This window comes from Stegodyphus dumicola, chromosome 8 (assembly GCF_044657685.1).
Source record: "Stegodyphus dumicola isolate Sdum_Otavi_A_Nest chromosome 8, ASM4465768v1".
Taxonomy (NCBI): Eukaryota; Metazoa; Arthropoda; class Arachnida; order Araneae; family Eresidae; genus Stegodyphus; species Stegodyphus dumicola.
This window is the reverse complement of record NC_140775.1, coordinates 191810237-191932132: the sequence shown is the minus strand read 5'-3', so window position 1 is coordinate 191932132 and position 121896 is coordinate 191810237. Positions and strand designations below refer to the sequence as shown.

General features: G+C 35.2%; 1 protein-coding gene and 1 non-coding gene across 2 annotated transcripts; both read left to right on the top strand.

The window, feature by feature from the left end:
- Positions 1–1952: 1952 nt before the first annotated feature.
- LOC118190115 (U5 spliceosomal RNA) lies at positions 1953–2073 on the top strand. Its single transcript, XR_004758363.1, has one exon. It is a non-coding gene; the product is annotated as a U5 spliceosomal RNA (small nuclear RNA).
- Positions 2074–12868: 10795 nt separating this feature from the next.
- On the top strand, positions 12869–79209 carry LOC118193725 (cytochrome P450 2F3-like). Its single transcript, XM_085822857.1, has 8 exons — positions 12869–13163; positions 28902–29023; positions 31902–32008; positions 43326–43633; positions 52831–52952; positions 58479–58734; positions 68844–69034; positions 78750–79209. Exons 1-8 carry the CDS (start codon positions 12922–12924, stop codon positions 78935–78937), a joined length of 1536 nt encoding a protein of 511 aa, XP_085678983.1. The 5' UTR covers positions 12869–12921; the 3' UTR covers positions 78938–79209.
- The last annotated feature ends 42687 nt before the right edge of the window (positions 79210–121896 follow it).

Here is a 121896-nt window from a genome sequence, read left to right as displayed (position 1 = left end):
CTTTCAGGGAGGGACTTAAAGAAGGGAATCGCCTTTTCAGAATGCCATGCGAAAGAGTCGATTAAAATTGATTCTGTATAAAACCAAGGCCAACTTATACTCAATATATATAAGTTGGCCTTGATAAAACAAACGCCACTCTAAGATTGAATTTTTCCTTTATTTTATTTTGACACTAACAGTTCGACGATTGTAAACGGAATTAAATTAGGATCCTCTTAAGAGTTCTGCAATTTAAATATAGTAAAATTCTTTATCAGAACCAGAAAAAAAATAAAGAGATAATGAAAGACGGGATCACATAAATAAATATACCTGAGTATTTTTGGCTACGCCCTTCATTCTAATTCCAAACTCAGAACTTCAGATTATGAAACAATATTTAGAAATTAAAAATATTTTTAAATATAAGAAGTCAAAACATTTAAGGGTCTCAAATAAGGAAGCGGTCCGAGTATAGAGGAAGGATTATATATTTACTAGAAACTTATTTATTTCCTTCAAGGTGTTAAATTATATTATTACAAAATATTGTTAACGGCAGGAAAATGACTGTTATAATGATTAGCTTTCGCTTTACTGAACTGTAATACAAGAAGTTTGAAGATAAATCAACATTCTTATAAATTGTTGATTAGCAAGAATAACTAGTCATCGCAGACATGATTTTATTCCAAACTGAAAAGAATAAGCAGGGCCATTGTGGCAGTAATATGACCACTGTGAAATAAATTACCATTGAGACAGTAAATTCAAATGAGCTACTGTATTTTGTATTCTGCCCAATTTTTTTTATCAGCAACTACGAAAGTTTGTCTTTTAAATACGAAGCAAAGTATTAAAGTAAGCTCCGCCCATAACTAATGTATCATTTCCTTGTACGTCGCTGTATGTAAGCATTTGTTACTTCTTTGAATAGAAATAAAGATGCGTTTCATCTATCAGTTATATTTAGGAATTCATTTGTTTAAACCAGGGTTTCTTAAACTTTTTTCCAGTCGCGACCCCTTTTTATCACTGATAGTTTTTTTGCGAACCACAGGATCCCCGTAATATTTACAAAAATTTTGTGAGACCCTATAAGTATTGCACAAATACGACACAAACGTGAGTGAAACTGTCAATTTTTTCACTTCTACTGTAATATACTACTGCATTTTTTAGGTCATTAACTTTAATTTCTAATTTTAAGACATAGAACAACGTGAAAAGTTTAAATAAGTAACAGACGAAATGAGAGCGAAAGCAAGGAAAATGAACGTTTATATTATAAAAAGAAATGCGTCGAAACGTTTTCGTTTTTTTTCTTTGTCTGTAGTGTCTTTTCTTTATCTATTTTCAGATACATTGTGTAAAAATATTTCTTAATCGTAAAATTATTATAATAAGTTAAAGAAATATCAAAACTGCTAAAATTTTTGATGGCCCCCTGCTGCAGGTCCGGAGACTCCCTTAGGGCTCGCGACCCACAGTTTAAGAAACCTTGATTTAAACTGATAGCGGAGTCAGCATTAATTTTGCAGTTCAAATTATACCCCCCCCCAAAAAAAAATTTAAAGGAATGATGAGAGTATTATTGACCTGCATGTGTTTGGACTTTTGCAGGTTATTTGTTTGTTGGGCTTTACTCATATTTTTTTCTTTCATTACATCCATGCAATTGATTTTCTTTGACCCCTCACATTTAAATAACAAGAAGAGCATTATGACGGAAGTTTAAATATGAATTCGAACTCCCATAATAAAAGAACACTGCAAACTACAGAACAATTACCTTTTTTTAAAAGAAAAACATTAAGCCTAGTTCCTTTATTTGGTTTAGAGAAAATAAATATACCATATCAAGGGTAACATGACTTAATGAAAGAATACGTAATGGCTTCATATTAGTAGACAACCACTATTTTCATTCATTTCTTGTTTAGCTACATTTCTCACAAGGTTTTCGTTGTATGCTCTGGTTTCTCTTCATTATACGAGCTAATCTTTCGCCTTTTACTAAAGATTACCGTGGAGAGGAACATTACAATGAGTCTAAACTCAATTTTTGGAATCCCACCTTAAAGGTGGGGCAAATTTGTAAGAATAGAATGTCTTCTTCTCAGATCTCAGCACAAACTGGTGTCAGCTATTGAGTAGTATTTTGAAGACGTTATTACTAGTGCCTCTAGTAAATCCTTTGTTTGGTCAAGCGGGTATGATTTTGGCGCAATGAAAAGAATAAAGAGGACTAAATAAATTAAAAGTAAAGCGGCTATACTGATTATCATATTCTGATTAATGTTTTTTATCAACAATTATGGAAATTTCTCTTGAACCCGAGGCAATATGATAACTTTTCACGAGAAATACTGTGCTTTGGTATTGGGTTGCAACTTTATATTATTTTGTTTAATGTAAGAGAGAAACCAATCAATAGTACTTGAAAGAAAGGATATATGGAAAAAAAGATTTAAACATTTACAATTAATAATGAACAATTTGAATCACAATATTAATATTTAAAAGCGAAAGGAAATTACCTCATTGTAAAAACTAGAAATGATATTTTTAATGTTTTCCGTATGTTCAACAGTATGATAATACTTATAACACACTCAAGAATAAGTGGTCATTTCAGAAATAAAACTAACACAGGAAAAACTGGTTCCCCATTACAAACAAGCTGATAGCTGATTGGTTGAAAACGAACAACCTGCAATTTTTTTCGAAAGGAATGAAAAAGTCGCACGTCTTTTATTCAATAGTAAACCAGGCAGAAAAATTGTCCGAAAGAGCTGTTTGTGTGAAACAAATGCCGTGTGATATGTATGGGCCTTGTAGACATACCCCGAAGGATCAATAATTTTGGAGTAAAAGTCGACAGACTGAAGACTCGTCCTTACTTCAATTCATGCCATGCGAGAAATAAAAAAACCACGCGGAGCAACAGTTTGAGAAGTAATTCGCATGCTGAAGCAATACGTGAGGGTTGGTTCTTTGTGTACCTGTGTTTCGACCTTGTGCTTTGTGTGCGCCGAGAGTTTCTATCGTGACATGAACGGGGGCGTTTACCCTCCACTTATGATGAGCGTGTCTCCACCCCGCCGGTTACTGCCTGGGAGGGAAGGTAAAACCTATCTAACCAGCAGCCGAGTCAAACTACCAGCACTCAAAGCTGCCAAAATATGCCATAAACAAAATACGCTTGCCGCCGGAACTGTGGGCAATTTATCTGAATTAATTAAATAAAACCAGGGGTGTAGCTAGAGGAGGGCAAGGGGGCATCTGTCCCCGGACTCTGGATCCAAGGGGCGCCAGTCGCCAAACTGGTGTTACGACATTTTAGAATTAAACGTTTTCCATCCTTGGCAAGCAGTAGGGGGCGCGAAATCTTGAGTTGTCCCTGGGCGCTGAAACTAGCTACGACTCTGATTAAAACCACTAGTTCTTGTTTTCCTGCAAATGTCTGCCAAAAATATGGATATGTGCAATAACTCCACATGTCAGAGCCAATAAGCCTAGTAACATGGAATGCAATTAACGAACTCGGGGATTTTATAGATGAGTACAACCTTGATGTTTTGCTCCTTCGAGAACATATGCTTGGCCCACACAACACCATTAGATTTAGTAACTATGACGGTTTGATAGACACAGAAGTCGTATCACTCAGGAGGAGTCCTAATTTTAATTAAGAGCTCCATTTCTAATTATCATACTCTTTAATACCACAGCTCTTAGTCGTAGAGGCCATAACTTGTTACGAAGAACGCAGAAAATATATAAATCAAATATATTCAAAACAGTTCGTTCGGTTGCGGGCTGCCTCTACCCGAGGCTGGGTGCATTATGAATAAAGACAAAAAATTCTTAATAAGCCATTCTTTATTTTCATCAAAACAGTATCACTCTTCCGAGATCAGCTTTCGTACGTCTACAAGCAAAACATTCGAAAACACTCAGCACGCAGGCTGACGTCACGAACAGCAGCGCCTCGCGCCAGTTATTACTTCAGTTCATTTCACAACATCATCCCCCCCCTTGACACTTAGATTGAGTCTCAAACTCATAACAAACATTATTTAAAAGCTCAAGTCTTTTTGGAGCTTTTACAAGTCGTCCAGAGGAGGAATATTGTTGCATTACCATTTTATCAGGTACAATTCCCCCTTTTAACTTACATCTAGCACTAGAATTAGATTCCTCTGCACCCAGTTTCTTATCAGGAATTATGTTTCTATCATTGGACTGTATCTCCAGGGGAAAGATGCGTTGTATTGGTCGTATAACTGTTCCATGTTGGGTCTTAAGTTTAACCGTACGAATCTTTCCATCACGTCCAGGGATCAATTCTATAATTCGGGCTAAGGGCCAAAATAAACGTTTTCTGTTATCATCCCCCATCAGTACTATTTCTCCAACTACAGATTCCCGAGATCGTTTTTCATTATGCTTTTGAACCAGTTGACTAAGGTATTTATTCTTTTCTAAATCGTTGTCTCAGATAATTTAACAATTTAGTTCTATACTTTAATCTCTTATTAAGACTTGACGAATTTAATTCATCAAGATCTTCAACATTGGAATCTCTGTTCTCGATAAGAAACATGGCGGGTGTCAGAGGGACAAATCCCTGCGGATCTTCAGAAACATACGTTAAGGGTCTACAATTAATTATAGTTTCACAATCACAAATAATAGTATAAAGTTCTTCATATGATAACACTGATTTACCTAAAGTACGTTTCAGCAATCCTTTTACTGTACGAACCAACCTCTCCCACCAGCCGCCCCACCAAGCTGCAGTAGGTGGAATAAATTTCCGGATTATCCTTTCAGTTCCCGTTTCCTTTAATACTTTAGCCCAATTTAGTTTTGTTAAATCATTAGATGCGCCCCGAAAATTTGTCCCGTTATCACTATAGATTATTCTAGGGCGTCCGCGCCTAGCAACAAATCATCAAAGCGCCAGAAGAAAAGCATCAGTAGAAAGAGAATTTATGAGTTCAAGGTGAATGGCACGGTCACAGCGCAGGTGAACAGCGCGATCCACACCTTTCCTCCATTTTTTAAAAACAGCGGTCCAGCCAAATCTATCCCTATGATTTCAAATGGCGCACAATCCGTAACTCGGTCTGATGGCAGAAGGTGTCTATGTTGAACTGCGGTGCTTAACCACCAGGGTGCCTGGGCGCCATAGCCCTACCCCTCATCGAATAACATGATAAAAGTTTCGAATTATGAGAAATATAATTGAATGTGCTAAATAATTAAACGAGCAAGAGTTTAAATTCATAATTGCTAATAGTTAAATACAAATTTTTTTCCTTAAGTACCTAATTACTAATCCATACATAATTAACTATTTTTTTACAACTATTTCACAGAAGAATACATGTACACAAACAAAATACGAAGTGCGACGCCTTAGTGCCACTAGTAAAAACAAAAAGCAAGAAAAAAGAACAATATACAATAAAGAATCTGAGCAACAATTTGCATAACACATATACAAAATTACACATTACTAACATTTAGGATCGCCCTTGGGCGTTTACTGAAATTGGGGTCCCTAGTATCAAAACAATTGTTAACAACCACAGGATTGTCCAGAAGTTCCTGTTTATCATAAAATGCCCTAGATAGGCGGCAATAAAAATCAAAAAGATCCTCTATTCTTAACTCTTTACGAATTTGGCTATTCCGAATGTACCAGGGGGCATTACATATCATACGCAATACCCCGTTTTGGGCAGCTTGTAACTGCCTTCTCAAACTTTTGCACGAGTATGCCCAGACGGGGCATGCACAACTAAGAATTGGACGCAACATGGTTTTGTAAATGAGCAACTTATTATCAATAGATAGAGCACTGTTTCGAGCAATTAAGGGGAAAAGTGAAGCTTTACTAGCTCGAAACTTCCTGAGAATATGTGTAACGTGTGGGTTCCATGTAAGAGATGGCAGAGGTGTCGGTTCGCTTGACATAGCCTTAGTTTTAAACCTTTTACAAACGATGCAGTTAAAGAGGACATTTTTAATGGCCTTTCTAGCTCTGACTATCCAAAATCTTTCTCGTAATATACATTGCATCATCTGAAGACCAGCATGACAGTTCTTATTATGTACTACATTTCTGATTAATAACTTAGTGAAATCACATTTTTCTGGTAACAGTATTGGATACAGAAAGGATTCGTGGTCATCTCTATTTAGTATTCTCGTTTTAACTCTCTAAATACCATCATCATCAATGAGCGTTTCAATAAAATTATAAGATTTCTTATCAGTCAGATAATAATTTTGAACGAAACGAATTAAAATTTTCTCAGAATTTTCTATTTCATATTGTGAAAGTTCAATGTTTCTATTCTTTTCAGAACCACCTTTACAAGTATTTACAAATCTAAATATCCATGCAAATATTCTAATCAATTTGTCATAATTGGATACATCGATTCGATGCCAAGGGGGTGCGTCTTTTGATAGATCAATATTCACTATTTTTATCTTTTTCCTCTCCAATTCTACTTTTATGATCTATAAACTTAGATGTAGTAAAAATTTACTACATCTAAGTTTATAGATCATCTTTTGATACCTTTTCCAGGATAATTCTTTATTATCGGTTAAATGTGTCGTATCACATTTCCACGGAAGTTCTACTTCATATCTTCCATCTGGAAGAATTTTCACTTTATTTTCAAATTCAGATAAATTAAAACTTTCATTCATTTTAACAGTTTCGTTTGGAGCGCATATTCCTATTTTTTCAAGTTCCCATAACTCATTCAGAGGAATTCTCCTGACATTTCTCGCCAAATTTCTCGCCAAATATGGCAACCCTGCCTTATCTTGTCATTTGTGGCAACCCTAAAACTACTTTGCGGAGAAGCTATCTTCTTGCAAACAAATAATCTTGCAAACAAATTTCTCGCCAAATATGGCAAAACGAAATTTCTCGCCAAACATGGCAACCCTGCCTTATCTTGTAATTTGTAGCAACCCTAAAACTACTTTGCGGAGAAGCTATCTTCTTGCAAACAAAAGAAATATTCTTGCAAACAAATAATCTCACCAGAGGGCCAGTTTTCAGGGCCTTCTCGCAACCACAAGGGCCTTTCCCACCATCTAGACCGAAGCATTTGCTTCTCAAAACATCCGCGCGATAACAAGTCGGCAATATTCAGTTTCCCTGGGGCAAGTCTCCATGAATGACCTCGCATCAACTCTCGAATCTCTTTAACCCTATTTTCGACGAAAACGGACCAATTGCCTTGCTCTGTTATCCACCAAAGGGCAGTGGTGGAATCAGACCAGAAGGTAACTTTTAAATCGGGCAAACTGAGAGCCTTGATAATAGAATTTGCAAGTCTAGAACATATACAACAGTCCATTAATTCTAAGCGAGGAATGCTTAAAGATTTCAAAGGCGATACTCTAGACTTCGCCCGTACGAGATTTATTTTTACTTCAGAATTAAATACTGATCGAATAAAGACGCACGCTGCTTACGCCCCCTTGCAAGCATCCACAAATACATGTAGTTCAGACGTGTCATTGATAAACAAGTATCGAGGCAAGGTAACGTCTTTCAAAACATTAAGTTCTTTAAACCAGTTCAAAAATATATTTACATCATTTGGAGACAATTCATCATCCCATGCAATTTTCACTTTCCACAATTTTTGCAACAACAGTTTCGAAAGCAATGTAGTTGGCGTTAATAAACCAATAGGATCCAAAATTGTCTGCACAATTGCCAAAATTGTCCTCTTTGTGATTTTCGTATCACAGGTCAATGTATCTGTATCTGTGCAGCACCTCAGCGTATCATTATCCAAATTCCAAATTACCCCCCGAACGGAAGTATCCCCTGAATGTTTGTCAACATTTGTACCAGCCACATTGCTTTCAAAACCGCGCAAGTTAAAACATCCATTTGACATGATTAATTTGGAATGTTCAATAAACGTAAACTGTTTATCAATACTAAAAACACTAGATAAGCAATTATCCACATAAAAGGACGATTTTAATTTTTGAGCAACTTCACTATATTGACTTAGACAGTTTTCTAATAGATGCATTATAGATGCGTTCAACAACTAGGGGCTGGAAGAAACTCCAAACACGACTCTGCAATGCCTATAAATTAACTGCCCTTCATTGCATGGGAAAAAAAAAATCTGAGAAAATCTCTATCTTTAGATGAGATATCTATCACATTTATCTATCACATTTCCACGGAAGTTCTACTTCATATCTTCCATCTGGAAGAATTTTCATTTTATTTTCAAATTCAGATAAATTAAAATTTTCATTCATTTTAACAGTTTCGTTTGGAATTATTTCATATATAATATCATATATAATATTTGGAATATATTTCATATATAATATTTGGAATTATTTCATATATAATCGCATATTCCTATTTTTTCAAGTTCCCATAACTCATTCAGAGGAATTCTCCTGACATTTCTCGCCAAATAAGGCAACCCTGCCTTATCTTTTCATTTGTGGCAACCCTAAAACTACTTTGCGGAGAAGCTATCTCACCACGCCTGTACATCTCGTAACAGTATGTTTCTCGCATTGTGATTAAACAACGGTACCTACATCATCCAATTTTGAAAAACATAATCCCACACCCGAATATGGAATTCTCTCATTTGGAAGCTCTAATTTAGAATTTGTTTTATTATCTATTTCATATTTTGTAAAATTTTCACGAATTTTTGATTAAGAAGCTCAATGATAAAGCGAACAATGACAACACTCTACAAGAAAAAAAAAAAAAAAAACTTTTTTATCTCCAGCAGGTGAGACTGTTTGTCGGAAATTCTAAAGATCCGCTCCAATTTAAAATTATTTTACGATATTGGCGTTGAATTGCATTTTATGGTTTAAGTGCGAAGAGCATGATATTAAATAACGGTAACCCACAAAACGTTAAAGAAAAACGCCTTTTTGGGCGAAATGTAAAATTTGAGAGTTGTCAGAATTTTTTTTTTTAAGTTTTTCCATGCCAAAATTAGGAAACGTGCTGCAATTGTGTATTAAGCAAAAATATGTTACACATTTTGTATTTATTTCATTTAAATTACTAACACGTTTTTCTCAAATGTTGGATTATATTTTTTATAACTTTTGTATTTATTATTTTGGCATTAAGCAAATATTACCTGCAAAAGATTTTACACAAATACCCATATTTTTGTTTTCGAAACAAAATGGTTGATGGTGGAAAATTATGCACTGTTATCAGCAGACATTACAAAGTATAATTTTAAATAGAACGTCCTTTACGAGTTAAGTTTAACCATAAGTGAAATAATTCTGAGATAACAGCATATATCTATCTCTGAAGATAATCTCAACTGATAAAAAGTCGCCGACAAAATTTGCAAATGATAGGGCTTTTATGAACAGAAACAAGAATAGTTATGCTTTTGTCATCATTCATATATCATAATGAAGTAGATAACCTATCGCAAATATAGTGTGCAACATTTTCATGATTTTAAAAACATATCAGCTCTTTTATTCGAAATCCTTCTGCAATTAACTTTTTAAAACACACGACAAACGCCACAAATCTAATTGTTTAATTTATCAAAAAATTCATAAATAAGAATAACATTAAAAAAATCTGAAATGCTTCAGATTTTAAATTACGTTCAAAAGACCTTCACTCTGTGGCATTTGGGTATAACCCAATCATCCTGCCAATTTTGGTCCTGACCAAAAATTGACGTTACGCTGTACTCGCTTTTCGACAGTTTTCTCTAATTTTTTTTATAGAAAAGATGCGCAAAAGACGCTTAAGACTTTCCTCTTGTTAGGAATTTCAACCTTTTAATTAAAGATCTGCTCATGTATTGAGATAAATATAGAAATTGGTAAAGGCCCGCAAGGGTCGTGAGCCTCTTAAACAACCGATGGTCTACGATTTAAGGAATAGCGGTGAATCTTGAGTGTATTGTCGAGGTAATCGCGAGAGTGTATCTTGAGTGTGTCCGAAAGCGGTAGACCGAGTCGGGAGCTGTACTTGAGTGTTTTGCCGTAAAGCTGTCTTCGCCGTTATAGACTGAAAGTCTGGAGACTGTGTTGCTGATTTTTTCAGCGTGTTTAAGCGACTGTAAACGTGTCTTCTTTCGAACTCTCCTGTATTATACTGGTGAATAAACTGTGTTTTTATTGTGTTTATATTTTTAGTGTGTTTATATTTTAGTGTGTTTATATTTTTAGTGTTGTTATCCAATCGCTCCAAATCCACGAACCCGTAGAATGCAAGAGTATTACTAGTGATTATTGGAAATATGCAAGATTTAACCTAAAATTACAATGGAAGAAGTAATACGTTAAGTCTGTCTAAAAAATACCAGAACATAGATGGGGAAAAAAAATTTATACTTCACACGTTTTAATTCTTGCCCCTTCAAAGTAGGCTTTTTCTGCTTGTAATGCAATCCAAAGATCAATCGATTGCCGGAAGAGGTTGTACCTCAATGGATTCCTGCTCATCGTAGTGAGGGACATCGGATCCTCGGCTAAGGCTTCTGTCCTTCAAAGATCAGAGACTGGTCTATTCATCTCCATTCAGTCGTTGGGAAAGCCTTCAGAGGCAGTGGTGTACCTAGAACTCTTGGACCCCTATGCAAGAAATCCCCCCCCAATAAATTTAGTGTGTTAAAAAAAAGGGAGGAAGAAAATCTAGATTTGCGGAGATTTTTAAAATAAAATCCAGTAGGTTTTACATGCAAATATATCTTGAGTTTCTATATAAAATCTGCGCTAGTCCAAGTTTTTTCCACGATTAATTTAGCAAGCTAGTAAATAACTGGTTAGTTGTAAACTGACAAACAACATGATAGGTAAACGTGCAAAAAGGTAATTTACACTAATATATAGCACTCTGCGATCAACTCACCTTACGAACATGACTTATGCAATAATATACAAGTCATATTTTATAATGTAAATGATACATTTGTTAAATATAAAACATATTTATCATAAATTCCATAAAGAAAACTATTTTAACATACAACTTTTGTAGAATATATGTATGGTAAAGTGTTTTTCCCCCTTTCGTTTTAGAAAACATTTTGGTACACTAAACTACTCGAATACATGATTTTTATTAGTATTTGCAAGTTTAAACATGTGAATGTAGTTCAGCAGGACATTCATGGGCCCCTAAGCCTTCGGGCCCTTATGCGATGGCATTCCTTGCATACCCTTATTTAGCCACTGTTCAGAGGCACCTTTCTCCAAGAAATCGGCAGAGAGAAATAGATCTAAATCATGATTTAGACAAATTCCTGATGCACCCGAATGGCCTACAAAGAAATCTGTCGCATTGTCCCGTCTTATAGTGGTCATGACATCAACCTTCGTAAGCAACTTCAACGCATCAATGCCGCTCCTGACTCTGTTTGCCCCTTATGCAGGACTTGCCACATATCCGCAAATGCCTGCCCTTCCTCGTATGTGTTTTGGACGCGTAATGGCAAACCGCACATTGAGTTGACCAATGTTAAACGAATTTCGCTTACTACGCATGCCCAAAAGAGAATTTGGCGCCGTTACGACTTTGGCGCAATTTTAAAAGAAGATAAATACGGTATATGGTCGATATTGTGTTATCTTAGGCGTAAACAGTTCGAGGTTTTAAAACGTGTCAGGTTGTAAGCTGCTTCTTTACTTCGAGTGTAAATGTTGATTGTAAACTACCCAAATTTTCTTTTAAAAGGGATTACAAAACAAGAAACAAACATTACAAGATATTAATTCAGAAGTCAAACAACAAAAATCAGCGTTATACCTACAAAATTTTCACAGGACTAGTTTCGATGGTTTTACCGAACCATCATCTTCAGCTGCAAACCCATCGAAACTAGTCCTGTGAAAATTTTGTAGGTATAACGCTGATTTTTGTTGTTTGACTTCTGAATTAGTATTTATTCGGCGTGTTATTGTGTCTTAATTAGAAGATATATTAGCTGATTATATTTCTGAGGAATAGAAAAAATTGAGTATTTACCATACGTTCTATTCATATATACTTTAACAAATTAAGCATTAAATCTAGTTTAAATTACTGAATTAAAGGTCAAATAAATTACTGTAAGTAAAATGAAATAGATGGTTGCAATTGTAAACAGTCCATAACACCTACATGACGAACAGGCTTGTGTACGGTTGCTTATGCTCAGTCGCCAGTATTTTCTCTCACACCAGGGGTACACCATTGAGCATGCGCAGTAAGCGAAATTCGTTAACATTGATCAACTCAATGTGCGGTTTGCCATTAAGCGTTTTGGACAGCGTTACGCCCAGAAACGCCTTATAGATATACTGATGTCAATTTTCTTGTGTTTGTTTTGTACTTTATTTGATGTTCAGTTGTTTTGTACCGTGGCATTCGAAAATTTTAAAAAATTCTCAAATTTCCATTATTTAAAATATGTATTATTATTCTCTTTTTGTCCTTTGGCTTCTAGGCTTGTCAACTATGAAGGATTAAAAAATAAGTTCTTCCAAATTTGCTTCTTTCGTTAAATTAATTTGCAGCAGCATTGGGTGGACAATGAAAGGAATTCGTTTTTATTTTTTCATTCCTCCCCCCTCCGCGGACATAGCATTTGTTTTGACTGCGATTGAGTAATCGCTATCAATTTATTATTATCAAAATCCTGCTTAGGTAAACGCCCTGTGTTTAGTGACAAATTTCTGATAGAATTTTGAAACAAACGAATGTCGAAATTATTTGACTGATAGAAATATGACGAACTTTGAACTGAGTCAGGAAGACTTCCTGTACAGCTGATAATCTGAAACAGATTACTATTTCTGTCATAATCACGAATGTATTACTAAAGAAATTACTTTCATTAGTATCGTAAAACGAGTTCAGAAATCATTGTTACCATGGTGCTAGATATTCTACAAGATCATGTTACTTTTCAGAAGCTGCAGTTCAGTTCAATAAGCATTATATTTTTATTTGTTGCGACTTATTTAATATGGATGACTTTATGGAAGAAACGAAGAAATGAGTTATGGCCTCCAGGACCTGTGGGTCTACCCATTGTCGGTTATTTGCCATTTCTGGGAAAAGAACCGCATAAAAGTCTGTGGAAGCTGAGAGAAAAATATGGAGATATCATTGGGTGAGATTTTAATTTCCTTTTAGTTTAGCATTTGGATTAACTGCATAGTGGTTAAGCACACTATGTATCTGTTTAAAATAGATTACATCCAAAGTGAATATTTAAAAAAATGAATTTGCATGGAAAAAATTTTAGATTTCGAAATATAAAGGATTTTTTTACACATAGTTCGGTAAATTAATGCGAACATTAAAAACAGTGGGGAAAAAAAAGAATTTTAAGTTGCAGTTTTTTACTTCTTTGTACGACGTAAAGTAATATGAATAATAGTGAAACGTAAAGTAATAGTGAAGGGCACTTTTCTCCAAAACGGGTGGCAAAAAGGATTTAAAATGGTTTCAGAAGACATTTTTTCTTGACGTCTGTACATACGTGTGTATGTATGTATGTATATCGCATAACTCAAAAACGAGTAGCCTCAGAACGTTGAAATTTTGTATATTGCTCTGCTGTAACATGTAGTTGTGCACTTCCCTTTTTGGTTGCCATTGGCTGCACCAAATGTATATATCTATATATAATTAAAGACATGAAGTAAGAAATTTAAAACTAATTTTTCACAAAGACCAATATATTGAATAATCTAAAATTCATTGAATTCGAAAACAAGTTTTTCTAATACTTGCGCAATAGCTGTAAAGTAAAATAATAATAATTTATTTACTAAAGAAATATCGATTATATTATCTCCTATTATAAATTTAGTAGAATGTATCAAAATGAGGGAACCCATAAGTAGGAAGTTAAATTCCGAAAATTGTTTCTTAATTCCGAAAAATTGTTATATATACATATATGTATACTATATAGTTCATTTTTTTATTCTTATATGTTGGTAAATTGTGGATTTTTTGCTTTAAAAAAATGATTGAATTATGTTTTTCTTGCCTTCTGGTTAGGTTTTTATGCCGTTAGTTAATCTGCATGAAATAGTTGTAGAATTATCAACAACTTAAAAGTTGTTTAAGTGCGCTAAACCTAATTTTTTTCCCCGTAGCAGCTATGTTTGTTTACTTTTGAAACTTAGCAGAATAGTGAATTAAGTCAGTTTCTGCACCTTCAGTGTTATTTTTGTTGCCGAGTGGGACCAAAAGTAAACTTTCAGTTTTGTGCATCGAAAAATATGTCTTCTTGCCCGCTAGTCGAATTGCTTGTTTTTGCTTAGAAACTCTAATTTTAATTGTAAAAATTGTTTTTAATTTGTTTTAACTGTATTGGGTGTTTTGTATTGTTAAGTTTTTGATAAAGATATTTTGAAGTTTTATGTATTTTTTCTTGCCGCGAACTGAGAACTGAATTCATTGAATGAGAAAGACATCTCTAATGAAATTCTAGGAAATACGTTTAAACGAAAGCAGCAAAAGATGCGTATAATTTAACATTCCGTAGAAGGAAGTCAGGTGGTGCATGCATCAAATTTTTTTCTGTTGTCTAAACGGTTATAAAATTCTTGAAAACGTACGTCAGAGTGCAACGACAAAAAATGAAAAAAAAAATCACGTTAGATATGATTATTTTTATTGAAATTCGAGTAGAAAAGTTTTAAAATACATATATTTTTAATACAGAAATCAATATTTCGAATCTTAGTTGATATTTGAAAAAAAAAATTAAACTGCTATTTAGATTTAAATTGTGTCCTAACTGCTTCTGTTATAAATTCCTAATTTCACACCGCATAGATATTATAACACATAAATGAAATTATTTTATGTTTCATAGTATGAAAAGCGAATTTAATTATTATTTTCAGCTAATTTTTGTTGTTGTTATTATTATTCTTATTTCCTCGTAGGAAGTAAAGGAAGGATTGTAATAGCGAAACATTTCGGGTATCACATTTCAACGAAAATGTCAATTTTGACCGTTATCGAATGCAATTTAATGATGTTTTTACGTTACATCTCTACGCACGGACAGAATAACGGACTCTTTTTCCCAAAACGGACTGTGAAATGGATTTAAAATGGATTCAGATGAAACTTGACGTCTGTACGTATCGTGACGTCTCTACCTACGCATGTAAGTATGTCGCATAACTCAAAAATGAGTAGCCTCAGAACATTGAATTTTGTATACAGGACTGCTATAACGTGTAGATGTGCATCTCCCTTTTTGGCTGCAATCAGCCGCACCAAAAGCATATAAATATATGTATTTTTAGCATTAGCTTTTAAACATTCTTCTTACTTATAAATATATATCACCCGATTCAATGAGCTAAGTCTTTTTATTCTTAAATGCTGGTAAAATGTGCATTATTTTACTTTAAAAGTGATTGAATTAGGTTGCTCTTATATTCTGATTAAAGTTTTTATGCCTTTAGTTAATCTGCATGCAATAGTTGTAGAATTATCAACAATTTAAAAGTTGTTTTAGTTTCACTAATTCTAACGGCGACGTTATTTGTTTACATTTGAAACAGTAGCATAGTGAATTGAGTTACTGCACCAATTTCAGTGTCTTTTTGCCGAGTGGGGCCAATAGTTTTGTGCAGCGAAAAATCAGCCTTTCCGATTAATTTTAATTAACTTTATTTTAGCCAGTCTAAAGGGGCTTTGTCCCATAGGGACTATTATTTTCGTTTGCGATTTTGTGTCGAATACCTCTGAATGTCAGTTTCACTTTTCAAATTGTTGCCACGAAATATTATCGCCCTGTATTATATTTGAAGGAATTAAATAATGAAGTATTTGCATAAATGTATGTATGTTTCTCGCACTGTGATAAAACAACGCTACCTAGAGCCATGCAATTTTGAATGACGTAATTCTACTGCCAATATGGGCATCTGGAAGCCCAAATTTGAAATTTGGAATTTGTTTTGAGATATTGCTGTTGAATTGAATTTTATGATTTGAGTACGTAGAACATGATATTTAATAAATAAAGGTAGCACACAAAACGTTAAATAAACGCCCCTTTGGACGTAATTTAAAATCTGAAATCTTTTAGATTTTTTTATTTTATTTATTTATTTATTTTTTTTTTTTTTTAGCTGTTTTTACTGTAGTTGGTGTTTTAGGTTTTTCTATATTGTACAATTTTTAATGAAAATATTTTGAGTTTATATGCATTTTTTCCTTGCCGCGAAGGGAGAACTGAATTGATTGAATGAGAAGAGTATCTCTAGTGAAAGTCGGGGAAATAAGTTTAAATGAAATGGAGCAAAAAATGTATATAATTTAAATTTAATAGTTCGTACAAGGAAGTTATGTGGTATCCACATTAGATTTTTTTAAGTAATATATATTTATGCATATATAGTTTTTATATATATATATAGATAACTTTTTTTTTTTTTTTCTTTTTCGTGAGTTTATGCTCTGTAGCTTGAATTTCTAGATTAATCTAGACTAGTCTGCTTATTGTAAATGTCTTGCTTAAAATAGTTCGAGTTTTGAAACTATAATTTAAATACAAAGATAACACTGCAATTTATTTGTATTATATATGTGATGTAACAGCTTTTGTCAGGAATAAATAGATTGTTGAAGAATCATAAATGTAGTTGTAGCTTAAATTATCAGACGATAAGTTTAAAAAACAGGATCTATTTATTATTGGTCAGGAGAAATAGCAGTTACAAAATCAGATATCTTGAGTAAATAAAAAAGAACTACTAATAATATTTTGTATGATGTTTACTGCATCGTGACATTTAAGAAAAAGCCCCCGATATTTCTTTGCGAGTCCTTTTATAGCCTCTGGAAAGGTGGAGCTTGCAAGAAATGACGTCAGCCTCGTCAGCCAATCCAGTTCGCTTTAAATATTTCCAGAACATTCTATAACTGTACGTGTAGAAAAGGCGGGAAAAACAACTTGACTACGGGGCTGTGGATTTAATTCCACGTACTTTCAAATAAGAGAACGTCGCCATTAAAAATGAAAAGAACATACAGTGAGAATTTTAAGTGTATTCTTGACTATGGAATTTTATTATGTAGGAATAATACAAAAAAGACCAATTTTGGTCGGCGAGCTAACTACAATTTCTCTTCTCATATATATATATATAGATATATATATCTATATATATATAAATTGTAGTAAGCTCGCCTAAAAGTTACCAAGAGCTGCTGATCCAAAAGGTTTAACACGTTTTCAAAAAATTAATACACATGAAAATCAAATCATAAGACATGTAAAACATTAATAAAATTAAAAACAGAAAAAGTTAAAAAGTAAGCGGAAAATGGTAAATTAGCCCAATTCGACTTCCAAACAGGCTTTTCAAGGGAAATTTCATTTATTTGGACGTCGAATCAAGCTAACCCCATTACGCGTTTCGCCGAAACAGACAATTGAAACATTTTCGCTAAAAATTTTTTTTATTAAAATTTAGACAAAGTGTCTTGGAAATTTTAATAGTCTCAATTCTCTGTTCCAATTTCCCGACGCGTCCGCTCAGAATGACACATTAAGGTGTTAAAATATGTTAATCAAAACCTAAACTTCCTAAATCTAGACTAAAATTAAAATTAAAATAATTAGAAAAACATACGCGCTGGGCCTGCAAGCTTAAAGATTAACAATTTAATTTTTAAATGATAGATTTTAGAAAACTGTAATGAAAACCTGTTATTAATATAAAATAAAATAAAAATTAAGAAGAGAACAAACTAAGTGGGTCTTGCAAAGACCAAGAAAAAGTTAATTTTTGTTTTATTTTATATTAATAACAGGTTTTCATTACAGTTTTCTAAAATCTATTATTTAAAAATTAAATTGTTAATCTTTAAGCTTGCAGGCCCAGCCCGTATGTTTTTGTATTTTTAGGACTAATAGCTCATCGCTATTTATTTTCGTTTTTGATTTTAATTTTAATTTTAGTCTAGATTTAGGAAGTTTAGGTTTTGATTAACATATTTTAACACCTTAATGTGTCATTCTGAGCGGACGCGTCGGGAAATTGGAACAGAGAATTGAGACTATTAAAATTTCCAAGACACTTTGTCTAAATTTTAATAAAAAAAAATTTTAGCGAAAAAGTTTCAATTGTCTGTTTCGGCGAAACGTGTAATGGGGTTAGCTTGATTCGACGTTCAAATAAATGAAATTTCCCTTGAAAAGCCTGTTTGGAAGTCGAATTGGGCTAATTTACCATTTTCCGCTTACTTTTTAACTTTTTCTGTTTTTAATTTTATTAATGTTTTACATGTCTTATGATTTGATTTTCATGTGTATTAATTTTTTGAAAATGTGTTAAACCTTTTGGAGCAGCAGCTCTTGGTAACTTTTAGGCGAGCTTACTACAATTTTTATATTTTACTTATTTTGCAGCATATTGCGCAAGATGTTTTCTAGACCAAATTGGTTTTTTAAAAATTGTTATTACTGCTTTGCTTGATAAATTATCTATATATATATATATTGTGAATTCTCGGAATTATTTGTTTCGATAGTTAACTTTATTTAATACTAAAGATTTATTTTTATAAATTACGAATAATAAGTATTACTTTTATTTAGTTTCCTTTCTGCAGGATTAAATCTAACATTTGCAGAATGCAATTTATTTTCCTAATGTAAATTTCGAAATAAGAAAGTTTAACGTCTTGGAGGAAATCTCTTCGACGTTTATAGTTTTCATTTCGCAGGTGTAACTTCCTGGCAAAATCGAACAGCATTGTTAATCGAGGGAAATGTTAGTTAAAATATTGTAGGGACGTCTAACTGCAACCATGGCCTAAGTGTAAATTGCGGCAAATACTTAAATAGATGTATAAGCGCTTATTGCTATGTGTATGACGAAACAGAACTTAAGAAGGGTATTAAATATCCTTTCATTCAGAACTCAAAATAATTTAACAGAAGGCACTTCTGGTGCTTATAAACCAGCCAGCATTTATAGTGTAACTGAAAATGAATTAATTCAAATTAAAACTAAACTAAGTTAGTCAAAGGCTAGACAGAAATAAATAACGACCAAGTTAGCTCACGCTTACCGGCAAGAATAAAGTAACGGCGAAGGCAAACTGCTATAATAGAATTACAACTATTAATGTGGCCCTCAGCAAAAGGAACACGCTCTGATTAAACAGTCTAGAATAGGAGTTACCAACCCTACGCCCTCGAGCACCATGGCGCCCACCGATCGTTTAACGTGTGCCTGCCGCTGTGCGATCACAATAAAAATGTTTTAGTTTTCAATAAAATTCTATGTAAAAGTTTTCTTATTTTTAATGAAATAGAAATTGCGTCAACACAGAAAACAGCACAAAGCGAAATGCGACCGATCGCTTTTTTTCTTTTTTTTAAGTGCGTGTATATATCCAATATACACTCACGTTTGTGAAAATTGCAACACCATGAAGGACTTACGCGAGTGAGCTGAAATTTTCAGGAAATGCAAAGTAGCGCATGATATGCAAATGATTAGAATTGCAAATCCGTAGCGCATGCGTATGCTGAGCAGCGCCCTCTGAACGGCTGATGGATCCGAATAAATAGACGGCTGTAGCGAGGCGTGTATGGTTATCGGTGGTTATCTGCTAGTGGTAAACGTTAACTCAATCTGTACTTATGCCTCGTCGAGGAAAGAGAGCGAGATTTGAACAACTTACAGAGTTTGAACGAGGGAGAATCATCGGCCTTCGTGAAGCTGGATTGTCGTATCGTGCAGTAGCCTCTCGTGTGCAGCGTAACAGCAGCGCAGTGATGCGCGTTTGGAAGCAGTGGACGGACGAGTGTCGGACAACTCGGAAATCCGGGAGTGGACCCCGAAATGTGACGTCAGCTCGCGATGATAGACACCTGGTCCGCATGGCGCGGACGGACCGTACAGCTTCCTCTAGACAATTGGCAGCACTGTGGTCAATAGCTACAGGTGTTTCATTGTGTGCTTCATCAATTCGTAGACGTCTGCTGCAGTGTGGACTGCGCGCACGGACTCCTTTATACAGGATCCCCCTAACGCACGACCATCGCCGCCTGCGGCTACAATGGGCCAATCAGCATAGAGACTGGCGTGCTGATTGGCAGCATGTCGTGTTTTCTGACGAATCCCGCTTTAATTTGTGGTACCATGATGGCCGCATTCGTGTCAGACGCTATGCCGGTGAACGCCACCTTCCGGAGTGCATTATCGAACGCCACAGTGGACGAACACCCGGAGTTATGGTCTGGGGCGCCATAGCATATCATAGACGATCTCAAATGCTACGAATTGTGGGCAATCTGAACAGCAACCGGTATATCCGTGAAGTTCTACAGCCCGAAGCTGTTCCCTTCCTTCAAAGCTTGCCAGGCGCTGTATTTCAACAGGACAATGCCCGCCCTCATACTGCTCGGATTGTTAAATCCTTCTTTGCAGCGCAGCAGGTACAGCTTCTTCCTTGGCCTGCGTGTTCCCCGGATACGGATATGTCGCCAATTGAACATGTGTGGGATGTCATTGGTCGGCGTCTTGCTCGTGATCCTCGTCCTGTTGCGTCTGCAGACGAACTTTGGGTACGCGTACAAACGATATGGAATGCTCTTCCTCAGTCAGACATTCAAACTTTGTTTGACTCCATGCCACGTCGTGTAGCAGCACTTATTGCGGCGCGTGGTGGCCACACAAAATACTGATTCTGATCTCTTGTTCTTGTTTGTTTGCTTTGAATATTTAATCATTTATTTGTACCACTACCACTCACTCAACTGTGTATTAAATTGCATTCAATTATGACGATTCCTTCTTGGTGTTGCAATTTTCACAAACGTGAGTGTATATGTAATAATAAAATTCCATAATCAAAGAATACACTTAAAATTCTAACTGTATGTTCTTTTCATTTTTAATGGCGACGTTCTCTTATTTGAATGTACGTGGAATTAAATCCACAGCCCCGTAGTCAAGTTGTTTTTCCCGCCTTTTCTACACGTGCAGTTATAGAATGTTCTGGAAATATTTAAAGAGAACTGGATTGGCTGACGAGGCTGACGTCATTTCTTGGAAGCACCGCCTTTCCAGAGGCTATAAAAGGACTCGCAAAAGGAATATCGGGGCTTTTTCTTAAATGTCACGATGCAGTTAAACTTCATACAAAAAGTTTTTAGTAATTCTTTTTATTTACTCCGTATATCTGATTTTTGTAACTGCTATTTCTACTGAATAATGATAAATGGATCCTGTTTTTTTTTTTTTTTTTAAACTTATCGTCTGATAATTTAAGCTACGACTAAAGCTGGTACATCACATATATAAATTTACCTTGCTATCCAAATATAAAATTCACCTTGAAAACGTAAATGGTGCCCCCCGACCAACAAATATTCTAGAATGTACTCTTAGGCTGCTACCACACATCCGTTTGGTTCGGAAGAACAATTTTTGAAGCAATTTTGCAGCTTTGTCACCACAGCCAGTCACCACAGATAACTTTGGGGTTAACACAGGAGAAACTGTGTTACAAAGAAAAAACATTCCATTAAAAATATGCTGACAGCATTCGAAGTTGATAGCTGATTGGTTGAAAACGAACAATACAACTTGCAATTTTTTTCGAAAGAAAGGGGAAAAAAAATCGCACGTTTTTCTTTCAATAGTAAACCAGGCAGAAAAATTGTCCGAAAGAGTTGTTCTTATGAAACAAATGCATATGTGATATGGGCCTTAGGGATAATAAGACTGGAAACCTTTATTATAGAGTTCCCTTTAAATACTCTTTCTAACTCAATTGAATGCGCACGAACTAAAATCAGCATTTTGGCAGGAAAAAGGAAAGGAAGAATGACAGTAAAGCCACTTAACATAAAGTAACTGGCTAACATAAAAATAAATAACTCCTCGGAATGTTTTAATATTTGTTGTCTCGCACGCAAGCGAACCAATGAAATAAATACAAGATTAAGTCTTGAATAATTAAGTTAAATAAATACACTAACCTCCACGGGGCGGTTATGTACGCTGAAAAAATATCATAAAAATGTTTTCTACTAATTTTGCTTTGTCGTTTCGAACAGCTGACTTTCAGCATAAGATTTTATGTTTCTGCACCTTCTAGAGAACCAACTCTTAAACTAAGGAGCTAATTAAAATTGTTCAGGTGAAAATTTGCTTCAAATGTGAGACTGAAACCTGTATACGAATATCAGATTTAAATTTCTTTTTAATTAGATTTTAACTTAAAAGATCCTTAAAAAGTTAAACCGTAAAATTTTTCTAGGAAGTTTCTAGAATTTTTTTAAGGAGTTAGTCTGTAACATTTATTTTTCAAACTGCACTTTTTAAATTTGTTTATGTTCAGCATAAAATGTATGAATATAAACAACTTTTCAAATTGCAGTTTTTAAATTTGTTTATGTTCAGCGTAAAATGTATGAACACAAGTAACTTTTCAAACTGCAGTTTTTAAATTTGTTTATGTTCAGCATAAAATGTGCGAACATAAACAAATTTAAAAACCGCAATTTGAAAAGTTCATATTAAATTTTATTTTTTAACAGGAAATAAACACTCACCTGTATAATTACTTTATTGATGACAGAATTTTGAATGTGTAATACAAGATAACATTCTAGCAAGTTCTAACTACACAGAAAATAAAAGGATAGTAAAATTAACATACATTAACCCTTTCCGGCACGCTACCTAATAAAAGTCTGAGTTTTGATTTAAAAAAAAAAAAAAAAAAAAAAAAAAGGAAGGCAGTCTAATTAGGCCTAGAGGAGTACACAAGTAAAATTTTGTGAAGATAGCACTTATCGTATTAATTCTTTGGGTGTGCCCAAAGTGGCACACTGATTGAATAGAGCTTCGAAAAGAGTGCTGAGACGAGCATTGCTGTCAATGAATTGACCGATGAAATGCGGAGAAACAAAGAATACAGACTCTCAGTTGTCCTAGATGATCGGTGAGCCCGGTTTGGGCATACCTAGGGTTCGCCGTTTGATTTTAGGCAAGATATCAAGGTAAAAATTTAAAACTAATATAGAATAAGGAGAGTACTATACAGCTAAAAAATATCATAGAAGTTTCTTTTCAAACAATTCCTTTTATACCTTAAAAGAATATGGAAGATTTCTTTGAAAAATGAGGGTCTTAAACTAAACATGGCTAAAATATATGCTCTGGTTTGTGTTGAGCTGCCATCTATTATAAATAAAGAAGGTTCAGAGTAACCTATAGTAATCTATACAGCCTTTGTGATTCAATTTTTCTGTGCGCACAGAAGGAAATTTTTAGGTATGTCCAGACCGGACGCACTGTGCCGCAAAGGGTTAAACATTTGACATTAACCACCAATTACTTGGCTCGCAATGTTGGATATTGTTATTATTCGTTAATGTTTAATTGATTTTAATTTTGCATCAACAGAACCTGATCATTTGTGCAGTACAGCTCCAATTATCCGAGCTCCGACCATCCGAATGGTTTTTCAGAATTTGATAAAAAAATTAAGACGGAAACGTACTGCGATTCGCAAAATAATGATTTGGTCTACTCACGCTATTGTCCTTCAATTCGCTATAGTGATGGGCAAATTCGGTACTTTCTTGTACCCGGTACAAGAGTAACGGGTACAGACAAGTACCCGGTACAAAATAACCGTTACTCAAGTAACCGTTACTTTGAAAAGTACCGAAAACCGATTTCAAGTACCGAGTACCCAAGTAACGATTTGGAGTACCGAAGTAACGAAATACCGGAGTAACGGTTTGCTGTACCGGAGTACCCTAGTAACGGTTTGCTGTACCGGAGTACCAAAGTACCCTAGTAACGATTTGGAGTACCGAAGTGCCCTAGTAACGATTTGGAGTACCGAAATACGCAGCTAACGATTTTGGGCGCTGAAGGAACTCTGCCACGTCACCACGTGTTTGATTTTATCAGTAAGATTTTGAATATCAGAAAACATGTCAACTACGGAAGTGTCTCAATGTGTGTCAATTCATGGACACAAGGAGCGCATATCACCATTTCGCAAATACAACCAGATACTACTGTCCTCGTACCAAAACTGAAGTGAGCTGAACCCTCGTCGATCCTCCAGTAACGAATACCGAAATACCGAGAAGAGACGCATATTTTCGTTACAAAGTAGCGAATACCGAAAAGCATCCGTTTCGGTACAGAAGTAACGAATACCGAAAAGTACCCGTTTCGGTACAGAAGTAACGAATACCGAAAAGTACCCGTTTCGGTACAGAAGTAACGAATACCGAAAAGTGCCCGTTTCGGTACAGAAGTAACGAATGCCGAAAAGTACCCGTTTCGGTACAGAAGTAACGAATACCGAAAAGTACCGATTTCGGTATTGAAGTAACGGGTACTTGGACGTACCGATTTTCAGTACCCGTTACAAAATACCCGGTTCGGTAGTACCGACTCATCACTAATTTGCTTTTATCCTTCGTAGTGTATGAGCAGCACGATCATTATCGGGATGATGAGTCACAGTCTCATAGTGCATTCAGTTCAGCAAGCAATGGCTTTCAGCACTTCTAAGTACTGTACGGTACTTCTAAGTACTGTATAGCATGTGCGTAAAAGTGTTGCCTTTTCATTTTAATTAAAACCTCGTTTTTTTTTAAAAAAATAGTTTTTTCTCCCATTTTCAACATACAGTAATTAATTAAAGTGTACGTAGGCCCTTCCTTCGGAAAAAATCCGATTATCCGAATGGGGTCCAGTCACAATTGATTCAGATAATTGGAGTTCTATTGTATTGCTTTGCATAATATTAAGTTATAACTTATTTTTTATGTATATCAGTATATTTATCCTGTTAAGGGGACTCGTACACCTTAAAACCCGTAAGATCTTCGAATATGTGACTGTTGCAAGAATTGCGATAACTTATTTATTTTAAAGGCAATTACTTCCAACTTTTTGCAACTGACTACATAATACGGCTGCTTTATGAAATAGTCATCAGAAAGTTTGTGTTGCCACAAATATTTTTATAATTTAATGCGCTTTGTGACGAAAATTTTCGTCATGTTTGCACCTTGCGCGCACAGTTTAAAACATTCTGTTGCATAATTAATTTCCATATTTAATATACATATGTATAACTTTAATAACTTTTGATAAATACTCTGAACGAAAAATTTTAAGAATTTCATGTTAATTTTTTATTTGATTTGGAGTTGAGTTTATAAAATGTATTTTATTAAAAAAATCTGTAATATTTTCGTGCCTAAAAATTTTTAATATTAAAATATTCATCAGATTTTTGGTTCAGTTAGAAAATAGTGCCCATATAAAGAATTCCATCCAATTTCAAGTATGTACCATTGGCCATTTTTAAAATATCATGCGCGCAAAGTGGAAACATGACGAAAATTTTTGTCACAAAGGGGATTAAATTACAAAAATATTTGTAGCAACACAAACTTTCTGATTACTAGTTTCCAAATCAGCTATATTATGTAGTCAGCTGTAAAAAGTTGGGAGTAATTTCTTTTAAACTAAATAAAATATCCCAAATCTTGCAACAGTCACATATTCGAAGAGCATAAGGGGTTTAAGGTGTATGAGCCCCCTTAATATAGCAGAATTACAGACAGTTATAATCATTTGATCTTGTAACAGAAAAATATTTCTGTGCTTTTACGAATTCGCGTTATCATGTCTTCGCTTTATGATGACCTGACACACATAGAGCAGCAGGCGCTAAGCTTCGGAACTTTTGCGGACCAAAAAGCAGCCGAGTGATAAAGTCGCTGGAAAAGGGAGTAAAAGTTTATAATTGGGTGCCCTTTCTATTTTGGCGATTCTTTTTTGACGCCAAGATCGGTGCCAGGAAGGCACAATTTCAAAGTGGCCTCTGTACAAAACCAAAATAAGAATTCAAAGAATTGCAAAAACTGTGTGCCCATGTACATATCGATCTGTTTTCACTTAAATAAGAACTCAAATTCACCAAAATAAGAACTCAAATTCACCAAAATAAGAACTCAAAGAATTGCAAAAACTGTGTGCCCATGTACATATCGATCTGTTTTCACTTATAAACCATTCCAGAATTGCACAAACTAGGCATTGCTCACTGCCTTAAATTTGTTCATGTACACATCAATCTATTATCATTTTTAAGAAAATCTGATGTGTACACCACATGACTTCCTTTTACAGAATATTAAATTATACGCATTTTTTCTTGCATTTCGTTTAAACTTATTCGACTGAATTAAATCTACTTCGCCGACAGCGCATAAACCACAATAGAATAAATGCATTCTTTGAAATTCCCTCTATTTGTTTACCATAGCGACACTCTGACGCTAGGTTCACTTAACAGTATTATATTTCGTTCATATTATAATTTAGAATGCACAAAATTTATATCATTTAAAGAATTATCTAATCGCTGCCACATGTTCTGTTCAAATACTATAATAAAGCTAGAACGATGCATAAAAGAAATTAAGCAAACAAAACAAAAAAGAAACAGTTTTTCACAGACGATTCAGTATTTCTCATTCAATTAATTCAGTTCTCACTTCGCGACAAGGCAAAAATACATAAAAACTCAAAATATTTGTATTAAAAATTACGAAGTAAATCTTAAACACTTATTTCCTCGAAAAAATTCCAGAAAAGATTAAGCATGATTTAATTCGCAATAATAAATGAAGGCGTTATCTTTGTTGTTGCGAATCTACGTTTCTCTAGATTTGCAACAAATCCATTACTCTGCTGTTTCAAATGTAAACAAGCAATGGCCGCCATAAAAAAAATTATTAGGCTTAGCGGCACTTAAACAACTTTAAAATTGTTGATAATTCTAAACATATTGCATAGAGATTTACTAAAGGCATAAAAACCTTGACCGGAAGATAAGAACAACATAATTCAATCATTTTTAAAGCAAAAAATGTATAATTTACAAACGTATAAGAGTAAAGAGACTGTGATCACTGAGCCGGGTAACAGAGTGGATATATATATATATATATATATATATAAATATATTTATATATGTTTAGCACGGCCTATCGCAACCAAAATACGAGGTGCACATCTACATGTTATAGTAGTCCTATATACAAAATTTCAACGTTCTGAGGCTACTCGTTTTTGAGTTATGCGAGATATGTACGTACATACGTTCGTACAGAAGCCACGAAAAATTCTCTTCGGAATTCATTTTAAAGCAGTTTTATTACTTTTTCGGAGGAAAAGAGTCTTTTATTCTGTCCTTACGTACAGATATCACGCAAAAACATCGTTAAATTGCATTCGGAAGCGGTCAAAATGGATATTTTCGTTGAAATATGCTGCCTGAAACTTTTCACGATTACAATACTCCCTTTTTACTTCGTACAAGGAAGTAAAAATCAGGAAGCTAAAACAAAGTTAAAACTATCATGGTACCCATAAATGAGGTTTCATTGCCAAAATTAAAATAAAACATTTGTCGCTAATCGAAGGGGCACCCAATTCTACACTAGAGCCGCAAATGGCAGTTCGCATCCTGGCGAGCGGGCTTGCTGCACCGGCATTTTCGTGATTTTTCCCTATGTGTGACGTGTATACGAGTCAGTTTCCCTGCCAATCCTCCACAGAAAGCTAGCCTTCACAGGACTACAGCCTCCGATTATTCAGGCAGAGGTTAGGGTCTGGCAGATACAGTACTGGTACTGTCGTGTCCGTTCCCTCAGCTGCTGTGGAGCGAAATGGTGGAGTTGATATGACTGAGACCTTGTGAGTTGTACCCCTCAGTGCTAGTGACGGGTAATGACAAAGTGGATGAGCACTCAGTTTAAATTTAATCGATGCCAAAGGAGTGGGCACGGAGGCAAAGATTTGAGAGACATTAGGATTTTTTGGAAGCCAGAGAGATGAAAAATTAGCAACCGCCTTCGCCGGGAATCGAATCACAGACCTCTGGAATACCGGCCCAGCGTGCAGAACCACTACACCACGAAGGACGCTAGGAAAATGGGAGAAATACCTTATACTCCCCTTTTTAAAGGGCGAATAGGGTTTTAGGAGACCTAGTCGCCAAATCCTGGGTGTGGAGAATCATCATCCACAACCTTTTAGTTAGGGCACCACTTTTAGAGTCATTAGGTTAATTGGAAGCAGAAAAGATGCAAAATAGCAACCGCCTTCGCCGGGAATCGAACCACGGACCTCTGGAATACCGGCCCAGCGTGCAGAACCACTACACCACGAAGGACGCTAGTAAAGTGGGAGAAATACTTTATAAGATGTCAAAGCGTTGTTATTTGTATTTTTATATTTTGATTAAGTGTTTATTGCTCTATCCTTAGGCTTTGCATAAAGAGCGGCTGGAGCTGCGGGGATCCTTCCCGCTCGGATACAAGCAATCCCCGAAAGGCGCCCTAGAGGAAGACACAGGACGGAGGTTCAAGGCTGTTGTGCCATGTCCACGAAAGGCACACCTCCTCCACGAAAAAAAAATCCCTCCTCCAAGAAAAGCATCCCTCCTCTTAACCAGGAGTAAACCTCGGGAACTTTGCCGAACCATCGGAACTTTTGCAGCAAACGCAAAATAAAAACCGCGATCAGTTGAATCTCCTAGAAATCGTATTATAGTAATTTTCCTGGAATTGAAAAGAAAAAGTTTCGTAATTGCCAGCCATCTCACTCACCTTTACGATTCACCATTTTCCTCATGCGTTAATTTGAATGGATAAGTTGAAATTCTAAATTAAACTGAGAGACAGCTTGTTTTCTAAACGTAACAGTTTTGAATTAATGATATTTTAAAAATTATACTTAACTTAAGTACCGTTAGAAAAGGACTTCGTAGGATTTTATTTGCAATTATGTTTCAGACTGTACATGGGTACAAAGTATACAGTTGTTCTGAATGAATACAGCGTGGTGAAGGAAACTCTGACACAACCTGGAGCTTTGGATAGGGCACCGAAGCTGTTCGAACATATTCCACTTGTAGGTAAGTTCAGTTTCAAATTGCCATTTTTTTTTAAGTTGGCCTGATATTCCTTAAAACACCGCTCTAATTTAATATAATATACAAGATGAAAATTCTGCATAAACTATTGAATAACTCTGCAATCAGATTAAAGTTCTATTAGCATCACGAACATTTCAGTGTGCATACATTCCCCACGATCTTCCTTTAACGAAATGAAGTAATCCCGAATAGATCAGAACTTCGCAGGAAGTATTTAATGAAGAATTCTTCGTATAGATGTTACGGTGAAACACCGAAATCTGGAGAAAGTCGACTTTCACCGGTGAATGTCACATAGTCTCTTGTTGTATGTCCGAAATATTTTCCAAATATTCTTATTTCTGACTCACACCGGTCAATGTCGACATTCACCATGTACTAATGGTGAATGTTGAACATATAACAATATTATATTTTCTTCTCCGTAATTCAGTCGCGAATAAACGCACTTGAGACTTCAAATAAGAGAACTTAAGAACATGAGAACCTAAAACACACACAATACATTCAAAATGAGAAAGGAAAATAATAGAAGTTATAAACTTACCAAATTATGTGATTCAAATATTATTTATTGCAACAACTTAAACTATTATGACACTTTGAATTGCACAAGAGGCCCTTGCTTTTACAACTGCGTTTATTTGTGCTTTTGGAATGGCAGCGTGTACATATACTCCTCTCTTTTCGACCTACACCAGAGCACATCTGTGATTGTCGACATACACCGGTGAGGGTCCGAATGTACAAGAATGTAAAGAAATATTCGATCTTTCACCGACGTATTTGGTGAATGTTGACATTCTCCGGTGAAAGTCGACATTCCCCAATTTCGGTCTTTCACAGTAACACATACATTCGCCACGATCTTCCTTTCACGAAATGTAGTAATCCCGAATAGATCAGAACTTCGCAGGAAGAATCTAATGAAGAATTCTTCGTACAGACACAACCCTAACAATATGTCAAGAGCTGTAATGGTTAATTGAGCAAACTGATATTCGCTTTCAATTTTTTTTTCTCGTACACGTACATTCAGGCATCCACAAGCCTACAGTTTTACACTACGAATCAAATTATGGCACTTTTGGTTTGCCTGAAGACGTTTGGATTAATAGGACCAATACAGTTTAGCTCAGTGGAATCTAATTACAAAGTGCCACTAACTTCTTTCCCGAGTTATCGAGATGGAATGAATACCTGCATGCAGACCAATACTTAATAGCATTCAACACTAACCTTTTAACTTTAGCATTTAACACCGAAACTTGAATTCTCTTATACTTGCACATTAAGTTTGCCTTTGTTAAAGCGGAATTGTGTGATCGGTTGAAACTAATTAAAGCTTATCATGAAAAGTTAGGTTTTGCGTTGCCTAAGAACTAAATACCACGCAATAGTTGTCTTCTCAGTGGATGCATCTGTTTGCTATAACGCAGGAAATACCAATTAGGTATAGCAAGCTGACATTTAACGCATTTTAGATGCAGCAAGCTTGACTTCGCCATCGAATCTCTTAGCTCCATTTGTGTGTGCGACCTAACACCTAAATCTACAATTACATAATGAAGCCTAACGCTGATTTTTGTTGTTTGACTTCTGAATTAGTAATAAAGCCTGTTAACAAGGACAAGTCGTGTAGATTTTTTTAAGCTTTGTTATGCACTTTTTTGGTATATTTGTTATAATATTGGACATTCCTCCATAAAACTTTCCAAACACACCATGGAATTATTAATCATCTTGTACATCTGTCATATATAAGTAATACACACATGTAAGGAATACATATCACATATGCACTGAAGTGTTAATCCATATGCCTCCCGCATAACTCCCATTCTTTAGATTTCGAATGGCAAAAGCATATCCCAAGTTGTGCACATCGATTCGTAGTAATTACAGGGAGTCTCGAAAGTTCGTTTCCAAACTTAGCATATTGGTCTGTCATACCATGACAAAGAAGATTTACAAAGGACTTCCGTCCGAAAGTGAAAACGGCGACCGCTAGAGAGCAGTGTTCGCAAGCGTAGAAGGAAAGAAAGACAGCATGTCAAAAGAGGTATTAATATGACTTTTATAAAGGAACATGGTAAAATCATAGAAGATGTTTAATATTCCTTCCATTTGCGAAATTGCCTTCACAAAGTCGACGCATGGATTCAAGGACCCGTTCGAAATGGACTGCTGTAGCTGCTGGAACGTCAATCGTCAGATCCGGCAACACTCTTTCCCCAAAATGGGTTTCAGCGTGTAGCTGCTGGAACGTCAACCGTCAGATCCGGCAACACTCTTTACCCGAAATGGGTTTCAGCGTGTAGCTACTAGAACACGTCAACCGTCAGATCCGGCAACATTCTTTCCACAACATGTGGCCCCCAAAAAAAGTTAGTAAATCGATTCATTCCCCTTTTGCAACGTCCTCGCCTGAAATGATGACACTTCCCACTGTCCTATAAGCCTACGAATACTGCCCCCTAGCTATCGCCATTCGCATTTTCGGACACAATTCCTATGTAAATCTTGTTTGTCATAGTATGAGAGACCAGCATGTTAAGTTTGACAACTACCTTTTGAAACACCCTGTATATGATGATTCTGTATACTTTATATTTCTCTTTATTACATTAGTACTTAAGAAGCTATTTCCGACCGCTCCTAGAGTTACTGATTATACAACTTGTGTGCTAGAAATAGCTTCGTTTCGTGTAATTTATAGACTACAATTACGATAAAGGAGTAAAAAGAGCTGAACGAAAAAAATTAACGAAAATTTCCTTTAATTCTTTAAATCTATTCTAAAATTCCGAGTAGTTTTCTAGACTACTATAATTAAATCTTTTCCTTTTTTTCCCAGGTTTTATTGCCGCAAACGGCGATGAATGGCAAGAACAGAGAAGATTTTGCCTTTCGTCTGCTCGAGACCTAGGCCTTGGAAGAGGAGCTTGGGAAAACATCGTTATGGTATTTTCAAACTCATCCATACAATCAGTCTCAACCATACAGTTTAAAGTGCCCATCATTGCTTTCATTGACATCGTATTAACTCTACGTCATACAGAATTTTCCCTCCTCTAACTTACAGTGTTATCATAGGTACAACGTTAGCTGCCATATATAAAAAAATCTGGGAGATTTCAGATTTTACATTACGCCCAAAGGGGCGTATTTTTTAACGTTTCGTGTTACCTTTATTTATTATATAGCATGTTCTTCGCACTTCATAAAATTCAGTTCAACAGCAATATCACAAAATAATTTAGAAAGAGCATATCTTCGTGAAGTCTTTCCAAGAGAAATAAGTTTGCATTAATCATACACGTAAGAAAAATAATTTAACCTTCCAAGCGGCCAGCCCATTTATAGGATTTGAGGTTGGGTCCAACTGCCTATATTCAGCGATTCCATCGCTCAACCGCCCACCAGCGGCCGAGTGGTAAAGTCGCTGAACACTGGTAGTTCGGTCCGAGGTTCGAATCCCGCGAACGGGCTGCCTGCATGGGCGTTTTCGTTGTGGTTTTTCCCTATGTGTAACGTGTATACGAGCCAGTTTCCCTTTAAAAGTCCTCCACGAAGGCCTCCCTTCCTTTAGGCAGATAGCCCTCGAGGTTTTGCCATAATTACACAAACCAAACCAATCTATCTCTCAACCTCCGGTGAGTTCTTTCTATCTTTGCTGGGAAAGGTCTGTTACATTCTTTTGTTTTTTTGAAAACCAGATTGATATTTCTTCAAATAATATCACAAATACTGAGCAAAGCTATGGTATCACTTAGTTTAATATCCGTGTATTCACTTCCATAGTTTTTGATATTCCACGCTGTCCGGTCACCGCCCTTGGTATTCCACTTTCATCTTTATTATTCTATTTACGCTATTCTACTGGCCTCTGGCCTCTTATAAGTTACTTAAGGTTAATCTTTAAATTATGGTAACTTGGCGATTTTTTGGCGAAAATTTGGCGACCAACCTTGCTACAGCAACCTGCTAGTTTTTGTTTGGACGCCATTTTGTTTTCACGAAGTAAAGGCATTTTTTCCCCCCCTCAACATTTTTTTCCAACAATCTGCTAGCCGAATTACGCTTATGCTAGAACTTTTATGGAACAAAAGTGCTTAATCATGACGAAGATTAGGTGCGAAATTGGGAGAAAGTGCAGAATCGCAAACTGCTTGTCGCGTTTTTAAGAATTGCACATACACGGTATCATCCATGTACACGTCGACCTATTTTCACTTAAAAAAAAATCCCAGAATTGCACAAAAATGGCATTGTGCACACTCTTGACTTTATCCATTTATCGCCTAACCAAAATGTCGCCAAACTACCTGTTACCATATTCCAAAGATTAGCCTTTTGTATTCTTGTTGAATTTTTCGTCTTTTAATGAATGGAATTAATAATATACAACGTATCCAAATAGAAGTCTTTTCGTTACTTTACCTGACTTTCGGGACTGGACCAATCAACGATGTTCTGCTTGTCACGTGCCACCACAAGCTTTGATTTCACGACCTTACTCAGAATTATTTACAATTTATTTAAAGAAGAATTTCTACTAGCTAATGTTTTTCGTTACATTAATTCACGCTTCTGTGCGTTGATGCATGCTTTCATGTATCGCACTCATTTCTAAAACAAAGCAATTGTTACAAGTGCAAACATTTCCAGCAACTAAGATTCCAGTTCCAGTTCCACTGACTTCTTCCGGGACACATCATCTTGAATCGCATCGTGTCATCTCAATTTCTAATACTGAAGAAGTCAAATTTTCTAACGCAATTTATTGACAATTAAAACTTGGCAAGTTAGGAACCTATATCAAAGAAAGTAATAAATTGCTTTCTAAATTAATTGAAGAACGTTGTACATTTCTACATCTATGGAACTGCTGTGGAACTTGCCATCTGTTAGGCCTCAACATTTTTCTCGGTGTCACCGACTACATAGAACGTCGTTTCTCCCAAACATGACCCTTTTCCACATTTATATTGTTGCTATGATTTTATTATTCGAAACGCCACACAGGAATTTATATTAAGATTGCCGACCAAGGCTTATAGAGGAAGTTGAAGTTCTACTGACATCGCTTCCATCATTGCATCAGTATATTTTTGTCTAACAAAATCTTATAGCGTAGGTTATTCTTCATTTCCTCCGTTCATAATTTTATGCTTTCTTCACTTATATTTTTAAATCTTTAAATATAGGAATATTTTTATCGAAGCTCAATGCTGTTACCGTTTCGTCAGTAGTCTTCCTATGGTACTTACGTATTAACACCCCCGCACTTAAGTATTAACGCCACCGTAGAAGAAGATTCGCTCATATGGTAATAAAGAGCAATCCTGTTATTCGCACGCAGTTATCTTTTCGATTCCTTTTTGCCTTGTTGTTTGCTGATTTTTGACGCCATTTTTTTGGTGCTACGAAAATGCGTCTTTGGGATTTGCCAAACACAGAGGAAGATGCAATTTTATTTTTTCAGGAGCGAAATATTTTACAAAAAAAAAAAAAAAAAAAATGTACCAATTCGCATGATATGAAACTTTATTTTGGTAAGCGTACGTTTTGGAAGTGGTTTCTTTTGGATTCTTTCTGCCTTGTTGTTTGCTGATTTTTGACGCCATTTTTTTGGTGCTACGAAAATGAGTCTTTGGGATTTGCTAAACACAGAAGAAGATGCAATTTTATTTTTTCAGGAGCGAAATATTTTACCAAAAATAATGAAAATGTACTGATTCTCATGATATGAAACTTTATTTTGGTAAACGTACGTTTTGGAAATGGATTCTTTTGGATTCCTTTTTGCCTTGTTGTTTGCTGATTTTTGACGCCATTTGTTGGTGCTACGAAAATGCATCTTTGGGATTTGCCAAACACAAAGGAAGATGAAATTTTATTTTTTCAGGAGCGAAATATTTTACCAATAAAACGAAAATGTACTAATTTGCATGATATGAAACTTTATTTTGGTTAGCGTACGTTTTGGAAATAGATTCTTTTGGATTCCTTTTTGCCTTGTTGTTTGCTTATTTTTGACGCCATTTTTTGGTGCTACGAAAATGCGTCTTTGGGATTTGCCAAACACAGAGGAAGATGCAATTTTATTTTTTCAGGAGCGAAATATTTTACCAAAAAACCGAAAATGTATTAATTCGCATGATGTGAAACTTTATTTTGGTAAACGTACGTTTTGGAATTGTAATTTACGACAGTGTGATCAGCAAGTGGGACTTGGAAAAGACAACTGGTTTGAAGGAAGCAGAATTCCATTTTATTCAGCTTTGAGATTCATATACTGCTGGTGCGAGGAGTTGACGTCGATTAAATTTTGTAAAAAGCAACTTGATTTATCGGATAAAACAGTATAGATTGGAACAATTACATGCGTGAATCATGCGTCTTGGATATGGAGAATAAACCAGAGAAGAAGGTAGATGAACCAGATTGCATTGTGGAAATTGATGGAAGTTTGTTTACTAAGCGTAAAAATAATTGTGGTCGAGTATTACTCTAACAGTGGGTGTTTGGTGGTATACGTAGAGAAACAAAAGATTCGTTTGCTGTTACTGTTCCTAATAGAACTGGCTCTACCCTTCTTAATAAAATTATTGAAAACATTGTAGATGGTAGCACAATTTATTCTGATAGTTGGAAAGGTTACCAAACAAATAGAATAGAAAAAGAAGGATCCCTACATGCTAAAGTTAATCATAAATACAATTTTATTGATCCTGATACAGGAGTTCATACACAAACAGTTGAGAGAATGTGAGGCAGTGCTAAATGGAGGAACAAGACACATAGGGAGCAGCGAGAGATCATTTAGAATCTTATTTAGCAGAGTTCATATGGCGACAGCATTAGGTCAAAGAAAATAGAGACTTTTTTTAATCTATGTTAAACTCTATATCGGCCCATTTTCCACCGAAATCCGATTGACTATTTTGATTTTAAATAAAGTATTTTAATTTATGATTTGTTGCAAAAATTTTAGGTGTAGATTGGCAGAACTTAAAAACCGCCAAATCTGCAGCTGCGGTAGCGTTCATACGTAAATACCTCTTCCAATTTTATAAAATCAAATCGTCAAGGCATGGATCAATATTTCCCGTCCGAGTTAATATTAAGCTTTTAAGTACCATACAGTCCATTTTCTAGGAAGTTCATTGCATCAAAAATCACGTTTCTTGTAGACTGTAACACGTTCTTCATCAATTCCAAATTTTATTCGGAGAACATTTTTAGAGGAATTCGCAAAATGAATAATCGCTAGTTCAGTTTATTTTATTATACTGAATATGAAATTCGTCAAAGTACAACACTTTATTTAAGGAAAAGGTAAACTTTTCTCAGACTAAAATGCAACTGAGAAATAAGAACTAATATTTTGAAATGTTAACTGATTAATTCAGTAACTTACAATTTTTATATTACCGAGAGTTATCAAGTTTAAAGCGCTAAATTACTTATCATGTAGGTATGTAAATAAAGCATTATGGAAAACCAATTCTATCGTTTAAATTCACTACATTTCAGTTTTGACATTCAATTTTTTTCCAGCCTAGAAATGCCGTTCTTACTTTAGGCCTAACAGCGGCCGAGCGATAAAGTCGTTGAACACTGATAGCCCGGTTCGAGGTTCCAATAGAGCGAACGGACTGTCTGCATGGGCGTTCACGTGTTTTCCCTCATTTGGTAACAAGTATACGAAGCAGTTTCCCTCCATGAAAGATTCCCTCCCCTTAGGCAGATAGCCCTCGAGGCTTTGCCGTAATTAAATAGACCAGACCAAACCCCTCTCACTGAACTGTCTTTGCCATTTGCTGGCAAAGGTAATGAAAGGACATAGTTCTAATCTCAGTTAATTCTTTAGTGTTTCATTGGATTTCTAAATCCTTTTATGATTTTCAGAGCACCATGCAAATTCTTTTTACTTCCTTGTACGGATTAAAAAGGAAGTATTGTAATCGCAAAAGATTCAGGAAGCATATTTCAACGAAAATATCCATTTTGACCATTATTTGATATGTACGTACGTACGTACGTATCTCGCATAACTCAGAAACGAATAGCCTCAGAACGTTGAAATTTTGTGTATAGGACTGCAATAACATGTAGATGTGCACCAGTCTGTTACCCGGCTCAGTGATCTCAGTTTCTTTACTCTTATATGTTTGTAAATTGTACATTTTTTGCTTTAAAAATGATTGAATTATGTTGTTCTTATCTTCCGGTTAAAGTTTTTATGCCTTTAGTAAATCTGTATGCAATATGTTTAGAATTATAAACAATTTTAAAGTTATTTAAGTGCTGCTGAACGTAATAATTTTTTTGATGGCGGCCATTGCTTATTTACATTTGAAACAGCAGAGTAATGGATTTGTTGCCAATCTCGAGAAACGTAGCTTCGCAACAACAACGATAACGCCTTCATTTATTATTGTGAATTAAATTATGCGTAATCCTTTCTGGAATGTTTTCGAGGAAATAAGTGTTTAAGATTTACTTCGTAATTTTGAATACATATATTTTGAGTTTTTATGTATTTTTGCCTGGTCGCGAAGTGAGAACTGAATTAATTGAATGAGAAATACTCAATCGTCTGTGAAAAACTGTTTCTTTTTTGTTTTGTTTGCTTAATTTCTTTTGTACATCGTTCTAGATTTATTATAGTATTTGAATAGAACATGTGGCAGCGATTAGATAATTCTTTAAATGATATAAATTTTGTGCATTCTGAATTATAATATGAACGAAATATAATATTGTTAAATGAATCTAGGGCCAGAGTGTCGCTATGGTAAACAAATAGAGTGAATTTTAAAGAATGCATTTATTCTATTGTGGTTTATGCGCTGTCGGCGAAGTAGATTTAATTCACAATTCAATAAGTGTAAATGAAATGCAAGAAAAAATGCGTATAATTTAATATGCCGTACAAGGAAGTCATGTGGTGTACACATCAGATTTTTTCTTTAAATTTCTAAAATCTTTTACTTTGTTTTGCCGTCCATTAAGCAATTTGTAGCCGACCTCGTTGGAAGGGCTTTTATCAAAATGTTTGTTCTGCTTCAGAATTTATGAGAGTTTTTTATTGGATTGCACTCACACTTAAATATAATCACTAGAAAAGTGATAAAAATTCCTTATTTTGTGAAATTTATGCAAAAACTGAAAAATCTTGCATCGAAATTAACAAAAGCGTCAACCTTCACTGATAAGAAAATAATGATGATAAAAACATATTTTTTACTTTATATTTAATATATATTAACCATAAGCATACATTGAAATAAAATAATTTGAAAATATTGATTCACTAGTAATGTAAGCCTAAAATATGTTAGTCAATACCCCAAAATTTTTTAAAAATGCAGACACTATTGAAGGAAAAATTACATAATTTAAATTCTGTAAGGCTAATTTTTTAAACTCTTAGTCTACATCATAAGAAATTTTTAGATTATCATGGTTGCTGTAAACATAAATCATAAAAAAAAATTATCAAAAATCGCATTTAAAGTTCTCAGATTAACAGGACATGGCACATATGCGCAACTATTCACGTTGCCAAACGAAAATGAGAAAACTCATAAAAAAAATACTTTGACAGATTCTTCAAACTAACTGAAATACTTAAAATAATTTAGTTAACAAATAATATAAAAGATCTTATGTGTGGACCACATGACTTCCTTGTACGGAATATTAAATTATAAGCATTTTTTCCTGCCTTTCATTTAAACTTATTTCCTCGAATTTCATTAATTTCTCATTCAATGAGATACATTCCGCAAGAGAAGAGGAAGAATGACCTTGCTTGTTTGCATTAGCTATACATAAGTCACGTGATCTCTGAGGTAGTCTGCGTTGTTTGTTTATAAAAGGTATACATAAGTCACGTGATCAGTGATATCATCGGAATGTATCTCATTATTAGTTTTCACTTCGCGGTATGGCGAAAATATATAAAAACTCAAAATATCTATTTTAAAAATAGAAAGATATAGAAAATATAAAAATTAAATACAGTTAAAACAATTTAAAGAACAAATTTACGTTTAAAATTGAGTTTCTACGCAAAAACAAGCAATCCGGCCAGCAGGCAAGAAAGCAGATTTTTCGGTGCAAAACACTGCACGTTTACTTTTGGTCTCATTGGACAAAACGACACTGAAGGCGTAGAAATTAACTTAATTTATTTTGGACTCTATGCTGAGTCAATGAATGGAATAATTTAATAACATAATTGATAACTCCAGAACATAAGCATAATTTAATTCGCAATAGTAAAAGAAGACGTTACTTTGTTGTTGCGAAGCTTAGTTTCTCTAGATTGACAACAAATCCAGTATTTTGCGAAGTTTCAAATGTAAACAAATATGGCAGCTATGGTAAAAGAATTAGGCTTAGCCGCATTTAAACAACTTTTAAATTGGTTATAATTCTACAACTATAACATGCAGGTCAACTAAAGGCATGAAAAACCTTAACCAGAAGATAAGAACAACATGATTCAATCATTTTTAAAGCAAAAAATGCACAATCTACAACCATATAAGAATAAAGAAACTGAGCTTACGGAGCCGGGTAACGGAGTGGATATGTATATACATATATTTATATACTTTTGTTGAGGTCGATTGCAACTAAAATAGGAGGTGCACATCTGCATGTTACAAAATTTCAATGTCCTGAGGCTAGTCATTTTTGAGTTATGAGAGATACGTACGAACGTACGTACAGACGCCAGGAGGAAAAAAAAACTCTTCTGAATCCATTTAAAACCGGTTTTATACTTCATTTGGGCAAAAAAGACCTTTATTCTGTCTTTAGGTACAGACGTCACGCAAAAATATCTTTAAATTGCATTTGATAGCGGTCAACATGGATATTTTAGTTGAAATATGATACCCAAAATTTTCCGCGATTGCAATACTTCCTTTTTACTTCTTAGAAGGAAATAAAAAGGGAGAAAACTGCGTTTTGAATTTGACCTTTAAACTTTGACTTCCGCTGGGGCAAACAATAACTTCCGGTTTGTCGTCTCTCAGAAAAACATGGTATATCTCCATTTCTAATAAACATATTAAGAAAATAAAAGTTGCTTTTGATACCTAAGAGTGTGGCCTTTAAAAATGTGAAATAAAAAGACTTGAGATTTTTAGCCAAAATTGACTTTTTGAACGAGGTCGGTTACCTCGTGCTGTATTTTTCATGAATTTATAATTTCTTATGTTTTTAACGTTTCTCAAAGGAATCGTAAATGAACTACTGAAATGATTTATTATTGTTCCGAGACTCTACCTGAATTTCAATCATTCAGTCGGTTATCCAGTAAATAAACGTAAAAGAAAAATTTGTTATTTAATGAAGTAGGCAATCCACCTAAGTAATCAAATTAAGCAGGTAATCCACTTAAAATAATCAAATTAAAACAGGCAATCCACCTCAATACGTAAAAAATGGCGTATTCTCGCCTTTCGTTTTTATTTCCTTGTTCGAAGTAAAGAAAGTATCGTAATCACAAAAAATTCTAGGTACCGTATTTCAACGAAAATATCCATTTTGGCGGCTATCGAATGCAACTTAACGATGTATTTGCCTGACATCTGTACGTAAGGACAGAATACAGGACTCTTTTTCCCCAAAAAATTTATAACACTGATTCAAAATGGATTCAGAAAAGAATTTTTTTGTGGCGTCTGTACGTACGTATGTATGTCCCATAACTCAAAAACGAATACCCTCAGAAAATTGAAATTCTATATAGAGAACAGCTATAGGATATCGTTGTGCAACCACTTTTTGGTGGCAATCGGCTGCACTAAAAGTAAATATATATAATATACATATATATCCACTCTGTTATTCGGCTCCGTAAGCTCAGTTTCTTTATTCGTATAGTTGGTAAATTGTGAATTTTTTTTCCCTTTAAAAATGACTGAATTGTGTTTTTCTTATCATCCGGTTACGGTTTTTATGACTTTAGTTAATCTGCATGCAATATTTGTAGAATTATCAACAATTTAAAAGTTGTTTGAGTGCGGCTAAGCCTACATTTTTTACCATATAGCAGCCATATTTGTTTACATTTGAAACTTAGCAGAATAGAGGAATTTTTGCCAATCTAAAGAAACTAAACTTCGTAACAACAGCTGTTTCTTTTTTATTTGTCAGATTTCTTTTAACCATCGTTTTAGATTTATTACAGTATTTGAATAGGACATGTGGCAATGATTAGACAATTCTTCAGATGACATAATTTTTGCGCATTTTGAGTTATAAAATGAATGAGATGCAACGTTATTAAGTGAACCTAGCGCCAAAGTGTCGCTATAGTAAATAAATATAGTGAATTTTAAAGAGTGCATTTATTCTATTGCGGTTTATGCGCTATAGACGAAATAGGTTTAATCCAATTCAATAAGTTTAAATGAAATGCAGAAAAAAATGCGTATATTTTAATATTCCGTGCAAGGAAGTCATGTGGTGTACATATCAGATTTTTTATTATTCTTCGTAAACGAAAATACGGTGTTGCCAAACCGTGAAAAATAACTTTTAGGAAAATTACATTTACACAGCCGTTGAACTTCTTGCGACAATTAGATTTTTGTATAAAATATTGAATTTTTCTTTAAAATTAAGGTAATTACGTACTTTTTGATGTTCTAAAGTTAGCCTCGGAGAATATGGTAATTCTCAAGATTGAAAAATTGTGCAAAATTAACTCGCAAATAGTTCATTCTAAAGAAATGTTTTGGCATGTGTTCAGGAAAGGATTATATTTATATTTCGTTTCATATTCAGTGTTCGGAAAAGAAATAAAAGGTCAGGGAAATTTTGAAGAAAAACTGAAAATTTATCAATTCTCTGAAGAAGTACTGGAAAGTAATGGTATTGATTTTTACTTCCTTGTACGAAGTAAAAAGGAAGTATTGTAATCTCAAAACTTTTCAAGCAGCATAGCATATTTCAACGAAAATATCCATTTTGACCGCTTTCCAATGCAATTTAACGATGTTTTTGCGTGATATCTGTACGTAAGCACAGAATAAAAGACTCTTTTCCTCCAAAAAAATTATAAAACTGCTTTAAAATGAATTCTGAAGATGATTTTTCGTGGCGTATGTACGTACGTACGTATGTACGTTGTACGTATCTCTCATAACTCAAAAACGAGTAGCCTCAGAACGTTGAAATTTTGTATATAGGACTACTATAACATGTAGATGTGCACCTTGTATTTTGGTTACAAATGGCCAAGACAAACGTCTATAAATATATTTATATATATACACACTCTGTTACCCGCCTCAGTGATGTCAGTTTCTTTACTCTTATATGTTTGTAAATTGTACATTTTTTGCTTTAAAAATGATTGAATTATGTTGTTCTTATCTTCCGGTTAAGGTTTTTATGCCTTCAGTAAATCTGTATGCAATATTTTTAGAATTATCAACAATTTTAAAGTTTTTTAAGTGCCGCTAAGCCTAATAATTGTTTTGATGGCGTCCATTGTTTGTTTACATTTGAAACAGCAGAGTAGTGGATTTGTTGCCAATCTCGAGAAATGTAGCTTCGCAAAAACAGAAATAACGCCTTCATTTATTATTGCGAATTAAATCATGCTTAATATTTTCTGGAATTTTTTCGAGAAAATAAGTATTTAAGATTTACTTAATTTTTAATAATTTAATTTTTAATAATTAGTAAATTTTAATACGGATATTTTGAGTTTTTATGTATTTTTGCCTTGTCGCGAAGTGAGAACTGAATTAATTGAATGAGAAATACTCAATCGTCGTCTGTGAAAAACTGTTTCTTTTTTGTTTTGTTTGCTTAATTTCTTTTATACATCGTTCTAGCTTTATTATAGTATTTGAATAGAACATGTGGCAGCGATTAGATAATTCTTTAAATCATATAAATTTTGTGCATTCTGACTTAGAATATGAACGAAATATAATACTGATAAGTGAACCTAGCGCCAGAGTGTCGCTATGGTAAACAAATAGAGTGAATTTTAAAGAATGCATTTATTCTATTGTGGTTTATGCGCTGTCGGCGAAGTAGATTCAATTAAATCCAATACGTTTAAACGAAATGCAAGAAAAAATGCGTATAATTTAATATTCCGTACAAGGAAGTCATGTGGTGTACACATCAGATTTTTTCTTAAAGGGTAAATTAATAACTTGAATTTTAGATGCGACAGAATTACATTTTTTATAAAAATGTTAGCTAACGATTTGTTTCGCTGCTGTTTCAGAAAGAGGTGTTGACTTTTAGTCAAACACTTCAGAAAACACAGGGAGCTCCGGTGGAGATTTCTCATGCCTTGAGCTCTTCAATTTCCTCCAACATTATCTCTCTCCTCATCGGAAGAAGACTTCGAAAAGATGTAGAAGCGGACAAAGTGCAGTTGTCAGTTGAATTTTCGGATGTCTCTTTCACTTACATGGGGCCTTCGAATGCAGTGTCGCTTGTGCCTGGGCTGAGGAAAGTGTTCGAATTCTTTAAAATAGCTGGCTACGACAGAGCAGCTCACATTATCAAAAGCTTCTGCAGTTTTGTAAAGTAAGCATTCAAGAATATTTCTACAAGTACCTATTCTTAAGATAAATATTACTTGTGTATTTAAGAATGGAAAACACTATAGGGAAATTCCGAAAGGTTTTATATCCTTGTTGTGTATGTATGTTATCGTGAAACACCGAAAATGGAGAATGTCGACTTTCACCGCAGAATGTCAACATTCAACAAATACGTCGGTGAAAGACCGAATATTTCACTACATTCTTGTATATTCGGACCCTCACCGGTGTATGTCGACAATCGCAGATATGCTCTGGTGAAAGTCGAAAAGAGAGGTCATAAAGTGCCTTAATAGTTTAAGTTGTTGCAATAAATAAGATTTGAATCACATAATTTAGTAAGTTTTTTTATTGTTGTTATTTTATTTTCTCGTTTAGAACGTACTGTATAATTAAGTAAGTTTTTGACTTCTATTATTAGTCCAAAGGGATTTGAATCCCGAAGGACTATTAGTTTCGTTTTGGCATTTTGTGTCGGACTCATAAATGTCGGTTCACTTTTCAAACTGTTGCCACAAAATGTTAGAGTCCTGCATTATATTTGAAGAAATTAAATAATGAAAAATCTGCATAAATGTATGTATATTTCTCGTATTGTGATAAAACAACGGTACATAGAGTCATCGAATTTTGAATTACGTAATCCTCCAACGAATATGAGCATGTGGAAGACCAAATTTGAAATTTGAAATTTGTTTTATGATCGATTTCCTATTTTTTAAAACTTTGACGAATTTTTGATTAACAAACTCAAGGATTTCAAAGCGAGCAATGGCAACGTTGTGCAGAAAAAACATTTTTATCTCCAGCGCGTGAGTCTCTGTATCGGAAATTCTAAAGATAGGCTCGTTTTAAAACTATTTTGCGATATTGCTGTTGCACTGGATCTTATGGTTTAAGTGCGAGGAACATGATATTTAATAAAGAAAGGTAACACACAAAATGTTAAAAAACGCCCCTTTGGACGGAATTTAAAATCTGAAACATTTCAGTTTTTTTTTTTTTTTTTTTTTTTTTTTTCCCTTTCTCATTTTGAATGTATTGTGTGTTGTTTTAAGTTCTTATATTCTGAAGTTCTTAAATCTCAAGTGCGTTTTTTCGAGACTGAATGACGGAGAAGAAAATATAATATTGTTATATGTTCAACATTCACCATTAGTACATGGTGAATGTCGACATTGACCGGTGTAAGTCAGAGTATTTGGAAAATATTTCGGACATACACCAAGAGTCTATGTGAATGTTGACATTCACCGGTGAAAGTCGACATATATATATATATATATATATGTTTGTATAAAGACTAGGTACCCTGGAATAGTTTTCGAAATATCATGCAGAAAGTGCATAACCTGCATGAGATTTCGAAAACTACAGACATACATACAGACAGTGCATAACATCGATAACATATATATATATGTTACCGTGAAAGACCGAAACTGGAGAATGTCGACTTTCACCGGAGAATGTCAACATTCACCAAATACGTCGGTGAGAGATCGAATATTTCTTTACATTTTTGTACATTCCGACCCTCACCGGTGTGTGTTGACAATCACAGATATGCTCTGGTGTAGGTCGAAAAGAGAGGAGACTATGTACACGCTGCCATTCCAAAAGGAAGTGTTCCACAAATAAATGCAGTTGTAAAGGCAAGGGCTTCTTGTGCAATTCAAAGTGTCATAATAGTTTAAGTTGTTGCAATGAATAAGATTTGAATCACATAATTTGGTAAGTTTATAACTTCTATTATTTTCCTTTCTCATTTTGAATGTATTGTGTGTTTTAGGTTCTCATGTTCTTAAGTTCTTATTTCAAGTTTCAAGTGCGTTTACTCGCGACTGAATTACGGAGAAGAAAATATAATATTGTTGTATGTTCAACATTCACTATTAGTACATGGTGAATGTCGACATTGACCGGTGTAAGTCCGAAATAAGAGTATTTGGAAAATATTTCGGACATGCACCAAGAGACTATGTGAAAGTTGACATTCACCGGTGAAAGTCGACATTCTCCAGATTTCGGTGTTTCACCGTAACATATACACACATTTATCAGAAAAGTGAAGAAAATGCGCAATGCTGAGCATAAAACAGACACACAGCGCTTACATTCTAAAATTAGAGATGCTGGAGCCCTATGAAAGGTTGTCAGGAAATAAGGACAAGAATAAATAAATAAAAAAATCTAAACGCTTTCAGATTTTACAGGTTTCTTTTGAACGTTTTGTGTGTTACCTTTATTTATTAAACATCATTTTCTTGGTGCTTAAACCATAAAATTCAATTCAACAGCAATATCGCAAAATTTAAATTGATTTTAAAATGAGCATATCTTTAGAATTTCGGATACACAGTCTCGCGCGCTGGAGATAATTTTTTTTCCCATACAGTGTTGCCACTGCTTGCTTCGAAATCGTTGAGTATGCTAATCAAAAATTCGTTAAAAAGTGTTGCAAAATGTGAAACTGATAATAAAACAAATTCCAAATTCGGGCTTCTAGATGTCCATATTCGGTGGAGGATTACGTTATTCAAAATTCGATGGATCTAGGTATTGTTGTTTTATCCCAATGCGAGAAACATACACTAGTGTGCAAAACTTAAGCAACGATGCAAATTTTAATGAGATAACCATGCAATTGCAGAAAATGGGTTCTTGCTGTCAGTACAATGAACACGCAATTCAGTAGAAAAGTCATGCATATGAAAATGTCAGGAAAAAAAGGTCACAGGTTACATGATCGTACACAAAACGCATGCGCTCCACTCGGGACTACCGTAAAAGGAAGGACGGAGACGCAATTAAAGACATTCGCTGCAAGTACAGGTGAAATCTTTCGTGAAATATGGCTAGAAGAAATCATCTGGATGACTTCACGCGTGGAAGAATGATCGGAAAGCTGGAGGACGGGCGTAGTGTGACCATTGTGGCTGAAGATATCGAAATCAACGAAAGTGTCGTTTCGCGACCTTGGAAAGCTTCCAAACCATAGGTATCAGAAAAGTTGGCGGTGGTCGCTCCAGGACAACAACTGCAGCAGATAACCGATATATCGTCCTACAGGCGAAAAGTGCAAAACCAGTCAGCACGCTCCACACCGCAGCAACTGTGCACCGCAACCAGCGACAATTGTCGTGGTTTACTGTGTCCAGACACCTTCACAAAGATGGCCTATTCGCCCGCCGTCCTGAACGCTGCATCCCTTTGAAAGTTGGCCATCGGCGCCACCGTTTAGAGTGGTGCAAGTAGCACAAAAACTAGGCATCTCATCAATGGAGTCGTGTCCTCCTTACGGATGAGAGCCGTTTTAGTGACCCAAGCGATTCTCAACACCAACTGATTTGGAGAGCCTTTTGCAGAAGGTCCGCCATTTTGAACGCTGCATCCGTTTGAAAGTTGGCCATCGGCGCCACCGTTTAGAGTGATGCATGGAGCACAAACTTGAACATCTCATCAATGGAGTTTTGTCCTCTTTACGGATGAAAGTCGTTTTAGCGCTACAAGAGATTCTCAACGCCAGTTGATTTGGAGAGAGGTCGGGACACGGTTTCATCCCAGCAACATCACGGAAAGAGCCACATTACGGTGGCCCTGGAGTTCTCGTCTGGAGAAGCATTATGCTGCACGGGCGCACAGAGTTCCACGTTTGCGACAGAGGTTCTATAAGCGGAGATCGCTATTGTCAGGAGGTGATCCTTCCCTATGTACGTCTGTTCCAAGGTGCAAATGGAGCAGACTTCGTTTTTATGCATGACAATGCACGGCCACACCGGACTCCTGCTGTTCAGAAGCTACTGAAAAGTGAAGATATCACTCGAATGGATTGACCAACGTACTCTCCTGATTTAAATCCCATAAAACATGTGTGGGATCCTTTGAGAAGACGCCTTGAGGCACGATTACATCCTCCGGCGAACACGCAACAACTGAAACAGATGCTGATTGAGGAATGGGCACTCTCACCTCAAGATCTGTTGAACAATCTTTTGCTGAGTATGGGGAGACAGTGGAAGCAACCATTGCAGTAAGGGGAGGGCATATCCCATACTAAGGAACATCTGCTTGTTGTTCTTCCTCTTATACAGACAATCATGTGCAACGATACTATGAGTTCAATAAACCCTGTTTTTGTTTGATTCCATACTGTATGCATTGTATTCATTTTTGCGCAATTATGCTTTCATCATCGTTTAAATACAAAATGCTGTCTCTTATTTCTGAATTTCATGTCTCTCAGATGATATCTCGTGGAGTTATGTCAAAAAGAACACCTGTTGCTTAAGTTTTGCACACCAGTGTACATGCATTTATGCAGATTTTTCATTATTTAAGTTCTTTATATATAACACAGGGCGATAATATTTGGTGGCAACAATTTGAAAAGTGAAACAGACGCAAAATGCCAAAACGAAATTAATAGATCTTCTGGGCTAAGAAATAAAATGACTAATAAAATCCATAACATTAAAAAAAATTAAATCTGAAATCTTTTAGATTTTGTATTACGCCCAAAGGGACATTTTTTAAGGTTTTGTGTGTTACCTTTATATATTATATCATGTTATTCGCACTTAAACCATAAAATTCAATTCAACAGCAGTGTCACAAATAATTTAAAAAGAGCATAGCTTTAGAATTTCTGATACATTATCTCTCACGCTGGATATAGAAACGTTTAATTTTTTGTATAGTGTTGTCAGTGCTCTCTGAGATCGTTGAGTTTGTGAATCAAAAATTCTTTAAATAAGTTTTACAAAATACGAAATACATAATAAAATTCTAAATTCCGGCTTCTAGATGTCCATATTCGAGTGGAGGACTACGCTATTTAAAATTGGATGGTTCTAGGTAGGGTTATTTTATCACAATGTGAGAAACATGCATTCATACAATCAGAATCTTCATTATTTAATTTTTTTAAATATAATGCAGGGCTATAATATTTGGTGCCAACAATTTGAAAAGTAAAACGCCGTTTATAGTGAAACAATGCAAAATGCTAAAGCGAAGTTAATAGCCCGTCTGGGCAAACTGCCCCTTTGGACTAATGATTCATTATTAAAATAATTAAAGAATTAATTATTAAAGCAATTAAATATTTTAAATTTTATTAAATTTAAAATATAAAGAGATAAATTAAAATTTAATAAGCGATATTTAATATAATTTTATTACTAAAAATTAAATGTTCGAGATCAAATATCTATTGAAATTATTGTTCAGTAGTTACATAAGAAAGGTCAGGAACCTTCTTATTTAAGGCTCCGCTGCTCTCCGGCTGGAATTTGATTTATCGCCAAAACTATGAAGTTTCGAAGCCGAACTCCGGTGAGCTGCGGTGCAATTTAAGCTCTACAGGCATAAATGTGTTGCATGTTGAAAGGGGTGGGTGGCTGATTAGAATGCTATATTATAACGACTATACAGTACAGTGCTGAAATACGAAGCAATCAGACTTAGGTATAATACCGTAAGTGATATAGGTACAGGTAAAAAGTGGGTGAGACGCCAGAAATTCACCATTGGTCCTCACACCATTAATTGTGCAGTTCTATCCCAAACTGTATGTGAACACACCCGGGCTAGGGTGGTTCGATGCTTTCCCACCCTCTTTTCGTCTACCACAACCTCTCGAGAGTACATTCGGCTCTTTATATATTTTGAATGCCCCTTACCGAAGAGACACTATACGCTTACAAGCATCCATGCTTTCTCCGGGATTCGAACCCAAACCCATCAGTACGGCAGCCAAGCCAAAGAATATGTTTTGTTAAGAAGGAAAGCTTCGCAGCAGCAGGAGTGGCTCCCTCCGAACGAAAAGGGACACAACTGCGCATGCGTGAAATATCTGTCGCGAAAAAGCGCCAAAGCTCGAAGCTGATGTCGAAGTTCGAACAGGTTCGACGGTCACGTTTATCAAGAGTTTAAAGCTGTGTGACTCCATTTTCCCCCCCTACATATTGACAGATATAAAATCAGACATCAAACTGCGATATGGATGATACAAGTTCAACTAGTAAAGCAAAAAAGCACGAAAATTCGAGTTTAAATTATCGCGAAAAGTCAAAGAACGATTCATCTTAACCCGTGTTTCTCAATTTCCTGTACACGTGGCGGAGGTGGAAAATCTCGGCCAGGTACATCACAAAGGGGGAAATTCTCGCCAACAGGTTCCGTCGCCAAATCCCTTGGCGAATTGTCCCTCTTCTTTCTAGCGGCGTAGAAGACAAACTGGTTTACATTACGTCTATGGAGCCTTTCTTTCTTTACATAGACTTTCTTTGGTCAAGCGTCACGAACCACTATGCCGGTAGTGACATAGGTAGAAAAAGACCATAATATAAGCATGTACAATAACATTGTAAGATTTCCCTTGGTTTGCATAACAAATTATTTTAAGTTTGGTATCTTTCCTAAACTCCTCATTGTCCCTTCGCATTTCCTCCCCAGGATGCAATTTTAAAGTTAAGTGAAGTGAGTATTTAAACGGACGAATCTTGTAGTTTATTCAGAACGTGATTTCGCTAGCCAACGCAAGTTACCGTTTTGTCCTTGCTGCTGTTACGCTGATACGTCTTTTGGCCATTTACTAAGTATATCGCTAGGTAGGTTGTTGAGTCAGCATAGTTAGCGTTAAACTAAATTGTTAGTGCAGAACTACTACTTATCTTTCAATTTATTATTAAATTATTCTTAAGTTCCACTCCTCGGTGTTATTGTGAGTACGAAATATGTGCATGTGTGTTAAGAGTTTGACGACCACTCGAACAAACGAGATCAGGATCACCTGCCTGTACCAATAGGTTACGAGGAACGGCCAAGCTCGTGATTTTGTATTTCTGTGGCCGAGCCTGCCTAGGTTCAGACCCTGGTCAGAAGCCTCACAGGTTTTCCTATGTCTACCCCCCCCCCGCGGAGATGTTGCATATACAGAGTGTTTCCGAATTCGAGCAACAAAGAGACAGAGGGACGATAGCAGGCATCAAGAGGATAAAAAAATACCATACAGCATGTGGTTACATTTGGTGGAAATCGCAAAAACACACATCAGGAATCGGTGAGCCTGACGAAGAGAGTAGAAGCCAAACAAAGGCTATGATAAGGAACACAGCAGTCAGGAAGAAGAAAACCTTCTCTTATGCAGATTTCGTATGCGTACGGGGGGGGAATAAAAGCATCGAGGAAGTATTCATTAGTGGTCATTGCAGAATTCGCGGATGTTAAACTTCAGTCAGAAACAACATGTCAGATTACACGAACGAGGAGTATGCGGATATGCATCTTTGTTTCCGAGCAGGTGGCAGTGCAGATCTAACCCAGAAGGTTGTACCAACAGTAATATCCGAGAAGGCGTCATACCATCTTCTCGAACATCGATCGACGCTGCTGGAGATGGAGTCCTTCCAAATAAAGAGGCGTAATGTGGGGCAAGAATGCAGTGTGAGCACACCTTAAACAGAATACCGAGTGTTGCAACGGTTTGCCTTTCCTCGTCGACCAGTATACGATCGGTTGCAGTTGAATTGGGCATTCGTCAGAAAATGGTGGAAGGTTCTGCGTACAGAAAGCATGCACTCCTTCTACGTTCAACTACCGAGTGCTGCCGACTACTCCTTTCGGGTAGAGTTCGTACGCTGGATGTTTGATGTCACAAAGAATGATTCACAGTTTCCTGCCATTGTTTTGTTCTCAGGTGAAGCCTGCTTTATGAGAGAAGGTGTAGTCAACATGCACATTATGTATATGTTGTCGTCCGAAAATCCCCACAGCATTGTCATGTCGAATATGCAACGGAGTTCGGTAGAGCAAGGATTCCTGGAAATCATCTGTTGGGACCGACTTACTTACGCTGTATCGCCTGTTGGATGACTATTTATATCTTCTGCTCGAACGCCTCAACTAAATGGCGCAAATTACCTCGTTGTCCTACACGTTGGTAAAATTACCTTGTTGTCCGCACCTTGTAAATGACACAAATTACCTTGTTGTCCGCACTTTTTTTTATTTCATGAAGGGGATACTGGCCACTGGGCGCCAAAACATGTGATTCATGCATGATGGTGCACCAGCACATTTTGTGATTACGGTGCGTAACTACCTCGAACTACTTACCTACTACATATCCCGGGAGGTAGATTGGTAGCGGCGGATCAGCTGTTTTGCCTCCACGCCCCCCGGACATCAGTCCCTTGGATTTCTTCTTTTGGGGCCACCTGAAATCGGTTGTTTATCAGACGCTTGTAGATACACCGGAAGATCTGACAGTACGAATCGTTGTCATTTCAGCATCGCGTATGTTTGAGCGCGTCCAGCAATCCTTCGTCCGTTGCTGTGGGATTGTGCAATGACCTTCGCGGCCGTAACTTCGAACAATTCTTATAAAACTATCTCTTCGTCTCTTTTCTGACGTTGAACTGTGACGCATTGCAACCTGCTTGATAAATGTGAAATAAATATTTTTCTACATATTCTTGCCACTTTTGTTCCATTCGACGTCACATCCTTAACAAATAGTTTTGCGATTTTCTCCCATTAAACGTGGTTTACGACCCCACATGTTCTATGACAATTTTTCATTCTCCTGATACCTAACTATCCTCCTTCTGAATCTGTCAGTTGAATTCAGAAACACCCTGTATATGCAACATCTCTCCGACGGTTGACATAGAGAAGTCTGCGAAGCTACTGGCTGGGATCTGTACCTAGGCAGTATTGGCCATAGGGGTAAGCAAATTATATATCTAGAGGTTTTAAAGGCCAAGGAAAGATAAGATCACATATTGGTCGACCCGTGGGTCTGGCAGGTCTTGGAGATCAAGGATCTAGTAGCCTCGGTATTCTGGGTAATGGCAGCCCTTGTGGTTGATGGGTAGCTAATCGACGACCAGTGACGCCCTGGGGGCCTATGTTGCACCAAATGCGTTGGTGCCAATCCCTCCAGGGTTGAACCATCCCTGGGCCCTGTTCGGAGGGGGTGCGGACTCGTAGCTCCCTATTTTGAGGGGAACGAGGAATGCCCAATAAGTTAGCATATGCAATATGTTGCATAATTTTAAAAAATTAAACTTGCCTATCCGCAAACTGAAAAACTTGTCTTTACTATTTATTTACGGCTATAAAATTTTCACTTTTGTTAAACGTAATAACCAATATGTGATGCTCTTTTTACAGAGAGGAAATTTCACGACATAAAACATCTCCCGAATTTCAGGATGTTCATGATTTTATAAACTCCTATCTTGAAAAGCAGTCAAAAATGATGGCATCTGAAAAAATAAAGCATTATTTCTCAGGTATGAATCTCAAGTTAAATTGTATAGGCATACTAAAGGATTGCCTATTTAATATTCGTTTTCTTATTCGCTTGAAAAATTATTATGATTAACCCTCCGAGCGTTACGGGTTTAGCCCTGAAATTTCAAAGTTCCTCAAAATGTCATGAATAAGTGATATTTTCTTGATTTTAATTAAAAAATTACTATCTCATTTTGTACCTTGATTCCTTTTCTTCCAATATGTATCATCCAAACCAAAATGAGATATATTTAAAAGCTGTCAAAAATTTTCATGTATAATGAATATATAAGATAGCCTTCTGTACGGAATTTTCCGGCCGTAACGCTGAGAGATTTGCTGATGTAATGTGTCTAGCCAGGATGTTTGTGTTATCTAACATTAGCTTTCTTTTCATAGAAGATCTTTTGCGTCATGTTTTAAGCATCTTTCCCAAAATGTTCTTACCCCAGGAACTTATTCTTTCTTTTTTATTCCATGACGCTTTATTGATATGGAATGAAGTATCTACATCTTAATTGCATGCACATTTCTCAAGTACATGGTAATCCAAATGTCCATTAACATTTGAAAATTCGATAATTCACGGAATAATGTGGGTAGAGAGGTAAAAATTGACACACATGCTTGAAATGAATGGGGTTTTATTAACCAATTTCTAGGGTTTATATTTATTTTAACTAACATTTATTTTAAGCTATCTTTCCTGTCAAGCCTTTACTTTCCCCTAGAATTGCCAATGCCAGAGTATGTAAATCGTAGTAGAACGCGCAGAGTATTCAAATTTTAGCAGAAGTAAATTGAGTTTAAATAGAAGGGAAACGAGATTGTAAGTGTGCTTCTTGAATCGCGAGCGTGAAGGTTGCTAGGTAGAAATTTAAAAACCGCGCGTTTCGGCCTGTGTGCCTATTTCGGCAGTTCGTTGAATCTTTCAACTTCTTAAACAGTAAGCTTGCTGAATCTCAGCTGTATCTTAGAACGCGGTTAAGTTAGTTACGATTATAGAGCCTCGTAGGTAGTGATTTAGTTATTTATTCGTCCTGTCATTTATTTTTAGTTGTACTTTTCTATTTTGTTAAACCGCAGGGTCGGCGTAGTTTGTGAGCGTCAAGTGAACGCAGCTGTGATTTCTAAAGTGGAATAAAAAGGAATTTAAACCCTTCTTACGAGTTTGTGTAATTTACAGTTCAAAGCAGTCACTACCACTGTTGCTGACAAGTTAGGACCTCGCAGCATTATAAGTTAACTGTGGCGCTCTCGTTTAAAAGTGCGCACCGTTTTTTGTCGCCAGAATCGAGTCATGACGACTATATTCGTCAATCACAGAGCAAGTTGCGCTGGTAAGATATTGGATGAAAAAAAAAAGGGTTTATTTTATAAAATTGAAAATTTTATTACTAATATTTATTTATTTGGTTAATATAATCATATATTACATACATATTAAACTAAAAACGCAATCAATTAAATTAAATATTATACACACATATAAAAGTAAGACTTTAAATTTCTGCTGTGGAGTGATATTGAGCGAAACAGGGTACTATAAACAATGGAACTTTGCTAATCGAACACCAGTAACGTGATTCCTTCCTGATCTTACGTTTGTAGCGATGCAAACACCTTCGCGGAGGTTTTCTTTTTTTTTTTTTTTTTTTTCGATGTTACGGGTATATACTCCGGAACATGATTCCCGCCTAATTGGCTTACATTAGGTCTAAATGGCCGAGTTTGTGTCGATTTATTTCTTTCAATTGGATACGCCGCAAAAGTGTTTTCAATAATTTGAGCGAAAAGTTGATACGCGATAATGTTCCATTATTTTTTTATATAATATAAATGCATTCAGACACATAATGTCTAAGAAATGAAGAAATATCTTTTCGTAGTACTTTTTGAGTCGTTTTCTTGCTGTGGAGTACGCTATGATAATTCCACCACTCCTATCCACTCCACCCATTTTTTTATTATAATCCATCACTAGCTCCGGTTTCTTTGTTATTATTTTTCTTTTCTCTGCTTCTATTACGTTGTCATTATGTACAGTACTTACTAAATAAACCTCCCTCTTATTTTTCCATTTCATTAACATAATATACGCATGACGAGTATACTCGTCAATACACATAATTGTGTCGCTTCTCCATAACGAGTATACTCGTCAATACACAAAATTGTGTCACTTCTCCATAACGAGTATACTCGTCAATACACAAAATTGTGTCGCTTCTCCATAACGAGTATACTCGTCAATACACAAAATTGCGTCGCTTCTCCATAACGAGTATACTCGTCAATCACAGTTAATGGTTAAAGGCAAAAAAGAAAAATACAAAAAAAAGGCCAACATATGACGCTGCATCAGAACGGTGCATGAAATGAGCTGTAGTTAGAGAAGAAATGACTTCATGACTGCCATTTTTCTGTCCTTGCCTCTAGGTGGTGGTCATGGTATGATGTGGATTTATCACCTTAGTCGTGATCGAACCTTTCTTCTTCGAGGAAATGCGTGGTTCTGCTATTCAAACTGTCAGTGTGATGGGTGTGAGATGCGCTGATATGCTGCAGAATCGCATCACCCCTAGTCTGGCTGATAAATATCTGTTGGAAGGTATGACTGTTATGCAGGATGGCGTTCCACCCCATACTGCTACGCGCATTAAAGATCTCTTACACACATCGTTTGGTGAGGAACACGTGCTGAGTCGCTACTTCCTTCATGCTTGGCCTCTGAGGTTCCCAGATCTCAATCCGTATGATTATTGGTTGTGTTGTTACCTGAAGTCGCAAATCTACCGCGATCGTCCCACCTTATGCTAAAAGGCAACATCTGAAAGCAATTTGTCACCATACCAACAGATATGCTGTACAGTGCTGTTCACAACATTGTCTCTTGACTACATGTATTGTTGATGGATGACGCCCAACATGTTGAACATTTGTTGCAAAGAACATAAGTCTTTGCTAAACATCCATTGTTAGGCTAAATATTGCTTTTGTGATCGTATGAAACGCCACCTGTTGGCTGTTTTAAGACATTTTTTTTTCTTTCAGTAAAACCCCATGGCATTTCAAGCATGTGTGTCAGTTTTTACTGCTGTACCTATATCATTCGATGAATTATTGAATCTTGGAGAGTTGAAAAATGCATTTTTCCTTTCTAGAAAATATTTTTTTATATAGATTTTTATCACGAGAAACTAAGTTGCCAGAAAAACCAATTTCAGATGTTATCACAAAAAAAAAAAAAAAAAAAAATCTTTTTTTAAATAAAATTCAGTCGAATTACAATTAATTTCTATTTATTGCATAATATAAAAAAGTAAAATATATAAAATTTAATAAAGCACTGAGGAAAAAATACCTTAGAAATGCAGTTTAGTATGGTAGAGTTCAAAAAACAGGGTTCAAAGCAAAGTCCAACTTCACAGTCTTTGCACCAGATTCAATAAAACTAATTAATCTAATTGTTAATCTAATCAACAAATCTAATTAATAATACAATAATTTAATTAAATAATCAAGATAATCGCTGAATGTTTTCCAGCAGCCGTTTTTTTTTAAAAAAAAGCGCAAAAAATGGAGTTTGAGCGGTAATACCACGTGCTTTCAAATGATGATGATGTCGTGTCTATGGCAATGTGCAATTATCTAGCTCCGAAGCTGTCAAAGACAGCTTTTGCAACCTCGGCAGCTCTATCCGTATAAAGTAGGTCCACCGGGTCTTCAATGCCGATGTCAAACAGTCTGGCCTGGATTGCTGGGCAGCTGAAGATGTGATGGCAAGACAGTGGGATGTCATCTGGGCAATGAGGAAAAATGTTGGTGTAACTACGCTGTCCGTCTGCAGAAATCCTCATTCCTTTTAAGTGATTTGTCCTAAGTCTAGTTATGATGGTCGATATGGCTCTGTCACAGTTCAATTCCGGGATGGAGTTTCCTTTAACTTGACCGATTAGTCTTTGGCTGGCAACTGCATTGGCATCAACGAGGGTTAGGCAGTTAGATGGCTGAGGAGAATCACGAGATGCCTTTGCAAGCTCATCGGCCTTCTCATTACCAAAACTCTCGGGGGAGCCTGTAACAAAGAATCTCTAAGGAGAAGAATGAAAGGTTCCATAGACGCAATGTAAACCTTTTTCGCCTCTGCGCCGCTGTACCGAAGAGCCACGGCTATGCAGTGAAACACCAGCGCAGGGTGAAATTTAAACAGCACAGTTCGAGGAGATAGTAAATTTTTTTACTTTGAAATAACTCAAAATGTTTTATTTTCATACATTTCTGGAGTTTTATGAGTAAAATATGTTAGTTGGAATTTTGGGGCGAATTATAGAAATCCTGTCCAATTTTTACTTTCAATTTAAACAGCGAGCCGTACGAAGACAAAATTTAAATGAAATAAATTTCTTAATTATTTTCTTCTGTAAACTTAAAAAGGGGGGAAAACACATGCCATACAAAACGTAATAAATTTTTATGGATCCATAGTTAAAATTTTACAGTGAAATTTTAAAAGCAAAATTTGCAATAACTAACTGAAACAGAAAAAAAAAATATTTAAAGACAATTAAAGGCACCCCTAAATAAATTGAAAACACTGAAATACATTATAATTATCCAACAACAACTTTAAAAACAAATTACCATGAAAACGTTTAGACAATTATTTGGAATGACCATTGTGAAAACCAAGAGCAAAGTTTTCACCCAATAGCCAAAACCATTTCACTTACAGCATTACATTTAAAAAGTTTTTAAAAGAATTTCACATAGCTAAAACCAAGTACCTCTGACTACAACAACAAAGAACGTTTTCGAACAACGTGGTAAAAGATTGCTAACATGGCCGACGGCATGCTGCATTCTTTGATGCTGCTTTGTTGCCTCCTGATGTTATTTCGCACATGCGCAGTCAGGTACGAAGGGTGGATAGCTTTGGAATGGTTTGCCCCTTTAAAGTAAGCTTCAGGGATATACATAATGTGTCTCTTCGGTCTGACGGAGCCACATTTGCCCCGGGGAACCTTTACTTCTTCTCCTTAGAGATTCTTTGCCTGTAACCCCTAGAGAGCGCGTCCCCAGGTGGCGGATCAGGGAAAGCCTCCATAGGTTTATCCTTGGGTGGTAGGAGGGAAATAAAATACCTCCCGCGGACCAACAGGCAGAAGTTCAACCTCTTCGAGGCTCTGCAGCTTCTTTTTCTATGGATTGTGCTTTCAAATGCCGCAATTTAGTGGACAACTAGCGATATCTGTTGGCCAAAACGTAACCTAAACGTCTAATACTGTATATAATTTATTTCAATGCTTAAACGGGGAAAAAGGGATGTGCTCCTCAATAAAGGAAGAAAAACACATGGTTCGCGGAAATTGCGGGATGAGCAGCTAGAGGGTTAATGGACTTTTGGGTCCTCCTGTACCTTAAGATATGCCATGAATTTCGTATTCATTACTTCATTTTAGCTATCGAAATGTTTCAAATAATTATAATTGAAGATTTAAAAACCCTTTATGCTTTTCGTTTAGAAAGAAATTTGGAAGGAAATTTGAATATATTATTTCTGGCGGCCAGTGATACCATATTTAGCTCTTTAGGATGGCTTCTGCGGCTAATGACAAAGCACAGAGATATTCAGCAAAAAGTTTATACCGAGCTAATGGAGGTTCTGGGTAAAGACGGAATAGCCAGATATGAAGAGCGCCACAAAATACCTTATACTTTCGCTGTCGTGATGGAGGCTCAGAGGTACTCAAGTATAGTTCCTCTAAGCACCACCAGGAGGTAAGCAAATTATACACTTAGTTTAAAATATAAATAGACTTTTTCCATTAATCAATGGTATTGGAATCACTACCAGGGAAATATGCAAATAAAATCACAAACGAACATATCGCTTTACTTTTACTTCCTTGCACTTTTACTTTTACTTCCTTTCACTTCTTTTACTTACTTCCTTGCAAGTAAAGGAAGTATCGCAATCGCGAAAATTCTCGGGTATCAGATGTCAGCGAAAGTATCCATTTTGACGTCTATCGAATACAATTTAAAGTTGTTTTTGTGTGACATCTGTACATAAGGACAGAGTAAAGGACTCTTTTTCGCAAAACGGGTTGCAAAATGATTTAAAATGGATCCAGAAGGGTTTTCTTTCCGTGACGTCTGTACGTACGTACGTACGTATGTATATATGTATCTCGAATAACTCGAAAACAAGTACCGTCAGAAGGTTGAAATTTTGCACCTAGGACTGCTATAACATGCAGTCGTGCCCCTCAGATTTTGGCTCCAATCGACAGAGCCAAAACTATATAAATATATAAAACTATATAAACATACCCACTCTGTTATTCGGCTCCGGGAGATCAGTTTTTTTATACTTATATGTTGGTTAAATTGTGCATTTTTAACTTTATAAATGATTGAATCATGTTGTTTTTATCTTCCGGTTAAAGATTTTATGCCTTTAGTTAATCTGCATGCAATAGTTGTAGAATTATCAGCAATTTAAAAGTTGTTTACGTGCGGTTTTTTTAGCATAATTTTTTACCTAATTTTTTTTTTACCATAGCTCCCAATTTTGCTTATATTTGAAATTTCGCAGAATAGTGAATTAAGTCAGCTTCTGCACCTTCAGTGTCTTTTTGCCAAGTGGAAGAGAAAATAAACTTTTAATATTGTGCACCGAAAGATCTGCTTTCTTGCCCGCTGGCTTAATTGCTTGTTTTTGCAATTAGTCTACTTTTAATTGTAAAAATTGTGTTTCTAACTGTTTTAACTGCATTTGGTGTTTTATATTTTCTATATTTTTTTCAATTTTTGATAAAATGTAGAGACATTAGGCTATTTGGAAGCATCAAAGATGAAAAATGATCAGAAGCCTTCGCCGGCAATCGAACCACGGATCTCTGGATACGCGCCCAGCATGTAGGCCGCTACACTACGAAGGCACGCCAAGAAAGTAGAAATACCTTATATACTCCCCCTTTCGAAGGGCGACTGAGGTTTTTAGGGGACTCAATCGCCAAATCCTAGGTGAGGAGAGTCATCATCTACCCTCCCTTTTAGTTCGGGAGCCACTGTAGAGACATTAGGGATTTTTTGAAAGCAGGAGAGATGAAAAATGAGCAAACGCCTTCGCCGGAAATCGAAACATGGACCTCTGGATACCCACCCAGCGTGCAGATCACTACACCATTGAAGGCACGCCAAGGAGGAGGGAGAAATACCTTATAAAGCTATTTTCATGTTTTATATATTTTTGCCTTGCCGCGAAGTGAGAACTGAATTTATTGAATGAGAACTATATCTCTAATGAAATTCGGAGAAATAAGTTTAAATGAAATGCAGTAAAATTGCGTATAATTTAATATTCTGTGCAGGGAAGTCATGTGGTGTGCACATAAGATTATTTATCATAGTAATAATAATTTTATTTGATCTTTAAAATCACTCAAAAAAGTCATGGTAGAATAAATTATGTCCTTTATATTTGTTAAATAATCTTCCACTGCACTCATTTTCAGGAAGATGTTTTAACCATCGATTACCTTCGATTTTGAGAATTTTCGACGAACTAGAAGTTTTACCGATTTACAATAAAAACTAAAAGACCAATCTGTAGCTGATTTCTGTCATATATATGTACTTTCAGAATGTAAAACTTGTACTCTCAGATGGCTGACAGAAAAATGAAAGATTAATTTACTAAGCAAGGTCTAAAATTTCCTTTCTTTCCTATGTAGATAAAAAGTAAAATTAACAAATTTAAGCGAAAAAAAGAAAAACACAATTATTTGCCAAACGTTTCTGCGTTGCATGATGTCTTTCTGTTATTCTCCCGATATTCAAAATGTATTATCAGAATTACATTGAAATTACACAAAACAGTAATCACATGATGGCATCTAAATATTCTGAGAAATTATTTAAATTATCACATTCTTCTATTTTTATTTATGTCTGCTATTAAAATTGCTCATCTGGTGAATTTCTTTTCAAAATATTACAACGCTATCAGTTACGCAACCATCCTTCGTCTGGCTTCTAAATGTACCGGGAAAATGCCTGAAGGGAAGACCAAACGTTAAATTTATAAGCTACGCAGAATTTTACTCTGCAGAACAACTTAGTAAAAATCCTTTCCTTATTTCAATATAACAGATATTGAACCTTGTAGGAAGAACAAAGCTAAATTTTCAGAATGAACAAAATACTTTTATTTGAATTTTAGAACAGAACCAAAAAATAAAATGCTGCAGCTCTTAACTATTAAAATTTTAAACTCTTAACTATTAAAATTTTAAACTCTTTACTACTACAGTTAAAACTCTTACAACTATAAAAAAAAAATCTTCCGAATTCCCTTCTTGTTGCCACACCGTAAAATGCAAGTTCTTGTAATATTATTTATATTTCACGTTATCTTTAAGTCACGATCTTTACAATTCATGATCTTTACAAGTCATGATCTTTACAAGTCACAATCTTTATAAGTCATGATCTTTACAAGTCACGATCTTTACAAGTCACGATCTTTACAAGTCACGATCTTTACAAACATCATCAAAAAAAATTTTTTTAATGTATTCCATATAACAAAATTACAATGAAATAAGCAATATCTCTTAATACAAATATTAATTATCCTAATAAATAAATTAACCCACTTCCCGGTGCCTTCTCTCAACAAACGTTCAGTATCCAAGTGAAACATTAAGTTTAAAAACTGCACAGAATTATCGCCCTCATTTTTCCGGGTGGCAACAGTCTTGATTTTTAACAGTCGGCAGTCCAGCATACAATTGAATGAAAAACTGTTGCTAAATCTACATTTCTAAAAGAATGAAACTATTCAAAATGATGCGATAAAATCGAAAGATAAAATTTAAAAAAAAAAAAAAAAATCTGAAATGTTTCAGATTTTAAACTACGTCCAAAGGGGCGTTTTTTAACATTTTGTGTGTTACCTTTCTTTATTAAATATCATGTTCCTCGCACTTAAACCATAAGATCCAGTGCAACAGCAATATCGCAAAATAGTTTTAAAACGAGCATATCTTTAGAATTTCCGATACAGAGACTCACGCGCTGGAGATAAAAATGTTTTTTCTGCACAACGTTGCCATTGCTCGCTTTGAAATCCTTGAGTTTGTTAATCAAAAATTCGTCAAAGTTTTAAAAAATAGGAAATCGATCATAAAACAAATTTCAAATTTCAAATTTGGTCTTCCACATGCTCATATTCGTTGGAGGATTACGTTATTCAAAATTCGATCACTCTATGTACCGTTGTTTTATCACAATACGAGAAATATACATACATTTATGCAGATTTTTCATTATTTCATTTCTTCAAATATAATGCAGGACTCTAACATTTTGTGGCAACAGTTTGAAAAGTGAACCGACATTTATGAGTCCGACGCAAAATGCCAAAACGAAACTAATAGTCCTTCGGGATTCAAATCCCTTTGGACTAAAAAAAAAAAAAAAAAACTGATTCGAATTTTGAAAAAAATCGCTTCGAAGTGCACCGGCTCTTGTCTAGATACACCTATATACCAAATTTCGTAATCCTGGGTCTATTAGCTTACGCGCAACACTAACGAAAAGACACACAGACTCTTTCTTTTATTATATGTACAGACTAGCAGCTTCGCTGCAAGCCTTCGTCTGGCTTTTAAATGTACCGGAAAAATGGCTGAAGGGAACACCAAACGTTAAATTTAAAACCTGCGTAGAAATTTACTCTGCAGAACATGAAAAAAAAAGTTATTACGTATAACAAAATTACAATGAAATAAGCAATATCCCTTAATATAAATATTAATTATTCTAATAAATACATTAACCAACTTCCCTTTGCAAAATCGTAAGAACTCAAATGGTATAAAGGAGGTTAAGAACTTTGTTTTCTAAAAAAAATTCACTCAAAACTTTTCAATATCTTAAAAACAGTCAAATGAGCAATAAATAACATAAAAGAATACAAAAAACAAAAAAATTCTGAGAAGCAAAGTATAATTAATGATATTTTATCTTATATTTTCAAGAGAAAAAGAGTACAATAAAATAAGCTATATCCCTAATGCAAATATTAATTATCCTAATAAAAAAATTAACCAACTTTCCGTTGAAGAAAAAAAAATCATGCAAAACTTTTCAATATCTTACAAACAGAGAAACAAGCAAAAAATAACATGAAAGCAACTCAACATAAAATTCCGCGCAGAATTTTACTCTGCAGAACAACTTTATTAAAAAAAATCGATAAAAATGTATTATATATATATATATATATTTAAATGACAATGAACTACACGAATCTCGTAAAAACAATGACATAAGAAATACGATGAAAAATTGTTGCCAAACCCATATTTCTAAAAGATTGAATTTATACAAAATGATGCGATTTCATCAAAAATCTATCAACAACAATAAGACAGGAAAATTGTTGCCAAAATCACATTTTTAAAGATGTGAGATGTAAGAAGTGTACTCGGAAGCTTCATTTAAAAAATTCTTTAAAAATACAAAATATTATTATTTTTCCAAAATTCTTTTTGTAAAAGCAGTCGCAAGGATAAAAGTTTAACGTGTCCAAAAATCAAAGAAAAATAAACTGTACATTTTTAAAAATAAACTATTTTAGAAAAAATCCTGTTGAAAAGGTGTTAAGCTCCCTTTCTTAAATAAATTCGTATTCAATCGATTTATTGAAACACGAAATTTATTTGAAGTTCGTAAAATAGCTAAGTGCCTACGTTTCATGACAATGTGAAAATGGAGTGTGTAGAGTAAAATATCGCTTTCCTATAGACCATTCTGTCTCAAAAAAACGCGATTCGTCACAAAACATAAAATTAAAAAAATTTTATTTCGAATGTCGAAAAAATCGCTTCGAGATGCACCTATGTACCAAATTTCGTAGTCGTGGGTCTATTAGCTTACGCACAGCCCAAACGAAAGACACACAGACAGACAGACTGACTCTTTCTTTTATTATATGTAAAGATTTTTGCCACTTCAAGCACTCAACACACCACAGGCTGTTAATTCTCCTAAATTTTCAGTCGCTTTCATTGATATTTTACTGACATTAGGGCAGTTGCTCCTTAAAAAACGCACAGTGGCATGCTTCCACTTTAAATCAAAGCCTAAAAATGATGCACCTTCTAGAAATCACCATGCCAAGCAGAAAACTATGTTTTTTTTTTCTTCAAACAGTTTACTAGAGTATGAATGAAAAAAATTCTTAAAGAAAATTATAAGTGCTAATCCAGCAAGGCACACAAGTGCTAAGAAAAATTAAATAAAACTTGTCACCTCAAAGAAAAACTACAATTTGTGTAGTATATGTTGTTTTTTTATATTCACTGTGAAATCAAATTTGACATGCTTAATTTTGTTACGGATTGCTCGAATCGAATACCGAAAATTGCAAAAATTGGTCATACGTTTATGCAGCAAAGTGCATAAGTGCACTAGGAATATTTACGTAAATATTTTGTGGTTGAGATAAATTACCTGTGTAATTAGATAAAATAATATAAGATCTCCCAGAGGTCTGAGCGCATTTTAAAATATCGTATAAAATTAGCAAAGGGGCTAATAAGAGTGGATTGGCAAGTAATGGGTACACAGAAGAAAATTTTATTTTAAGTAAACATAAGATATGTTTTAGTTCAAAGTTTCACCTGTAGATGGAGCTGTAACCCTGATATCAAAATGTTCAAATTCATGTCACTTAAAAAACGATGAGTACTCATGATCTCCTACTATGTTATTATCAATATGCTCTCAAATACATTTAAAAAAAAAATCTGATACAGATGCCACAAGACTTCATTGTGTGACCTATTAAATTATACGCATTTTTTCTGCATTTCATTTAAACTTATTCCTCGAATTTCATTAGAGATATATTTCTCATTCAATCAATTCTGTTCTCCTTTCGCGGTCAGGCAAAAAATACATAAAAACTCAAAACATCCTGATTACTAATGTAAAATACAGAAAAACCCAAAACAGTTTAAAAAAAGTAATTTTTACAATTAAAATTAGAGTTTAAGCAGGCCAACGTGCAGGAAAACAAAACTTTTGGTGCACAAAATTGAAAGTTAAATTTTGGTTCCACTATACAAAACGACACGGAATTTCGTGCACCAACTGCCTTAATTCACTATTCTACTGAAAGTTTCAAATGTAAACAAATATCGGCTTCGTTAAGCGGAACGCCATTTCAACTTTTAAATGACTGATTATTCATCAGCTATTGCATTCAGAATAACTAAAGACGTAAAACCCTTAACCGAAATATAGGAATAGACCAATTTAATCACTTCTGAAGCAAAAAAATGCGCAATTTGACAACATATAAGAATTAAAAAAAAAAAACTAAATTCATCGAGCAGGGCAACTGAGTGGGAATATACATATATTCCGATATATCCGAGTTGGAATATACATATATATGTGTATTATATTTATAATAATGATGATGATGATAATTATAATAATTATTTACTTATACTTTCTGAATTTGAATGATATTGCAAATTAGTTACCAGCAATAATTAATCATTTTATTTTATTTGCAATTTAATTTACATAATTTAAAATTTTAATTTACCACATATGAATGAGGTACTTATTATATTGTATTTGCTAAATTCATATTTCATTCCTTCCAGCACTGGCGCAAGAGAATTATTTAAATTTATTTAACGTTACTAATTAGTATTTAATGAAAACGTAATTATAATATTAATATATATATATATATACATTTGGTACCGCAGATTGCAACAAAAGAGGGAGGTGCACAACTACATGCTATAGCAGTCTCATATACAAAATTTTAATGTTCTATGCCTACTATATTTTTAGTTACGTACGTAAACGTACATACAGACTTGACGTACGTACATACAGGCGTACATAATCTCTTCTGAATCCATTTTAAATCCGTTAGGGAATAAAAAAAAATCTTTTTTTCTTTCCGTAACTACAGAAGTCATGCAAAACAAGTGTCGAAAGGGATTCGAGAACGATCAAACTGGAAACTTTCGTTGAAATATGATACCCAAAATTTTTTCATCCACAGGAAAGCATAAAAAGCATTAATAACTAATGTATAATTGTATTTTATTGTGTGGTATTAACAAAGCTATGTATTAAATAAAATTTTATTTAAAATGTACCTTATTTTCCAAAACAATCTATTTCTATGACAAATATTTCCCAGCAAATCGAGCCTCATGACTCATATAACGTTTAAAATGAATATGTAGATTTATAGACTATAATCCGGACCTCAAAGCTTACAAACTTTCTGCTTTACGCATGCGTATTTAATGTACAATGGACGATATAAGCTAAGCTAAAATTATCTAATTATTTATTTCAGTTAATGTTGCAGATTACGTTGTTCCTTACTCTTCGAATTGGATCCGGCTTATTATTTCTTGCAGACTGTTAGAGGAATTTTATAAAAATAAGCTTGAACTTTCGATTAAGTCAAATAGAATTTCCAATGCTGGAGCTGCCAAAGGATCTAGAAAGCGAAAGCATGTTTCGATGTCCATGAAACAAAAAGTGGAATTGCTGCAAAAAAAGGATAAGGGCATATCCTTTGTTTCTTTTACCATTCCGAAATCTGTTTATCAATTTCACGCTGCTCTGCAGGGAAGGGGAACGTCGCGGCGCGCAATGAACTGGAAGTTGATCTGTCAGCACTATCCTTATCTTCAGGGCAGGTGTTTTTATTTTATTCAGCTTATAATTCATTCCTAACCGTATTTCATCTCGATGTACTTTGATATGATTTAAATCAAATTCATTATAAATATCACGAATACACATCAAATAGTTTTCTGGTTGCAATTTTCTAATTTCGACTACGCGTAATGTATGCTTTACGCATGCGCGCGTTAAAAGAAATGTTTAATAAAGTAAACAAATAAATATTAAGCATTTTTTTTGTAAATTTTGATACCCTTTAGATCATAATTGTTCTTTATTTCATAAATTAAGGTTTCATATTTTTAATTTTATAATTTCTGCATGCCATCTTACCAGATTTAACTTCATGATCTATAATCCGGAAAAATCGATAATCCGGATTAAAGACTTTTGATTGTAGTAATAAAAGAGAAGCCACAATACCTGTGAGCAAAATTAAATTCTTAAATGAATGAGTTAATTAGTGAAATTCTACCCAAAATAAAGAATTCCGTTTAAGTTAAAACACGCAATTAATTTAAATCAAATAAATAACGTAAAAAGCTAATTGACCTGAAGATATGTGTGTGTTGATAGCTATGAAACAAAGCTTAATAACAATGTTACGAATTTGTAATTAGATAGGTAATTCTAGTAGAATTATAAGTAAAATGGTTGTATTCCTTTTATAATATGAAAAATCTAAAGAGAAGCTATGCCCGAAAAGTAACTATGGTGATGTATCTCATATGAAAAGTAGGATGAGTATATCAGCAAATTGGCAAGATATAGCCAAACTGACAATGGTGTCGGCAACTTATTTAATCGCCAAATTTGGCGACATTTTGCCCCGGTCTTTATATTACCGTAATATGTTCTGAAATTGAATAAACGTAATTGACAACTATGTTAGCTGTAACCGTGATTCCACCCTCCTATTGCTTTAAAGTAATTTTGAGAAACAGAAAGTACTAGAAATATCCCAGCGGCCGATTGAAAACTATATAAGACCGAATAGAGAGCACCTGCTCTTAGTTGCTTAGTTATTGTTGTTGTGAGTTGTTAGTTTAGAGTAAGATGGGAGATATTTCCGGATTAGCTTTCTCTTTAGATGCACTTTCCAATGCGTAGTGTTGTGTTTAACGTTCTTTAAAGTTTAAAGCGGAAGTACTGCTTGTACTCTGTGATCCTGTGTACACCTGTACTAATGTTTCTGTGGAAAATTCCGGATCCTAGAAGAGTTTCTATTAATAAAATTAATCTTATTAACCTATCATCGGACTGTGCGTGTTCAACTTATTACAAATCCGTAAGCACACAATAATAATATAAAAAAATTCGGCTAATCTTTGGAATATAGTAACAGGTAGTTTGGCGACATTTTGGTAAGGCGATAAAGGTTACTAGCTAGGACTTTAGCAATAATCTGAGAAGTACACAGTTCGAATCACAGATTATTTTGTCTCAGAGAAATGAGAGATCATGAGACATGTCATGTGACATTTACCGGAAAATTCCGATCGTGATTTTAGTTAATAAGCACTTAGAAACAATTTTGCCGCTAAAGTGCAGAATCGCCCACTTATTTGTTTAGCGCTTTTTACAAGAGTAAGAAGAATTGGATTTTTGTCAATTTTTTTTGACTTTTTAAGTGAAAATAGGTCGATGTGTACATGGATAAAGTCAAGCGTGTGCGCAATGTCATTTTTGTGCAATTCTGGGATTTTTTTTAAGTGAAAATAGGTCGACGTGTACATGGATACCGCGTATATGCAATTCTTAAAAACGCACGAAGCAGTGGGCGATTCTGTACTTTCTCCCAATTTCGCACCTAATATTCGTCATGATTAAGCACTTTTGCAACATAAAAGTTTTAGCATAAGCGTAATTCGGCTAGCAGATTGTTGGAAAAAATTTTGAGTTAAAAAAAAAGCCTTTACTTCGTAAAAACAAAATGGCGTCCAAAAAAAAAAAAAGAAAACTAGCAGGTTGCTGTAGCAGGGTTGGTCGCCAAATTTTCGCCAAAAAATCGCCAAGTTACCATAATTCGAAGATTTACCAAAAATTCATATACTTCGTTTTCAACGCTTGGTACATTAGCAATGAAAGTTAATAATGACGTTAACAGGGAGAGTTTTGAGCAATATTTAATTTCATTTTTTCAGCGCAAATCAGGATTTTCAAATCAGAGGATTAATAATTCCTAAAGGAGCAGAAATTGTGGCCAATCTGTGGGCCCTGCATAACGATCCGAATTACTGGGAAGAACCAGAAAAATTTAAACCTGAAAGATTCTTGGCTGACGATAATACAACACTCATTAAGCAACCGAAGAGTTATGCTCCTTTCTCAATTGGTAAGTATAGTTTATAAAATATTCAGAAATGAAATTAAAATGAAGTCCAAAGATTTATGTATAATATGATGCCGTCCTGTTGCCATAATAGCAATGAAGCCGGCTGCAATAATCTCTAACCTGGATTCGAATCTCAGAAAAGGCATTGATGTTAGGGTGTGTAGTATCTTATGCAACATAAGGGAGCTTAATTTTTGAGCCGAATCCACTCTCGATCATGGACCTTATAAGAGATAGACTAACCCAGTGGGCGGGGCGCGCGTCACCGACATGTCGGCAAGAAAGAGTAGGGACGATCTGGTTTACTTTAACACTGAAACCTATGGCGTTTGTATCACATAACTCATTTTAATTATTAAATGTGATACGTTGTATAGTGATGAGATTATGAAAGCCACAGTTTTTTCCAAATAGGATTTAATATATCTCATTAAAGCACTTTTTACTGCATTTCGCGCATTTTTTTCACGCGTAATTTTTGTACAAACATCTTTACTTTGGTAAAACGATAAAAACTCTAAGCACAAAATTTATAAACTTAATTTTGAGTAAAAATAACGTAAAAATAAATAAGATTGATAGTACGCGATGCTTTGAAATAAATAAGGTAAAATTAAACAAGATCTGATATTTTTTTTTTTTTTTTTAATTTAATGAACATTTTTAGGCAGTGATTATCCAAACTATAATAACATTACAAAACGATCATATTTATTTGATTATATGATCATTAAATTATTAACATTAAAATGGATTAGTTATTTTAATAATTCATAAAATTCGGATCATAAAATTTTCTGAGCGTAATGAAGGAAAAAACAAAAAGATAAAATAAAATCTAGAAGCACTCAGATTTTATATTACGCCCAAAAGGAACCTTTTTTTAAACTTTTGTATGTTACCTATATTTATTGAATATCATGTTCTTCGCCCGTAAACCACATACATTTGAAAACAGCATATCTTTAGAATTTCCGCACTGGAGATAAAACTGTTATTTTCCATGCAGTGCTCGCTCTGAACTCTTTGAGTTTGTTAATCAAAAATTCGTTAAAGTTTTACAAAATATGAAATAAATTAAAACAAATTCAAAATTCGGCCGTCCAGATGCCCTAGTTCGGGTGGAGGATTACATTATCCAAAATTTGATGGCTCTAGATACTGTCGTTTTTATCACAGTGCGAGAAACATACATGTATTCATGCAGCTTCTTCATTATTTAATTCCTTTACATATAATACCGGGCGATAATATTTGGTAACAACAATTTGCAAGGAGACACGGATATTTATAGTAAAACAGCGCGAAATGCCGCTTTGAAACTAACAGCCTTTCTAGGCTACCGCCCCTTTGGCTAATAAATTAAATTAACATTAAATAAAAAAATCTTATGCAGAACTAAAAATAAATTTAAAAAAATAATCACTATAAAATACAAGCAAAATTAATTATTACGGTTAAATACAATTTTAATATTAGAATTAAATGTAAAAATTTTTAAGGCGTCAAAAGTGTTTATCACTATGATGTATTATGAAATATAATTGAAATAAAATTCCTTTATAGAAATTGTGCTATAATACTCATCTATAATTTTAAAAAAGCAGCACAATTTAGAATTTTAAACAAAACTTTCAAAAAATCGTTTTTAAATATTTTAGTATTTTTTACTTATTTAGACCAATAAAAAGCATAAAAATTGCAAGAGAAAATTGCTTGTTTGAAATTTTCTATTAGTTCAGATTTAAAATATTATTTTCTTAAAGAAGTAGTTACAAATTTCCTTACAGCGTAGGAAAAGCTAGAAAAATATCCAGCCCTGAAAGCATGCAATAGCTTTATAATTATTTGGAACGTTAATTATGCTTGATAAATATGCTAAATTTTTAAAAATCAATCTCAATTTCAAAAATAAAAATATGTAGAAATTTTAATTTGTGAAATGAGGTGCTACAATCAGCTTTATCTTGAGAATTATACACGCTGCATGCAATAGGCAACCGATGTTAAATTTCTGCAAGTCGTCCCTACTCCTCCGGATGTGATCTAGGTGACAGCCAGCAACGCCTCAGACGAGGGAGAAAACTCGTTTGGGTATTCTTACAAGAATTCTTCTATTTCCCATGCTCTCGATAGGTTGGTAGTAGGGGAAGAGAAGTAGGAGACCCTTGAATCCCTCTCCCATGGCCTTATGTTACACGCCTATTTTTTTCAAGTTACACGCTTATTTTTTTCCAATTTTATATACCAACGTCTAAGGGCATTTTTTCAAAAGCGGTGGTTAAAGCAGCAGAGGTTGTTAATTGCTTCTTAATTTAAAAGATAAAGACCATGGCGTTCTGCTTCAGATACTTAGATACTTAGTTGTAATATACTGGGTTTCAACTGCACTGCGGCAGTACTTCCCAATAGCATGAGAGATATCCCGATGGAACATAGCTTTGAAGGAAAATCAGATAGTTCCTGTAGCAGGAAAAATCAGAAGAGGCTAAAACAAAAAGAGAAGAGCGATACAAAGTCCTTGCACGTGCCGCCATCATCAATGTGGTAAGAGAAGAGCTGGCTTCTTTGGCTGGGTTTCAGTCTGCAGAAAGATGGGCTCAGGAGCTGGCGAATCAGAAGGCAGATTGTTGTATCTGATGAGAGGTGTCGGGTATATAGCGACACCTTTCATGAGAGGTGTGTCGTCTGATGTAACTTTTGGTAATAACTCTGTGTAGTTGAAACCAAGTACGAGCGAAAGCAATTGGAATTGGTTGGAAGCGTTGGCGGGTGATGAAAAAGAAAAAAATTATACCTTCATTATATGGAGCTTATTATATTTCGCGAGTTGAATTCGATCTCCTCCTGTGGTGTATCCTGGGCAACGTTCTCGGTAATGATGGGTTAATCGATGGTTGCGGCCTTTCCCAACTAATTCTTAACTAACAAAGTATCCTACTGAATGCATAATACGGTTGATTATAAAACTTCTGCTTATAAGTGCAAACCTCCCCTTTATCCTCCGTTTTCCAACTGCTCATCTGCTTAAAGCGGATTATAAAAATATCTCCTTTTAAGTACAAACCTTTCCTTCATACTCAGTTGCCCAGCTGTTTCGCTATTTTTCTCTGTTCGAAATTGGTTTTATCATTTACTCTTCCGACGAATCGTAATGTTTCAGATAAGTTGTAATAAAAAAATAGCTGGAGACACCATCCTTTTAAATTTACCAAATTAATTAATTTAATTCAGGCATTTAAACAAATTTCTTGAAATATTAGTGACCATTTAATAATATTTTTTAATTAAAATTTACGGTAATGTTAGCTTCAGGAGCACGTTCGTTTCCCTCAAAAACTAATAATAATTCCTATAAATGAATTTAATTTTCTAAAAGTTATAGCAATACATTCAGATGCTTATGAATCCAGGAATACTGAGAGGATAAGACATTGATAATTCGTCTGGAATTGAGTTCCAGGTAAATGGAATGATTGAGTGAGGTTTACCTTATGTTTCCCATGTGATTAAGTGATTAAATATGTGCTTCGGTGTCCCTTAAGGACCGCACGATGCAGTTGACACTTTTGGTGCTCTTTGTCTCAGCAGGAAACGTAGGATCAGCATGGCGATTATATGTCAGCAAGGAGGTTATATGTCAACAGTACACTCGTGCCCCAACGGCCAAACCTCTGGAGGGCTGATCATCAAAAAGATTTCCCACTCACAGTACAAAAGGTGTGCAGCCCATGAAACTGGAGAGAGACGGATCGTCAAATTTGCCACTTGCAAAGTTTTTGACACCATGGATTTTCGACATCGATTATTCTGTGGGCTCCCGACTTACGATGGTTGTAGGTTGTAGGTACCTTACCCCCTTCCACATGTTACACATCAGATGTTGATTGCTTATATTGTGATGATATATTTTCAAACACATAAAAATCAGAAGGGTCGATCCAAGGTGGAAAGTGTCTTTTCTTAGGTTACTTAGGTTAGGTTAGGTTAGTGTATACGAGCCAATTTCCCTTTGAAAGTCCTCCACGAAGGCATCCCTCCCCTTAGGCAGATAGCCCTCGAGGCACTTCACACATGGGGAAAACCACGAAACACCCATGCAGCCAGCCCGTTCGCGGGATTCTAACTTCGGACCGAACTACCAGTGTTCAGCGACTTTACCGCTCGGCCGCTTGTGGGCCAAAGTGTCTTTTCTCTGTGCACACGAAAGCTGCAATAGTGCGTGGTAAAGAGATAACTGTTTACTTGCGAATTTTGTTGAATAATATTCTTATGTCATATAAAATAAAAACTGCGACTTTTCCACCGAAAATCTAATTTTTCTAATATTCTATGAAGTTAACATGCGCACCTGGTCTTATCTCCTTTTTCTCAGGGGGGAAAAATCATTAATAAAAGCGAACACAAACTACGAGAGGAATGATATATTGTACTCGGTTAAAAAATTAATAATTTAATTGAATCTGACAAACTTTAGGTCGACTACTTTAGTTCTAGCCCTGAAAGTTTATAAAAATTGGTACTTCTTCGTTATAGCTGCCCTCAACCATATTTGGCAATTTTAGATTTGAGCGAAGATCTCAGGTATAATTTCGCTAAGGTCGAGGAAATCGAATGTAAAAATAAACAACAAAATATATAATAGCAACAATAATACTCACATATCGTTTCCTAAGAATATTTTCAAGAATCCTTATTATTTTATGGCCTGTAATTGTTCCAGTCAACTGCAGCGCTTTCAGACATAATAAGCACCATCTCATGGACACAAACGCCTCTGCCCAACGATAAATAAATCTAATAGCAGTAACGAGCGATATTCTGGATTCGCTGAACCAGTTTCGAACACGAAGGCCCTTCTTTTTGCCATTTTTAACATTGTACCTCCAAATGATTTCGTGCTCAACATAACGTTTCATATTGTAGGCTTTTTCGCATACTCGTTTGCCACCAAGGAGGTTAGAACTCATGGAGATGCCCTCCACGCAGTTCAAGTGAAGCCAAAAAAGGGGGGAAGCATGCCCTTAGTAGTCGTGGCTTAAAAAGATTGACGTGCTCTAACCACACCCAATTTTGTTCCTGGTACTCGTAAAGGATAGCAGATTCTTCACGTCCTCTTTCCCTTACTTTTCTCGCCATTTCATTTTATTTCTACATTATGTAATTGAAATAATTTCTGCATTATGCAATTGCATCCTGTAATTAATGAATGCTAGCATTAAAAGTATTGTGAACGCAGAACACTAACTATGTACTCAAACTATTATTTGATTATAATTTACTTATTCTATGTATATATAATTCTCAACTTTTACATGTTATAAATATTCCTTATGTTTCGAAAAAACTTAATTTGAATAAACAATGATAGAAATATGTAAACTTTACGTTGTTATTTTAAAACTCACACGACAAATGTGACTAAAAATCAAATTCAGTTATTTTATATCTACTTGAGCACAAAATAAAATGTAATTAAACACATAAAAGGTCAGACTGTAATGTAATTATGATCAGACATTAAAGTAAACTGTTTTCTTCTAGATGGAGAGCTAGCCACTTCCCCTCCCCTTGTTTACTTATCGTTTTGCTATCACATATAAGTTAATTACGAATATCGCTTTTATTATTATTATGAAAAGGTAAGTCTGAGAACTATATGTGTTTCCTCGTGTACTTTACACAAAGAAAATACTCAAACTCTTTCTTGAAGGCCATTGAAACACAAGTTTCGATTATTCTACTTGTATATGCACGTTCTAAAACATTCTTTTACATGGACATGAAGTCGGAAATGTAGACATAATTTCGCTGTAACAATTCAGTGCCTTTTATTCCTTTCAGATCTAAGCATACAAAATCAGAAAACACACTGAGAACTTGAAACCAGCTGGCGTTTTACCTCACTTCGCTTAGTAAGGTAATCGTTTTCTTGCCCTCACAAGGCGTGGCTTATTTTCTTTCCCCTGGCTTCACTTTCTTCCTACTGCAAAAGCAGAGACGCCATCTCCCTGTATTCTAACCTCCTTGTTTGCCACATAAAAGTTTCTTTAAAAAAAATGGTATGGCATCCACCTCATTACTTGGTAAAGGACTGTTAACGTCATATTCACAAAGAGCGATGAACACATTTTTAAATAAACAATACGAATTCGAAAACCTCACCAAAAATTAATAATAGGAGAACATACGCCGAGGACAAAAATGCAGCACCGTGCTAATACAGTATCACGTGACGAAATATAAGAACACGCAGCCGTGGCGAAGTATGGCGAGATATCTGGCTTGATTGGCGATTTAATCTCGGCGGTTGCTATAACAAAAAAGTACCTAAAAATTCCTAAGGCAATATCTGTGGCAAGCAATTAAATTAAATAGCTTTATTAACTCAAGACAGGTTCAAATAAAGAATACGATTCTGTGTAGAATCTTATAAATCCTTTCATAAAGAGGTACTTCGGTATTATCGCAACCATCTTGGCGAAATCCGGTGATATTTAAGAAGAAAAAGAATGCTAATTTTATATCGAGAAAGTTATTTATTTTATATCGTACATGTTATTAGGTTCTTATTTTACTGCAATACTATCTCGGAAAACAATTTATAAAACTACTTTTAGGTAGTACCTTTCGCATGTAATTATTCCACTCTACCACGGACTTAAAGGCCATTTCTAACTCTTCCAAGCAAAATTTAACACTCGTTTATTCGTTACTCCAGCAGTATATAACACCCACCAGGTGCAGAGCGGTAAAGTTGCTGTACACTGGTAGTTCGGTCCGAGGTTCGAATCTTGCGAATGGGCTGCCTGCGTTAGTGCTTTCGGGTTTTTACCCATGTGTACCGTGTATACGACCCAGTATCTTTTAGAAAGTCCTCCACGAAGACATCCCTTCCCTTAGGCCCTCGAGGATTTGCCCTAATCACATAAACCAAAGCAACCCAGCAGTATATAAAATTCGACTGCTGTAGTCAACGGCAGATGACTATTCACCAATTACTGCTTCGAATGCAGACGCGTTCGTTAAACCTTTTCACGTACCACTTCCAAAAATACTGTTTTACAAAATACATCATCATCAAATGGGGCCCACCAGTGGCCGAGCGGTAAAGTCGCTGAACACTGGTAGTTCGGTCCGAGGTTCGAATCCCCCGAACGGGCTGGCTGTATGGGCGTTTTCGTGGTTTTCCCCATGTGTAACGTGTATACGAGCCAGTTTCCCTTAGAAAGTCCTCCACGAAGGCCTCCCTCCCCTTAGGCAGATAGCCCTCGAGGCTTTGCCATAATCACACACACACATCATCATTAAATGGGAATATGAAAAGTTCCTCCTTTGTGGCTAAGTATTATATTCCTGGAAAATTTTCACAGAACTTTCTTCGTTTGCTGGCACAAATCCCACAATCGCGTATTTCAAAATTCAACCGAAGATAAAAAGTATCACAAGTCTTTAAAGCTTCTAATACAGCCAAAAACAGCATGTCCAAAAATGGCGACGTTGCTTATTCAAACTTACAGTTATCGATATGGTTACCTGAAAAACTGTTATGCGCATGGTTGCCACAGTTTGGTAGCTTCTGAAAATTTGGCGACTTCTGCCAAGGTGGTTGCGATAATATCGAAGTACCCATAAAGATTTTATAATTGACTAAAATTCGAAATAATGTGTCTTCTTACCTTCGGCTAATATAGTTTTATTTAATTTTCTTTGCATTTTCGGCCTTAAAATATTTTTTAAAAAACTTCTTTCAGCATAATAAAGTTTAATTTCAGTTTTTCTTCCAATTCCCTTGAGTTCATATTTATTTATTTATTTTACTAATAGCCCTTTTCGGTACTTACGGAAAATCCCGTCGGCCGCAAAAGACGGCGCCAGTCGCGCCAAACAAACAAACAAAAAAAAAGTCCTATTCTTATTTTTTTGTGCGCGAACTTCTTTCAGGTAATTATTCCAATTTATAACAGTCTTTCTCTTTTCCCCATTCAATAGTCGTCAATTCTCTGCGCCAACTATAAGTGAATCAGAGTGCAGTTAGGAATGAAATAGCAGAACCCTCGAACCATGTTCCCTTTCGAATTGACACTCGCTTCTCACAAGCCTTAACGTTGCAACGCCATTGTTTCTCCGTTTTTAAATAAAGCGCCATTTTGTGGCCATTAACGCAATTTTTTGAGGCCGGTAAGATTGCCTAAGTTTGGAAATACACTGACTACCAATAAGTATTTGGACACCTGTGATAGAAAAGAAAAACTAACTTTATTCAAAATCAATAGTTGGTAGAGCCTCCACGAGAGGTAATTACAGTATGGACCCTCCGGGGCATACTTTCCACAAGTCTTTGTATGACAACTAGTGGTATTTTCTTCCACTCGGCTTGGAGAAGACATAGAAGTTCCTTCACCGATTTTGCACGGGTAGTGCACCCCTGAATTCGGCGATGCAACCCGTCCCAGAGGTTCTCGATAGGCCAGTCCATTCGATGAACTCCATTGGCACCATACCAAGCCTTGGTTAACGTCGAAACATGACAACTGGCGTTGTCGTCCTGAAAGTAACATGGGTCCAACCCGTAAAACTGCCACAACGTAAGAAGCACATTGTCATCCAAAATCCAAGGCATCGGAGTTGAGCTTACCAGGAATGGGGACCAAGGGTCCCAGCCCATACCAGGAGAAACACCCCCAGACCATAATTCCACCTCCGCCGAACTTGACTGTTGGCACAATGCATTCTGGCAGGAAACGTTCTCCAGGTAGACGCCAGACCCAGAACCTACCATCCGAACGGTAAAGGGTGAACCTTGATTCGTCACTCCAAAGAACCCGCTTCCACTGATCTACGGTCCAATTTCGATGTGCTTTTCACCACATTAACCTAGCAGCGCGGTTGGACTTTGTGATCAAAGGCTTATGGGCAGCAGCACGACCATGAAAACCTAGCAAATGTGCTTCATTACGGATGGTATTCAATGAAACAATACTCCCGGATGCCTCTTGAAACTCCTCGCGGATGAGGGCCATCGGTTGAGTGCGGTTCTTCCGAATTTCTCCGGACAGCACTCGTCGGTCTCTATCTCCCAGTTTTCTTGGTCTGCCGACTCGGGGCACATTCCGACAATCACCGCTCACCTTCCACTTCTTAATCACATAGGCCACTGTCGATTTTGGGTACTTCAGATCGCTAGATATATCCCTTATGGATCGGCCACATTTGTGATACCCGATAATTATACCTTTCTCGAAATCAGAGAGCTCCGAACTGCGAAGCATCTTGCATGCGACTAAAGCCAATGCTGTTTCCTACACGATATATACCGGCGGAGTCCATGGCGTACCTTAGGACCGCAGATATCGTCATTTGCATAGGTGTCCAAATACTTATTGGTAGTCAGTGTATTCAACAGCATCCTCTTCTGTAGTAGGGAAGTTACCAAATTTTAATGTTTTTAAATGCGTTATAGAGGGGGGAAAGGAGTCTTTACTCAAGAATAATAACTAACACCTGTAATTAAGGTTATACCAAACCCACGTGTGTGAAGAAGACTTTTCCATTTTTGGCGAAACATCGCGCAGTTTGGCGTCTTTTCTTTAATAGGCAAAAATGGTCGACGGGATATTTCGTAAGTATCAAGTATTTTTCTTCTTTATTAAAGTGATTCCTTTAAAACTTTTTTTTTTTTCATTTAACTAATCTTAAACTTCTTTTCTTTTAGGCAGGAGAAACTGCCCGGGTGAGACGATAGCTTGGATGGAAATTCTGGCCTATTTCTCGGAATTAATTAAGCGATTCGAAATATCCACTCCACTAGGAGTCGAACCCCACTTCGAAATTGTCAACGGACTAGTAGAACATCTAAAGCCACAATCCCTAAGTTTCAGAGAAAGAAACACGCAGAGTTAACTTTTAATTCTTTAGATTGCAACACAAAATGTACAATAAATTCTAGCCAGTTTCAAAAAATAATTTTAATAAGTTTCAAAATGCATCCACAGCAGAACTGATTTTTAAATTTATAGTTCCATGAAAAATAGAACCGAGGGAAAAACAAACATGAAATCATTTGGATAAAGAAAATGAAGTTTTAATTAAAAAATTCTCGAAAGATGCGACGAAATATTTTTATTATGAATTTCTGTAAAATTATAGCATACAATAAATAAAATTAAAATTTTCTTGAAGCCATTTTCATGTTGTTATGAAAATATATTGCACGTTGTACGCAAAGTTTACGTGATTTTTTGGAAATTATTTATGAAGTTGTTAATTTATGAATATTCTTTCGCTACTTGCAGTTGCTTCAATAATGCTTAGTTCTTTTTTCCAGATGTGAATACTGTTATTCAAATGTTAGCTTCGAAAATTTTAACAAAGGCCTCTCACTTTATCTTATAAAATAAACATTTTCCTTCTTTCTGTGTTGTTCAATACATTCTCAATCTAACTTAACTGGCATTGGGTACTTGCTTCAATAATTCTTATTTCTTTTTTCCAGATGTGAATACTGTTATTCAAATGTTAGCTTGGAAAATTTTAACAAAGGCCTCTCACTTTATCTTATAAAATAAACATTTTCCTTTTCTTTGTGTTGTTAGATACATTACTTTCAATCTAACTTAACTGGCATTGGGTACTTGCTTCAATAATGCTTATTTCTTTTTCCAGATGAGAATACTGTTATTCAAATGTTAGCTGGGAAAATTTTAACAAAGGCCTCTCACTTTATCTTATAAAATAAATACTTTCCTTTTCTCTGTGTTGTTAGATACATTACACTCAATCTAAATTAACTGGCATTGGGTACTTGCTTCAATAATGCTTATTTCTTTTTTCTAGATGAGAATACTGTTATTCAAATGTTAGCTTGGAAAATTTTAACAAAGGCCTCTCACTTTATCTTATAAAAAAAAAACATTTTCCTTTTTTCTGTGTTGTTAGATACATTCTCAATCTAACTTAACTGGCATTGGATACTTGCTTCAATAATTCTTAATTCTTTTTTTCCAGATGTGAATACTGTTATTCAAATGTTAGCTTAGAAAATTTTAACAAAGGCCTCTCACTTTATCTTATAAAATAAACATTTTCCTTTTCTCTCTGTTGTTAGATACATTACTTTCAATCTAACTTAACTGGCATTGGGTACTTGCTTCAATAATGCTTATTTCTTTTTTCCAGATGAGAATACTGTTATTCAAATGTTAGCTGGGAAAATTTTAACAAAGGCCTCTCACTTTATCTTATAAAATAAATACTTTCCTTTTCTCTGTGTTGTTAGATACATTACACTCAATCTAACTTAACTGGCATTGGGTACTTGCTTCAATAATGCTTATTTCTTTTTTCCAGATGAGAATACTGTTATTCAAATGTTAGCTTGGAAAATTTTAACAAAGGCCTCTCACTTTATCTTATAAAATAAACATTTTCCTTTTCTCTGTGTTGTTAGATACATTACACTCAATCTAACTTAACTGGCATTGGGTACTTCCGATAGTAAATAAATAAAAATCTAAAATCTTTCAGATTTTATATTACCCCACAAAGAGACTTTTTTTAACGTTTTGTGTGTTACCTTTATTTATTAAATATCATATTCTTCGCACTTAAACTATAATATTTAGTTCAATAGCACTATCATAAAATATTTAAAAAGAGCATTTATTAAGAATTTCCGATACACAATCTCGCGCGCTGGAAATAATTTTTTTTTTTCCCGTGTTGCCGTTGCTCGCTTTCAAATCGTTGTATTTGTTAATCAAAAATTCGTTAAAAGTTTCACAAAATGTAAAAGAGATAATAAAAACTACTTTCAGATTCCAATTTGGGCTTTCAAATGCTTATATTCGAGTGTAAGACTACGTTATTCAGAATTTGATGTCTGTAGGTACTGTTGTTTTCAAGACTTAATTTCTAAAATCAGAAGTACCGGAGCCCTATGGGAGACCGTCAGCAAAGAGAAACAAAAGCAAATAAATAAATAAAATTACTATTAAAATCATTAATAATTTAAAAATTAAATAGTTTAGTTATCCTCAAAATATTTATTAATTATTTAATCAATATTAATAATTAATATTTATCGATTATTATTTAATTAAATAAAGACTAATTACCATTTATTTAAATAATTAAAGATTTAAGTAATTAAATAAAATGTTAAGAGATAAACTAAAAATTAATAAGCGATTTTTAATATAATTTTATTGCAAAAAAAATTTTTTTTCGAGACCAAATTTCTACTGAAATTGTTGTTCAGTTACATAAAAGAAGTGCCGGAGCCTTCTTATTTAGGGCTCCGTCTACAATTATGATTTATCCCCAAAATTAAGAAGTACCGGGCTCCGGCGCAATTTAAGCTCTGTTTGTTTTTGCATAATGCGAGAAACATGCATACATTCATGCAGATTCTATATTATTTAATTTCTTTAAATGCAGGGCTCTCATATTTGCTAGTAACGCCCTTTCATAGTGGACAACGCAAAATGCCAAAACAAAATTAATAGCTCTCTGGGCGAATTGTCCATTTTGGCTTAAAAAAAAAAAGGAGGGAATATATTTTTTTATTCCAAAACATAAGTTACGTTCTGAATAACCTACATATTTATATACTTTTCTTGCAGCCAAAAAGGGAGGTGCACAACTATATGTTATAGCAGTCCCATATACAAAATTTCAACGTTCTGAATTTTGAGTTATGCGAGATACATATATACGTGCGTATGTACGGACGTCACTTAAAAATTTCTTCTGAATCCAATTTAAATACATTTTCCAATCCTTTTTGGGGAAAAGAGTCCTTTATTCCTTACGTACAGATGTCACGCAAAAACATCGTTAAATCGCTTTCGATAGCTGTCAAAATGGACATTGAAATATTATACCCGAAAATTTCGCGATTACAATACTTTCTTTACTTCGTTGTAAAAAAACTAACGAATATTAAAATGCTACACTTAAATTATACGACATTACCTATGTAATAGGTACACTCAAATCAAGGCCGCCTTCACTTTTGAGAAGCTTAAGGAAGGAAGGAACCTTTGTATATTACTAATTTCGTTCATTAAAAGACAAAACATTCAACAAGTATTAAAATAATTTACTTTTAACAAGCTTAAGCAAGGAAGCGTTATTGATTATTAATTCCATTCATTAAAAAGACGAAAAAGTTTCAGTTGCTTTAATTATACGACACTACCTATGTAAGAGGTGCACATTTTAACACTCTCCCACTCAAACACTGTCGACATTACTTTAGCAAGCCTCTGGAAGGAACCGTAGCTACATAGCTACTACCTGTTGGCGCTTTGCTTGCGTCACGTAACGTTAGGGTGAATTCCGTATATAAAACATCTCTCCAAATTCCATTATTTAAAGTGGTGGTTACCCCAAATATCATGCTTGCAGATTTAATTTTTGTCTTGAATATTTCCTTGCGTTTTCTCTTACTACATTCTGATTTACCGCTATATACCAATGAACTTCTTAATCTTAAAATCTATCCTTTCCGCTTTTTGCTTTCATGTTTTTTTAAAAGTATAAAAATATAAAAAAATAAAAAATAAAATAAAAAAAACTTTAAAAAAATTTTTTTTGAATGCAAAAAATTATAAAAACCGAAAAAATAAATTACAAAGATAAATCAAGGAATGACTTTTTCCTAACCATAAACTCGCTCGAGCTAATGTGGCTCTTGCATTAAACTAACTATTTATGCAATTAACTTGCATTAAACTAACTATTTATGCAATTATCCTATTTCTGCTCGCTACTTAGGTATTTTTTTTTTTTTTTATGTGGAGGTACCTGGTTCTTAGAAATATAGCTAATACTCCGAAACAGTTAATCATTGGCAAAGTACTAGTAAGAAAATTAAACCAGACAACATCGCGTTTACCTACGCGTCAGTTCTAACGGAAGAATTCCACCACCATAACAGATGACAGCTGGACATCTCATGGAAGTACCTTTCCAGGTACCGGACGCACCCCGTAGGTTAATAATTGCTGAGTAAAAATCTTAGGACTAAATACTCAATCTTACGGCAATTTACGCCAGGTAACGGACGGTTTGCTTTTCACACCATCTTTTGCAACTAGACTATTCCTTCAACTTCACGGACGTTATTATTTTGGACACTTCTACTTCGCAATTCTTCAATGACATACTATCTCTTCGAATTGCTATCACTACTTATCTAAGTTATGATCACTTCTTTCAGGTGTCTTCTTTCAGGAACTTGCATACGTGACTTCGATCGCGTTTGCAAAAGTGGCCCAGCTTCAGTGCGCGTATTATATACCAAGCAAGTGCAAAAAGAATAGAAACAATCTCAAAATATAATAGCTACATATTATTGCAATTATAAACGTAATTTAATAATTTAGTAAATACTGGGAAAGATGTACTCCCTCTGTTCTAAATTAGTTGCTATATTTCAAGTAGGTGGAGTCATAAATAACTTTCGATGTAGTTTAGCAGATTGACAGAAGTCAAATTATACATCAATTAAAAATGTTTTATTTGCGATTAAAATTATCACAACTTGGTATTTTCATTCTTGGTTTTTACTTTCCACAAATGTAGCACTTATTTTGGGACAAATTTTTCGAAGAACATTTACAGGTTTCACGCTCTTAAGCCACGCCCCATTTTGTAAAGTCTCTACCAACAGTAATATCAGAAAGATCATGTTTATGTGATTAAAGCAAAGCCTCGAGGGCTGTCTGTATATGCCTTCGTGGAGGACTTTCAGAGGGAAACTGAAATGAGTGTCACAATCCTGATGCCACACAAGGTCCAAAGCTTTTGCCATGTCTAACATCATGATTGCGCTACTCATTTCAATTTCCCCTGGAAAGTCCTCCGCACGAAGAAGCTTTTGACCGCGTCTGGCACCAAGGTCAGCTCTACAAACTTTCAGACTTGACTTTTCTCGTGAACTGGTTTTGCTGATAAACTCTTTTCTCGAAAAGCGCACTTTCACTGTCAAACATGGAAAGATGATTTCTACTGTAAAGAATATCCTAGCTGGTATTTCGCGAGATAGCATCCTTGGACTTTTATTTTACATACTTTACGTTAACGATTTCCCCAGCTTTCCAGACGACGCTAACATTCTCCTAGACAGCTACGGCAATTGTTTTCAAATAACGTCGAGCGGACCATGCTGTGGCCAGGCTGCAAGAGAAAATTCCAGCCATAGAAAGATGGTGTGGTTGTTGAAAACCTGCATTCAGCCCACAAAATCTAAAATTCTTCTTGTCAAGAAGTATCGTAGACTCGACCAAATTAAAACTCAAGTCACCCTTTTTGGCTCCACAGTCCCAAGAATCAACAAAGTAAGCTACCTCGGAGTTATCTTCAATAGTATTAAAATAAAATAACTTTACCTATAAAATTCTACAGCGTCATATTTATTTTCAAAATCCATAAAACCGCAACAAACTACAACAAAGATCAGATGGTTGCCACAACTCAAGTAGTGTTCAGGAGGCCTATTCTATGGTCACTGGATCTGTCTACAACTTAAGCGAACAATATTGACTCAAAAAAAACCGGTATAAACAGCCGTCACAACTTATCGGAGAAAGCCATTCTCTGGTCCTCAGTTGGTGGGCGGGTGGGTCCATTTCATTTTACTGAAAGGGGACAAGGCTTCAAGGAGCTTTAGACCAATCGCAGTACGGACGAGTGACGAAATTTATAGTGCGCGCTGGCTGAAGTTCTAGGAATATTCTCCCATTATTTCACTAACTCACACGCTGTATTTGTAATTCGAAAAAAATTGCACAAAACAGTATTATGACCAACATGCAGCAGAATATGCTGCTGTCTTATGTGAAGGAAAATCCCGTTTTTTAAGGGGAAAGCTAACGCAGGAATTTAGAGCTAAGAAATAAAGAGTGATATGGGATACCACGAAAGCAATGGTAAATAGATAAGAGTAGATGAATTAAGCTTACTTCAAATCCTTTTAGAAATAAACAATTTTAATCATTTAAATTTATAATATGATTAATTTGCATTACAGTCTAATAGCAAACTAAGTTTCCCCCTCCCCATGCTTACATTAAAACTGTTTTCCCGCAATTTATTTTACAGTTACTATTGGAAAAATATCTCTTTAAATAAGAAATTATTTCTTTCTTAATATTTCTTCCCTTTTTTTATTTTATTTTTCTATGAAAATTATTTCTTTCAGGAAAAGAAATAAAATTCATTCACTATGGCCGATTGCTGCTGCATTCAACTATCACACACGCATCAAAATGCTTTATTTTAAATAATTTATTCTATAATTAACATGAAAGAAAATATTTTTTCAATATAAAATATATAACCAAAATTAAACTAATCTATCCTGTATGTGTGATTAATTCGTTTTGCAATTTTTGTCACACAATTACTAATACCTTTTTTTAAATATTACATTGCTGTTATTTTAATTTTATATATATATAAGAACTGCTTGCTCAGTTTAAATATTCTTCCTTCTCAAAAGATTTTATTCTGTGAAAATAATTAAAAGATAGTAATATTTTCACAATGCAGGTACTAAAGTAAAAATAATCAGTGTAGGTCTCCTGCAGTTGAAGTCCTTGTCAAACCAGCGTTTCGACACATTTTAAATAGAAAACTAATAATAATCAATGTAAAAATGAGAATGCTATGAACAGTAATTTTTTTTTTTTAAGTTTGCAAAGAAACAATGATTTTTTAATACTATAATAGGTTACAAAAGTACTATTCCATGAAGAAAACCCCTCAGTCTTATAGCATTATTACTTTATAGCATAATGCAATAATAATTCTACTAACAAGCCCACCAGCCGCCGAGCGGTAGAGTCGCTGAACGCAGGTAGTTTGGTCCGAGGTTCGAATCCCGCGAACGAGCTGGCCGGCGTTTTCGTGGCTTTTCCCATGTGTAACGTGTATAGGAGCCAGTTTCCCTTAGAAAGTCCTCACTTAGGAACCAGTTTTAAACATAATAAAATTTATACACACACACCCCCCCCCCAAAAAAAAAAAAAAAAAAAAAAAAAAAAAAAAAAAAAAATCTGAAAGTCTTCAGATTTTATATTACTGAATATTATATTTATATTACTTCAGATTTTATATTAAGGTCCATTTTTTAACTTTTTGCGTGTTACCTTTATTTATTAAATATCATGTTTTTCGCACTTAAACCATAAAATTCAATTCAACAGCAATATCATATAATTTTAAAAAAGCATATCTTTAGAATTTCCAATACATAGTCTCGCGCGCTAGAGATGAAAATGCTTTTTTTCCTCTTTTTTTTTTTCCCCCGTACAATGTTGTTGGCATTGCTCGCTTTGAAATCGTTGGGTTTCTTAATCAAAAACTCATAAATGCTTTACAAAATATGAAATAGATAATAAAACAAATTCCCAGTTCCAAATATGGGCCTCCAGATGCCTACATTAGGATGGAGGATTATGTTATTCAGCATTTCATGGCTCTAAGTACCGTTGTTTTATCACAGTGCGAGAAACATTCATACATTCTGCAGATTCCTCATTATTTAATTTTTTTAAATATAATAGAGTGCGATAATACTTGGTGGCAACGATTTGAAAAGTGAAGCGCCACAAAATGGCAAAACGAAATTAATAGGCCCTCTGTGCTAAAACGTATTATTAAAAGTATCACACTAGTAGTAGTACAGCTACTGAAAAAAATATTTTAAAGCTATTTTATAGTTTTATAATTTTTTATTTTTATTTTTATTTTACAGTAGTGTGAATTTCGCGTAATGAACGACATTCCTTTTTGTGGTCACAGTATTATTCGTAAGGTATTCAACTGTTAGATTTTAAAGTAAACGTAATTCTTGCTGTACAAGAAGCTTATCGGATGTCTATATTTGTATTAAATGAAGAAGGTTTGTGTGCTTGATAAACTTATTATCTTCTACATTTTTAAAGCATACAATTACAATTTATATCTATAATTTCAGGAACAGCATAACCTTTCTTTCAGTAGAAATTGCGTTCTTGTTTTCTGAATGTGGCTGCAAATACTTTCTCAGTTCATCGCAAATTAAAATAACTATAAATTTTGACAATCTGAAATACGCAATGAAAACATCTTTTGGCAGAGCAAAAGCATCAACATATTTTCTATAAATTCGCCACCGATTCAGAGATCTACGACCGTATTCTTCGTTTAAATATGAAAAAATCAGCGGCGAAAACACATACAAAGCCATTGTCTACTTAGTACGTCAACTGCACAACCCTGATTGACGACGCGGCAACACTTTTTCACGCGCTTTCGACAACTTCCGTACTCAGAGAATATAGGATGTCGGGCAGACCTGTTTTTTACTAGCAGCGACATCTGGCGGCCCACAACTTGCTGTCGACTCTCGTAGCGTAGAATAACCGTCCAGGTTAGAAATCTAGATGGAATTTTGATTTGTCGTCCACTTCTAGTCACGACAGTCTTAATGTCCTTTGATAAATCTGCAGCTGAATTAGTCTTTGGTAATTTTGAGACTAAACTGTCTTCACCCTGCGTCTCAGTTTCATTTGCCTCATCTGACTCCAAAGATGAAGGTATTTCGAGAGGGAATATTCTCTGGATTGGTCGAACTAATTCTCCAGACATAGTTTTGACACGAACTACTCGAATGTTGCCGTCTTTTCCAGGATATAGTTCAATTACTTTTGCTAGAGGCCACAACACCTTGCATTTGTCATGGCATTCGATAAAAACTATATCACCGATTTTTATCTGTTGAGAAATCGGCACTGTAGATGGACGTTGCACTAGCAGGCCGAGATATTCATTTCTAAATCTCTTTCTCAAGAGCTCTCGTAAATTCTGTAAATGTCTCAGTCTCTTGTTGAGATCAACTTTATCAAGATGATCCAAGTCAGGAACTCCAAAGACTGGAATTTCACCTAAAAACAAGGAAGGTGTCAAAGGGATGAGATCATCAGAGTGCTCTGACACATAAGTAAGTGGTCTGGCATTCACAGTTGCTTCGCAGTCGCACAGCACACTCATCAATTCTTTATAATTCAGACATGACTGTCCTAGGACTCGACGCAAAAGCTTCTTAATCATTTGACCAAGTCGTTCCCAAAAGCCACCATGGTGCTGCGGGTGGACTGAACTTCCAATCGATCTTGTTTGTGGCGGCTTCTATCTCAATGGTATTCCAATTAATCGATCTCAAGAGATTATTGGATCCGAAAAAATTGCTTCCCTTATCGCTATAAATTATCGATGGCCTCCCTCTACGGGTAATAAATCTTCTAAGACCAAGTAAAAATCCTTAAGTTGAAAGGGACAAAATCAGTTCCAAATGGACCGCCCTGAAAACAGCACATGTGAAAAATAAAATCCAAGCTTTTCTTTTATCCTTCAAAATTAATGGGCCAGCTAAATCAACGCCGACAATCTCGAAAACACGAGCCTCTCTAACTCTGTTTTCTGGTAGAGTAGCAGGCACAGTCTGTAGTCGTTTACCTCCATGTCTCCTGCACCTGATACATGCATATAAAAAGCTTTTGGAATCGCAGCTCTACTTTTCAGGATCCAAAACGTCTCTCTAAGTGTTGACATCAGTACGTGAATTCCTGCATGAGACATAGAGAGATGTTTATCAATAATCAGTTTCTCCACAATCTTATGATTCTTCGGAAGTAACATCGGATAAATAAAATTTTCATGGTCTTTCCTTTCAGTCAACCTAGACCTGACACGTAAAATGCCTTCGTCATCTTTGAACACACTTATTGATTTCAGCTTCTTGATATCATCAGATGAAAAAGAATCATGTTGAATAATCTTCTCGATAGATTTCTCAGCCCTTATCAATTCATAAAATTTTAACTCTCCTGATTCTGTTTCTTCTTTCCTCTTTCGGGTATTTCCTATGAATCTGTGTATCCACCCAATCATTCTAAGTATTTTCTTATACTTTGAAAAATAGCCAAAGAATTGTGAAGACATATCGCTAACATTGCTTAACGAAACTATAACTGCTTTACATTTTTCAGTATTAACTTCTTCTTTATTATCGATTGGGATAGAACGAGGCCATTCTTCTTCCGGCAGTGCCAACCAAGGTAGGCCCTCCCACCATCTTGATTCAATGAGTTTCTTCACAGAGCATCCTCTTGATGGCATATCGGCTGGGTTTTCCGCACCTGGTACATGATGCCAATTTTCACGATCCGATAGGATTCTAATTTCTGAAACTCTGTTATTCACAAAAGTGCTCCAAACTTCTACGTTCTTTATCCAGAACAGTGCTGTTGACGAATTGGTCCAGTAATATTCCTTTGAAATTTTGACCTTAAGGTTCTTCTTGACAAATGATGCTAATCGCACTCCAATAAGACATGCAAGCAATTCAAGTCGTGGTATACTTATTTTTTTCAAGGGAGCCACTCGTGCTTTGGCTTGCACTAGGGTCACTTTCACTTCTTTATTTTGACTTCTCAAATATACTGCACTTGCACAAGATCCATGTGAAGCATCGGCAAACGTATGCAAACTAAAAGATTGTCCTTCTGTCAATGAAAGTAGTCTGGGAATCTTCACAGAGGATAACAAGGGCAATTCTTTGACCCACTTCAAGAATTTTCTTTTAATATCTTCAGGTAGCTCTGCATCCCAGCTCAATTTAGTTTCCCAGCTCTTTTGCAAGTATAACTTTGGAAGGAGTGTAAAAGGGCATGTGAAACCTATTGGGTCAAAAACTCTCTGTACAATCGATAGAACGTTTCGTCTTGTCACTGAGAGATCAATCAAGTTGATATGAGGGATGTCACAAAACAAAGAATCTTCATATTTATCCCACAGAAGACCAAGTACTTTCAATGGTTCGCTCATTGTAGATTTTCCACTGTTCAGTTCTGTTTGCTCCCACCCTCTTAAGTCAAAGTTAGCACTTGCCATTAACTGAGTTGATTTTGCAATAAAGTATTCTGCTTCTTGATTCGAATTCACTGAAGTGACACAGTTGTCAACATAGAAGGAATTTTTCAATTTTGTAGCCACTTCCTTCAAAGATAGTTCACATTGGTCTAAATGAGAGTTGATCACTGCTCCTAAAAGAAAAGGACTGCATTTTAGTCCGAAGACTACTCTGCAATGGCGAAATTTTATTTCCTTTTGTTCCGAGTTTTTCCACCATAGGAATCTTAGGAAATCACGATCAGATCTTTGAATAGATATTTGAAGAAAAGTTCTTTTAATATCTGAGATAATCCCTATTTTTCCTTGCCTAAATTCAAGAAGCAATCTAGGTATTAATTCAATTAAATTTTGACCTTTTGCTAAACAGTCATTAAGTGACAGGAAATCTTTTTGCTTGCACGAAGCGTCAAATACAGGCCTTACTGCTGTTGTACAGTTATCTTTGAAGACCGGTCTGTGGGGAAGATAATGATTGCTAACTCGTTCCTCTTCTTCTGTTACTTCTTCTATTACTCCAAATTCGAGCACTTCTTCGAACACTACATTGTATGTTTCAAATTTATCTTTCAACATGAGCTTCTTTGTCGTGGAGATCAATCGCTTTTCAGCAACTTCTCTGTTACTTGGTAAAGCTTCTTTATCGTTGATCCAAGGTAAACTGACTTCATAGCGATCATCCACCCTCTTCAGAGTCTTGTGAAAGTGATCCCACACTGCTTCTTCTAACTCTGAGTTAGTTTTACTTTCTTTAGCATCTGTAATTCCCAGTGCTTCTAGCTTCCACAAGTTTTCTATGTCACTGCTGTGAGTCAACATCGACGTTATGGTTGAAGAAATGGACAAGGAGTTTCTTTCTGAAACGTTATCTTTTCTCTTTCCCATGATTGTCCATCCAAGTAGTGATTCCACAGCAGTCAGCCCATTTTCTAATTTCTGAATTCTTCCGGTTAACAGAACACCTGCGACGTCAGCTCCAATAAGAACTTCTATTTTCAAATCCTTTTTTCCTACATCAGATGCATGGATATCATTTTTTTTCCTACATCAGATACAACATCAGATGCATGGATATTCTTCTGTCTTAGTTCTTCTATCCATGGTCCAGGCTGTAAACTGACTACTGGTCCACAAATCTTCGACTGTTCCAACAAGATTAATCGTCTAGAAAAATCACCTCTTAGTCTTCTAACGCTCACTTCATAGCGTTTGTGAATTTCTCTCTTTGTTGTTACTCCTCCAAAAAGTGCATGGATTAAAGATTCAGATCCAATTACGTGGCACCCTATGTCTACAGCAGTCTCCTTTAATATGTATGAACGTTGCGATCCTGTATCGATAAGTGCTCTTACTGTTTTCTGCTTTTTGTTTGCGTCTATATTAAGTAATAGTGTTTGAAGAAACACTTCATCTAGGAAATTAGTGCTCGCAAGTGATACATTTTGTGTTTCCTCTTCTTTATTCTTTTCAACATCATTGCTCTTTTGATTGGTGGGCAAATCCGGACACATGACACCCCAATGTCTTTCCGAGCATATCAAACATCGTACATTTGTCTTACATTGCTTGGCCCTGTGTCCAATTTTGAGGTAGAAGAAGCAACCCTTCTTTTTCTTAATTTCATCATTCTTTTGGCTCAGAGGCATCTTCTAAGCAACAAATCAATCTCGACTTTCATGAAATTTTTCACAAAATATGCAAGAATTCTTCTCGCTATAATTGGTTGCTTTATTATGGCCTGAGAATAAATCATTTGCTGTAGGCACGAAATGTTCACTCTGGTACCTTTTATCTTTTCTACTTTCTCTCTTGGCACCCGAATCAATTAATTTAAATCCAGCTTTTGCCAAAGAAATTCTCTGCTCTCCTTCCACTTCATTCTTTAAAAACAATAATAATTACTTCAATTTCTCAGAGTGAGAATTTTCTGTTGTAATTATTGATGCATAATTTCTAATCCAAACTCGTAAAATTTCCTCGGGAATGCAAGATTCCACGAGCGGAAACAGCATTGCAGCGTATTTATCGCTTGTCATTCCTATTGACTTCAACGAACGCAAATGCGACTCTAACTTGTCATACAATTCTGATATACTGTAGTTTCCCTTTTGATCAGTGACATTTTTAATAATCAAACCTAATAATTCCCGAATATAGAATTCTACCAACAATTCTTCCCTGCCAAACCTATTTTTTAAGCTTTCTATAACTTTTTCATAATTTTCGGCAGTTGCAGGGAAGCTGTTTACAATATCTCGTGGCCTCGTACCGGGTACGGTCGCTTGAACGAGATAATGCATCTTATCCTCGTTTTGAATTTCTTTATCATCATGTATTCGCCGAAATTGCCCCCAAAACGGTAACCAATCTTTAATTTCGCCACCGAATTGTTTTAACTCAATTTTAGGTAATTTCAGTTTCCGTTTGTTCGAATTCGGCGGAACACTGCCTATGGATAGTGTCGTTTGGCGATTGAAGAATAATTCCGTTTCTACTCGTATTAAATCTAATTTTTCTTTGTATTCTTCAATTTTCGCCCATTCACTTTCAAACTGATCATTTGAAGAAAATTCCGAATTTAATATTTGAGTATCAAATGCATTAAGTTCAACAGATAAACGTTCTAAAGTAACAAGTTTCGTTTTTACAGATTTTGCATCAGGAATTTCCTTTTCTAATTCTTGCAAAATTGCATTAATTGTTCTCGTAAAAGACGCTCTGGTTTTCGTTTCTCAATGAACGATTCCATTTCAATGAAAATAAATTCAATAAAGTCAAATAGAATTAAACTCGATAAAACCAACAAAATTACCTTGACTTGTTTTACCGATCACTTCCGTCGTCACCAAAATTGTTCGAGATTTGCAAGAACTAACCGTTCTTCTTTCTCCTAATAAACTTAAAATAAAATAACTTTACCTATAAAATTCTACAGCGTCATATTTATTTTCAAAATCCATAGAACTACAACAAACTATAACAAAGATCAGATGGTTGCCACTCTTACAGTGATAAACTATGTAAAGAAAATTAACAACTGAGGCTGGGTTCTAACACTAAGGACTTCAACCCTGCCTCGTTCATTTGAGCTCTCGCTGTCCAACTAGTAGCATGACATACCATCGACATGCCTAAAATTGCTTCTTTTATGCTATTATTGCTGAAGTAGTAGTACGAATTGCTTTTACACCAACTGACATTGTTAGCCGAAGTAACCGTATATGCGAAGACTCATCATCAAAACACTCACGAGATTTACTCTCACCTAAGAACTTTAACATGTTATGCCAGAGTTATGCACTTCCATAAGTCTTCTACACAGGATGTGGCTATTTGCCCAGGCGCCTGCATATACGTGTGTTTAACACTCGAGTCTTCCCATGGAACGATAACGTGACCCAAGTATGTGGAAAGGCCTACAAAATTATGTTCAGACTGTTCCCACTGTTAAAATGTGAACAGCTCTCTCTACATCTAGAAAAGAGGCTCTAACTTTCCGTCACTTGAGAATAATCACTGGAGCTCCCTACTTCGTCAGAAATCGTAGTCTGTACTCTGATCGAATAACAGAGTGATTGCTGCAACCCACTAATTTCGCTAATAGCTAAAGTTATGAAATACTTGATGAAGATAAACTTCTTCATCAAGTATTTCATAACTTTAGCTATGAAATACTTGATGAAGCTAATAAATTCGCCGCTCACTTGTTACAGCCTACCTAAACCGATCAAGGAGACCTCAGCATATTCACTCAGGACTTACTTAATTACCTTTGATGCTTTTATGGACTATCTGTGAAATTATGAACCTACTGTACTATTACTTCTATCTCATTTCCTTGCTCTACATTTAATAAACGTAGTTACTTATGTAAATTTAAGTAAATGTAGTAAGTTTATATTATTAAGTAATTTTAATGGTAGTTTTTATTTATTTATTTATTTTTTCCAGTGTTGCACGTATTTCAGAAAAGAAATAAGCAGAACTTTTGTATTCTAAACAACTTCACCTACTCAAAAATAGCAGAATTAATGATAATAACATAGTTCCAAACCGAAGAACTTAGAATAGGTTTGAATAAATGAAGATAGCCGCTCTTAAAATATATAAATAAATTTTTAATTTTGCTTACTAAATATTTAACAAAGCGCACATAAACAATAAAAAAAAAAAATCTGAAAGCTTTCAGATTTTATATTACGCACAAACGGGAGTTTTTCCATTTACAAGCACATACACGTTTCTAGAACATTTGGACTAATGCCGCATTGGTTAAAAATCATTAAAAACAGCATATCTTCAGAATTTCCGATAAAGAGCTAGCGGGCTGGAGGTAAAAAAGTTTGATGCCTTTACAGCAGGGCTCCCAACTATGGCGCCCGCCGATCATTTAAAGCGTGCCCGTCGCTGTGCCCGATTTTATGTTTTAGTTTTCAATAAAATTCTATGCGAAAGTTTTCTCATTTTTAATGATTTCATGAAATAGTAATTGCGTCCAACACAGATACCAGCACAAATCGAAATGCGACCGATCTCTTTTTTTATGTGTTTGTATTATTAACTCTATGTAACTATAAATTCACCTCTAAGATGTAAATGGTGCCATCTGTCCAACAGATATTCTACAATGCGCTCTTAAGGACAAATAAGTTTGGGGACCCCTAGCATACAGTGTTACCACTAACTTATGCCAAATTCAGGCTTCCAGGTGCCCAATTTCGAGTGGAGGACTATGTTATTCAAAATTCGATGATTCTGGGTACTAATATGGAGGCACAATACGAGAAACATGCATGCATTCATGTAGAATCTTCATTATCAAGTTTCTTTAAATATTATACAGGGCGATAATATTTGGTGGCAACGATCAGAAAAGTGATTCGGACATTTAAATTTGATTTGACGCAAAATATCGTTTTCGGACAAATGTTTTTATGGCTGGACAAATGTTTTGCAATAATTGACCAATTTGCAGTAAAGATAATCTCACACCTCTCATGCGCCGATTATTTCTCCTGAACTTTCAGATGATGACTAACAAAATTAAAAAAACTGACAGCAAATTATTAACATTTGCTGAACAATTCAGGAAAAAGAAGACACCAGCAGAAAAACTCCAGCTAACACTTTGCTTGGTTGAACTTCGGAAATTTAATTCCCCGTCAGCCGCAATGAGATGACTGATCTAGTTCGTTTTGGATACGACAGATGGCACCACTTTACGAAGTCTTTTCACTTTTTATGTCCTCAGGCTTTATCCGCCCCATTTAGTTGTCGCACACTTTTCCACTCCCTTCTCTAATTTCATCCCCAAGAGATTGTCTGTATTTCTCCTAAGTCATGGATTTTTATGAGTCTTCGGGCTCATTTCTTCATCGATCCAGTATAATTATGCTTTCGCATAGTAGCTCCGGCAATATTTGTACCAGCTGAAGTTGAAATACCGTTTCGAGACTAACAGTCCTGGGCTAACGCCCATTTCAGCTAAAAAAGATATTAACTTGCACCGAAATTCCCTTTCATAGTATTAATCATAAATATGCTGCTCGTAGAAATTTGGTACAGAAAAATGTGAGAAAAAAAAATCCGAAATCTTTCAGATTTTATATTACGCGTAAAGGGGCGTTTTTTAAAGTTACTTTTATTTATTAAATATCATTATATTTATTAAATATTTTCGATCTTAAATCATAAATTTCAATTCAATAGCAATTTCGCAATGTAATTTAAAAAGAGCATATCTTTAGAATTTCGGATTCACAGTCATATGGAAAACGATTACACAGTTTTTTTTTTTTTTTTTTTTTTTCCCGTACGGTGTTGCCGTTGCTCGTTTTGCACTCTTTGAGTTTCTTAATCAAAAACTCATAAATGCACCAATGCGGCTCTAGTGTAGAATTGGGTGCCACTTCGATTAGCGACAGCTTTTTTTTTTTTTTTTTTTTTTTTAATTTTGGCGTACACGACAGTTTTAACTTTGTTTTAGCTTCCTTATTTTATTTAAATGAAAATAGATTGATGTGTACATGGACAAATTTAAGGCAGTGCGCAAATGCCTAGTTTGTGCAATGACGCAGAATTTGTGCAATTCTTTTACTTATTATGTTTTGTGTAGCTGCCATCTTGAAATTGTGCCTTCCTGCGCCGATCTTGGCCTCAAAATAGAATCGCCAAAAATCAAGTGACACCCACTCAGTTGTAAACTTTTACCCTGCCTGGGATTAAGTCATGTTACGCTTGATATGGTATATTAATTTTCTCTAAACCAAATAAAGGAACTAGGCTTAATGTTTTTCTTTTAAAAAAAGGTAATTGTTATGTAGTTTGCAGTGTTCTTTTATAATAACACTGGATGGGAGTTCGAATTCATATTTAAACTTCCGTCATAATGCTCTTCTTGTTATTTAAATGTGAGGGCTCAAAGAAAATCAATTGCATGGATGTAATGAAAGAAAAAAATATGAGTAAAGCCCAATAAACAAATAACCTGCAAAATTCCAAACACATACAGGTCAATAATACTCTCATCATTCCTTTAAATTTTTTTTTTGGGGGGGGGGTATAATTTGAACTGCAAAATTAATGCTGACTCCGCTATCAGTTTAAATCAAGGTTTCTTAAACTGTGGGTCGCGAGCCCTAAGGGAGTCTCCGGACCTGCAGCAGGGGGCCATCAAAAATTTTAGCAGTTTTGATATTTCTTTAACTTATTATAATAATTTTACGATTAAGAAATATTTTTACACAATGTATCTGAAAATAGATAAAGAAAAGACAATGCAGACAAAGAAAAAAAACGAAAACGTTTCGACGCATTTCTTTTTATAATATAAAGGTTCATTTTCCTTGCTTTCGCTGTCATTTCGTCTGTTACTTATTTAAACTTTTCACATTGTTCTATGTCTTAAAATTAGTAATTAAAGTTAATGACCTAAAAAATGCAATAGTATATTACAGTACAAGTGAAAAAATTGACAGTTTCATACACGTGTGTGCAATACTTATAGGGTCTCACAAAATTTTTGTAAATATTACGGGGATCCTGTGGTTCGCGAAAAAATATCAGTGATAAAAAGGGATCGAGACTGAAAAAAGTTTAAGAAACCCTGATTTAAATAAATTAATTCCTAAATATAACTGATAGATGAAACGCATCTTTATTTCTATTCAAAGAAATAGATGTAAGTAATGCTTACATTAGTCCGAGTCAACATACAGCGACGTAAAAGGAAATGATACATTAGTTATGGGCGGAGCTTACTTTAATACTTTGCTTCGTATTTAAAAGAGAAGCTTTCGTAGTTGCTGATAAAAAAAAATTGGGCAGAATACAAAATACAGTAGCTCATTTGAATTTACTGTCTCAATGGTAATTTATTTCACAGTGGTCATATTACTGTCACAATGGCCCTGCTTATTCTTTTCAGTTTGGAATAAAATCATGTCTGCGATGACTAGTTATTCTTGCTAATCAACAATTTATAAGAATGTTGATTTATCTTAAAACTTCTTGTATTACAGTTCAGTAAAGCGAAAGCTAATCATTGTAACAGTCATTTTCCTGCAGTTAACAATATTTTGTAATAATATAATTTAACACCTTGAAGGAAATAAATAAGTTTCTAGTAAATATATAATACCTTCCTCTATAGTTCCTTATTGAGAGCCTTAATTGTTTTGACTTCTTATATTTAAAAAAATTTTAACTTCTAGATATTGTTTCGTACTCTGAAGTTCTGAGATTGGAATTAGAATGAAGGGCGTAGCCAAAAATACTCAGATATATTTATTTATCTGATCCCGTCTTTCAATATATCTTACATCTTTTTTCTGGTTCCGATAAAGAATTTTGTTATTTAAATTTCAGAACTCAAGAGGATCCTAATTTAATTCCGTTTACAATCGTCGAACTCTTAGTGTCAAAATAAAATAAAAGAAAAATTCAATCTTAGAGTGGCGTTTGTTTTATCAGAGTCAACTTATATATTTTGAGTATAAGTTGGCCTTGGTTTTATGCAGAATCAATTTTAATCGACTCATGTATGGCATTCTGAAAAGGCGATTCCCTTCTTTAAGTCCCGCCCTGAAAGTAGGGTTCCCTCCTCTTTTTCTAATGGCCGTACAGGTTTACTGGGATGTAATTTTTGAGTTTCTTCTCATTAACTAAAATCCAGTCACAAGAAAAGAGTACCTTGACTTAACGGCCTATCTCAAAGAATTGATAAATTAAATGATAGTCTATAGTTATGTTGTAAACATACCATAAAATGGAAGAAGCGAACATGAACAATATTTACAGTGGGCGGAGCATTAAATAAGCAATTAGTCCTTTCCTTATTAAGAAGTCTTAGGTACACAATACGAAATTTCATAATTAAATTTACGTAACTCTTGGCGTTTCTTCAATATAAGGAAGGGCTGTCCCACTGCGTGAACTTCCGATATTCACCCTTTATTACATTCATTTATAGCGAAAACGTACAGTGCAAATATGCTCCGCCCACTTCTCTTATTTGCCTCAACTACTACGCCTACGATATTGTGTTAGCTTCAAGACCCGGAGGAAGGAGGACGCTATAGCCGTAGCAATTACGAGGAGAAAGTTATGTCAAAGATTTTATGCTACAGATGTGCTAAGCACTTCAAGTGCACTGGTTTGTTCCAACATTTGGATTTATTTTTCACTTTTAAAATACCTATTAAGGACAGATATAGATAGGTAAAGACTTCGGGGTCGTATACTTATTATATAAGCAAAGACTTAAGATATATTTAAATACTTTGCTAAGCTGAGCCTCCTGGACTGTTCACGGGCTAGAACTCTATAGTTAGGATTGAAATATTATGTATTTATATACATGGTGTTTTTGTTAAGACACTGTATTTTAGTGTTTTTGAAAACCAAACAAACGTTGCTTGTTATGAATTTCAAATACTCGTAAAAACTCTTTTATAGTTGAGACCTGAAGTAGGATGACGATATTTGATATATTTAAATATGTTACTATTTTCTATAATATAGTAGGATGATGTGTTCCTACATGCCACAGACCACAACGAAACCAAAAATATCTCTTTTCATTTATTTCTATATGTAGATATTAGGATAAAACAAAAGAAAGGTCTTAATTAAAAGAAAGGTGTTAGGGACATATGTAGAGAAGGCAAATTAACCACTATTTAGTACTTAAGTTTGACAGCATTTATCTGATTAGGACAAAATTTCGTACGCCACCGGTTCGGACATTTCTATGTTAGGAGCCCTTGTGGCAAATATATCAGGACCGGATACATTCCGGCAATACCCGATTGGACTGGACACAAGTTCTATATGTAGATATTAGGATAAAACAAAAGAAAGGTCTTAATTAAAAGAAAGGTGTTAGGGACATATGTAGAGAAGGCAAATTAACCACTATTTAGTACTTAAGTTTGACAGCATTTATCTGATTAGGACAAAATTTCGTACGCCACCGGTTCGGACATTTCTATGTTAGGAGCCCTTGTGGCAAATATATCAGGACCGGATACATTCCGGCAATACCCGATTGGACTGGACACAAGGGCTATCTACCTATAGGCAGGGATGCTTTCGTGGAGCGACTTTCTGAGGGAAACTCTTTAGTATAAACATTATACATGGGGAAAACCACGAAAAAGGTCCAAGTAGCCAGCCCAAAGGACATCTATGTAAAGAAGGAAAGGTTCCATAGAAGTAATGTAAACCATGTAATAAAATGCTGATTTTTGTTGTTTGACTTCTAAATTGATACTTCATAATGTAAACCAGTTTGACTTACTGCGGCACTATATCACGGAAAAAATTTGACATGGGATTTGGCGAGGAAATCTGGCGACGAGAATTTCCCTCTCCGCAATATGTACAGGAAATTGCGGAATAGTGTTATGGAGAAACGTTCTGTGACAAAACATTTCTTTGACTTTTCGCGATAATTTAAACTCGGATTTTCGTACGTGTTTTTCTTCGTACGTTTTTCGTTATTCTTACGATTTCGTACATTTTATATAGTAAAAATAATTTCATATTTTAGTCCCTCTCCTCCTTCCTTTCATAATTCTACATGATATTTTCTTATGCCATCTCTTTAATACGTTATCCAGAGTGAAACCAAGCTTTTCACAAATATTACTACTAGCAAATAACATTAAAAACTATTTATGTAATTTCAATTTGTTAGCATTTGTAATATTGAAAATAATCAGCTACTGACTTTAGTAATAAAGAAGTACCAATAAAAATGCTATTGCTACAATGTGGTTTAGGAAAATCTCTTCATAGAACTGAGATGATTCGTATATTTAGATAAATGTTCGCTTATCAGCCTCGAAATAAAAGCTATCACTAAAGCCGCCGGGATTCGAGCCTTGTAGCGAACTACCAGTGTTCAGAAAGTTTACTACTCAGCCGTTGGTAGGCCCTTTTAAGTACTTAGGATGAAAGTAGATAAAATTATGTTCTGAGTAAAATATATCGTATGTGTTTTCACTTTTTCCAGTTTCTTTTCCTAACAGAATATGCGTAGTACGATATTCGGCCTTGACCAAAGAGGTGGAGGTTACAATCAAAGGAAGTACAGAAAAGTTTGAATAGAAGCACATTCCTTTTTCAACCAAAACATCTCTAAAGCTGGTTTCTTTACAATACCATTAAAATGTGCAAGGCAAGAAAAATTATTTCATTTCATTTTCATTCAGTGGAACCAAGGAGGTTAGAACCTTTTAACCTCCTTGATTGGAAACTATCTTTTTGATTTCAGGGTTTGGCTTTGAATACATTGTTGGGCATATGTGTTAATTTCTGTGGTAATAATGTCCAACAAATTGTTATCAAAATATAGCTCAAAATATTCTGTTTCTTATGTGAAATTTGAGGAATCAACTGTAAACCTATTTGTGTTAACCGAAATGGAAGCCTTTAAGGGCCAAGAGGAAGACATCCGAACATAACGGCTTCCAAACTCTAAAGGAAGAAATATCAATATCATCATGTCGTTCAGTCTTTTCATTTGAAGAAATATCGGTATCCGAACTTAAACAATATTCCTCATTGACGTCTGAATCATACATGGCATAAAAAAAGGAAACTTTTTGATATAAAACTCTCGGAAAAACAACCGAAACAATATATTCTCAACATGTGATTTTGTTTAGCTGCGCAGCTGAACACGCCCACGCCTCTTCCCGACATAGACCTTATAAGACATAGACTAACCCAGTGGGGGAGCGCGCGTCACCCACTTGTTGGCAAGAAAGAGTAAGGACGATCTGGTTTACTTTAACACTGAAACCTATGGCGTTTGTATCACATAACTCTTTTTAAATATTAAATGTGATACGTTGTATAGTGATCAGATTATGAAAGCCACAGCTTTTTCCAAATAGGATTTAATATATCTCATTCAAGCACTTTTTAGTGCATTTCGTGCATTTTTTTCACGCGTAATTCTTGTACAAACATCTTTACTTTGGTAAAACGGTAAAAACTCTAAGCACAAAATTTATGAATTTAATTTTGCGTACTAATAACGTAAAATTAAATAAAATTGATAGTACGTGATGCTTTGAAATAAATAAGGTAAAATTAAACAAGATCGGATAACTTTTTTTAAAAAATTTAATGACCATTTTCAGACAGTGATTTTCAAAACTATAATAACATTACAAAACAATCATTTATTTGATTAGATCATCGTTAACTTATTAACGTTAAAGTGAAATATATATATTATTATAGAATTCCGAGCATAAAATTTTCTGAGTGTAATGAAGGGGGGGGGGAAGGTAAAATAAAATCTAGAAGAATTCAGATTTTATATTACGCACAAAAGGAACCTTTTTTTAACGTTTTGTGTGTTACCTACATTTATTGAATATCATGTTCCTCGTCCGTAAACCAAATACATTTGAAAACAGCATATCTTTAGAATTTCTGGACTGGAGATTAAACTGTTATTTTCTGTACAGTGCTCTCTCTGAACTCGTTGAGTTTATTAATCAAAAATTCGTTAAAGTTTTACAAAATATGACATAGATTAAAACAAATTCGAAATTCAGCCGTCCAGATGCCCATGTTCGGTTGGAGGATTGGTTCTAGATACTGTCGTTTTTGTCACAGTGCGAGAAACATACATGTATTTATGCAGATTCTTCATTATTTAATTTCTTTAAATATAATACAGGGCAATAGTATTTGGGAACAACAATTTGCAAGGAGACACGGACATTTATATTAAAACAGCACAAAATGCCGCTTTGAAACTAACAGCCTTTCTAGGCTACCGCCCCTTTGGGCTAATAAATTAAATTAACAGTAAATAAAAAAAATCTTATGTAGAACTAAAAATAAATTTAAAAAATAATCATTATAAAATACAAGCAAAATTAATTATTACGGTTAAATACAATTTTAATATTAGAATTAAATGTATAAAAATTATTAAGGAGTCAAAAGTGTTTATCACTATGATGTATTACAAAATATAATTGAAATAAAATCCCTTTATAGAAATTGTGCTATAATATTCATCTATAATTTTAAAAAAGCAGCACAATTTAGAATTTTAAACAAAACTTTCAAAAATTCCTTTTTAATTTTTTCAGTATTTTACACCAATAAAAAGCATAAAAAGTGCAAGAGAAAATTGCTTGTTCGAAATTTTTATTAGGTCAAATTAAAAATATGATTTTCTAAAAGAGCTAGTTACAAATTTCCGTATAGCATAGGAAATGCTGAAAAAATAATAAAATAATGCCCTGAAAGCATGCAATAGGTTTATAATTATTTGGAACGTTAATTATGTTTAATAAATATGCTAAATTTTTAAAAATGAATCTCAATTTCAAAAATAAAAATATGGAGAAATTGTAATTTGTGAAATGAGGCGCTAAAACCAGCTTTTTCTTGACAATTATACAGGCTACAATAGGGAACCACTGTTAAATTTCTGCAAGTCGTCCCGTAGGACGTGATCAAGGTGACAGACGGGAACGCCTCAGAAGAGGAAGAAAACCCATCTGGGTTAGTCTATTTCTTATAAGGTCCATGCTCCCGACTGAAATCCATAGAAAATATAAACCGGTACCGCCATCTATTATGAAACTAGTGAACTAAGTCTTAGCTGAATATCCTGAAGTGAAAACGAACTCAGTTCGGGCTTCACGAAGTAGAAACACTAGTTTTTTTTGCTTAAAATAGCATTTATAATTAAGTGCAGCAACAGAGCAAGAGGTTAGAATATTCTAAATATTAGTATTGAGGTGGAATATTCTGGGAAGCAATCCCCACCCTCTTCTGGTATTGTACCATAGTTTAATTGTTCAACTCTCTTGGATGGTGTTCTGTAAAATAACAGTAGAATATTAACTTGAGTAACCGCAGAATATTATTTTAAGAATAAGAGCCGTTATTGAATCGCAAAGAATTTGAAAGAATAAAATATTATGTGTTGATTCTATAAATACATAGTATATAATCTACATTCCTTCGGGTTTGGCACGCCCCGTATTCAAGTTAGGCACACCCCTTTCCGAGTAAATATTGATTTTAAATCGAATTTATCTAATTTCTTATAGATGCAGACCAAAAATTTAGAATAATAATCTTATATGCTATGCCTATGAATATGAATAAAATGAAAATAGATTTCGTTTTCATATTCCATATCATCCACATAGTGACGCCCCTTAGCAGGCATACGAGTTAGTATGCCCACGGAAAAGAATAGCTATCTATATATTTTAAATAACTTAAAACTTTTCTAATAGTAATAATAAAATTTAAATGATAATAATAAAATAATATGAAACATTGCTAATGATTGTGCTTTTTTCCATTTAATTTAATGACGAGTATTTCTTGCACTTGTTCAATATTAGTATTTCAAAATAAACAGAAGCACGATTGCTCGAAATTAAAGATGAGATATAAAATTAAAAAGTTGATTTCACGTGAGTTTCCCACACTGAATAATAAAACGCTTTACTTGCATTATCTGAAAGCTAGAATATTTTTCTGAGTGAAATTATTAGATAAGATAGGTGGTAGAGACCAACAGGTAAGGGATGATTCCGATTCCCTTTTAATGAGTGATACTCTATGATCTATCTATCCGGCGTTCCATCTGTAGCAGAAAATAAATGAAATAGTTTTTAATTTGAAGATGCATGAGGATTACACCTCTTTCTTTATATTCAGTGATCTCATCTACATCGAAAACATTTTCGTTACTCATGGACGATGTAAGTAAAAGAAAATATGCATAAACAAAAACAACAGAATGCATAAGTGATAGGGAAAAATCTATGACGCTAAATTCATTACAAAGCTGCCTTCAATCAATGCTTGCAACGGTCAGAAAAAGTTCACATTCTTCAGTAACCGTGGCGTTTACAATGATGTAATGTAAGAAATATGACAAATATCTGTAAGAAAGATCTTGTCTTGTCTTTTGAATGGTTAGGAGGCAATTAGCAGCCTCTGCTGCTTTAACCACCGCTTTTGAAAAAAATGCCCTTAGGTGTTGGTATATATAATTGCAAAAAATTAGCGTGTAAAGCCGCGCCTACTAGGCGAAACTGAAGCAAATACAAAGGTATGTAGAGTGAAAAAGCATCTGGGAGCTGTTCGAGCTGTGACGAAAGATATAACTAACTGAAAAGTTTGCTTAATAAAGCATTTGAAAAAATAAACATTAAGTAATTTAAATTAAGTATGCTTTTGAAACAGGTTCAGAATGAAATGGATCGTAATTATACTGGTGGGAGTGGCTCAAATGAGGAATAAGTCAACAGTAACATATTTCTGGTGAATTTCAAGAGTTCTCGTACGAGAAATGTTAAAGTCATATAAATTAACAGTATTCACAAACAGTTCACACTGTACAAAGTTCTGGAATAAACACACTTTTTAAGAAACACTTGTAATTTTAAAAGACACAATATTTCAGCATAAGTCACAGTTTAGAAGGCGGGATGGTGAAACACACATAATTAAGTCAGTTTGTGTGTCCCTAACAAAGTCTTTTTATAGGAACACTAATAAAATATAAAATTCTTGAAAATAATGATATAAAGTAATAATCCACTGAGCTTTTTTAAGTCCTAAATAAGTTGAAAAAAACACAAAAGTCTCTAGTGGGGAAATATTTACATTATGTACAGCTATTTACAAGTTTCACCACCTTGGATTATGAAAAATGCTCCTAGGACGCTTAGCAGCATTTTCAAGTGTTGGATCATAATTGATTAGTTCCTTAATATGATCATATTGAGACTCTTCAATTTTACTATAAAAGTTGTGGCAGCTTGAAATAATTTGGTCAGCAATTGGTCTGATTTTTAATTCTTTGTGTATTTGCAAATTTCTAAGGAATGTAAGAATTAAAAAGCAGCGTTTTATTATATGACTAAAGAAGATATTATAGAAGGTGGTGGATAAAGAAAAATATAAAATAATTATTAACGGTTTTGAACTTTCGTTAAAATGTTGCAGGTTGGCAGACCTATGATAAATTCAACGGTAAATAAAAGTCATTTTACACTGAAACAAGACCTTTTTACGATAAGTGTAGAAATAGTGTTGAATCCCTGTTCTCGGTCACAGAGTTCAACCTCTGTCGAAACTGATTAATGTGTTACGAATTATGAAGGGAAACAAGGTCCTCTTCAGACAAGCTACAATATGTAAAAGCAAAGATGCTAGAATAATATGAAGTGAGAGTGAGGTCAAAAAAGGAGTAAAGCCAAAGCGGTCGGCCAGCTCTTTTAGCAAGTAACACGGAAAGTAGCCACTCTTCGATGTTAGCATTGAAAAAGTTACAGCTCTTATTATCATTATAAATGCTTGAATGCTAACACTAGGGCACCAATAATAGGGGAGGAATACATTCCGCCAATTTTAATCTAAGCTTAAGCAATATCGGAAAAGCAAAATTGGTTTACCGTGCAAAGGACATAAATAATCCAAAAAAAAATAAGAAGAAGAAATCCAGAACTTGAGAAATTTAGCACTACTTTTCAGTGCAGTTTTTGAAATTTTATTTATAACTAATAAAACGAGTATAATATATCCTAATATATTTACTATAAGAAGACGTATATGCGATACAGAATCACATCTTATCTTCAGAATTCGATCCCAGGTGACCGGCTTGCTTGGTTGCGTGACTGGTTTTTGCAATTCCCATGTGTCCCTTTAGAAAATCTTTCACAATGGCATCCCTTTTCTTAGGCAGATAGCTCGCCCCCTCCCACTGGGGGTCGACACCGGAAAACCGATGAAGTTACTGACTACAATCTGTAGCCAATCTTGGCCACGGGCGCTATGTCACCAATCTTCACAGGACTAGAATCTCCCTTCATGCGGAGAATGGTTCAGATTCGGTAGAGACCATATGGTACTGTCTTATCTGCCCCTTGGCAACCTGGTTAGCTATGAGGCTTTCTTTGGGAGATTGGCTCCATTCGGTTCTCTTCTGGGGGACTGACTGAGCGGATGGAACACCAAATTGAATTTAATTGTTACGACCGGAGTGGTGCCCGGCTGCAAAAAAGAAATCGTACTTTTTACTGACTGAGCGTTGTTTTTCGACCCGTGCGACGTATATAAAGCCTGAAGAGACAGCATACGCCTCAGGGAGCAATCCTCAGCCCAATTTTATATAACAGGTGATCAACTAATGATCTCCCTTCTACTGACTGTGCCTTAGTGCCGTGTTATGCAGATGACACTGCCTTACTAAGTAAATCTCTAAATCCGCATCTGGCCCACATCAAACTTCAAGAAGCAATAAATACCCTCTCAGAATGGTTCACCAAATGGAAAATCAAAATCAATCACGAAAAATCCACAGTTATTATTTTCAGCAAAAAACGAATTCAAGGAAATTTTGACAATATTAAGATTGGCAATCATATCATTCAAAAGCAACCTGCGGTTAAATACCTAGGTGTACTTATTGATAAAAAACCTCACCTTCAAGCAACATGTAAACTATGTCAAAGAAAAAGCAAAAAAGCCTTTATGGCTCTGTATCCCATCCTTGGTAGAAACTCACAACTTAACTATACGACCAAAAGATTAATATACCTTCAAGTCATCAGACCAATAATCTCCTATGCAGCTCCAGCCTGGGCCGCCACCACTAATTCGTATCGAAAAACTCTTCAAACCCAACAGAATAATCATCTCTGTATCCTCTCCGACTCCCCCTGGTTTGTTCGAAACACTGTCATTCGCAATAGCTTCAAAATACACTCATGTCCATAAATTAAAGATAATTTGGAGTCACGCGGAAATCGAACTCTAAAATAAATATATCACCTGTAAAATCACTACACACATCTTCAAGAATCATATGCAAATTTCAGGAAGTAACCAGATGACACCTATGGTACGTCACAATGACGAGAGTGTAAGAGAGTATATACAGTCAAAAGTCGTTAATTCGGACACCCATAATCCGGAATGATCTATAATCCGGACCTCGAAGCTACAAATTTTCTGCGCATGCGTCAAAACCTTTACCGCTGCGAATTTGCGTGTGCGCAAAATATGTTTACGAATGCGCGTTTAATGTATAACGGATGGGATAAGCTAAGCTAAAATTATCCAATTATCTATTTCAGTTAATGTTGCAGATTGCGTTGTTTTTTAATCTTCGAATTGGGTCCGGATTATTATTTTTTGCAGACTGTTAGAGCAATTTTATAAAAGTAAGCTTGAACTTTCGATTATGTCAAATAGAATTTCCGATATATATTTACTAATATGTAAAGGATATACAAAGCAAAAGTATCTTTCGGAGTCCATTAAACAAAAAGTGGTACTGCTGCAAAAAATGGATAAAGGCCATATCCTTTGTTTATCTAAACTTTAACGTTTGTTTATCTAAACTTTGTTTATCTTTAACGCCGCGGCAGCGTGCATTGAATTGGAAGTTGATCTGTCAGCACTATCCTTATCTTAAGGGCAGATGTTTTTATTTTGTTTGGCTTATAATTGCTTACTCAATGTAGTATTTCATCTGGTCTTTGATATGATTTAAATCAAATTCCTCGTCTCGCTTCCGATAGCGAAGAAAGTAACAGAGGTTATTGAAAACGAAAAAATTTCGATTGACAAATTAGTCGGTATTCTCGACACAGCAATTATAGGACTTGAACAGCGGAACTTTGTAACTGAACAAGAAATTATGTCTGTTTATAGAATTAAAGAGAATGTATTATAACATAAAAAACGAAGCAACTTAAACAACTTACATTGAAAGAAATGTTTAATAAAGTAAACAAATAAATATTAAGCTTTTTTTTTTTTTTTTTTTTTTTTTTGTAAATTTTGATACCCTTTAGATCATAATTGTTCTTTATTTCGTAAATTACGGTTTCATATTTTTAATTTTATAATTTCTGCATGCCATTTTACCAGATTTAAACTGATGATCTATAATCCGGAATCGCCGAAGTCCCGACGAGTCCGGATTAACGACTTTTGACTGTATAAAGAATACAGTCAAAGAAGTAAAATGGTTCGCAGACGCTTTATAAGCATTTCAGTGCAATAACCGAATAGTTATGACACAAAGGATGCATTTGGATGATATTTTACGTGGTAGAATTATCAGCCGTCTGGAATGTGGGCATACCCAACTGGAAGCATCAGACGAACTTGGAATTTCCCAGAGTGTCATCTCCAGGTTTTGGTAACGATTCCAAGATGATGGTAATGTGAGTAGACGTTACAGCACAGGTCGCTCCAGAGTTACAACGCCGAATGAGGACCAATATTTGGCAGTTACTGCCAAAAGAAACAGGCGGAGCACAGCCTCAGAGCTGTCTCGTCAACTCTCTTCAGCCACTGACTGGTATGACAATTTCAAGGCAGACCGTGTACAGACGCTTAGGGCAGATTGGTCTATATGCTCGTAGACCAGGCAGATGCATTCCACATACTGCAACTCACTGTCGCCACATACTGCAACTTACTGTCGCCACATACTGCAACTCGCTGTCGCCTGCAGTTAGCCTGGAGTAGAGAGCTTGCATTGTGGACACCGCAACAGTGGGCTTGTGTGATGTTTTCCGACGAGTCCAAGTTTAGCTTGCAGTCTGATTCTCACCGGACATTCATATGGAGAGCTCCAGGTACACACTACCACCAAGAAAACATCATTGAACCAACACCGTTACGGTGGTGCAGGAGTGCTCGTTTGGGGTGGAATTATTCTGGGTTCCAGAACTGACCTGAGTGTTCAAATTGGAAAGATGACAAGCCAAATCTATCGGGACGTCATCCTGGAACAACATGTACACTTGTTTCGGGGCGCCATGGGTGCACAATTTGTGTTTATGGATGACAACGCCCGTCCTCACCGTGCAAACATCGTAAGCGAATGCCTTCAGTCGGAGGATATCACCCGTACAGACTGGCCAGCATTCTCACTGGACTTGAATCCAGTAGAGCATGTGTGGGACATGCTTGGCCGACGAGTTGCAGCCCGTCAACCTCCTCCTACATGTCTACCGGAACTTCGGAGAGTATTGCTTTCTGAGTGGTGTAATATCCTCCAAGATCAGATCGATAATTTGATACTCTGCATGCCTAGGCATTGTACGGACTGTATTGCATCGTCTGGGAGACATACAATGTATTAACAATCATGCCAACCGTGTAATATTGGTTTTTTGTAAATAGGGTTTTTTTTTTTTTTTTTTTTTTTTTTTGTAATTTGCTCCAGGGAGAAAAAATCACTAATTTTTTTAATAATATCAAACATATAGCATCTCATTTTGCTCTTTACCTTTTGTTTAATAAATAAGCTTTACAAATAAGTCAAATTTGTTTTGCTTCTAACTCTTCCTTTGCCTGATTTTGCATTATCCTTAATTTATGGACATGAGTGTAAATACAATCAACGACGAAATTCAGAAAATAGCAACCAAGTTCCATCAGAACTGTGATCACCACTCTAATAATGTCATCAGAAACCTAGGAAATTATGATCACAGAAATATTGAACTGGTCAAAAGACCCTCACCATGTTTTAAAATAACAACTGGAGGTAGTTTTATCTGTATACCTTTCACTAATTATTTTATTCTTGTAATGCACAGGAATTTGGACTTATATTTTTATTAACTCAAGAACTTTACATATAATTTTACCTTGCTTATCTACTCCGTATCAACTTTACAATTTTCATCACGTGACCTGTAAATTTCGCGGATATTCCATTATCTAATCGTTCTCATGCGATTTCAAATAATTTTGGGACTTGTATGTATTATTTCTTACACGTACGTGACTATTTACCCAAGATTATCTTCATTTTCTACTTGTATTTATTTGTTTATGCACCAATATTGTTCTGCAATGGAATACAGATTCGACTTAGAAAGTTTCGCATCACGTGATCTGCATAAAATGTTACTTTCACCTCTAGTGATAAAATGGATAAAATTACTCTCTTCACTACTTCGCTATGTTCACCACACATGATTTACTCATTCTCACTCATGCAACAATTTCACTTTCATCCTTACAATTGCTGTAACCTCTACTACGTTCGTCCTGCTTATTAAATTCCAAGATGCTTATTAATTCCACCGTCAATAGATGGCGACACGCTCGCCTTCCTCCTGTTCTTAAAGAAGTTAACAAGCTCCTTTTCTAAGGAAACTTTATGCGTACCAAGACTGCCCAGTAGGGGAAATAATGAAGGAGTAAAGACCTTCGGGTCGAAGACTCGTCAAGACCGAAATTCATGGCAATTCATTACACGTATTCTTGCTTCTGTGCATGGTGTGGTACTAAAGTCAAAGGTGCTTTGGCTTTATCATTAGATTTTCCCACTCTTTGACATGGATCGCAAGTTTTAACATACTCTTCTATTTCTTTATAGCAATTAGGCCAGTAAAAGTATCTTGTTAATCTATCTTTAGTTTTGACGACGTCTAAATGTCCAGATGTGCTATCATGACATAATGACTTTATTTGATCCCTATATTTTTCAGGAATAACAATTAATTCCCTTTCATTTCCATTTTTATCTATTTTCCTTATCACCAACAATCCGTTTCATTTACTTTGAAATCATTTGTCTCGCTGGAATTTTCATTTTTAGCTACATTAAGCAATGACGTTAGATCTCTGCTTTAAGGCTGAGATTCAATTAATTCCTTTGAATTAACATTAATCACTTTCTTAAGTTCCTTGTTTTCCTCATCAGCTTGAGGTAAAATATCTTCGTCAGTTTCAATAAACTTCTAGTTTCTCCATTTCAATTTCTCTGCTTCGATCATCTTCATGAGATCTTTTTACTTGAGCTCGTGTCAAAACCGCATTTATTTTTTCTAAATTTAAAAATGATTTATTTTTGAAAAATTGTGCAGTTCTTTTAGCTGTTCAAAAGTTTTAATGTTTAATCCGTTAAGCCATCCTTCTAAATAATTCTTTAATTCATAGTAGAAATCATACCAAGTACTTTCAGTAGATTTTTGGTGTTTAGTAAAGATTTTACATATTCATACTTTTTCGCGTCCTCTTCGGGTTCTCTAGCAATAAGATGAACAATGTCAGGAGGCAGCAATGAAATAAGTTGAGTCACTTGATTTTTAGCAGGTATATTCATTATTTTAGCTTGACACTCAAATAACACCAGAAATAAACTTATTTCTGGTGTTATTTGAGGTTATTTAGGTTATTTGAGGTTATTTGAGGTTATTTATATTTCATCTTATTTAGGGTTGAAATGTGGCATGACATCGTGAATTCTGATTTTTAAAGGCTGCTCAGGTAACTGCGTAGTTTCTACTGGCTGTGCTGTTGCAGTCATTGCTTCCAACTGAAGTTTCTGTAGCTCAAAGGCTCTAATTCGCTCTTCTCTTTCACGCTCTTCTTTTCTTTCCATTTCTTCTCTTTCGCGTTCTTCTCTTCTTTCTCTTTCTTCCCTTTCGCGTTCCTTTTCTCTTTCTTCTCTTTCACGTTCTTTTTCTCTTTCTTCTCTTTCACATTCTTCCTTTCTTTCCCTTTCTTCTCTAATTGCAGCCAGTAGTTCTCGAGTAAACTCCTCATCATAACCGGGACTTTCAGTAATCAATTTATGTAACTGAGCAATCTTAAATTCAGGTTTCACGGTTAAACCTAACTCTTCTGCTAGTACTTTTAAATCCTGTTTTTTACTCCTAGCTAAGAATGACATGTTGACACAAGTTACCTTTCATAGGCTTCCTTTTGAAATACAATCTAAAAGCTCGTACTTGTATTAAAGTATATAATTTTTTGCAGAGACTTAATTTCTCAAATACGAAATGCACACTAACTAATTGGAGAGAATTATTTAAACAACTTTGCCAGGTTGGCACAAAATACTATAATACTACATCGGGTTGACGTTTTAACTCACTATTCACAAGCCTCGTTAGCTATAACTATATAAACACCTTTGCCAGTTGGGCAATACAATGGAATTTTACCCACGTCAGTTTGACGAATTTACTATCTATCTCCACGCCTGTTTGGCGATAACAAAAACAATTTTTGCCAGTTTGGCAATACAACTTTTAGAATATACAATCTGTAATACGTCGGGATGACGTTACTATCTACCACACACCTGGATGGCGAGAACTAAGAAAAATCTTTTGCCAATTCCACAGGATAATCAAATCACACTACGTCAGTTTGACGTTGCTACTGATTTTCCAGGCGCCTGCTTGGCAACAAATTCAAAATTCAGCTAGCAGTTTTTTTTTTTAAATATAAATGCCGGGATGGCTTACACATATCAATTATCAACATAAAAATTCAATACAAATAAAGTAAGGCATAAATAATAATTTTAAAATATTTCTTTACCACAAATATCAACTATAAATTTAAGCTGAATATTTTTAGTGACAGTTATTTTAAACAAAATCTTACACGGTAAACTATAATTCTGAAACAAAGTATTAAAATTCAATAAAAGCTTTTTTAGGAAAACAAAAGTTAATCTTATCTTCAGAGATCAGCAGTATCCTGTTTTGACAGATTTTTGCTCGGACGCAAGTTATAGAAGCACAGAAGATAACATTTGAATGACCTGCTTCAAATCTGGCTTTAAAACGGCAGACTTCTTACATCCATTTCTCCTTTAAATAAATAAACTCGGCAATTGGTATTAGCAGCGCCGGCGCAAGGTTATCCGGCGCCCGCCTGCAAAATAGCTGAAGTCCTCGCACCCGACTTTTTTTAAAATTTCCCTATAGGAGAAGGATGTTCTGAAGAAAGCATTTCTTGAAATTTTTTTAACAATTTAACGAGAATAATTTATTTTTCTGCTTATCATATTTACAAACTTTTCTATAATTTCTTTTGCATCTTATCTCTTAACAGATTTCATTTTCAGTGGCAATCAAGCTGCATTTATAAGTCTTTCTTGCGATATATTTCACCATAAACATGTCTTGATCAATTTTACTTTGGAGAATGATCTTTTGCTACTAGGAACACTAACAGGAATGCTAAGTAGTATTCTCAGTATGATCTTCAAGTTCGGGAAGCACAAATTATTTGACACAATTAAGTTCAGAATATCGAATGTGTCATTCATACTGGTTGTAAAAATATCTTTCAAAGCTACTATTTCGTCATAAAGGTCTGTGTTAATATCATTATTGTCACCACACTGTAACAAGTTTTCTAATTTACTGCATTTTATTTTCAAATTTGCATTATCAATTTCTGATAAATTACCCAGGAAACTAAAATTATCTCAGTGATTTTTCCATCGCATAAAACCTTTCATTTAATGATACCCAAACAATATCCAAAATTCTAAAAAAGACATTTCCCCTTGTAGGGTTTATATTTATTTTAACTAACATTTATTTTAAGTTTAAACTATCTTTCCTGTCAAGCCTTACTTTCCCCTGGAACTGCCAATGCCAGAATATGTAAATTTGAGTAGAACGCGCAAGCATTCAAACTATCAGCGGAAGTAGTATGATTTAAATAGAAGGAAACAAGTTCAGTTAGAGTTATTCTTACTTCGCGAGCGCGGAGGTAGAAATCGAGAATTGAAGAACCCCGCGTTGTGGCCTATGTGCTTGGCGGGAAGTAGTTGCAATTGTTCCAGTGAGCTTCAAGTCTGCTGAATTAGCTGCGGTATTTGTAAAACGCGGTGAGTTAGTTATTTTAGAGAGCCTCGTAGTTAGAATATTGTCTTTACTTTCTTTTCAGGTTTTTATTTTTATTTGACTGCCTAGTTGGCACAGTTTGCAAGCGTCAAGAGGACGCAATTGTAATTTAGTACGTTGAATAAAAAGGGACTTAAACCCTTTATAAGACTCTGTGGTTTATACAAGCTTTCACAGTCACCTCTTGGTTGCGTGCTAGTTAGAGGCGCGCAACGTTATATTGGCGCCCGAACACTTATCGAACTGAAATGGCTGAAAATTGGATGGAAGCCGCTGGACAACACCAAGAAATGACAACTCAGTTAGAAGGATTTGGATACCTGGTCCAGACTTTGAGAGCATCAATCAAGCCAAACGTCTATTTCGACGGAAAAAATTCGGTGTCCGTATTTTTAGAAGGTATAGAAAACCACTTTCAGCTCTACCCTGTGCCTGAAAGACAAAAAGTTGCCATCGCCACATCAGCACTAAGAGGACAAGCCGCGCTATGGTGGAAAAATATAGGCAAATTTCTTCTAGGTGAATTTGGAAGCCCGACGTATACTTTTGAAAATTTCAAAAAATCGTTAGTAAAGGCCTTCCCCATAGTGAAAGATCGCGCACGGCTGGAAGCCGAGCTATATAGTTTCTATCAACGGGATACAGCACAATTGACGGACTTTATTTTACGAAAAATCAAGCTAACGGATATGCTGTATGGCAAGAAACCCGATGCGGAGATAATTGAAATAATATTACCAAGATTGTTACCCGCTGTCCAAGACTACTTTGAAATTAGAAACCCAACCACATTGCAAGAACTTTTCGAATTGGCGGTGAAATATCAAAATCGCAGAATAGCGGAAAGAGCGAGAGGGGAAACATATTCTCAAAGTACCAAAAGGAAGGAGGAAACCAGAAATGGAAATCGCTCATATGAGGGAAAGAACTATCAAGCTAACGCATCGAAACTCGAAGGTCAAGGCCCAAAAAGAAAATTTGAAAATAAGCATCCGCGTACCCAGAAGACACAGATTGAAAGGAAAGCTTTAAACGACTAGAGGGGCCTGTGAAAGGGAGGGTCCAGACCCCGGAAGTTTTAGAAAAACCCTCAAATAGACATCTAATACAGTCATCGTAAAAAACTCACAGCTACCAATTATACAAATCCTGGTTGGCGATGTACCAGTAGAAGCCCTCATCGATACAGGGGCAGAAGGAAATTTCATGAGTGAAAAGTTCTTCAAAAAGAATTTTTATAGGATACAACTATTCAAAACCAGAAATACGGAAATTATAGCGGCGCAAGGAAAAACATGTCACTGCATCGGGAAAGTATCATTAAACTTACAGATAAAAGAGGAAAATCTCAAAGTATTAATTTTTGTGGTGAAACACCTCCAACACTCTCTTATTTTAGGTATGGACTTTTTAAGGGCCGCGAGGGCCAAATTAAATTTTCAAGATAGTTCCGTGGTGCTGGAGATGGACCAGAGGGTGGTGGAACCGGTGGAGACACCTGAATTGGACCTTAGCCATTTGAATGACCAGGAAAGTAAAGCAATACAGCAAGTGGTGAGTAATTTTTCTCATTTGTTTTCAGAAAAACCGGGAAACTGTCAGATCGTGACTCACAAGATTCAATTAAATGCCGAAAAACCTTGTAGGACTAAACCTTACCGCTATGACAAACAAAAAGACGTAATCATCAAAGAACATATTCAGGAGATGTTAAAGAATAAAATAATAACGCCCATAAATAGTGAATACGCGAGTCCAGTCGTACTATGTAGGAAAAAGAACGAGTTTCCTCCTTCGGATAAAAGGGCTTGGAGGTTTGCTATCGATTATAGAAAACTAAATAGCATAACTAAATTCCCAGTTTAACCTTTGCCGGTTATAGACGAGATCATTAGACAGATCAAATCGACGAGATATATGTCTACTTTGGACTTAACGTCTGGCTACTATCAAATAGCTATGAGACCCGAAGATATACACAAAACCGCGTTTATAACAAAATCGAGCACTTATGCATTTTTACGCATGCCCTTTGGGTTGTGTGGGGCCCCATCAACATTCCAGAGAGCTATGGACATTGTTCTAAAGCCTGTCCTAGGAAAATCAACTTTAATTTATCTAGATGATATAATTATAACGAGTAGTACGTTGGAACAACACATTAGTGACCTCGAACAAGTTTTTAAATTATTAAAAGAGGCCGGTCTTACAATTAACTCCTCAAAATGCAAGTTCACAACTAAAGAACTTAAATATCTCGGTTATAAAATTTCGCAAAAGGGTATAGAAACGCAAGATTCAAAAATAAAAGCTATTAAGAATTTCCCACCGCCCAACACCGCCAAGAAACTTTCGTCTTTCCTTGGATTATGTTCTTACTATCGATCTTTCATAAAAGATTTCGCTAATATTGTTGAACCACTCTTAGTAATCAAAAGAAAAAAAGAGTAAATTTACGTGGACAGCGGAAGCTAACACAGCTTTTGAAAGATTAAAAGAAGCGCTTATTAATGCCCCTGTTTTAAAATTCCCTGAGGGGGATGAAAACCTGGAAATTGCGGCAGATGCATCAGACTATGCGGTGGGTGCGGTTCTTATGCAAAATAACCATCCGCTGGCATTTTTTAGTAAAACATTGAATCAAACACAAAGGAATTATACAGCTACAGAAAGAGAAACATTAGCCGTATTAATGGCTGTACACAAATTTCGAGTTTATTTCGGCAAATCGCCAGTAACAGTCTTTTCGGATCATGCGGCTGTTGGTAGACTTTACTCGGGAAAAAACCTAACGCCCAGGTTAATAAGATGGGCTTTAAAACTCCAAGAATATAATATCACAATAAAATATAAACCGGGTAAGGAAAACAATGTAGCTGACGCACTTTCTCGTATAAAACTGGACGATGAAGGTAATGAACTTAAATGCGCTGTGTTGACTTCAAAAATTTTAGATTCTAGAGATACAGTTATTACTGAACTGAAAGCTGATCCTGAATTTGAAAATATCTATGCTTATTTGAAAGACCCCGAAAGCTTTGAGCATACAGATATCGATGCGATAAGAAATAGAGCAAAAAACTATGAAATAATAGATAATTTATTATTCTATACGAAAACAACAAACGAAAATCTTGAGTATAAGCCAGTCATCCCAGCCTCGCTTCGATTAAGCATTTTGAAGGAGTTGCACGAAAAAAAAAAAACAGCGGGCCACCTCGGGGTCAGAAAGACTATAAAAAGGGTACGCGAGGCGGTATATTTCCCGCAATTATACAAAATAGTAACGGCGTATGTCAGGTCCTGCAATCAATGTCAGTTAATAAATGATATTAATTACAGCCCGGCCGGGTACTTAAATAGCATTCGCGCTACATTTCCGAATGAAATTTTAGGCATAGATCTCCTTGGTCCCTTCCCCCAGAGCGAGTTAAATAAAAATCGTTTTCTTTTAGTAATAGTAGATCATTTTTCAAAATGGATAGAAATTGTTCCACTTAAACGCGCGTCAGCCAAAACAGTCGCAGATGCATTCTTACACAGATACATTTTAAAATACGGTGCACCGATAAAAGTCATCAGCGATAACGGAAAACAATTCATTAGTCAAATATTTGAAAACATATGCAATGGACTTGATATACGCCATATCAAAATGGTTCCGTATAGACCACAGGCTAACATAGCAGAAAGAGTTAATAAAAACATTGTAAAAATAATTCGCAGTTACGTTAGCACACATCACAAGCGCTGGGATGGCTACATAAATGAATTAGCTTATGCTTTAAGAACGGCACATCATGATACTACGGGAAAAACTCCAGCAGAATTATTTTTAAGCAGAAAGTTAATTACGCCTTTAGATAAATTATTCTTTGTGCAACAAAGAGAGCAGGAATTTAGACAAAAGGACGTGCAAAAACTAATTGATCAGGCGCTTAAAACTTCGGATACGGCAAGAAATAGACAGAAAATTTATTATGATAGAAAACGCCGTGAAGCAGATTTTAAAGTTGGGGATAAAGTATTGAAACGGAAATTTTCTTTATCAAGTGCCCCTGACAATTTTATGGCAAAGCTAGCTCCAAAGTTTGAAGGCCCCTATGTAATTCAGGAAATCAAAGGAGTAGTCTTATATCTTAAAAACGAGAGAGGGGAAATCTGTAAAGCAAGTCCCGACCAGGTGAAAAAATACTATAATCCAAATGATTTTGAAATCCTTAAAAGTTTCTTGCAGGACTCAAGTCTAAACGAAATAGAAGGGCCAGAGTCTGCAACAACTATTCCACCACCCAAGAAACGGAGAACTGAAGAGAGACCTAGCACTTCTACAACCCGGACGTCGGTATCAAAAAGAAAAAATGAGTTTCAAACTCCGGCGTTTAAGAAAAACAAAAATACAGATGAACCGGGTAAAGAAACCGTGGTAAAGACGAAAACACCACCTACAAAAGATGGCAGGAGAAATTACACATCAAGGAGAACGCGCACACGGCCACAGAGTCAGGTGCCAGCAAGGCCGCCGTTCCGGAAACTGAAACGCCAACAGGAGGCACAGAAGTACGAGGAACAGAAGAAATTCAAGGACTTCAGACCGGAGGACGTCAAGACCAGCCGTCCCAGGCAGAAACGCAAAGGCCAACAACCAGACGATTACTCCGTCAAGAGGCCAGCATGTAGAGGACGCAAAAGAAAGATCAACGAGGACGACACGCGGAGATCAATAAGGAGAAGATTGACATCCATGACACCTCTAACTTGGGATGAATTTTGTCAAAAACGGATGACGGAGCATCGAAAACTCAAAGATAAGTTAAAACCTTCTATAAATTTTTTTTCTCTTTTGTTCCGAAATGTTATGTACGAAGTTCTATGTTTTGACGAAAGTCAATATGTCTCGGTTGAGACTTAGTTTTGTTTTACTTTATTTAGCTAAGGCAAAAGTATTATTTTCTTTAAGTGTAAAAGCTAAAAACAAGCATTTTCGGTTGGTCGAAAGACTAATTCTGTTATGTTAAAGCCAAAATTTGGCCGGAGATAAAAATAACTTCGTATTCTTGTACTAATAAGAATTTTAGTTCCAGTGCCGCCAGCTTGGCGAAGAATGAGTAAAGTAAAAATTTATTTTCTCTTATTCATTTTATGGTAAATTGTAAAAAGCATATGTATTAAACTTTTGTAAATGTATGTAAATACTTGCATGTTATGTAAAAGTAGAATTTAGTCTAGAAGCATAAAATTGTAGATGCTAAAAGTGAATGCTTAAAAGCAATAAAGTCAAAATTTAAGTATTAAACTGTAAAGTCATGCTTTAGAGCGAAAGCCTGCATGTTTAAAGATGAATGAGGGGGAAGTTAGAATGAATGTGTTTCGTAGGGTTCTCCACCTACATTTGAATTTTTAAAAATATTAAAGTAGCTCATTGAGTTGTAGAATGTCGAGTAAGGTGTGTCTATTTGGTTGTTGAATTCTAACAAATCATGGTGGTTAGGGGAAGTGTTGTAAGACTAAAACACGAATATTTCCGTTTGACACCACACATGGTGGAGAGCCAGGGTAAAGTTAAATTAATGCTTGAAAAATTGAATGAATGTGAAGTAAGCAATAACTAAGAAAAACGAATCGTTAAAAAACAAAAATTTATTGTGTCAAGAAAGTGTAAATTATAATGTATGTAGAAAGATACTGATACTTATTCCTTCCAGATGCTGGAAGGAAAGACCAAGACTGATTGAGGAAGTCCAGGAAAAGTTGCTGTAAGAAGAAAGCTTTGTAACGAGCAAAAGAATTTTAGTATATAATTGTTACACAAGATTTTTTTTGTGTAAACGAGGCTTTCGCCAGTTAGTTCAGAATTAGATAAACTTACAACAGGTCGTTTGTAGGACCTGCTCCAAGTTTTCCAAATTCTGGCAGCGGCAAATGTAGGGTTTATATTTATTTTAACTAACATTTATTTTAAGTTTAAACTATCTTTCCTGTCAAGCCTTACTTTCCCCTGGAACTGCCAATGCCAGAATATGTAAATTTGAGTAGAACGCGCAAGCATTCAAACTATCAGCGGAAGTAGTATGATTTAAATAGAAGGAAACAAGTTCAGTTAGAGTTATTCTTACTTCGCGAGCGCGGAGGTAGAAATCGAGAATTGAAGAACCCCGCGTTGTGGCCTATGTGCTTGGCGGGAAGTAGTTGCAATTGTTCCAGTGAGCTTCAAGTCTGCTGAATTAGCTGCGGTATTTGTAAAACGCGGTGAGTTAGTTATTTTAGAGAGCCTCGTAGTTAGAATATTGTCTTTACTTTCTTTTCAGGTTTTTATTTTTATTTGACTGCCTAGTTGGCACAGTTTGCAAGCGTCAAGAGGACGCAATTGTAATTTAGTACGTTGAATAAAAAGGGACTTAAACCCTTTATAAGACTCTGTGGTTTATACAAGCTTTCACAGTCACCTCTTGGTTGCGTGCTAGTTAGAGGCGCGCAACGTTATACCCTAAACTTCTCTTCTATGGAGATTAAGGGTTTTCATCAGAATGTTCGCAATCGAAGTGACATTTCTTTTTCTTTCGTCCGACTTCTTCAACAGTTTTAAACTATTGCTCGCCATCCTCTTCTTCACTAAGTTCTTTGGCTTTCTCGAGAATACTTTTATAATTGGTGTCACTTCCATATTCTTCAATGAATGCTTTTATCTTACTGTCTTTAAGGCTAGTGTAACACTCAAGCCCTTTGCTTGCAATTGTTTGCTGCCAGGATTAATTCTGTTACGCAAATCGTGGCAAAATATCAAGGAACTAATAAATTTATAATCCTCGATTTTGGGACACAGACTTTGTGCTGCATGTTGCACTTCTTTTGAAAACCATTCACCTTCGGATATTTCAAAATGAGCGTCATAGATTTCTCCTAGTTGATATCTTAAAGATAGAATGGCTGCAATTTTGCTTTCCCATCAAGTGTTTGAGAGGGGCTTTAAGGTTAAACAGAAAATGTTTTTTTTTTAAAGAAAGAATTGCCCATCGCCAGAAGAAAAAAATAAATTGCATAATTCTTAAATTGTCGAAAAAAAGCTTGTAAGGATTATGTTTATTTTATTAACAGTTTAAATTTTCAGTTAAAGTTCGTTTCCTATCGCTTCTTAACTTCAAATTACTACTTCCGGCCAGAACGTAGTTTTAGAATCACGTCTGAATACATAATGAGGAAGAGCGGTATTTAACCGCGAAGTTCTTAGGTCTTAGAGAGAGAGATACCAGGCATTCTTTCTGCACGCGTCCGCCTTTTTAAGCTACTTTCTCGTAAGCTATTATCACGCTCGGCCGTACTTTATACCAGGCATTCTTTCTGCACGCGTCCGCCTTTTTAAGCTACTTTCTCGTAAGCTATTATCACGCTCGGCCGTACTTTAGGCCCTTGATAGCTTCGCAGTCTATTAACGTTAAGGGGCCAACTCTGTTAGAATCTTGATAGCTTCGGCTATATTTCTTTAGTTAAGATTAGTTTAGTTTAATTTTTAGTTTCTTAAGTTCAAGCCTAAGTGTCGGCTTTATTGTACACTCCAAGACGGAGTTTTGTTAAACTTTAGTTAGAATAATAAAGGGTTAGTTTACCCTTCTATCTTCTTGTTTCCTGTCACACGAACTCAAGCGATTATTCGCTTATCAGTTTTTAATATTCTTCACTTCCAACTGTAACTTAGAATTACAAAGTGAG

Excerpts from the sequence above, each read along its gene's own strand:
- LOC118193725 (XM_085822857.1), top strand. The coding sequence starts at position 12,922 with ATGGTGCTAGATATTCTACAAGATCATGTTACTTTTCAGAAGCTGCAG. Across the intron at positions 58,735-68,843 it reads CCTCTAAGCACCACCAGGAG|CGCAAATCAGGATTTTCAAA; the intron begins GTAAGCAAATTA and ends TCATTTTTTCAG. Across the intron at positions 69,035-78,749 it reads TTATGCTCCTTTCTCAATTG|GCAGGAGAAACTGCCCGGGT; the intron begins GTAAGTATAGTT and ends CTTTTCTTTTAG.